This window comes from Argiope bruennichi, chromosome 11, assembly GCF_947563725.1.
Source record: "Argiope bruennichi chromosome 11, qqArgBrue1.1, whole genome shotgun sequence".
NCBI lineage: Eukaryota > Metazoa > Arthropoda > Arachnida > Araneae > Araneidae > Argiope > Argiope bruennichi.
Window position 1 is genome coordinate 77,811,101 of NC_079161.1, and position 144,179 is coordinate 77,955,279.

At 27.7% G+C, this 144,179-nt stretch overlaps 5 protein-coding genes across 8 annotated transcripts; 4 read left to right on the forward strand and 1 right to left on the reverse strand.

Moving 5' to 3' along the window:
* The first annotated feature begins 19,607 nt into the window (after positions 1 to 19,607).
* LOC129957303 (uncharacterized) lies at positions 19,608 to 26,884 on the forward strand. 3 transcript variants are annotated; one of them, XM_056069567.1, is made up of 3 exons: positions 19,608 to 19,821; positions 21,346 to 21,576; positions 23,921 to 26,883. In XM_056069567.1, the coding sequence occupies exons 2-3, from the start codon at positions 21,363 to 21,365 to the stop codon at positions 24,367 to 24,369; spliced, it is 663 nt and encodes a 220-aa protein (XP_055925542.1). In that variant the 5' UTR covers positions 19,608 to 19,821; positions 21,346 to 21,362; the 3' UTR covers positions 24,370 to 26,883. The 3 variants fall into 3 exon arrangements, with proteins under 3 accessions (XP_055925542.1, XP_055925545.1, XP_055925544.1); XM_056069570.1 differs by having other exon boundaries at positions 19,821 to 19,907; positions 23,921 to 26,884; XM_056069569.1 differs by lacking the exon at positions 19,608 to 19,821 and adding an exon at positions 20,039 to 20,213 and having other exon boundaries at positions 23,921 to 26,884.
* Positions 26,885 to 40,917: 14,033 nt separating this feature from the next.
* LOC129957603 (trafficking protein particle complex subunit 1-like) lies at positions 40,918 to 47,178 on the forward strand. The gene is made up of 5 exons (XM_056070021.1): positions 40,918 to 41,179; positions 41,557 to 41,656; positions 43,467 to 43,537; positions 44,621 to 44,759; positions 46,920 to 47,178. The coding sequence occupies exons 2-5, from the start codon at positions 41,558 to 41,560 to the stop codon at positions 47,046 to 47,048; spliced, it is 438 nt and encodes a 145-aa protein (XP_055925996.1). The 5' UTR covers positions 40,918 to 41,179; position 41,557; the 3' UTR covers positions 47,049 to 47,178.
* A 4,291-nt stretch (positions 47,179 to 51,469) lies between these two features.
* LOC129957122 (double-strand-break repair protein rad21 homolog) lies at positions 51,470 to 78,480 on the reverse strand. The gene is made up of 13 exons (XM_056069281.1): positions 78,344 to 78,480; positions 75,353 to 75,503; positions 74,235 to 74,464; positions 73,990 to 74,093; positions 71,498 to 71,722; positions 69,159 to 69,332; positions 67,826 to 68,149; positions 64,731 to 64,960; positions 61,929 to 62,043; positions 61,225 to 61,541; positions 58,311 to 59,015; positions 55,654 to 55,815; positions 51,470 to 53,621 (listed from the first exon to the last, which is right to left on the reverse strand). Exons 2-13 carry the CDS (start codon positions 75,494 to 75,496, stop codon positions 53,490 to 53,492), a joined length of 2,862 nt encoding a protein of 953 aa, XP_055925256.1. The 5' UTR covers positions 75,497 to 75,503; positions 78,344 to 78,480; the 3' UTR covers positions 51,470 to 53,489.
* A 455-nt stretch (positions 78,481 to 78,935) lies between these two features.
* Positions 78,936 to 96,372, forward strand: LOC129957624 (HMG box-containing protein 4-like). Of its 2 annotated transcripts, none has more exons than XM_056070043.1 (8): positions 78,936 to 79,149; positions 81,175 to 81,538; positions 83,699 to 83,880; positions 86,760 to 87,020; positions 88,418 to 88,496; positions 92,545 to 92,609; positions 92,764 to 93,012; positions 96,117 to 96,372. In XM_056070043.1, the coding sequence occupies exons 2-8, from the start codon at positions 81,223 to 81,225 to the stop codon at positions 96,282 to 96,284; spliced, it is 1,320 nt and encodes a 439-aa protein (XP_055926018.1). In that variant the 5' UTR covers positions 78,936 to 79,149; positions 81,175 to 81,222; the 3' UTR covers positions 96,285 to 96,372. The 2 variants fall into 2 exon arrangements, with proteins under 2 accessions (XP_055926018.1, XP_055926019.1); XM_056070044.1 differs by having other exon boundaries at positions 81,175 to 81,340.
* Positions 96,373 to 120,124: 23,752 nt separating this feature from the next.
* On the forward strand, positions 120,125 to 141,011 carry LOC129957464 (C-1-tetrahydrofolate synthase, cytoplasmic-like). Its single transcript, XM_056069778.1, has 10 exons — positions 120,125 to 120,453; positions 121,289 to 121,373; positions 125,869 to 125,982; positions 128,173 to 128,232; positions 129,383 to 129,459; positions 131,945 to 132,045; positions 133,242 to 133,378; positions 136,588 to 136,699; positions 138,176 to 138,339; positions 140,905 to 141,011. The coding sequence occupies exons 1-10, from the start codon at positions 120,200 to 120,202 to the stop codon at positions 140,908 to 140,910; spliced, it is 1,110 nt and encodes a 369-aa protein (XP_055925753.1). The 5' UTR covers positions 120,125 to 120,199; the 3' UTR covers positions 140,911 to 141,011.
* Positions 141,012 to 144,179: the final 3,168 nt, after the last annotated feature.

Genomic DNA, 144,179 nt, shown 5'->3' on the forward strand with positions numbered 1-144,179 from the left:
GACACTTCAAATTTCTAATCAAATTGTCATCGCTAACTAGCTCCATACTTTACGAAAAATTTTAAAATTGATTATTTTAAAAATGTAAATCTGTTGGATTAAAAAAACTGCATTCATGACGCTTATAATATGTGCGTAATAAATTTTCAAAATTGCTCCGTGAAAAGCCATTTCTAAATGTACTCTTACAAATTCTGGGAATTCACAATTACCTGGAAATCTCCGACTGCACACTACATAACTTAAATTCCTGTAGTCTTGCAATGCATTATATTTATCAGAAAACTTAAATGTTACTTATTATGAATTGTTATCAAAATGTTCATATTATTAGTGTTTATAATTAAAATTAAAACCAAATAGAGATTCTATGGTAATAACAAAATACCATAATAAATTATGGCTAATACACTCATAATTATATTATAGATATTAGACTATAGTTTTTTTGATATATTTACATTATTTAGATTTTAAGGAGTCAGACTGGGAAGCTATTTCATAGAATAAAAATTATTACTGTCATTTGTGCTTTAATTCAACAAAATAATTTTATATGCTTTACTAAAAAAAAAATAAAGATAAATTGTGTATGCGCTTTGGAACTTTGCAGGTCAGTCCATTTTACATTCAGCTACCAAATGTGGCACAATTATACCTTGGAAGGTAGGAATACAACCTCGGAATAACTTTTAAAAATTTTTTATTAATTAAAATTAAGTGAAATGGATCGTTTTTTTCCCGCGATAACTTCAGAAGCAAAGCTTTATTGTATAAAACTAAAATATGTAGCATCTTTTTAGACAGATTTCAATTCTATTTTAAGAAATTTTTTTTCTCACTTTTATAATAATTATATTTTAGCTTAAAGAGGTTCAAGCTATAAATTGAAATATTTATACTCATTTGAATAAATAAACCGAAGAAAATTTATTTAATAACCGGATCAAAATTTTTTGGGTCTGTTTGAATGAACACAACTTGACAAAATTCAGTTAATCTAATTGTTTACGATTTTCATGGAATATAAGTTATGAAGGTGGAAATTTCATTCATAATAATTGTGCATTACAGTCAAGTGTTTTTTTTTAAAGTAAGAAAAATGATATTCTATAAAAAATCATAAATAATCTATCATAAATTTGCTTTTCTTTCTGATTTTTAGTCACTATCGTAGCTTCTCTATTTGTACGACAACAGAAAAATAGCAAGAATAATTAAAGCCCCAGCACTGAGCTTTTTCAATAAAAAGATGGAACGAATTTTTATGAAATAAAATTCCATTTATGGGAGACTAACAATTAAATAATACATTTTCAAACTTAAAGTTCACTTCATAGCAACAAAAATGTGAAAAAAAAAAAATTCTTTTTGTTTGAATAATAATAAAAAAAATCCAACATGAGATCAAACTAATTTATATAAATTTTGAATGGAATGATATTATAGACAAGGTTTTTATATTTAGACTTGTCCATTTCCATTTATATTGGAGAGTTAATTCTTCAAGTAAAATGTTACACATTTTGCTGTTATTCTTGGAAATGGTAATAAAAAAAATATAATTATTTAAAATTAATCACTTTGGTAAATATGCGATGAAATTGTAACGGCAAATTCAAAATCTGAAAATCAAGTTCCGATGCAATGGACGTATGGTGAAATAGTGCAACAGAGTCAATAACAAATAATGACGATTTATTCTACGCAAAAAATCAAACATAAAAGAAAAAAAACACAGCGAAAGTAAGCACAAAGTCAAAACTTTCAGTAAACAGTAGCATACAAGTAGCAAACAAAAATAAAAACGATAGTAAACAACAATAACAACTCAAACGGCTTAGAGAGTATTCTGCAGGAAAGAGACTGCACAATTATTCAGCACTGTCGAATATCAGCTGCTCACCACTGTTCTTTCAGCATCCATTAGAGTTATATTAGTGTCTTTGAGTTTTTATCACACATTTTATATTAAATTCCTCCATATTATTCTTTGTTCTTTCCCTTCCCTTTAAAAGATCATAATCATTTACTTAAACTGATCATAAATATATCGAGTTCTTAATCTTCCCTTTAATCATATTTTAAATTTCACTGGCATGTCTAAGTTAATTTAAGTTATCAAAGTTGAAAGAATCCAGACATCATTTTGAAATTATGAATCTAAGAATAACTTTTTGAGGTAATAAAATTACTTTCAGTGCTTTGTAAAGTAATATGCTAGTTAAAAAAAAAATTATATGGGAAATATTTTAGCGCATTTATTATATTTTGCTGCAAGACCAAACATAGATGGTCAGTATGCTGTTTAGTTCGGGGAAAAAATCAGAGCGATTATTGTTTAAAATGATTTGGTATTTTGAATTTAATGTTTTATATAACAGTAAATTTAAATTTATTGAAAATGCACTTATTGTGGAAGTTAAAAAAATATTGAAGTGGTAATTAAATATAATTTAACTAACTAAAATGAATTTCTTATTGAGTTTTAAAAAAATTATATAATTTGAAAGAATTTTTTTGAAAGATAAAAATGTAATTTAATAATTGAAAAAATATTTTATAAATCTTAAATCGGCATATTTTAAACTATTAGTAGAATGCAGACGATATTTAACATTTTAACTGCTGTCTTAAAAAAAAAACATTTTTGTAAGAAAAATACTTTTTTAGAATTTAAAAGATATGAAAGTGAAAAAATTAACAATTTAATTATGGAAAATAGTTATTTCTAAATTTAATAATACTCGTGTGAAAATGAGAAGAAACCTAAAATGGATATGAAATATTTTAAATGCTGTTCCGGTATAATTTTAATTTCTGTTTTTAAAATGCATTTTTGTAAGAAAAATGCTATTCCAGAATTGAAAAAAATATGAGAGTGATAAAATTAAAAATTCGTCGATGGAAATTATTTTTTCTTAAATTTAATAGTATTCGTGTGAAAATGAGAGAAAGCCTAAATATTGTTTACATCGTTGCCATGATCACACGCTTCCGTTACGTCATATTGCCGTATTTTTTGTGAGTTCCTATTTCAAAGAAAGATGGCGCCACAGTCTATATGGAATGCAGCATAGAATGAATTTTCCATTCTCGAATCGACCTTTAATAACTATTCCTGATCCTTATTTCGATTTCGGAATTTTTGATCATAAAGAATTCTTAATAATAAAAGACACTTTTCAGTATTTTCACGATATTGTAATACAAAGTAGAAATACTCTGTAATATCATTACTCCTACACGAATGGGCGCTTTCATTTCTTTCTATTCTATTCAAATTAAATGCAGTGAATGGATTCATTAATTTTGTTCCATCTGTGTGTAGCGCCCAGAACATGTGCCTTTCCTTTCTAAAATAATTTTATTATAATTGGATGCCCGCATGATTTTGATTATTTATGAAGAAGCGTGAATAGATATAAAAGGCTGTTAGCCTTTAATTTTCTTTCAGTAAGGATATAAAATAAATTATCGATATTGTTACAAACCAATAATGCTGCTTCCGAGCGTGGTTAGTTCTATCACCGAAAAGACTGATTTACAGTCATCTGTATTGGATGCTGCTCGGGTACCGAGCCAGTGATCTCAGAGTTTGGCGACCATTTGGCGACGTATTAGATAATGCTAGAAACTTCGAGAATTTTAGCAATCCAGCTAATAGGAACTAAGATATGCCCAGAACTTTCTAGACCCGTCTCTCGGGATGCTCCCGGGATATAAATGGCCAGCAGTCTCAAGTTGCAGTCGTGCAGTGAATTGCAGTTAGAGTCGTATGAATTCACTTGCATGTAAATGCGCTAACTTAAGTGATTAACATTTTATATATTAATATATAACCAACACTGTAATTTTGTGTCAAAGTTTGGTTTTATTATGTCAGCAAAAACATATAAAACCCGAAAGAAAAACCCAGAAATATCTTAATTTCTGGCAAATAAAATCAGAGAAATCTTAGCAATCACAGCCTAGTCCAAAGTCCACAATTTTCATGTAAAAAGATAAGGAAAGAGATAATGCCTTTTTAGGAAAAAATGTCAGAAATTTCTGGAGTGCCCACTCCTATTTATTTATTTTTCTATTTGTCCCACTTGTTTCATTTGATCATTCGTTTATGATAGGGGGGAAAAAATAGAAAAATGTGTTTTGAATTCTGATATTTAAAAAAGTGGTAAAAAATAAACAAATTCAACAAACTTTTTACATTTTACTTTTATTTATGTAAAACATTTTTTTACAAATAAAAATAAAACCTTAAAATTTTATCTATCTAGTTCTCTTCTTTTTGTAATTATCTTGTTAACTTATATTCGAACAGACAGACTTCTATTGTACAAATTTTACTCAAAATTTAATCGAAGTCTGCAAGTTTTGTGTAAAACCCGTATACAAAATTTCAACCATCTAGATCAAAGTGTTTTCGAGTTATCGTATTCACAGACTGACAGATGTACATTTTCCAAAAATTTTAGGTGGGTCTAAAACGAGAAGATTCGTCAAAATCCTAAGTTCGAATTTTTTGACGATTTCACTACTTTCTCTTTTGCGAGAAAGTAAAAAAAAATTCAACCTGAAATAAAACAATAACATCTTAAACAAGACATTAAAATAATGAGTTGAAATGTGAAACTAAATTGGCCCGTTTATTAAAAGAAGAGCCCACCTTGTGCACGATTTAAGCCCTGCAAAATAACTAAATTCATTACTGGCCTGTGTTTCATGATCAAGAGGCATCTACTTAGACAATTGCTTTTATTCATATGTATCTTAGGACATTTTTTGAAAGATATCAGAAAACATCCCTGCCCCCAAACTCATTTATGCGAGAGTGGCTCACAAACCCAGCATGTACTTCTAATATTCAATCAATCAAACTTGACGAAAAGAGAAGGAATTTCACTATGATATCCAAGTGTCTCGAATACCCTCCGTAGTTTCGTTGAAAGAGCGTTTGGGACCTTTCAGTACTAATGGAGTTAAAAATACAAATTTTGCAATTATGATGGAAAATATATATTATAAGCAATCAAGCATGGCGAAATTTTTTCAAAGTAAATTTTATTTTCTACCTGAGAGTATTATCTGAAGCAGTGACGCAGAGAGGGTGAGAGAAGCCCTGGAAATGAACATTATTTTTTCGAAGACTCATATTTTTCCTAAAAAATAGAATGAACCCGTTAATTTTTGTTCCCACCACGTCGCCTCCTAAGATTAGCATCCAGTACATCAATACCCCTCTCTTGTATCCCCTGTTACACAAGTGATTTGATGATATAAAGGAATTTTCTTTAGACCCCTAAATATATATATTATTTGAAAACTTCATTATATGGAATGGGATTTATCACATAGAAAATAAATTGAAACGAAACATTTTACCCACCAAAAACTCGCACTGAAAAATATATCTTTTGTCATAATTTAAAAAATTCCTGAAATTCTTCTTCCTTTTTTTTAGATTTCCTAGTAATTTAACGAAATTTCATATCTTCTATCTGAGATTGCTTCCAATATCGAATTAATGAATAACAGCGCCATCTACTAATAACAGAGAGAACAAAAAAGAATCTGAAATAAAATGCAGACGGAAGCGAAACTATCTTTTATTTACTAAATATTTAATATCGAATATACCAAACAGTAGGAAATAGGAAATGCAATTTAAAGTAGGAAATTTTGGCTAATTGAAATAATAAATCCTTAAATTGTGGGCTATGTTCAAATGAATGTCTATAAAAAAAGGCATGGCATAAAAAAGTGCAAAATTGAAATTTAAAAGAATTAATTTATATAGAATAATAATTCAAAAATTGAACTTTTTAGCATAATTTAATTTTTTTAATTACATAATTGAATATTTTTTAAAAACTAGAAATCAAATTTAGAAAATATAATTAATTTCGAATTAGTTAATGCTGTTTGAATAATTTTCCAAAATTTAAATGGTACTCGATTTTGATTTGAACGAGATTGAGCAATAGTCCTTCGTAAATTTAATAAAATTACAAAATTAAATTTTTTTTAAAATACAGCAAAAAATCTCTATCCTTCAAAGCATTTAGGCAATTATTTTTATGATTTGGGTCAGATTATATGCAAGTAATCGTTTTTTTTAAAGAAAACATTTTTATTGTGACAATACTATCTGAAGTAATGACAGATATGGTATTAATTTTTCGCTCCCACAATATTTCTCCTGAAGAAGTGGCTTAAACGCATTAATATTTTATCTCCATAATGCTTTCTTCCTCTTTTAAGCCTCCCGATAATTAAGTAGAATTTCATAACCCATGCTTTTAATCTCAGATCTCACATAAGTAAGGTAAAGTAAAGCAGCGCCATCTATTAATAACAGGAAGAGCGAAAACAGTCTGGAAGTAAAATACAAATAAAGACGGAACTATGGCTTAATGAGTAGATTTTTATCATAATATATAACAAGCGTTTGTTATGCGTTATAGTTGCTTGTTATTGTTTACATGAAGATTGTAAATTGCTATTGTTATTTTTGTAATACAATGTACATAATAAATACTAAATTTTCTAAAATTTAAGAATGTAATAACTTTTATATAAAAAATGAAGCAAAATAAATACATATTCATTGAACTAGATTTTCTTAAAAAAGGAAATTAATCTACTGCGTTTAAAAAAATTAAGTTGCTCATCCTTGAAATACATTGCAGTGTTTCTTCTAATAGCAAACTCATTATCTATTATTTTCAAAATTATGCAAATACAAAGAAAATATGTGAAATAATTAGTAGCTTCCAATGATGTTCCAATCAAGATTTGTATAATAAGAATTGTTCAGAAGTGTAGAATAATTAATATATTTACTGATACACTGGAAACCAATATTTACATAAAATATTCATAAGTTTAAATATTTTTTGAATAAAATAACTTTTAGTACATAAAAATAAAGAAAAAATTTTCCTGCAACTAACGTGGATGATGTTTAGTTAAATGTATGATAAAATGATCCATTGAGTCTAAAGGTACTTAAATTAGGCCAGAAATAAATGTTAAAAATAAATAAATAAAAAAAAATTATTTTAGAGAATTTTTCGAAATTTCACTTGGGTACATGTTGCATAAAAGGATATTTAGCATTTGATAAAAACTTCAGACCTATATTTGCAATTTTTAATTCAATTATTGTTGAAAACCACTTATTAGTACTGTTCGTTTCAGTATCTTGAAAAGACCACTTTTCGACGATTCTATCTCACTAAGGGGTGAGACACGGAAGGATGAGCGCATTTCCGGCCTTCTTCGTCATTATTTGACCTTGATTCCAGCCTTATGAAATATTTTATGTTCATTTTTTTTCTCACTTGTATGTGAGTATCGCGTTGTTTCTGACTTTATTATTTTATTTTAATTTAATCTGTGAGTAATCCGAATTATTTTATTGCTAAATGTAAACATCTCCCCATTTCATCCTTCCTCTTACCCCTATTTTGACGAATTAAACCCATTCTAACGCATGCGCAAAAGTGCGGGGGATTTTAGAATCCGTTGGCAATTTTTTTTTTTTTTTTTTTTTATCTTTCCAAATTCATGGACGAAAACGAAAATCTTATCTTAAACCTGTTTTTTCAGACAATGTAATTATAGTTATCGAAAAAAAAATGAAGAAAATTCAATTAAAATAATATAGGGTGTTCATTAATTATTGTCGGGGTTTCCGTACCTCATAATTTCGAATAAAAAATATTACACAAAAACCGATTACGTATTCGTAAATTACAACTCAAAGAATTTTATTAATGATATTAAAGTGTAAAGCTTGCACAATTTGCACTTTGTAGGCATTCAGCTGAAGGAGATTATGTATTCCTAAATTCGCTGAACAAATTTTGACTCGAATTGAGGATGATGAAAATTACCTTCGGAAATGGTTCTTCAGTGACGAATCCACGTTTCATGTGTCAGAAAAAGTGAATAAACATAACTGTAGAATATGGGGCTCGGAGAACCCGCACGATTATCAAAAGTCAAAATTTGTTCAGCGAATTTACGAATACATAATCGCCTTCAGCTGAATGCCTACAAAGTGCAAATTGTGCAAGCTTTACACTTTAATGTCATTAATAAAATTCTTTGAGTTGTAATTTACGAATACGTAATTGGTTTTTGCGTAATATTTTTTATTCGAAAGTTATGAGGTACGGAAACCCCGGCAATAATTAATGAACACCCTATATTACTCTGGCAATAATTGACATTACTATATATACTGCTTAGGAAATTCATTTGGGTAAAATAATTGAGATAAAATCTATTCAAATTTAATTTTTATTATTTTTTGCATCGTTTGAATCACCCCTTCTTTATTTATGAATTATGTAACAATAACCTTACCATTACGAAACTGATTAATAATGTCTTGTTTACTGGAATTCATCAAATTTTGTGCTCCGAGCTACGAACTTTCCAAATTTTTCTATCTAATCTATAAGATAAGAACTGCATATATCTAATCTGTAAGAAAAGCTTATAACACGCATTCCATAAAACTGAAGGCTTAGAATGTCGAAATAGTTCCAAGATTACAATTTTTTTTTTCTTCTGCTTTTTATCAAGTTTGGTAGTTTCTTTAGAAATAGCATTTCAGAAGTAATATTTTTGTTTGAATTTGTTAATTTGCCATGCACCATTATTTGATGAATTCGGACGTAATTTTTATCTTATAATTATGCAGTACTATTTTTTTTACGAAACTATTATTTGCTTTCACATGCGTTTAGTTTCAAGAAAAAATTGCGATTTCTTTCAATAATCAGCTGATAATGAAAATTAGCTAGTATATTATGGATCAGGATTATTTTAACTTTTTAGTTTTCTTATATGTATTGAATTAGGATATAATTTATTTTATAGCTGACAAATACAGATAAATATATAATTTAATGATGCTTTGAAATCTGAAATGAATCATATTTCAAAATATCATTCAAATTGTTTTTATGATAATATAAAAAGACAATTACATCAAAATAATATTAATTTAAAAATATTCAGTTTATTTTAAAGAAACTAGAAACGTAAAAATAAACATCATAAATTCTTAAAAAGTAGGAATAGCGCTTTTGTTCTTACAAAAATACGAACTTTATTAGAATAACAAATAAAAATAATCTGATTTAATCTAATAATTAGTATTTTTTAAAATCACATAGTTGGAACTGTACGATATATTCAATAGGAAATATAATTCCTATTTTTTAGCAATGACATTCTGTGAAGCGACAATCAAAAATTCAAAACGTATGTTAAGACTGGCTTTCAACCACAGGACATTAATTACTTTCAAATGGTGAATTTTATAGAACTCTCTATAATAAAAATAAGTGGTTTCTCCCCCCTCCCCTTTCTTTTGGCAACTATATTTTTTATAGTATGGATAAAACTTTTTAAAAAATTCTATTTTATTCATATATATGTATATGTTCGGTAAATATCATAATCTTAAATCTGTTAATAGACATTTAGCAGACGATTCCTTTTCAGGCATTTTATAACTGCTACTATTTTTATTTTGTTAAAATATTATTAAAAAGTAAAAGCAAACGATTTTTTCTTTGATAAACATATTTTGTTAATATTATTTCGTTTATTTTTTGTATAATAGCTGATGATCCTTTGTAAACCTTCTGGAATCTGGCAATGCTTGTAAGATACGCTGTTATGTTGAAAGAATAAACAAGCCGATGGAATTCTAAATTGCTTGGAGTATTATTTTAGTTGTAAGCTGCAAGCTATAGTAGCTTAAGAAAACGGATAGTTTTCTAGAAAGCATGCAAAAATATATGCAAGGATATTTTAAACTCCAATTTAATCCAAATTAATTCTCAAAGTTTTATCTTGATTTAGCCCATAGTAACTTATAAATATTCTTATTTCCTGATCGCATTCCACTTTTTCTATTTAATTAATTCAGGAGAAGCTTTGTAAAATTGCTGAATAGGCTAAAAGCCTCACGTTCCCACACTCCGAGTGAAGAGATAAAATACCGCTGACTTAACAAATTCTTTTTTAAAAGAACCCTGTGTTTCCCTTGCGAAAATCCTTATCGAAATCTCATTGTATGTCTCATTGTATGCACTGTGAAGAAATATTTTCCCTATTAATATCTCATGTTATATAAAACCAGGGATAAAAATTTCATGAGCTTTCCCTCATTTCTTTCTGTGTCGTTCTGTGTTGTGTGTGTGTTCGTTGTTCCTGCTTGTACATAATGCTTATCTGGTGAAGCTTATAAGCCAGATAACAGCTACGAAACACGAGTAATTACTTTTGTCTTGTGGTCTTGTTACTCGGCTGTGAACCACAAGGTCCCAGGTTCTATCTTTTCTCATAACAATCCGCTACACGTGCCTTCCCGAGATGAAATAAAAAGACGTCAAAAAAATCGAAAGTCTCTTCACTGTCTTCGAAACTGCCTTCTGATTGAAAAATTATATTATATGCTTACACACATATATATACGTTATATCAAAATGCTGAGGTTTGCATGGTCCTTCTAAAACTATATATACTCTTTCTTTTGTCTTTTCTGCTACTATTCAGTTCACCACTCGAATTCGATTATTCTTTACTAAAAAACTATTATGTGCATAAATACTGAGTATGTTATTTTTAAATGAAGTTAAGGATGTGGTGGCCCATCTGTAAAGCCTTAATTTCGGAGCCTGTGGGTGTCATGTTCAAACTTGATTCCCTTAAACAACCGCCGTGTATGCGGGCCCAGTGCAGGTTAAATCGGATGTCATGAACGCAATCCCTTTCCATCCGCCAGCGTGTCGCGGATCTCTAAAAGGAGAAGGCAGCCCTGGCGCCGTCCACGTCATCTGACCGCACGTGAAATTTTGACATTTCAAAACACGACGTTGATAAAACTGAAAATTAACTTTAAATATAGTAGACGCGGGAATTTCATAAGTATTGAGCAATTCGGCATTTTATTAAAATGTCACAGCAATATTACGTTTTAGATAATGCTTTATGAATTTAAAGAATTTATGCAATCTGTTCCGCATGCATCTTGACACTTTTGTAAATATTTCTGATATATGAGATTTTTTTTTTTTTTTTTTTCTGTTTCAGAAAATAAGTATTCCTTCAAAACTTTTCCGCACAAAATACTTTGTTAATTTTTTTTAAACTTATGATAAATTTGAGTAGAAAACTTAACAAATCATATTTTGCTCGTGAAAATAATTAGATATTTTGTAGATAAAAAATCAATTATAGAAACCTCGATATTGAATGAAATTTAAAAATATGCAGGTAGCAATCAAAGTTAATGAAATTATCTGTTACTATGCTTCAAAAAGTACGAATTTAAAGGCGAACATATACGAAGGCGAGAACATATTGCAGCAATATAATAAAAATTACATAATTCTTCATAAAATAAAAAATTTATATCCTTCTTTTACGTCATTAATATGCATCTTTACAACTTACTGATAAACTTCTTTTCCTTAAGAACAATGAAATTCGCGGTCATGATAAAATTTTCCCGCCTTTTATCTATTTAACGGCTTAAAACATTTTTGAATAAATGGTATGTTGCTGATTAACACAAGTTCAGATTTCACGTTTACGCAGGTTTTATAACTGCAGTTATTGTTGAGGAAATATGTCTCTGTAACCTTTAGATTTGATTGCTATACAGATTCTAAAGTTGCATCGTGAACGAATGTAAGAAAGTTGTGTTTCTCTATTTGAAGTGTTTAAATCAGGCACTTCAGCATTCAAACGGGAATTTGGCAACACTGGTTTCACAATTAATATTTTCCCAGTCCAGCTAATGAAACAGTGAGTATCAATTTTTTAGCAAAAATTTTATAGCTTAAAATTAATTTTTTTAAATGTTTGATGGAATCAGTTCATATTCACATGTTAAACGTAAATTGATCTGCGCCGTGAGGACATATTAATACACGGTTTTATTATATCAGATTAATACTGCTACTCAGTTGTATTTGATATTTTTCTTCAAACTTTTGTACCGATTCTTTTTCTGTCGGAATAAATCTGGGTATTAACTGAATATGCCTGACTGGTAGCTGAAATTGTAATGAATATCATTCCATATTAGGATTTCACTTCTTCGGTGCTGCTGTTCGATGAGCCGGCAGCCTCGGCTTTAACAGTGTTTGACGGATGGGTGAGAAGAGGAAAGGATAAGTTTAATTTTTTTTTTTTTTTATTTTTTTTATTTCTGGTGGAATGAGTACACATTCACGTGTTAATCATAAAGTGGCCCGTTCTGTGGGTCAAATCGGTACATGATTTTGCAAGTTTATAATGATCAATTATACACGATATTTCATTCAAACTTTTGTACCTAACACTGCCGGTAATCGATTCTGTTTTCATCAGAATGTAACCGTGTATTCGGCGATTATCACCAGACTATTAGTTGAAATTAATATGAACATCATTCCATATTGGGATTTCGTTTTTTCGGAAAAAGTATTGCTGTCGATGTGCCGGTAGCCTTGGTTTTAACAGTGATTGACGGATGGATGAGAAGATGAAAGGAAAGGCTTTGCTGAAGTAGTAAATATTGAAGAAGGAGAGATTTTTGAGTGATATATACATTATTGCATAAGGTAAAAGACAACAATAGCTTGAGATCAAATATATATAATTAAAAAAATATCAGGCTTGTTAATAGCATACGAGTTTTTCGTCGAGGCAAGGCGGCGAATTAGGCTATATTGACAATACTTTGCATTAAGCTGAAATAGTATTCAAGATGAATGAGATTCTGAGATTATCAATTGAATCCAAAAATTGACACCGAATACCTTATTCTTTTAATTTATATCAATTTTGTGCACTCGATACGGCGTATCTGAAACTAAAAAAAAAAGTCATGATATATTATCATCCAATCTACAGCACCGTTCCGAATTTAAAATCCATTTCTCTTTAAGATATTGCTTATATGATATTAAATACAATTCATTCGATTCTCGATACATTTTACATTTGCCATGTTTTTATGCATGCGAACGCACAGACTTACAAAAAATCAACTCTTTAATGGAATAGTTCGAAATTTACTGTAGATCTACATTTTTTATTCATATGACCTTTTATGTTCTGTACTTATGTTATTCACTTCTCAGACAAACATACTTCAGGTGAATAGCTTTCATTCTAAATTTGATAAAACACCTCAAATTCGATGTAAAGACTACATATTAAATTTCATACATCTAGCTCAAGACGCTTCTGAGTTAGCTCTTTGCGTTTTGTAGTTGTATGAGTTCACTTCTATTCGAATCCCTGACAAAGAGAGACTTCCTGTGAGTGATTTTGTTCAAAATTTATAAGAATTTACGAATTTTGTCTCATTTCATATACCAAATTTCAGCCATCGACTTAAAATGTTTTTGTTATCATTTCACAGACAAAAAGACATAATGCCGTTACATAATTCCAAAACAGTTTTCTCTAACTCAGGAGGTCTGAAGAATGAGAATTCGTCAGAATCCGGAGTTTAAATTTTTTGCTGATTACAACATTTTTTCTTCATAATCTACAAATATTGTGATATCTATATAATATCTGCTTCGTGTCTTCTTTAACGATCTGCGTTACGTTACATCTACGATTCTATATCTTGTTACGAGATTCATAAAGGAGAAAATATAGAATGTTCGCTCACTTATTCTTCCACGTGATTAAGAATTAAAATAATGGTAAATCTGTTCGCTAGTTTCTCGATTAATTGCGAATTTTAAATTCAAATTAATATCGTAATTCTAGGTTGTTTTTCCAATGAAGTAAATTATATACATGATATCTTTTTGTGTTTATTCCCTGGGTCACGGACGTAGCTATGAGCAATATAACCATGTAGTAAAAACACTTTACAACTAGTCGACATAGTCAGTCGAATGGTTAACAACATGGCGAGTCGAAATGAAGCTAAAAATAATTATGATTGCTAATTATAAAAATTCAGTTAGGCATAATCAGAGCCGGATTAGGTCCTATAGGAAGTATAAATCGCTGAATTACCTTTCCTTTTCAAAACTTTAAAAACGATCAATTTATCGTTTGATTTTAATCTTGTATAAACAGTCAATTTTAACAAACTAAAACAACAAAATATTTAATTTCAGTTAGTTTTCAAGAAAATTGGTTATAATATCTAATCAATAAAAAAAAAAAAATTCTAAATAAAATTTTTTTTAACTAATTTTAAATAAAACAGTTTTAAGAAAAACGATAATACTTTTCTAATACAATCTAAATATTATTTAATTATCATATTATCGAATATTTTTTTAATTACAAAAATAAAATATCTCAATTAGCAAAAAACATAAGATAAAACTTGCAAACGATAATTAATTAGGAAGAATGTTATCATACAAATACTCCAAAATTTAAACAATGTTGGATTTTATTTGTAGAATTTATTTGACTACTGAAGTTGGAGTGCATGTCCTTTTATAAATTAAACGGCTCTGAAATTGCAGTAATTTATTATTATTTTTTAATTGGGGAACTGTGTGTGTAATAAAAGTAAGAAAGAATATTCTGTTGTAAAATTTTGAAGAAAATGCGGTCGTAATAAAAAGTCGTAATTTAGTTTATTTTAATCTTGGGAAATATATTAGGTTAAAGACGAATTTTATACTTCACATATTATTTCCAGCGGTAATCCGAGTTATGGTCATTGGGAAGAAAATCTATGTGGTTTCACAGATAAGAATTTCAAAACTAAAGGAGACGAAAGTGAAAGTCTGAAAGTGTTTAATTGAAATAAGAAATCCCTTTTTAAAAGTGAAACTGAATCTAAAACTTAAAAAAAAAAAAAAAAAAAAAAAAAAAAAATCTGCTGTTGAAAAATGGTTTGAGCAACAGTTTAAAACAGTGAAAATTACAGCTACAGTATTTTGGGAGAGATGAAAATTCTTTTTAACTCAGAAATTAAAAATGTTTTCAAGTTAGTTAAGTGGTAAAAACTAACTTCTTTTCAAAAATATGAAAAAATTGAAATTGCGTAAATATTCATAACATGAACCAATCTTTTATGGTGAAAACTCAGTCGCGAGAGCAATTAAGGGGCCAATAAGAAATTGATGGATAAGAAAAGAATTTTTATTTGACCTACCCCGTTTCACTGGGATAGTGATAGAAACTTTCATAATGGTTTTCATTTACTATGCACAAAATGAACATGCATTTTCGCAAAAATAGCACTCATATTCGTGAAAAATTTGAAGTTTTTTTTTTTCTGTCGAAAAATAGAAATATATAATATGCTTTTCCTTTCTTACAAATTTAAGTACATAATATAATGCCGGATTTACACTCGGCTAGTTATAAGATGGCAAGTAGGCAGCGCATGCGCAAAAAGGCTGAAAAATGCTGTTCGGTCGATGGCAAGTAATTGTCCCAATGGGATAATTAATAGCCGCTATATTGTATTTTTTCTTACAGCATATGCGTTTGTAGTATTTGGCAGATTTTTTGGCGTGAAAAAATTGATCACTTGCCATATATTAATTCTGATATTTTTTGCACATTTTGATGCAAGGTTATGTTCTTTTTCCATTTTATTTGCCACTTCTTTTCCACTGTTTTCCAAATTTAGGTATGTTGATTCCCTTTTTTTTATTTTACCATGTAAATATCCATCATTTTAATACGATACGCAATGAAAAAGAAAAATTCAGGGACGCCAAAACGGCAATTTATATCCAAGCATGGAATGCCTGAATCTTTCTTATGAAACTGTGGCAAACATAAATCAGTTCCTTTCTACGCATGCGCTGCCTACTGACCGTCTTATAACTGGTCGAGTGTAAACCCGGCATAAATTGCCGTACATCAATCGTTATAAAAGAACCAATATTGCATTCTTCATTATCGTTTGCACAAACGACTTCTATTATTAATTTTATTTACTGTATCATTAAAATAGTTATATTCAAACTTATTTACGCTTCGTTTATTCTGCAATTATGTCTCTAATTGTGATTTATTTAAATATTTAATATTTAGATGATTTATAGGAAGAATCCTAGCCTAAAAATATTACCATTTAAAAAACAATTTTAAAAATTTTAAAACTCTAATATTCTTTTTTCATTAATTTAATTGTCTATTTAATTTTCAAACCAATTTTTTTCCTGTTGTATTATCTTATTTTTAATAATTTGTCCCTGATTATAGAAAAGATAGCGTTCTCACAAAATTGTAATTAATACTGACTCAATGCGACTACATATAAACATAGTAATTGAAACAAAGAAAAGTATTATGGTATAATATACTAAAAACATTTTTAAAGACTTTTTGAAATCATAGAAATTTTTACAATAGCTAAATTAGTATAATAAAAAATATAATTTTTGAATTACAAGACTATTTTCAGAAGTTATTGCAATAAATCGTCAAATTTTCTCTTGATTTTTAATTAATTAAAATGCTTATTGGAATTTCCATAAAAAATTGTTGAATTGTGCACATTATATTTTACAAAATATGTACAGTGGCACAAAAAATTGAGAGTACACCTTACTTCTACAGGATAAACCCGACTTTCAATATAAATAACACATTACCGGAAAGTGCAAACACGTTTTTATTTTTACACATAACAAATGGTTTAATTTAGAGTAAAAATAAAGAAAAATCGTCGAAAAACTTGTAAACTGAAAAATTTCAGAAGCATTTTAAATAAACATACGCAGAATTTTGCCTCAAAAAATTGAGAATACACCCATGAAATTCTTGTAATATCTCGCATAGAAAGAACGTGCCAGTATTTAGTTGTACGTCTTTTGGCTTTTATAATGACCTCTTAACGTCGTGGTACCGATTCGACCCATTTTTGGTGGTATCTGAAGATATTTTACTCCTTTCTTCCTGCAGTACTTGTTTTAAATGGGTTTTGTTTCTAATTTTGCGTTTTTGGACTACTGCTTCGAGTGTGGCCCACGAATATTCAATGGTATTGATGTCGGGGTACTGTGGTGGTGTGTGTAACTGCTGTTTACAATGAAAAAGACACCATATTTTGACGTTACGTGCATTCTGTTTTGGGTCGTTGTCCTACTGGAAAATGAAATTTCCATCTAAACTCAAATGTTTAGCACTTTCCTTTAGATTGCTGCGAAGAATATCCAAGTAAACCCTATCGTTTATAATGTCATCTATAAAAATTAAATTTCCTATCCCAGATGAAGCCATGCAATCATGACGTAGTCACCATCATGTTTAACTGCAGTATCTAAAATTTTTGGATCCAAAGCCGTTTTAGGATTCCTCCATACTTAACGATGACTGTCAATGCCAAAAATGTTGAGTTTTCTTTCATACTAAATATACCTTTCTTCCAAGGGTTATTGGTCTTCAATTGATGAGTTTTTGCAAACTTCAAATGCTTTTTCTGAATTTGCAAGCTGATGTACGGTTTCTCTCTAACAATGCGACTTTTATATCCAGCTTGTCTAATGGCATTTCACACAGTTTCAGCACTTACATTTTCGTCTATGATTTGAAAAGTTTCTGCAACAAGTTGAATGAACCATATGGTCGCAGCAATCTAAAGGAAAGTGTTAAAAATTTGGGTTTAGATGGAAATTCCATTTTCCATCAGAACAACGACCCCATACAGAATGCACCTAACGTCAAAATATGGTGTCTTTTTCATTTTAAACAGCAGCTACACACGCCACCACAGTACCTAGACATCAATGCCATTGAATATTCGTGGGCTATACTCGAAAAAGTGATTCAAAAACACAAAATTAGAAACAAAACCCAATTAAAACAAGTGTTGCCAGAAGAATGGGGTAAAATATCTTCCGATACCACCAAAAAAGGGTCGAATCGGTACCATGATTTTTAGAGGCCATTATAAGAGCCAAAAGACATGCAACTTAATAGAGACAGTTTGCTTCTATGCGTGATATTGCAAACATTTCATGGGTGTATTCTCAATTTTTTGAGGCAAAATTCTGCGTATGTTTATTTAAAATGCTTCTGAAACTTTTCAATTTAGAAGTTTTTCGTTGATTTTTCTTTATTTTTACTCTAAATTAAACCATTTGTTACGTGTAAAAATAAAAACATGTTTGCACTTCCCGGTAATGTGTTATTTATGTTGAAAGTCGGATTTATCAAGTAAAAATAAGGTGTACTCTCAATTTTTTGAGCCACTGTATGTTCCAAATTTGGTAGTTCTTGGTTCAGTAATTTGTTCTGTAGAAAGTCACACTCTTTACGTAACGATATTTACACGGTGCTATTTACAAGTAGTTTATCAGCTTAAAAACATTATCAGGCTGTCAATAAATTTTTCTCAAATTAGCGAACGGTGAGATGCGATTCTAGAAAATTAGTCCGTAAGTTTTAAATTATTTTTTTTATAAATATTCGAATGAGTTGAAATAGAAAGTTGTATTTATTATTTTCTATAAACAAAGTGAAAGGAAAAACGGAAAAGAACTTCTAATACTGGTTAATATATAGTGCTTTATTTTTATTTATTTCTTTTCTCTGAATAGATGCCATAAATTCTTTGATACGGTTCTATTTAGTGATAAGTAAAGCTAAATTTACAGTTTCCTTTAAGATTGAATGCGCTTCAAATTGAAAGACGAAAAAAGACTGAAAAAAAAAAGAAAAAATGTTTCATAGTTTTTTTACACAAAAAAAATTGGAAAGAATTCAAACCTAATCCTCAAAATAATAATAGACAATAATAATCAACGCAAAATACTATGCGATATTTTTCCGATATTATTCGATATTCTGCAGTAGAATATTGTAGAAATATCGTGGGAATATTTTGAGCATTTTTTGCTAATCTGGTAATTTAAATATATTAAATAACTCCATCTTATTTTAAAGAAATATGAGAGCTATTTAGGGACGAACTTCAACTTGAGGATGATTAACCATCATTGTCAGATTTGTACTAGTACTAGATTGTAAACTTACACTAGTACCGGTACACCACATACGATTGTTTTTAGTGGAATCAAATTTTCCTCTACAGCGAAAACTGGACCACTGTCGTGAAATTTCTTCCTATCTTGAACCTGATACCTTACACTACACCAAAGCGGATTTTCGGACCTCATCTTTTAGAAAAAAAGAAGAAAATTACAACAACAGAAATCCAGATGTCTCAATCGGAATAGTACAGTGATTTAAGAAGAGCATCGAAATATTTTTCAATAATTTTAATACTTGCATCTTTGCAACTTTTATGCAAGTTAAAAATCAGATAGTAATCAATCATTGAAAGTCTTTTAGGATGCTATGGGTTCTTTCTCATCATGAAAAAAAAATTTAAGTAACTAAATAAAATGAAGTTTATTTTCAAGTTTAATTTTTTAATTTATTCAAAATTAAACTTGTATTCTTCGCTCAAGTGCTTCAAAATAAATGTTGGAATTTGTCTTTCAAATGTAATTGCTTTAGCATTTGAAACAAAATATAAAAAGTTATCGTTAATCCTCATGCTCTTGTGCGACTGTCTAAAAATTCAAGAATCCGGATGAAACCGGTTTCAGTCTTTTTTTTTTCTTTTCTTTCCCCCCTTCAGATGCTACCACGCTGTCATGGCGATAAAAAATAACACTGCAAAAAATAATGAAGTATTGTAGTAGTAGAACAAGAATGACGTAAAATTAAACCTTGATGAAATAAGTTTGCTACATGACGCAATAGAGTGTTTGTATGGGTTCATGAGATTATTTTTTCCGAATAGACAGTCAGAGAAGAATTCGATGAATTGGTGAAGTCCGATTTTCTTTGAAGGTAAGAATTTAGTACTTATTCCTAGCTCTCATTTATTGATTTGTACACCTGCACATGACCTTTTGTCCTGAATCATTTGAAAATTGGTATGTATTGCTACGTTGTGACAAATTTTAAATCATTTCACCAATTTAACCTATTTGTTTTTATGAAAGGATGAATCAATTCTTATCTTTGAGTCTGTTGCAATGCAATGCAATATTTTGTTTTGATGGTGTTGCTATACGACGTTTTTTAAAGAATATATTTCCGATTCTTTTTAAAAATCTGTTCATAATTCCCATTCAGATTTTCGGTTTTTGTGACAGAAAATGAAGCAAGGGGTAATTTAATGTAATCAAGAAATATATACGCATAGAATATATTATATGGCCTGTTTTCTTGTGTAAAATGTATGTATATTCAAAAAACATTCGATCGTGTGCAATAGCAATAGAATATTCTTGTATATTGTATATATTTATTTTATAAATATGCATAGTAATGTTTTGTGTTCCTTGGATTTAAAAGATTAATGGCTGTAAAATCGGCAAGTTAGAAATATTATAAATCTTGCTCCAGGCTTTTGCCAAGATTGAAAAGAATTAATGCATAATATTGAAATGACATCATCCTAATACACAAACTTGAAGCAAGACTATACAGCACTCTCTTATAACAAAGTCAGAATTTAAAAGTTATTAAATTAACATTTTTAAGTTACAAGAAGAGTCTTGATTATTTAAAATTTCTATTTTTTTATTTCCATCACTTTTATTTAAATATAGCACCAGTGTACAATAATGTTATTTAATCTGTAGATCCATAATGTTGTATAATTTATATTGAGCCTTTTTTTTTTATTATTATTATTAACTCAATGTGCCCTTGTTTGTCCTACAAAGTGTTTTCTTTTTGTGGGCCTCGTTAACTTGTGTTATTATTTGCATATTTTGAGAATTATATTCTCGGAAATATTAATTTTCTTGACTATCTAAATAGTGTTTGGATGAAGTATAAGTTAGGCTTATAAGTAATTAGATTTTATACTCTTAATATCTTATTAAGAATGGCTGACTAGTTAAAAAGCAGAGGATTTGTTGCAATTTGCATGTAATGATTGGATTTATTTTATATTAAGCTCAAAACCTGTCACTACAGTAAAACTCGGTAAGTAATTCAAGTATGTGTATGTGGCCTAAAATTTCAAGATTATCTAGTAACCATTATAATTCTTTAAAAAATTTTTTAGTTATGCAAAATTAGCTATTTTTCCTTCTAAATTAATCTGGTTTCATGGTTGAGACACCATCTGACTTGAAAAAAAATCTTATAAATATTTTTATTTATGCCTTTATAAGCAGACTTTCTCTTATTTGAAAAAGATGAAAAACTTTTTTTAATTTTAGAAAATATCTAAAAGTTAGAAATTTAAAAGTGTGAAAAATAAAAGTTTATTTTTATGTAAGTATGCACATATGTGATTTATATTTTTAAAAGTTACTATCAATTGAATTTCCTATAGTTTTCACTTTTGTGCTTTAGCAAATAAAAGTGGCACCATGGATTCACCGCAAGAAGGAGGAGTTGATATAAGCGGCCGTACTAGGAAATTTGGCTTACCTAACTGGATGGTAAATAACATTGAGCGCCTGAATTTTGCCACAGATTTTGAAGAATATGCCAGTAGCCCACCTGAGACTGAAGGATTTTTATCAGAGTATATGGAAAACCATGACAAAATGGAAACTTATTCAGATAGCAGTCATTCCATATGTGAGTATTTTTTAAAAATTAATATTTTATTGAAGTGAGGCAATGATTTTCAGAATGGGTGCTGTAAATAAGGGCAAAAATGGAAAAAAAAAAATTCTTTTCAATACCAGAAGCAGTAATTTTAGAGAAAAAGGTACTAAGTGAATAAATGAAATTGCTTTATGCAGATTTTAAATTTAGCTGCATCTCTTTTCTTTATTTTCATTACTTCTAGCACTTTTATAATATAATATCAAATGCCTAACTTATATTATACTTTTGGTGAAGAGTTAGGTTCCGTCAAAAGTTCATGTAGTTTCAAGAGTACTAGAAATCTGAAATGTTTGAAGACCTCTGGAGTAGAGAACCAGTGTTTTATCTTAAGTGTTATGATTGCTAAATCTTAAATTTCACACATGTAACTCTAATTTTGTCAATTTTCATTTTAAATTTAACTCCTATAAAAATAAAATTTTGTTAGTAATTTTTCTTTTTCTTCTTCATTTGGTAGAGTTTTGAAATTTTGGATTCTTGATGTTTTACACTAGTTTAATATTTTCAGAACTTAATTATCAGTAACTGCTTAATTTAATAAAATTTAAATCTCAAATATGTAATAAGACCTTGATTAGGAATTTAAGAAAAAAATTACTATAAATAAATATATAATGATAAATTAAAAGTGGAAAATAAGTAAAATAGATTTGTGTCTTTTACTGTTTAATTTATGTTTGTATTTCTAAATATGTCCAATTGTAAACCAAGAGTTTCCAATTAACTTTAATAAAAATGCAATTAAAAAAATTAGTTAACTTTTTCTTGTTTGTTATGGAATTTAAGAATCTACGATAGTTTTTGTTTTGTAAGTTAATAATATCTTATAGATTGCTTTTATGCCATGCTTTTTGAATTAGAAATAAAGAGTTATAAATATTTTCAGTATGTACAATAGTTGAGTCAAACAATATATTAAATCTCAGTATATAGCTTTTATGATGTGCAGTCACTACTGTACAATAAAGTTGTAAAAATCTTAAGTTTTGAATTTAGGTAAAATTATTACTTAACTATCTAACTCTATATTTCTACAAAAGTAATTTTTCAGATTTTGTCAAAAACAATATTAGATGCTGAGAAATGTGTATCATCAGTCTGAAATTCAACAGTTTAACCTCTTGCCATGTCATTTGACATGTCTTCTCCCTCCTTTTACAAAATTAAAGTTATTTTCTATGAAACACATTGATTTAGTGAAATAAAAATTTTGAAAAATGAAATTATTTATTTACTTTGTTACTTCACTGAATGGCTAACAATATTAAGCTAGACATTTATGATCACTTTGCCTCATTCTAATTAAATCATGAAATCCAAAATTTATCACCAACTCGAAAAACCAACCCTAAGTGACATGATGTATGTTGGAATGTCGAATATTCATCTCCTGTTAATATCTTGTAAGTCCTTTTTCCATAAAGTATTGTATCATCAAAAAATATTCAAACTCTAGATTTTGGCTTATCTCATGCTTTAGATCTCCTTGAGTTTGAAAAGCCCATTTTTGGAAAATGTCTATCTGTGACAAAGATAACTTAAAATGCTTTGAGTTAGATTAATGAAATTTTGTTTGTGATATTTACATCAAATTTGTAGATTTATAGCAAAGTTCATTCCAAAGATATTTAAGTATCCCATCTTTTGAATATAAGTACACAATTACTACAAAAGAAAAGAGCTAGATGGATAATATTTGGTGCACATATTTAACATCTAATGTGTAGACACCTATGAAATTTTGAGTCAAATCCAATAGGGGGTTGACTGTTTTTCAGACTGTACTTTCAGAAATATCTAAATGTGATAGCTCAAAAACGTAATGATTTAAATTTAGCAAATTTAATATGAGATTTTATGACTTCTAGTTTTTTTTTTTTTTTTTAATCTGTTGGAAGAACACAGATTTCATTTTCGGTTACTTTAATTTAACCATATGCCAGGAATTAATTGCCTATTGGTTTAAACGAATCTAATTATATTGAATAAAAACGTGCACTAATTTTTATTTTTTAAATTAATTGTGGGTTGCATTTTGAGATTCATTTTAAAAATGAATTGTGGTTTGTTTTTTTGAAGGCATGTGCATGTTGAGAATGGACTTTGTGAACTTGTAAGGATTTTTATTTGTCATAATGTACTGTAAAAGTTTTTTGGCTTTTTCTGATTGTTCTTTTAAATATCGTTGGAAAAAAAACCAGTAAAAGTTAAAAATTTGCATTGTAATTAAAAAAAATTTGTAAATAGTTTTAATATTATGTGTATTTTCTGTAAATTAATTTAAATATTTTATCTTCTCTCTCTTCTTTAGCTGAACATAATAATGTGTATGAAAATTCAAAAACTACCTCAGAAAACATGCCGTCATCAAATCTTATTATGAATGCCTTGAATGAGCGTGTTTCTCCACAATGTCATTCCCTTTTGACCAATTTCAAGCATGAGGACCTGTATTCCTCACCTGATAGCACACCTTGCGCTACTCCTGAACCTTCACCCGTGATTCGGCGCAAATTGAGCATTCCTCAGCCCAATGACACCATCCAAACCAATCCTGGCAGATGGTTTTATATGGGAAAATTTAAGAAACCAGATAAGCAGTCTATTCTTGCTAACTGCAATAAAGAAAATCAAAGCAATACTCAGCAAGAAAGAGATGCAGTGAAAGATCAGGATAAATTTGCAAAACCTAGTAAACCAGCCATTCAGTTAGTCATTTCTAATTTTGACTTAAATGCTGTGAGTCCAACTTCATGGTAATTTCTTCATTTTGCATTTTTTTTTCTGTCATTGGCACATTTTGCATTGTGTTATTTGATAAATATATATGTGTCTATTAGCATAATGTATATCATTTGATGTATTTCATTTACATTTGTAAATTGCAAATTAGCAATATTGTTTTGGGTCTGGAAGTCATATTTTTGGATTTTTGATAAAAAAGAAAAAAGGCTGAATTTTTGTCAGTTATTTTTCTATTAATAATTTGATAAAACCCTTTTCTTGTCTGAGAATATTTTCTTTTAAATTTAATCACACTTGTACCACAATATTTGGCACAAAAGAAGTATTGACAAATGAAATTTGAAAGTAATATAGGAGAATTTTCATTACAAATTTAATATATTAACAAGTATTGAAATAAATTATTTTACTTTAAAATTAATATATTTTCTTTAAAATGAAATGTATACTATGACTAGCAAAAATTTCGAAAATAAATGTATTAGGTCTTCAAGTTTGTTTCTGGACAAATTTCTCCATTATATAAATAAAATGTTTTTATTTATACTTGAAATATAAATTTGTTTTGTAAGATTTATATTGTTAAAGTTTTCTGGGAATAACATATTTAGTTAAATCATTATCATATTGATTCGTAAAGTTTTTTTTTTATTTCCTCCTCCCAGCTGGTAGTTTTGAAAATTTTATTTTTTTTTAAATTATTTTTCAGATTGTTACAGAGTATTATTTTGCCCATAAAATTCAGAATTTATTTGTTTAATAGAAAACATTTATCCATTATTGTTACATAAATTTTTAATTCACATTAGTATAATTTAATTACATTATATTGATTTTTAAACATTTCATTAATTTTTAAAATTTTGCAATTTGTAGTAAATGATTATAGTCATCTACTTGAATAAAATGTGTTAACTAAACTCTTAATTTATTTGTAAACTATGCATTATTTATTTATAATCTTGTAACTGTTTTTGTGATTAGAATTTTAAAATCACTTATATTCAGTTGCATTGCAAAACTACAGTGTCTGTGTCCGAGAGCAATAATACTGTTTTTAAGTGCAATAATTTGGTTTGACGAAGATGCTATTTTTATATTACAATGCTGTTTAATGCAACAAAGATTAGAAATAATCTTTTGAGAAATGTTTTGCATAATATACAGCAATATCATAAACCATTCATCATTATTTATATACAATTAGAAGCAACTTATTTTGTTTAATTACTTTGCCATTTCAATTTTTGCAATTTTTTATATAGTATAATAATTAGCTATATTCTTGCTATTCTAAATGTGCTACAGTTTGTTAAAAAAAAAAAAAAAAGGGCTTTTGTAAAAAGAAAATTGTGTATAAGGGATCAAAGTAAAGATTAACATCTTTTATTTAATATATATATAAATTTTTATACATGACATCAAAATGCATTGTTCATCCATAAAAGATGTCTTTTTGTGTTTTATCTCTCTCTTCACATATTAGTATGCAGTTTTGATGTTCGCAAATTTTTGTATTCATTTACTTGCTGAAATGTAATTATCAAGAATTTGGTTATTTCAAAGAGCATTAACATTTTTGAGCAATTTATTCATGTTCGTGCCTGCATTAATATGCATTGACAATTGTACAACTTATTGTAGAAATTTTTTATATCCTTGAAAAAAAAAATGTGTTCCTGAAAATCAACTTTGTGGCATTCAGATGGCACATTAGATATTTTCTAATGGCTTTTTCATATGCCAACTTAACAGTTGATATACTGTATGCCATGAAAAAATGTTTAGGTGTTGTTCAGAATAAAACTTATGTGAATATTTATTGTCATAGAAATAGCAACTGAGTAGCAAGCATATGCTATGAAAACTGATAAACTATATATATATATTTATTTAGTAAAAGAAATGTTTTCTTCATTTTATTTTCTCTTATGGTAATTCTTTCAGGAGTAACTTTTTTTAATAACAATAATAAATTCAACTTGTAATAATAATATACTTCTAATTCTCTTTTTAATTCTATTTCTATTCTTCAGTAATTTCTAATAAATTCAACAAATGCTGAAAGAGTTGTAGGTTTCTTTCCTTTTAGATGTATACGTGAATTGACTTTGGTTTCATAAAGAAAAAAAATTAAATCTGCCCCCGAAAGGATTATCTCTAGTGAAAAAATAAGCATAAAATATTATATGATTGTTATTATGCATATTTTTTTAAAAATGATATTGATTTTCATTTAGCTTAATTGATTTTAATGGACGTTATTAGATTAAAGGAAAATATGTATTCTGTTATTATAATATCCTAATTCTGAAATTTGATTTCTGTTCTCAATTATAAAACAGAATGAGATATTATACAGGAAAATATAATAGTTAAAATTAATGCCAAGCATTAAAGCATGTTTTATATTAATATAAGGTGCACTAATTTGTATTTTTTAAATTGCATTTTCATTTTGTTCATGTTTTCTTGTAAATTTTTGTATGTATTTTTTATTTGTATTCAATGTATATAGTCAGTCATTGATGTGAAATAAAATTGGAGTGATTGTTATTTGGTTTTTTTTATTTACTTTTTCATAAAATTTTAAGATGTTTTTGAGATAAAAATCCTTAAGTTGTACTGATATTGAAGTTCTGAAGAATATTTTGCTATTGATAAAATTTAAAATATAACCTTGAGTTTATCATTAAAAAAATATCTGTCTATTAGTCCTTGATATTTTACTTCTTTAATACTTATAAATTAGTACACACAAATACTTAAAAAAGATTTTTTTTTTGTTTATTTACTATCTGCACGATATCAGTTATTTTTATCTTTATGCACATCTTAAAATACAATTATCAATAAATACAATTACTGCATTTAAAATTTTATAAAGGATCATTTTTTAAATTTATTTTTTCTCTTTCGTAACTTTTTTTATAATTTTCTTTAAAATTTTAATTCAAAAAATAGTTTATCTGGGATTCATATAATTGTTCTAACAAGCAAATTATAGTTGAAGATGTAAATCAGAAATTATAGGTAAAAAGTATTGTTTAAAAATTTTATTTTATTGCTTTCTATCATGAAATATATGGTTAAGTTTTTAAACAAAAATCATTAAATTTACACGAAAATTTTTATTATCTTTAATTTATACATGCATTATCAACATAATAAATTAGATACTTTTTAACTAATCAAGCTACTTATCCTATTAATGTAATGCATTAATTTGCATACCAATTGGGTTATGTAATAAATTGAAGGAAATTATATTGCTATCTTGTACTGTTCCATTTGAAATTAATATCAGTTATTTATTGAAATTTAAAAAAAATTATTAGAGAAACAATAAGCTTTTATAAAATTGTTGCAAATTAGTTTGCTTTATCCAATACATCTATTGTGAATTTAAAATCAAGTTTATTTCTTTTTGAATTTTCCCTCTATGAAAAGCTTTTAGTACATTATTAATAATAGAGTAATATTCGTTATTATTCATTAAATAAAAGTTTACAACCCAAGCAGCAAGAGAAGTCGCTAAACGATTGGCCAAGCATCGCAGCCATCTGATATACGCCGCCCGTATTTTGCCAATGTCACCTTTGCATTGGCGCGACATCGGATTTTGACCATATTTTTTTCTGTCGCCTCTGAAGATCGCTTTTTCATCGGGGCGAACTCCTACGGCGACTTAGTGAAAAAGACCGGCTCAAAGCAATCGGCCCATAGTCGCCTCGATGTCGGGAAAGTTGCTTTTCCTAGGTGGCGCTATGCGAACATATTTTAGAAATTTCCCATGAATCACCTGGCATGTATTGGATTTTGAAATTCAACCAGCAACGCATACTGTCATTTCAAGAAACTTGGTAAGTGTAAAGTTTTTATTATTATATATTTGTAAATAATATATTATTTATTCTAAATAGTGAATTAAAAATTTTATTTTTGTTGAAGCCGTTCGAACTCGTTGCTTACCTGAAACACTAGCATCTAAAGCACAACACGCTGTGTATGAGACGGACGAGTCCATTGAAAGCCGAATTTTTTCGTAGGGACAACGTTTAAGAGGAAGAGACTAGTTTTTGTTTACAAAACTGCAGGAGTTCGCAAATTGTGCTCTAATCACAGAGTTTTCTGCGCTGTATTTGCTGCAACCAATACGTGTTGTTTAGTTTGGTTTATGCGTACTTTTTCGTCTGCTCTTTTTCAAAATGGAGAAAATAAATCTTGCAGAGAAATACAAGTATAAAGTAATTGGGATTGATGAAAATTTGGCCTAAGAGAGCCAAACTACAATTAAATTATGAAAAATGTTAAATTAAAAATATTAAAAAAATATCGATTAAAGATTTTACTTTTGTTCTTTATTATAAAGAAATTTAAGCTTATAATTAAAAGTTATTTTCTTCTTTCTTTTTTTAATGTGAATACGAACAGAAAATATTTATTCTTTTGCAATTTTTAATTGTCAGTATTCGCTTTAAAAAAATCGTCTGCATACACAGCGTGTTGTGCAAAAAAAAAAAAAAACGCGATCTGCTTTTTTAATGAAGTAAGATTCCTTCAACCCTAGATTATGCTTTAACGCTTATCCAACAACATAGCTGCGGACGAAAGCAGCAACACGGTTGCGTATGATAACCGGACTTACCTACGAATAAAATAGATTCGCCCATCCAATCCACAACCGTGTTGAGCTTTAGCCGCTAGTAAGCAGCAACACGGTTGCGTATGATAACCGGACTTACCTACGAATAAAATAGATTCGCCCATCCAATCCACAACCGTGTTGAGCTTTAGCCGCTAGTACCTGAAACATGGAGTTGCACGTGATATTATTAGCGTTAGGCGTAAGCGACCTTTATCATTTCTTTTCTTGTTTGTATTCTTTTCAAGTGATTTTATTTCCTATCTTTTTTTTTTTTTGTCCTTAAATTATTGCAGATATTTTTCCATTTCATTTACAATGCCTTTCCTTTTGTTAACAATTTCTAATGAAAAAAGTTTTTAAAAAAATATTAAATTGTGTTCTTATGTTTTGGTTTTGCAATAACATTTGTGTTATTATTTTTATTTCGACATAAGGCTAAAAAAATAGATTAGCAGAATATATTTATTGTAAATTTCAAAAAAAAAAAAAAAAAAAATCTTTAAAACTTGCAATTATGTAGTTATATTTGAATACTCTTATATGAATAGTTTATAATTATTTCACCTTTCATAAAATAGTAACATAAATTTTACACCCATTAGTTTATATTATTTTTCTCTATTGTCCTAAACATTATTATAATATTGGCCTATATAGTTCATTATCAGATTGAAAACATTATCAAGCTTATGAAGTTCTATATATCTATTTTACTCCTTAATTACATATCTCCAATTGTCAACAAATATTTTATTTGTACTTTTAAAAGAAGTGAAAGCTCAATCATTATTCTAATTAAGGAATATGTTTTTTAGGTTCATCAAATCTGCAAAAAGAAGATTGAACTTGAAGAAAGTATATGTATAATTCTTTATATGTATTACCAGCAAAATATGAAATCCAGTATTCTATAGAATGGCCAAGCATTGTATATAATGCCTAAAACAAGCCAGTAATGTATGAAACAATTTGTATTTCATACATTTTCTAAGCATTCTATAGAATGCCAAATGACAACCTGGCAAAGTATGAAATACATCTCTCATTCAATGAAATAAAAATTTTGTGCAACCTTTGTTTCAAAACTGAAAATGCAATTAAAGATAAAATAAATTTTAAAATTGATCTATAAATATAAACAAAAAAAAAAAATTCTCACTATTTGTTTGGAAACTACTGTGCAAGTTTCTATTCCTGACTTCAAAAAAGAGCAAAATATTGGAAGTTACAATTAATGTGACGGAGTATGGTTTCTACCGACTTGGAACATCAGAAGGAAATTTAAAACAATTATATGTCCCAATTCACTTAATATCCTAAGAACTTGTTAAGAATTGAAGATATTCCAAATCAAAAAATTTCTCTCTGGTCAGTTGCAATTACTCAGAGCAGTGGAAGCAATCGAGGATTTATCAGATGTATGTGTTTAAGTGCCAAAATATGTAATGTCTTTTTGTGAAAAATGTAGCAAAACTTCAAAATGTTGCAATGTGATAGGCTTGAATGACAAGTAGGTAAATTTTAATTTCTGATTTTTTTTATCTGAAAACTTATTTGCCTTAATTAGAAAGGCATAAATTTTGTTTTGTACAAATTTTATTTTTCTATATAATTTGAATAAATTTTTTTAATGGCAACCTCATTATTTTTTCAGACTGATAATTCAAGTGATTTTCATTCTATTTAGCTTAGTTAATTTTCCTTTTCATTTACAATTTTTCTATGAAAGAAGTTTAATAAAGTATTAAATAACATTTTTATATTTTGGTATTGAAATAACATTTGTGTAATTATTTTTATTTTGACAGGAGGCTTAAAAAAAGTTTAGCAGAATGTATTTATTTTAAACTTCAAAAAAAAAAAATTCTTTAAAACTTGAGATTATGCAGGCACTTTTGAGTTCTCTTATATGAATAGTTTCAAAGTATTTCGCATTTCATAAAACAGTAACATAAATTTTACTCCCATTAGTTTGAGTTTTTTTTTTTTTTTTTCCTTTATTATCCTTAACATTATTATAAAGTTTGCTTACACAGTCCAGTATCGGAACAAAAATATTATGCTTATGAAGTTCTATAAGACTTTTGTTTGTTAATTACTCATCTCCAATTGTCAACAAATGTTTTATTTGTACTTTTAAATGAAGCGAAATCTCAATTACTATTATAATTGTTTTCTAGGTTCAGCAAAAAGGAAAAATGAAATGTATAAATAAATGTATAATTTTTTATATGTAGCTGAAGATTCAGTTATACATATATATAATATTTATATAAATGTGTGTGGATTTTTAGAAATTTCAAACTCTTCAAGTATTACATAATAAAGTTTAAATAAATTTTTTATAAATTACTTTGTGTCAATATTATTTATTCTTCTAAATTATAAGTCATAGTTTCAGGATTTTGCTTGGGTGTATAAGTCATTACAGAAAATTCAGTAAAAAATTTCAAGTAAATTATTATTTTACTTTGTATTTCTAAAATTTTATTTAATGAAGGTCTTTGTAAATAAATTGTTTTGCATAGTTGTTTTTCTTTTCTCCTAAAAATAAAGAGGGGAAACTAATAATTAAAAAAAATATTTGTCTTAAGAAATTTTGTATAATTGAAAGTAGTGTTTACATTTTTAGGTATGGAGTTCTTGTGAAATATTCAGAGTTAATCATAGATCAAATTTGGTTCTTGTGCCATGAAACAAAACCAAACTAATCATAGATTTTTTTAAAAATTAGAAATTTGAAGTAAATTGTTAATTTGTGCTTGTAAAATGTTATCAATTGGACATTAGCTAACACTAACATTTGTAATGAGGTATAAAATTTCTACACCATAAAGTAACTTTGTAAGTTAATAATAAATAAGATTTCGTATAAGTGAAAGAAGTGTTGTATTTTTGTGCATGGAATTTTTGTGAAACATATTTTTCAAATATTCAGAGTTAATCATAGATCAAATTTGGTTATTTTGCCACAAATCTAAACCTCACTAAACATAAATTATGAAAATATTAGAAATTTGAAGTAAGTTATTAAATAAGAAGTAAGTTTGTGCTTGTAAATTGTTGTTTATTGAATATTAGCCAACACTAACATTTATAATGAGGTTTAAAATTAATGCAATATGAAGTAACTCTGTAAATTAATAGTAAATAAAATTTCCTATAATGGGAAGAAGTGTTCCATGTTTGGGTATGGAATTTTTGTGAAATATTCAGCGTTAATCATTAATTAAATTTCGTTCTTGTGCTACAAATCCAAACAACTAAATATAGATCAAGAAAATATTAGAAATTTGAAGTAAATTATTAATTTGTGCTTATAAAATGTTGTATGTTGGACATCAATCAACACTAACATTTATAATGTGTAAAATTTCTACAACTTGAAGAAACTTTGCATGTTAATAGTAAATATAAGGAATTTTGTAGAATTGAAAGAAGTGCTGCATTTTTGTGTGTGGAATTTTTGAGAAATAATCGAAGTGTTAATCGAAGATCAAATTTAATTCTTATGCCATAAAACCAAACTAATCATAGATAATAAAAAAAATATTAGAAATTTGAAGTAAATTATTATTTTGTGCTTGTAAAATGTTATCTATTGGGCATTAGCTAACACTAAAATTTATAATGAGGTATAAAATTTCTTCATGAAGTAATTTTGTAAAATCAATAGTAAATAGAATCAGTAAAATTGAAAGTAGCGTTACATTTTTGTATATGGAATTTTTATGAAACATTTGTGAAATATTCGGGGTTTAACATTGATCAAATTTTGTTATTTTGCTACGAATCTAAACCTCACTAAACATAAATTATGAAAATATTAGAAATTTGAAGTAACTTATTAATTTGTGCTTGTAAAATATTTTCTATTGAAGAAACATATAATAGGAATTATATAATTTAGTGTTTTAAACTATTTTTAACCAATGCATTAAATTTTAGGGTGTTAAAATAGGAATTTGTGTTTTATTCATTATTCTTTAGGAATTATTTGTTTATTGCTCAAATTAAGCAATATAAAAGTGTGTATAGTAAAAAAAAAAATTAATAAGAATTATATATTTTTCTGTTTCGAATTTTTATAAAATAGCTTTTAAAAACAGATGATATAGGCAATATATATAATACATCTACTTTTAAATTTCTAATATCAGTTAAAATCATACTGATTAATTATATAATTGAAACTGCGATTATGTTAACATTTCTTCCCATGCATTAAACAATGAAAATAAATAGGAAATATCAATGAAGGAAATAAATCTTATATGTAGATAGATGTTCAAGGGATCAAATTTAAAATTATTTCAGATAATTTTAACATTTGTTTATTTTTTTTAAAGAGCAGTAAAAAAATGTCATTTAAACATTTTATAGGGTAAGATTGTGGTAAAATCTATGCTATAATAATAGTTAAAAAAAAGTTGGAAGAATTGTTAGAATGACATTTTCCATGAATTTTTATCGAAAACAAGTATTTTATGGAATTTTAAATTTATCAAAATAAATAACAAACACTATTATTAATAGGTAAAAAAGAAAAGTAAACTATTCAAAATATCTCGTATTTCAGTCTTTTGACAAAATTTTGAAAGTATGATAGTTTTAAATATTATGACACTAGTTTCTAGAGTTTGAGAAAATTGAATAACCATTAAACTAATATTTCAATTTGACACCAGCAAGTGTTCAGAAATAAATTGCCTATTGATTGGCATTTGGTTGCCCATTGCTAAAATACATGGGGAAATGATTGGTATTGGGTCGCCCATTGCTAAAACACATCGGGAAATGATTGGTATTGGGTCGCCCATTGATAAAACAGGTCGCGAAATGCTTGGTATAACGTCGCCCGTGATAATAACAAGTCGGGGCGACCATCGCGCGGTGAACCGCCGGGGGACATGACCAATGTCGGGGCGAGATCGCCTCCGATCTCGCTCGTTCCGTGGGGCGATGCTTGGCCAACGATCTTTTGCTGCTTGGGAATGTACCTTAATATAATTACTTGCATGCTGCATTATTGTGTTGGTATTTCAAAAAATCATTTTTAAAGAATTATCATTTTTAACTTTTCTGTCGGTACATCTTAATTTTGTATTGATTTCTTGAATATTGTACAATTTCATGGTTTCATTTAACTAAAGAGAAATTGAATGGTATTTTATTTTACTATCGGCTTAGGTGACCAGTTGATTAGCCTGATTTACTGCTTGATAAAAATTTCAAAAAAATATTGAGAAATGTGTAATTTGCACTATTTTAGATTATCTTGAATTATTCTATGCATCCCCCTAATTTTTTGACCTCTCATCTGAAATTATAATTTTAATTTGATACAGAAGTAATTAAACTAATACCAAAACCTTCTTGCTAAAACTAAATGAGTTCATTAAAAATATAAGTATAGGAAGTAGAATCAATGAGCATTGAAACTGTTATACCGAATATGTTTCATTAATTGTGCAATATCTGAAAAGATTATTCTATAAAAAATTTCATTCACGTAATAAGACAATTCATATAATAAGACAGCAATTTTCAAGTCATAAAAACAATAATATATTTTTGCTCATTATGGAAGGAACAGCAAAGTTTAAAATTTGATGTACTTAATTTTTTTTTTTTTTTTAATCATTGCTTGCTTGTGAAGTTAAACTTTTAATTGTTAGTGTAGCAAAATTTCAAATATTTATTCAATTCATACTTCAAAAAGATACCTACTTGTAAGAATAAGCTATATCCTCATACTTACATTAAAAAAAAAAAAAAAAATTTTGTAGACATAATTAACAATAAGAAAAAGGTTAAGATGTACTTTTTACTATTGTTCATATTAATAGCAGAACATTTTTTTCTGTTATCAGCTATTTGATGAGTTTTTCCCAATTCATTTTTTAAAATTAATTTCATCCCAGCAGTATTTTCCTAAACCATTTTATTAAATAGTTTGAAATCTTTCTATGTATTTATTTTAGAATTATAATTACCATATAATCATAAAAATCAGTAATAAATTAATGCTTGTTTAAATTACTGTACATTTTTCATGAAGGGACTTATTTATTTGCTAAAAATTAAGCTGCTTAATAATTTTTGCATTATTTTAAAATATTTGGAAAACAGCAAGGTAGCTCATTTTGAAGTTGCCTGTATTATTTTCTTGAAAGTGTACTTATTTCTAAATTTGAATTAAATAATTTAGTTCTATATATTTTTAATTATGCTTCATGAATAATTGAAAATTCTGCTTTATATAAGAATGCAGTTTGTGCTTTTTCTTTTGATTAAGTTAAATCGTAATTTATATGCAAACAGCATTATGATTTTTGTTTCATTCAATGCATTATAAAAAGACAAATCTTTTTATTTTGCAACATTTCTAAAGTTAATCTACAATTTATTCGGTATTTTTTGCATTATTTAAGTAGTTAGAAGGTTTTTCCATGTTTGATGTTTAGTTCCAAAGCAGCTTAAATCATATTGATGTAAACATTTGAAAAAAAAATATTTTGTTTAGATTAAATGCCACCAATGTGTATGGTTTACATATTTTTTTTTAATCTTGTTTTTCCAAGATCTAAGTTATTAGATTAGGGGGGGGGCAATTTGGAGGACTAAATCATGCAAATTTTCTGTAGTTGGGATAATATTTCCAAAATTGCTTCATGAATCATCACCAGTAATCGTTCATGTTTGAACTTAATTTCTTTCTGGAGTAAACATACCTTTGAATTTTATAATTATGGCACATTTGCATAATTTTAAAGAAATTATTTTTCAGTGTAGGAAACATTCCTTTTGATTGCTACATCCAGTAAACCATAAGGTGATCAAGCATCCTTAGACTAAATTTTAGTTTCAATAATACGTAATATTTTTATATTTGGAAATAAATCATTCTTACTCGTCATGTACCTAATGATCCAAATCAGTTGACTGAACAGAGCATTCGTCTTTCAATCAAAAAAGAGAGAGAGAGGTTTTCTGGAATAACGAATATTATGAATAATGTTCCTTGTAATCAAATATTCACAGAAGCATGTTGATTAGAAATTTAGATTTTTATTTTATTAACGAAACTTAACGTTACTAAGAAAAATTATTAATTAGCTGCTGTTATGAAATTGAGAATCAGTTTAAAAATAAAGATTTAGCTGTATTAACAATTTTTTTTAAACTATTTATTGCATCATAGGAAGTAAACTTTTGAAATATAGTAAAGTTGGTCTAATTTTCATGGTAAACAACTTGCACTAAGGTATCTTTTAATCTAAGGTAAAGTATTTTACTTGGAATGCAAATGCATAACTGCTTCCAGTTACAATTTAAAAGCCAGAAGTTTTCTTCCTTCAGTTTTCTCATATAGTTACATAAGCTAGTGTATAAACTAGTATATTACAACATAGAGATCAAATATAGATTTTGTATATCAGTTTAACTATTTGTATCCAAAATATGATTCAGATTAATTATTTTGGTAAAACTACCTAACAAATTTCATAAATGCTATTTGTTGCATTTCTTAGTTACATATATATATGATAGGCACATCAAAAGACTGAACTATTAGTTTGATTTTGACAAAAATTCGACACAAATTTATAATTTTGGTGTAAATACCATGTATGAAATTTCGTCTACTTAGCTTGTTACATTTTAGAATTATCATATTCATATACTAATATGATATATATAATTTTAAATTCTGGAGGGCTAAAACAGATTAATCAAAATCTTTAAAACAACCTTTTGCTGATTAAAATATTTTCATTTTTTATATGAGAATGTAATTATTAATTGTTTCTAATTATGCATTTAGATTTGAAAAATTGATTATTTTTCTAATACTCTTCAAGAAAGATAGAAATACTTAGATTCATAATTGATATATTAAGGCTTCAGAATCTTTCTTTCAAAAGTCTATTTTATAGTTCATTATAGCCAGGATCCTTATTTGAAGGCAGTCATAATTTCATTTTTTGATTAAGTTGATGATAAGTTTTCTTTTATATAGCAAGTCAATATGTATTCCTATATTCATAAACAGTTTTCAACTGGTTTCTACCAACCATCAGTCAGATTCTGATTTCAAAGTATTATCAATATGGAATTTTTTTTACCCTTTGATTTATTTTTTAAGCAGTGCAAAGAAATTAAAAGTAATCTCTACTTTTTGATACTTCACAATATTTTAAAATTCTTAAAATGTATATGTATAATAAAGTTTTTAAAAATGATTTTCAAGTGTTTTAACATTTGCAAGAAAATAAAAATTAATCTTTAAAAACTTAAATGATTTAAACAAGCAATTAAAATAACAATATTTATAATAGCAAGGACTTTACTTTTCAAATATTATTTCAAGTTGATTCCATTTTTTAAAATTGTTTTCATGCATCTTAAGGAAATGCGGGGAAGGGACCAGTACAACCAAACACTGTCCATCCAACATATTCCATCAAGAAAAAACTTATTTCAAACATATAAAATGGACGAAAATTTAAAAAATTATTTTAAGAACTGCATAAATTTGAATTAAATTATTTTTATTCATTTTTTAAGCTCTAACTGGAAAGTAATATGATTTCATCACATATCAAGTTATATAAACTATGTAGTTTACAGAATATAGGTGGTATTCCATATTTAAAGATGCGTACATTATCTTAAATCTAACTATAGATTAATTTAATGCTTCTTTATATTAGCTTTGTAACCTTAAACCAGATTAGTCAAATATGTAAATTTGATCATTTATCATTTAACAATTGACTATAAGATTTTGAATAACTACATTTTCTTAACAAATTATAGGTTTTTCTCTGACAAAAGAAAAAAAATTCAAGTATTTTATATTACAAAATTTGAAGTTAGTTTCTCAACAGTTTCTATTCTATTAATATATCATATAAATTTATTCTCATACTTCAATGTTAAAATATTTTATAACATAGGGATATTTTGGCAATGATCAAATTTAATGAGATGTATTGCAGTAAAATATAGTATTTAGTAATCAAGAATTAATAATTCTTATTTTAAAACATTGAACGTTATCTACAGATATACTTGTAATTATTTTTACACATTAAAAAAGGAATTGGATTTTTGTACAAATTGAATTTTGTAAACAATTTTTTACTCACTTTTGCTAGTTTCGAAATTTACTATATTTAAGCATTCTTATTAACATTATATTACTTTTAACACTTAATTATCAGTTGATTTATTTAACTAAATTTTTATTCTATATAAATGGTTCTAATTAGTAGATAATTTGCCAAGAGAAAAAAATTATTTCAAGATTACATAACAATTATATTATCCATTAAAAGCAAAAATAAACAAATAAATAAATAATAATAATAAATGAAATAAAAATAACTCCTACTTTTTAGCACACTCATAAAAACAATTTCACTACTGCCATTAAATTTATAGATTCAATGCAGAAGCAAATGTTCTGAATTTAAATTAAAAAGCTTTATTAACAAATCCTGAAATATACATTCATTAATAATTCATAATACATTCCAATAATTTATAAAATTGGTTAAAAGCAATTATTTTATAAAAAATAATTATTAAAAATTAGTACAATAATAATTCAAATCAGCTTTCAACAATTAAGAATATTTGAGCAGGTTAATTTACATAATTAAATATGAGAAAAATATTCAGCATTTTTCTATTAAATGAATAAATCTAAAATAATCTGCTTTAAAACTTAGATCATATTGCAAAATTTACGAGAGATAAATGTTGATATGGGATATAATACTTCTATTATTATAGCAGTGATCAAAACGTATCCCAAATACAATAATTCAATATTTAAACTACACCATCTGCAGCATTCACAATATCTATCCACATCTTTAATGTTTTATTATCATATACTATATCTGGTATAAATTGTGCACTTTGATTCCACCATTCTTCCAAAGCTGTCTGTATCGCACTTCTGTAATTTAAACCAATATCTAAGTTTTCCTCACAGGTATTTAAAATATTTTCTATTTCCAATAGCATATTCATCAAATTATCATATCTTCTGCATGCATTCAACAATCTCTTTTCATCATATTCCCAATCATCTTTATTACTGGAAGAAATATAATCTTTGAACAATTTAACATTTTGGCATACTTCCATGATGTTCTTAAATGGAGCTACACCAACCAGATTCCAAAAAGCATCTGGTACTGATTGGTCTAAAGTTTGAGTTCCTTGAAGCAAAGGTTTAATAACATCGTTTTTCCTTAAAACATTCCATAAAGCTTCATTTTCAAACTTTAGCTCATTTTCTAGTTCTTGGGGAAATTCTTGCAAAACTGCTGACATAATCAAAAATAACTCCTCATTTACATAGCTATGGATATCAATATAGCATTTTAGAATATAATCCAGCATAGAAGGAACTGATCTCTGCAATAAGCACATTGTATCAAAATCATTATAAAATTTATTTTGGATAGCTATTATATCTTCATTTGATATAATTTCAGTAGCATTTATTTTCTTCAAACTATTTATTTTTATCTGCTCATTACATAACATTTCTTCCAGGTAAGAAATGCTCTCTCCAAGACTTAAATTTTCAGCTATTTTATAAAGCAACTGGCATTTTGTTTGATATTCAACGTCTTCTGAAAATGGGTTAATTTTAGACATTAGCAATGAATCTTTTTCAGATATGAGTTTACAAATATCATTTTTAATCTTTTTAGTTGAGAAGTTAATATTCACATAATTAAATTTTAATTCCTGTAACAATTTCTCAGAATCTCGCTTTGAAGAACCTTTTAAAGATGGGTCATATGGATTCTTATATTCGGAAAGTCTTTTTAACATATTCACATAAGATGTTTTAGACTGCTCTTTAAGAATAAGGAGTAAATCACACATCAAAGCCCCCTTGAAGACTTCAATGACTGATTTTTGAAGATTAAAAATAAATGATGTAATACATGGAGAGTTTCTAAACTTTTTAACCACTAAAGATTCCGTCTGGGCCAAAAGATGTTTAACTCTTGGATTTATTTCATCAGGAATTACGGAATAACTTTTCTTTGCTGAAGCTTCTATATTTAAAGGAAGAAATTTTGCATTCTGTTTGCAAATTCCATCTGTAAGATGTAAAGATAGGCGATTATGCAAAGAATTCAGCAAAACAGTCTTCTCTTGATAATATAATGTTATCAAATGTAAAATCGCAGTCTTTTGATAAATTTTGTCAGTTTCATGACGGATATCTCGAAGATATTCTTCTGTCGAAATAATCTCTTTTTTAATGTTTGACACAGAATTCTTTAAAAATCTTTGTTTATCTTCAGCATTTGCTATTTCTTGATGAAGTTTGGAAAAATCGTTAGCAGGTTTGGGGAATAATTTTTCAGGATTACTTTGATCCCGTTTTAATTTCAATATCCGCTTCACTTTCTGAACTGTGCACTTTGAATGAACGTGAGTCACTATGTAGTCCCAAATTTTCTTATTTTTACCTTTTGTGAGACGACTTAATGTTGACACATCAGGAATGCTTACCAAACTTTTTTCGAATAGAAAACCCGTTTCATTTACAATCCATTCTTGAAGTTTCTCAGCAGCTGTCATTTTAAATGAATTCTAAGGCCTTCTTATTGTTGTAATTTTCTGTGGAATAAGTCATACACCAGAAACCTTTTTTAAAAAATCAATCGAAATAAGTTTATCCGATGGATAAGTTTGTTTTGAAATTGAAATACAGCGGGAAAACTTTGTATTGCCACAAATAAAGACATAAAAAAAGGATTAAACTTATTTCTTCTGTGAATCGTAACGCTTAGAGCAGAAATATTCTCGGAGGTCTGTAATAATAGTAGATCAGCGTACTGACAGTTCTCTCATAAGTTCTTTTCTATTTATTATTTTTTTAATTTCAGGACTGTTTTGTTAATTTTTTTTGTCGCATCCTTCTCTGTGACTGTATTATTGTGTCAATCGGATTATTGTTATTTTTGTATTACTCCTATGTTTGAGTAATTTACATTCAAGTCAAATAATTTATAATAAAATTTTCTTCCAAGTTGCATTGTTTTACAACAATTATATTTACATAACTCCCACATATACTGAAAAATATAAAAGAAGTTCTGTTTGCTTGAGGATAGGAAGTTTGTTCTAAAAGTAATAGCCTTATCCTTGCCTTTCGTTGAATCAATATATTTTGTGGAAATGTATATTATGTTAACATTTTAAAATGTAGTAATATATTAGATCATTAAGCAGCATGCTTCGTATTAATTAATAAAAATTATATTTTTACTTCTTCCAATTATTTTTTTTCCCGTAGGAATAGAAGTTCACAAGGAAAAAAAAATATTATGTTACAAGCTCTGGAGATTAAGTTGTTAAAACATTTATATATTACATTAATCGTGAAAAATTATAAATTTTAAAGGCATTTGCCATTATTTGAATACATGTATTTGCTTTTATACTTAAAAAAAAATTAAGCTGATATTTTCCAGTCATGTGAATTAAAAATTATTTTTTCACTTTAGCATGACCATCTATAACCTGTATATTTTCAATGCTGCTGGATCTTGTATCTACTATGCAGAATGGCATAGGAAGAGGCAGGCAGGAATGTCAAAAGATGAGGTAACAAAGCAAATGAAAATATTGCACTGTCTTATGGAACTGTTTTTCAATATACTAAAATTGTAATAATGTTATAAAGTAGTGCAATGGCTATTCACTTTACTTTGGAAATGAGAATTTGGGAGTAAAATTCAGTGATACTTCAAAAATTTTATTTTCTGTAATCAACACTTTACTGGAATAGATGAGAACTTTTAAAATCAAGATAGGAATGTATTATATACATATGGGGGGTGGAGCTTGATTTAAATAGCTATATTAGCATTCAGATTATTAAAATAAATAAATGATGATATTCATTGATAACATTTTGATATTCTGAATACTTCTTGTTTAGAACACCAGAAAACTTGTTGGGACGACATTTTCAAATATTTCTGCATTGATGTTTAATACAAATTGAAAGACTGTTTTTGTATCTCAGTATGTGTATACATGTACATCATTAATTAAATTTTTTGGAACAAAAGAGAAACATCTTAACTTGTTAAATGAAGAAATGTTATGAAATCCTTAATTAAATATAAGTTTATTATCATTAATACACATTAATGACTTCTGAACGCAGCGACTGATTCTGCTATGGTGTATAACATTTTAAACAGCATTTAAAAATAGAAGCATCTACATAAACAATGAATTTTTTTCTTGTTAACCAGTGGAATTAAAGTTTATGATCAATTAAATTTCCAATTACTGAAAATAATTCTAGAATTCTTATTTATGAGAAGTTATGAAATTTATTGATATTATTACTAAAAAAGTTATCTTTTTTTTTTTTCCTTGATCTAAAATTTTCTTTATTTTATTTTTTACTGTAGTTTTCAATATTCGAATAATATATTTTATAATGTCTTGGACTTTTTAAAGATCATATTTGTCAGATGCTCCAATCTATAATTTTATATCTTGGATTAAGTAAAATTAACATTCTCTTCATTAAAGCACCTAATTTAGCATCATTTGTAAAGGGCCAAATATAGTGGAGATTGGTTGATTTGAATATTTTTAATTTAAATGCATCAGCAATTCAAATTCCCCCCCACCCCCGTATTTAGATTATCCTATGTTATTTGACTTTGTTATCTGTTAATTTAAAATCGAAACTAAAAATTATAAAAATTTGCTCTTTTTGAATTTCCAAAATGTTTTCATTATTTAAAGATATGCATTCAAAGATATCCTTCCTGAGTTGTAAGTAAATAGTTTTTAAACCCTTTATTTGTGCAAAATATTTACTCTTGTAAAACATATTCAATAATTAAAAAAAAAAAAAAAAAATTCTGTTAAAAAGTTTGTTTTTCTTTTAAACATAATAACTTATAAATTGTAATGCTTATTCTGAAGTTTTTTTACTGAATTGAGGTTAAAAGTACTGTATAGAACTTGTTTATTAAAATTACTAGGGATACCTATTTACTAATTGAAGTTATTATATTTATAATGTTTACCTTTTTGAAATATAAATAGTTACTTACTTAAAATTACTTATTGCTTATTAGTTAATTTTTTTATTTTTAAAATTATTGAAAATTTGAAAATAATCTTTACTTTCATGTCTCGCTTAAAAATTATTTCTCTTTTGTGTTTATTTTTAAATTTAGATTTTATAATTCACATTTTTAGAGGTTTTTTTTTTTTAAATTTTATTATTATTATGCTGAACTTATTTTAACTTTTTATTATTATTATTATTATGCTGAACTTTAAATGAGGCAAATTTTTCTGCTTTATCAAATATAATTTCTATCATTTTTTTTTTTTTTTGTAATATTTCAATCTTTGTTTTATGTGTGTTATTATTTTGTAGGAAATGAAGCTGATGTATGGATTGATATTTTCACTAAAATCATTTGTTTTGAAGCTTTCTCCAGTGGATTGGTTAGTTAAAGGTTTTATAATTTCCTGGCAGATTTAATTTTTTTTTTTCTTAATGTAATTGCTATATTCAAAATATATTTAGCATATTAGATTTATTAAAGACTAGCAACTTTGATAATCAACTAGTTTGCTTAGAACATTGCTTGTGTTACATATTGAATAAGTATTCAATTATTCAAATTCCTTTGAAAAAGATATTTAAAACTTTATTGCAATAGATTGTAAAGCTTTAATGTCTTAGTAGACTTATATGTTTTTTGTTCTCTCCCTATTTATTTTTGTTTCAACTATTTATTTTCTCATTTCAAATTAAAAGCAGGATTTTAGAAACCCAGCTTGTTGTCCTTTCATCTGATTTAAAATGCAATTAATCCAATTATTTGTTAGCTGGATTCAGATAAAATTAATAAATAATCAGCTTAAACATTCAGCAAATACTATATTTCCTGTGTTTATATATATAAAATAGGTGAGCATTAATTATAGATTTAAAAATGATTAATAGAAATCAGAAACTAAAAAAATCATTATGATTTTATCTAAGAATATAAAAAATAAATCACATCTCCATTCCTTAGTTTTTAACAATGAAATAAAAATGCACAAGTGTTTGTAGAAATCATTAAAAATATTTGAAAATTGTTACACAATGAAAAGTTTTGCTGCAAATTATGAGTAAAAATTTTAAGGAATTAATTGAAATAAGACAGAGAAAAAAATTACGTAAAAACTAATGGTAAGAATTTAAAAAAAAAAAAAATGATTATTTTTTTAAAAGTTTATGATAGTATGAAAATCATTTTGGGGCAATAATATTTTTGTAAGGTATTGGGAAAAAAATTAAAATTTTAAATTAATTGAAATTTTAATTAAATCTTTTTAGAAATATTCCAATTAGCATATTCTTACCCTTTTAAATACATTTTGCCAAATTTGGTTACATTATGTAAAATCCTATATTGTCTGACATGCACTTTTCTACATCAGTATAGATTATTTTTAAATTTATTTTTGTGATGTTGATTATGTACTTTTTTATGCACTATTTACATGCATTTCGTAAATATTTTACTTTTGTTTCAGCAAAGAGGGTTTCTTAAATTATCGTACAAGTAAATATAAGCTAAACTTCTATGAAACTGCCACTGGATTGAAATTTATCATGAACACCGATATCAATGCTATGAATGTTCGTGAAATTTTGCAAAGAATATATAGGGAGGTATGTTAGCTATCAATTTGTTCTACCATTTCTTATTTCTTTTTTAAAATAAAAGTAAAAAATGTAAAGCCTGATTACAAAAATTTATGAAATATCCATTAGCCATGATTATCTTGGAAAATTTGTGATGTGAAACATTTTAGCATACTTTAATAATATATTTGTAATTACCCATGTAGTATTTTAAATGCTTAATTTTTCCTTTTTCAGAAAGTTTAGAGTAATTACAACTGCAATAATTGTAATCTCTCTTATAACTTAAATTCATAATTTATTTACAAATTCCGAATGCAGAAAATTAAAAAGTGATTTTACAATTGATGTTATGTAAATGAAAATGTGATGTCTACTTAATTTTTATTCCAAACTATAAGACAAAATAATAAAAAAATAAAACCGAATAATTCATTTAAGGACTATGTTAGTTTTTAGTTCGTATCATGTGATAAGCAGCTATTTATTAGGGCTGATTAGAGATAAATGAGACATCTGCAATAATGCTTAAAAGTAGCCTTGTTTTTAATTTATGATTCTTCCACCAAATAGATAAACATAGCATCAGACTAGTTGCTGTACACTTTTTATGCAAACATCTATGTATAGTAAATTATAAAATCTCCTTAATGTTGCTTTAAAACTATTGAAGATAGACATATACTTCTATTGGAAAACTATTCTAATTGATGCGAAAAGTTATATATATATATTTTTTACTAAACCAATATTATAAAGGGGAAAAAAATCATAATACTTAAATTTTCATACAGTCTATCTTTATTAGTCATGTATGTGCTTACATTTAAAATGGGGGGGAGTCAGTACTTTTGGAAACTAATCAAGTGATGAAGCTTTGAATGTCACTTTTTTATACTTTTTCAATAGTTACTTCAAGTTATATTCCCCCTTCCAATGAACATATGATGTTTCCTTGAGGTAACCATTAATTGATCTGAAATTTAGTTTGAAATACCAGTAATTGACATTTTGTATAATGATTTTTAAAAAATGGAAATTTAATGTTAAGGACCTCTTTTTATATTGCTACTAACAATTAAAAATATGTATTATACTATTCATGAGTAATGAGATTATTAATATTTTCTACATGCTTTCAACTTGAGTTGAGAAATCCAAATATTTGAAGCTATTTGTATTGCCGGATGCAAGAAATGTTCAGAAAAACACATGCTTTTATTTCATCACAATATCCAAGAAAGAGGGAAAATATATGTACAAAGTTAATATTAAGTTTACTCTATATTTTTTTAATGCTACTTCTATCAATTTTGCAAATATGGTTCACAAGATCTTTAAGAGGAAAACAGAAATGGAAGAATTGAAAATTTAGTGGAAGGGTATTTTTATGCTTTACTGTTTCAATGACATTTGCTTTATTCCATCTTTTCATTTCAAAAAACATCAATTTAAATTTTTTATGCTGTCTTATTCTCCTCATATTTAAGATTTTATTATTTTATTCAGATATTGTTATATTTAATTTGCTAGTTCATTAGACTTTATAAAATGAAGTATTCATTGTTTGTAGTTCATGTATAGAGTAAAAATATTATAAGATGGCGTTTCATTTCACATAACAAAACAGTTCTACCATTTTATATAGTTTGTCATTATTTGTGAACATAACTGCTGCTATTTTCAGGTGTACTAAACTTTTTAGCTTGAATCTTCCAAATATTAATATATTCATTTCATTTAATAAAACTAAACCTTTCCTATGTGGCCTGCCAGTTATGTAGGATGTTGCACTTGAATGTGCAAAATTCCTAATAATATGCTTTCTTACAAATTTGTTTCTTTTTTTTATTTTTGATTCTAATGAAATTATACATATTAATATTATATTATTATTATTTAACATTATGCTATATATTAAATTGTATTTCAAATTTATATCCTCCTCTTATGCTTTACTAAATAATAAGTGATTTAAGTTATCAAGTGTAATATTCTGATTGTATTCTGGATAATGTAATTTATAGCGATCATTATTCCTATTATGTAATCGTTATGTATAATTTGAATCTCATAAATTTTTACTGGTTATATTTCCAGGAAACAAATTCAAAATAATTTTAAAGTGTATTTATTGATATTTGTATTTCGTTAAAAATGTTAATTGTTTTTAATTTTTTACTTTAGGTTTATGTAGAGTATGTGGTTAAAAATCCAGAATGCAAAATGGGAAAAGAAATAGTCAGTGAAGTTTTCCAAACAAAACTGGACAAATTAGTGCGAAGTTTTCCAATATTTAGCTCACGAATTCTGTAATTTGTATGTAGCATTTATAGATTTATTTAATAACATTGTAAATATTCAATCACATTAAAAGGAAATTATTTGTAAATATAAATAAGATGTTTTGTAATTTTTTTAAATGATTAAAATAGTTTTATGTTAATTGCAGCTTTTTTAAAAAATTGTTTTGTTTCTTTTATATCATTCACATGTAAATAACATATGATGTATGTTAGAGAAGAAGGTCCTATTTTTTATAACAAAAATCAAACTACTAAATTTAGCATCAGCATTAATTATATAAATTTGTACATTACATTAAATGATTCATGAAATCAAACATTTTATCCAGGGCTTCTTAAATGTGAGCATTTTGAACTGAAGTTATTAAAACTTTTCTAGTTAAAGATAACAGCACAATTTTAAGTTTTATGATCTCTCAAAACAATTATTATTACCAAAATTACTTGACTTCCGCACATTTTATTAAAATTTGTTCAATTATTTAAATTTTTATTTACCATTTATGTTTTCATGTTTGTTTTGTATCAGAGATTTCGACAACGTTTTCAGACAAAATTAGAATTGCAATAATTTATTCTGCATTTGTAAAGAGAATATGGAAAGAAAATATAGATAAATAAAGATTATCAATCTTTTCTTATTATATAAAATGGATATGAAAACTAGGTATTTGTTGAAATATGCGATGCAAGTAAAATAGAAACTGTACTTTTTAGAACTGAATTTTCAATATACACCAGTCCATTATAGGGACATTCAAGTCCTGACTAATATTTATATACATTATGCTTACAAAGTAAAAGATATTTATTGGAAATGGAATATAATCCTGTAGTATAGCATGGTTCTGACGACTTGGTTGATATAACCTAAGGATTGTGTGATGTTAAGTCTGTTTTGAGTATGTATAAAATAGACGCAAATCAACATTTTCCAGATCTAGTTTAGTATTTACTTCTTCATGTCATATAATTGAAAAATCAATAATGGAAAAATAAAGGGGGGGGGAAAGGGTGAAAATGCACTTAATTTTAAAAAATTGTATTATTATAATCTTATTATTTCTTTGCAGTAATTTTGTTATACATTATTCTTTCTTAGCAAAATGTATTTATATAATGAAGTTCAATTGCCAACTCCTCAAATCCTCACTATATTTGATGCCTTATTGTTATTATCTGTCATTTTCATACTATAAATAAATATTTTTTTAAAAAATCCTAATGGAAAGCAAATGCTTAGAAATAAATAGAAAAAGTATTTTCAAAAGAAATCTTATTAATTTTTTTTGAAATATTTTAATAAGGTTTTAGTACATGAGCAAATAGCTATGTTATGTTAAAATCACTTTCATTTCCAGTTTTCATATCAAACATTGTTTGTAGCCTTACTGTAAGCAATTTGCAAATATCTGAAGTACAGCTATAAATAAGATCATAATTATTAACAGCTGGTTGTGAAGTTTAAAACTTTTTGTATTTTCTAAATGCTGTGGTAGAATATATGCTTACATTCCAAATAGTCGAATTAAGCAATAAAGAAGTCTTCAATAAATTTGTTTAAGCACTGTTGAATTCCAAACATTCATTTTGTTTCCAGCTATAGTTTAAATGTTGTCATTAATAAAAATATCATATATAATGTTAACTTCAGTATCAACTTTTCAAAACTAAATGGAAAATTCAGAAATTTACAATATTGCAAAACTGAAAAAAAGAGAGAGAGAGAGGGAGGAGATAGGTACATTGCAATTTTATATATTTGAAATTTATACATCTAAAATAAAACTTACGTTTTGTAAAAAATATTAAACCCTATCAACTGACTCATTGAAGAAAACCTTGTAATTATATCAAATAATGACAAAATAATCATAGAATTACATAAAATAAAAGATTATTTATATGAAACTAATAGCTCTGAATTTTCTTTTTACTCATAAATTATCGCTGAAAGAGGGAAAATAAACCCAAATGATTACACAAGATGTTTTCTGAATGTCTGTGAATAGATAGCTTGCAAAAGGCTGTTGTGTAAATTTTGAAGGGAGGAGGTATAGGATTTTGTATTCACAGAATTCTCGTATTGTTGAAATATATTCATCTATACTTTGTTTCAGAGGAAATATATATTTCAAAGATGAATTATATGGGCAATATTACAACAAATTATGAATATAAATTTTAGAACTGCTGTATAAAATGTTAAGTATCCTCTTTAAATAACAATAGAATTGGAAAAAAAATTAACGTGCTTTTATTAATAAAAAAAGAAAATTTGGTTATTAAAAATCTGGTGACTTAAAAAGAATTATATATTATGAATGTAATAAATCATATTCTTAATATTTTTTTAGATTTTCTTATTAAATTTTCAATGACACATTTTATTTAACTTCCAGTTTTTTGAAATTTTTCCTTTAGTTCACAAATAGAAGCATATTAAAAATATTTTGATCCTTTTTTCTTTTTAAGTTATCTCAAATATCTTACAGGTGGCATTATCTTAATATGGAATTAAAACTGATAATCAAATTCTGGAAATATTGCATTGTCATTAAGAATACATAACTTTATAAAATATCATTCCTGATGCATGAAGAAATAGGTGCAATCTTGCATTTGCAAACATGAAACGGGTCAGTTAGAAAGCAGAAAAGTAAATTAATATGGTATTTTAGGTTTAGAAAATTCTTCTAAAATTTTTAAAGATATTTTTATTGACTCAGACAAATTACTGAAATTCTTTACATTGAGCAAATATCTTCTGCAAATAATTCATCTCCATTACCTGTAAGTATACCTAAATTGTAATCTTATGTGTGTAAAATAATGATCTGTATCGCAATAAGTTGCTAAACTTTTAATTAAATTAAATCAACAATTTTTTTAATACTGCACAACCTAAGATATTTGTAGTAACTTTTCAAAATGATACAGTGAGACAAATTATTTTTAATAAATTAATAATAAAAACATATCCTTTGTTTTGTGCTCCTACATTTTTAAAGTTAACTGAAATTCCCAGAAAATATATATGCAAGCTAATTGAATTACTCAATATTTATGGCCAAAATTTCCCAGAATTTTGAATGTCTTGAGTTAAAAAGTTGATAATAGTTACTAAGAATACTATTTGTTTCTATGAGGACTTGTAGTAAATAGTGCAAGACACATAGGTTTTAATAAAATAGGATAATAAGTCTTGTTTTTTTAGAACTATGGAGGTAATTTTTTTAGTTCATTTTTTTTAAATATATGTTTCTATAAACAAATGTTATTCTTATACTTCTTATATTAAATGGAACTGTCACTGAAAACATATGAAATTTGTAAATTATTTTTTCAGTATCTTAATTTTATTTTTTATACATATTTTGAGGACATGTAAGATGAAAAATGAATGAAGAGAATTTAGCAAAGATATCGAGGCCTCTCTAAATATTATGTTAATAAAAGTAAATAACTTTCTCATAATTTAAAATATGTTTTATATTTATTTAAACACATGTTGTATGTGATAGTCTATTTCACAATACAGGAATTCATTTATATTCAGTGTAATTCTTTTTTAACTAAAAGATAAATGTCATATAATTTGAATTACAATTATAATTCCACAATAAATATCTTCCCATCTTGAAGCTTAAATAACTGTCAGTGCTTTTAAATATTTGTATCAAGATTTTCTTTCTTTTGTGCATGACTTCATGTCATCAACTGCATAGCACACATGTGAATATATATATAAATGTAATGACATTTTAATTCTAATTTCAATTTAATTAATTTCCAAAACTTTACCTTAATTTAGCCCATCGTTACTTCATTCTAAAATATTCTCTTATTTCGTGATCCAATTCCACTTTCGGTTTAATTAATCCCTTTGTAAAAATAATGCGCCATCAAGAACTACGTTTCAAATGAGAGTGATACTTCGGTACCCTTGAACAGGTGTCAAAGGCCATTTCCTCGGCGCATGGCTGGAAATCCTATGCCATATAAGGCGAGCGATCATTTGTTCGGCTCTTTTTGCCTTCTGTTTTTGTGCTGCGTTGTGCCTTTTTGTAAATAATCATGTTTGCCTCCTGAGAGAGAATAAAACGGAATTAAAAATACAACATCTCGTCTATGTCTTCAAACCTACATTCTACTTAAACCAAAATATGTTACATAAATATATGTTTCTTTGAGAAGGAGATGGGGGGGAGGAGAAAAGTCTGAAAATAATTTCAATGGCTAAAAATTCCTATACATTTTTTAAAACAAATATCAGTACATCAATTTTGGCTGCAAAGGCTTAATTCTAAAAGGTCCTTCATAAAGCCAAAAAAGTGTGTAGAAAGTTTTGCACATTTGGTTAAATATTTATCACATAATTAAGTTATAAAATAGACATGTATGAAACTTAATCGAAAAAAATACACAACATTCTTTAATATTAAATTTTATTTAATACATTTTATAACATAATATTGCATGTTCATACACATAAATTCAATCGAGTAACGTGTAATCTAGCTGCGGAGATTTAAATTTGATTTTGATGAGGAATTCATATTGTGCACTATTAACATTTAAGATCAATGATGAGATAACTGGTTGATACTCTTGCATATGTACAAAGATTCGATTTTAAAAGAAAGCAGCAGCAAAAATCTGTTAAAACATCCAACCATCATAATATATACACTTCACAATAAAAAAATAGATTTCTATTCATAAAATTGATGGTTCATAGAATAATGCATTTTCCTTCAAGGGCAGTGAAAGCAAGCTACTACTGATTCCAATATTAGCATTGCTATATTGCTACAGAATTAACTAATATGAAAATAGAATAATTATCAGTGATTAAATAAATGCATGCTTTAATTACAGCAACTATAGGCAAAAGGAATTTCTTTTCCCTTCATTTCTAAGTCAAAATCAAAGTGCTTATTTGTAAATCATATTAAATAATTCTGAAAATGATTTTATTTTTGTATATGATTTGTATTTCTTTTATCCCCTTATAGATTAGAACCAATATCAGTGAATTAAATGCTTAATAGTCCATTTTAACTTCTATAAATATAAGAAATGCACTTCCACTTTTACATCTCATATATTTTTCTTTAAAAAAAAAAAAGTGATTACTTCAAAATTTCTACTCCACTTAAGAGACTTGCTTATTTCTCCAAAATTAAAAATTTCCAGAGTTATGCAAAGATTATTTTTTATCTGAAAATTTTAATCCAATAATTGCAATTTCTTTTATTTCACAGATCTATAAGACTTAATTATCTACTTACATTACAGAAAATATGTCCTCCATTTTATAATATTGCAGTTCAAACTTCAATAATTGCATGCAAATTTAACAAATTATTGATATACTTGCCAAAATAATAAATACAAACAATAATGAAGGTTAATTTATAATACATAATTTTAAGCATTAAAAATAAAGCATGCCATGCATGGGAAGAAATAAAATGATATAAAAGTTCAAAATGAAATTTTGGACAAGATATATTACTCATAGAAATCAAACAAAAGCAATATTTATGCAAAAAAAGCAACTTAATTGATCTAGCAAATGCAGCATTACATAATTAAATTTACCATGCAAGAAACCAAAAAATTCTTTAATTATAGATTAATTCATCTTCATTAATATTAATTCTTCAATTACTTATTTAACAAATTTCTGATTAGAATGAAATTCAACTAAAAATATGTTTGATTCACATTCAAAGGTAAACATTCTTATTATAGTAAATGATGAAAAAAATTATTACATTTTATTAAAAAGATGAGAAATAGCAGAATTTCAAATATATTCTACTTAATTATTGGATTGAATGAGGGTTTAACAAGACTGGGAAATAAAAAATGATTTAGTTTCTATTAATAAATTCAAAGATTGGAATTTTTTTAAATGAACACATTCTGAAGTAAAATAAAAAGACATTACAAAACTATTTTTTACAATATTACAGCTATCAATCACATATAAAAACAGATGACAGAAACATGAAAATATTCACACTAAAATTTCAATCAATAGTTCTCAGAATTAACAAATGAAAAAATTTACATTATACTAGTATTACAATTTGTAATACCAGACTATATTGCATAAAATCTCAAATATCAATGCTTTAGTAAAAGGTGAATTTATAAATAAATGAAACTAAAAACATGATTAAAATAAAATAATTACATATTATATTCTTAATAAGAATTAAAGAAACACATAGATTACACTGGAAAATCCAGTGTCAGTTTTTATCAAATTACAATGAGGCTGCCTTTAACCCCAAATTATGAAATGGAAGATGTGCATTTTTTAAAAGAAAGCATAGTAACTTTTTTTCACTGCCGACTAGCACATTTTTGGCATTATCTTAAATATTCGAAAAAACAACGCTTGTGTTATTTTTCAGCAGTGTTTTTTGTTAAGAATTCAATTGCCATTGTATACAGCATTGTACTTAGGTCCCCTTGTGATGATCATATCTCCATAGGATGGATTTTGCTCAAGTTCAACAGCTTGTTGCTTCTTCAGAACCAAAAATGTGTAGAATTTCTGTGCCACCTGGGGGAAAAAAAAAGAAAAAAAAAAAAAAAAAAAGAAAAAAAATTAGATTTTAACAGGTTTATCAATATGAAATTTAAACAAAGGATTATCAATGTAATAACAATTTTTAATGTAATAAGAAATTTTAAATAGATTCTAGCCAAAATGTTACACACAAATATTAAATAAGGACTTATAATTTAAAACCATGCTTCCATTGTGCAAGCAAACAATACACAGCTACTCCAAGATTTAACAAAATGAATTTAAAATAGTTCAAACAAGGGAAAAAAAATATTTTTATACAGAATGATAATGAAAAATGTATTCTTTTCTTAAATTATTTTAAGGTTTCCTGTCACTTTAAAAACTGAATCAAAATTTGAATATTTTTTTAAACGATGAATCCAAATTTAAATCCATTGTCTGAAATTGCTACTTGTCTATTCAGTGCAGTAAATACATATTGTTACTCAGAATCTTTAATTAAATTTTGTATTATTCATTAAAAATTATAAATTTATGATAAAATTTAGTTTGCAGTTTTATTTTAAACTTTAATTTTTTACAAAGTTACATAATTTTATTTAAATATTTACTTTGTGAATAGTAATTCCTTTATGTTGGAAAATTATTTCTTTAAAGAAATAGAATTTAGGAATTTTTCATAACTGGAAAAAAATTCCTTCTGGTGAAACTGATTTTCACATTTTAGTGAAAAATAAAGTTATTGAAGGCAGAAACTTTTAGTGTCGTCTGGATATCTCTAGAAAACAGCACATGGTTCTCTCTCATTTTTTGAATAGACACACCAAATCCCTCACCTTCCAACACGGCCAGAGAATCTTTGCTGAATGTCCTTGGTGCAAGGCAGATCAAGCCTCCCCATATCATATTCTTAAATGTTTAAATTTTACTATTTTTGAGATTTTAAGGAACCTGCTGTTGCTTTTAGAATTTTTAGAGATCTTTGGTTTCTTGGAGGTGGTATAGCGGCCCGTGACTAAATATTTTAATGGGCGAGTTTGAATTTTATAATATTAAAAAAACAACTGAAGTGAGCATTGTTCTGTAAAAGCTTTTTCAAACCAAATTAAACCTAATATTAAAGGGATCCTAATAATGTAAATTAAATTTGGAAAAATATATTAAAATTAAAGACAGAATTTAAAAAAAAAAAAAAAAAACTAAATAGAAAAGAGAGCCATATTATTAAAGAGATAATTTTTTGAGTTTTAAGATAATGCAAAATCCTTTTTAGGAAATTAAAAGCATTTGAAGTCATCTATTTCCTAAGTCAAAGCGAGTATCCATAATGACGGTTAAGCATAATTTCACTCTCAACTATTAAACTATCTGATTAAAATTTACTTCATAATTTCTTTTACATCTTATGACAGAATGACATGGCGAACTGAATTAAGTGCAACTATAAAAATGCAGAATAAAGCAGTCTGCTGAAACTTTTGTACATTGATATGTTTACATTTCAGAGTTGCCATTCCATACTAAGTAATAAAAGCAATTTCTGTGCCACATACATTAGCGTTTTATAAATACACATTGTCAAAATAAGGGGAACATTTTGGCAACAATTAAACAAGGATATTAAAAACCAATTTTCTTTTGAATTTTTAAATGATAAGAAAATTTTTATGTTTGGAAATTACTGAGGAAAAATGTTAATATTTCACTTAATTTTTAATTAAAATGTCAAAAAAAATTGCTCAGAAGTGTGTATTTTCCTCATTCTCAAAATATAGATGTATCAAGTTTGGTAGCTCTAGGATTAATTATCTGCCCTGTAGAGTGACAATCTACATACTCACATATTCTCCTTCACTGTTAGTAAAGATAATGATTTCAAAAGGGGGAAACATGTCACAAAAAACAAATAACTTATTTTAGAGATCTAATAATTTACTCTGAGGAGATAAAAAAATTGCTCAAAACAATAAGAAATAATCAAAGATAAAAATGTAAATGCAGGATTATTTTGCAGTATGTAAGCTACTTATCTCATAGCCCTGGAGGTTGATAAAGAACTTACCTGTTTTCTCTTGTTATTTTTCACAAGTTCAGAGAAGCTGATACTTCGATTGTTGTCTAATGCATTATGAATAACATGCAACAAATGAGTCGTCCTTTTGGTTAATATTCGCTCCTCAAATTGCTCATATGTCTCATCTGCCATCTGTTCATCTGGCATAATCTATTTGCAGAAACAAAGGTCAATACAAAATTGTATTTGATACAATTAATATTACAAATAAGTCAACCATAAGTAAAAATGTTTGCAAAGTCTAAATTATTTCATCGCCAGAAATATTTACATAGTATTAAATAACTATATCAAAAAATTATTTTTTTATATGATTTATTAACCATGTGACAAAATTTCATGAATTTTCTTAATGCATTAATAACAAATATCATACTATATATTATGTCTAAATATAAACATCAATAACAAAAATTTTAATATTGAAAAATGCATTACGAAAATCGTTAGATTTATTAATACATGTAATGCATACATGAAAATGTTGCGATTTCTTTCGAATAATTTTTAATGCAAATTGAAATAAAGAAATAATGCATATTGAAATTTTTCAAATTAAGAAATTATAAATGCCAGAAACTAACAGATGATTCTAAATATGCATTAATAGTCAAGCTTCATAAAAATGTTTTGCTAGATCTGTCTTCAAGAAAATGTACAAAACTAGTAAATATTGAACATAACTTAAATGAATATGATTGTTACTTATTTTTATTCTATAAAATATAATTTTATATAATTCTATTACCTTTCTATATAGAGTAACCATTCTAATTGTAGCCGAAATAACTCATTTCTAAACCATTAGCTATAGGGATATACATTCAGTTGGAAAAATACTTAAATGGTATATAAGTTTGATATTATTTAGAAATTAACCACTAAAAAATTTTCAAGGTATATATATAATTTTATTTATATAATACCTACTTAATTTATATTTATATAATTTTTCAGTTTCTAGTAATCACTTATAGTAAAATGTTCTTGATATTCTAATATTTTGATTAAGAAAAGTTTCTTATAACAAAAACTAACCAAATTATAAAGCTCTGAGTTTGGTTATTTTCAGCCAATCAATGGACAATATTTGCTTGAGATAGCCATTGATTGGCTTAACTCACTCAAAGTCCAAATAAAATGGTCTAAAATAGTGATATTCAAAACATAATTCAATCAGTTTTAGGTGCAAAAGAGAACTTGTTTAACGTTTCTTTTTCAATTAAAATATTAAGAATATCAAGAATATTTTACTAAATTATCTTAATGAGATCAGATGAGTATAGAAATTTTGATGAATTTTTTTCAGAAGTATATTCAATGTCCCAAAAGAAATATATAACTCTTTAGGTCATTTAAAACATTTTTCCAAATGGAATATTTTCTTCTCGAATTTAGAAATAAGTTATTGGACCATGATTAGAGTGGATACTGTATAAATTTGTAAAATCTAAAATATATCTTAAGAGTACGAAGAAATATTTGTGTATTGTTAGACTTAATCGATTTTTTAAAAACCAAATTAAGTGAAAAAAATTACTATATAGTAATTTAATACTTTGACTACAATTACTTACACAAAGTATATCCCAAGTTTAAAATAATAATAAAAAAACAAAGAAAAACTATTACAATCAATAAGATTTTAAAATTAGCACAAATATATTACAAAAATAACTTATTTATTATTCTTATTTCTTTTTAGATTTAAATAACCTATTTCTATAAATATTTTACACAAAATTAAATTTTCAACTTACTAATTCTACTTTGCTAAGATCATTTATTAAAAATCACCACACACACAAAAAAAAAGTAAGGATGCAAAAAAAAAAAAAAAAAAAAAAAAAAGCCAAACTTCAGATCCAATTTTCAGTGAAAATGTTTTTTCCTTGAACTAATTTAAAAACTGAACCACTAATCTTATGAAATAATTTATTTTTGCAAACTGGGATGCAGTAAAGCATGTAAGTTAAGACATTTTTAAAACACACTTTTAAATTGCATCCATACAATTTTTACAATCATTGAAGAATGTCTTAATATGACAGTGATATTTACGCAGAATGTATTAAAAGTCTAATACATTTAAATATTTAAAAAATATATATATATTAGTGTAGAAAAATGCAGTTTGCATTAAAATTCTTCACATGGTGTAAATCCCCCCCCCCCAATAAGCATAAATTAGCTCTGAATTCCTTACATAGATAATACTCAGTTTTAAAAAAACAGCATTAAAAAAATCAATACAAATTATTCTAGAGAATGTTTACATCATAAGGAATTACAGAACATTTATTCACTACTATATTTCAAAAATTCATCCTCTATAATACGAAACACAACCAAATTGCACTCCAATACCTTCCACATAGACTTACATTAATCGTGTAAGAGATTGAAGGAAGAAGGAATAATTATTACAGGACATTAAGAAGGAATAATTATTTCAGTTTTATATCTTTTTTTGTTTTTAAGGTATAATATCTATAGCCAAATTAAAAATGAAACATTTATCAGTGGAGAAAATTCACACTATAATTTTTAAAGATTAAAAACTGCATTCTTTTATATGAATTAAATGATTTTATATATTTTAAAATATGTTGATTGCAAATCAAAATTATATGCTGAGCACTTACAGGTCCAACACTTGCTGGTGCACCATAATCATCCTCGTCATCAGATCCCATAAATTCATTCTGTTTATCTTGGGGCATTTGCATATCAGATGATTCATTCAATGTGGATGTGTTTTGTTGTTGTGGTTGTGTCTGCATGTCTCCAATTAGAGAGTCAAATAAAAGATTTGAAGCAGACTGTGCATCAGTTGTTGGCTGATCAATGCCATTCTGAAGAGCAGGCTCTTCTGCCTGTTTATCAACTGCTGGGGCAGCTGCAACATCATTCTGAAGCAACTCTGATGGAGCAGAGCTATTTGCTTCGTGCCTTTCCTGAGTCTGTGGATACTGATCCAAGAGTGGTTGAGTTGCATCATCGTCAATGTTATGTTGTGGCATTTGGCCATTTATTGCAGGAGGAGGATTCTGCTCTGTATCTGGATGAGCTCCATTCTCATTATGAGGTATAAAGTCATTGGTATTCGGCTGAAGCTGATTTTGGAGCATTTGCTGATTCAGTGGGTCATTAAGATTAGGGTGAGGTGGCAGTTGTTTGTCCATTGACAACTGCTGTTGTTGTTGTAAGTGTTCTGGAGCCATGGCATTTGGATGTAAGTGTTGTGAGACAGGCTCAATAACAGAATGGTGGACACTGTCTGTTACACCAGGAAGAGCATCACTGTGTATGCTTGGTGTAATTGACTGAAGAGATGGACCCTGATTTACCTAAAAAAAATACAAAATAATTATTTTTAAGACATTTTAAAGTAAAAATTTAAAAATATACATTCACATAATGCAATATAAAATATGTCTTCAAGGAAGAAAATTTCTTAAAGTGCATTTTATTTAATTAGTTAACTTTACATAAAAAATGATTTATTCTCTTTCATGAATTTCTGGAATCACAGCTGTAATACTGGAATTGCTTGAGTGAACATGAAATTTATATCAGAAAAAATAATGAAATATTAACAAAACACAAAAATCATTACAAATATTTTAATTATTAATAAAGAAAGTTTTTGAATGAAGATCATATTGAATCTGTAACATTATTGTTAATGATTAACATGAAATTCTAGGATGAATAATACAATAAGATTTTAACAAATAGTCCAGGCGGTCTGTTATACTGGTGACAATATTTCAGATTGGATAATCCCATCAATTAATGAATGTTTTACTAGAAATTCTCATGCATATTGGCAGAATGCTCTAGAATTTTTTATAAATTATCTGAGAGACAAATTATCCAATTTACTTTCATAGCTGTCATTTCTTTTTTTATCTTGCTTTGTGGAACCTAGATATCTTCTAAATTTTTAATCATTTTTTTCACCATAAATAACTTAATATTTTGTTACTGTCATGAGAAAAAAAAATCCATAATTCATCATTAATAAATTTGCATACCCCCCTCTCTACTTTCTCAGAAAGATAAGCAGTCTTATAGCCATGATCATACAAATGAAGCAGAGATTCTTATTAAAACAAATCCTTTCCCAAATGACAGAATAAATTATGACAGCCATTTCGAAATGAGCACCTGTTTCAATTCACATAAACAAACATGTGTTTCTGTTTTTATTTACAAAAAATAAATGATTTACAGACATCTGGCCAACTCCAATCAGACCTTGGAGAGAGAAATATAATACATAGGACTAATCTTTTGAAGAAAAAAGCATAGATTCATGATGCAATCTAATAAAAATCATTCCTAAAGCTCAATGACTCAACAGGTCATTTACTACGTTTCTACAATGGAGGCTATCATTTGTCCTGAAGGGGTTAAGTAAATGATATAAAATCTCTTAAAACTGGATACTCTTTTTTTTTTAAAAATCAGATATTGAGATATTTTGCAATTTTAAAAATAAACAAATTAGCTAAATATTTTCACAATCAGGTTTATACATTTTTTTTTTAAAATTCAAACTGAAACATCAGAAAATAAACTTAATATCTTTAGATTATTTTATATTAACATTTACAGCAAGTATTTTAATTACAAAAAATAGCTGTTTATGATTTTTGAAACTTCAAATACCAATACTGCTTTGTATCTGAAAACGATCTTATAAATCTTGCTAACACATTTATACGTAATTTAATGAAGAGTGGATTCCTATAGTTACTTATATTACATAAACATAAGAAGAATCAAAAAGATTATCAAACTTTATTTTAAGATATATAAAATTCCAAAATCTAAAGTTTTATAACACTGAAGAGCACTTTTCCTTTAAATAAAAATTAGGTTCCAATTTTTGGTACAATTTGCATCTTTGAAAAATTTATTTATTGATTTTCTTTGTGGTTATTTTTCCTCCTTTTGTAGCAAGACAAAATCATCAGGCATCTTGAATTAGAACTCAAAATTATTTAAGAATCACTTTTCATTTCTTGCTTTCTCGTGGCTTTTACTTTGCTTGAAGAAGGATTACATGTTGTGGGAGATTTAAAGATTTTTAAGAAAATCAAATTTCTTTGGATAAAAATTAGTAAAGAGAACAAATAACAAATTCCATATTAACTGTTAATTCCTCACAATAACAGCAAAATGTGACAATTACAGTGGACAATTATAGATACACAAATGGATCTAAATATAATTAAGTGCAATAAACCTACTTACAGAGTTGTTTAAGTAGACCAACAAAGTCTACAATTAGAATTTCTATCTCAAAAGTAAGTCAATAATCTTATAATTTAGGATAAGAAAATTAGCATGGAGATTCATCAAAATCTCAAGGTAGAATTTTTATCAATTATAATAGTTTCTCTTTCTATGCTTCATGTGCAATAAAGTAAGCACAAAGATGGTTAACAAGAGAGTCAATAAAAGTTAATTAATTTATTGACTCTTGAGTTAATTTTTATCAATTTCATATTGATTTTAAAAAATAAAACAATATCATCCATCACTTACCATAGAGTCCATCATTTGTGGAATGTGAGGAAGCTGGTGCAGATCTGGTTGGAGCACCATGTGTCCATGCTGCATTACCTGTGGAGGCATCATTTGCTGGTCATAATTGGGTGGGAAGAGATGATGTTGGGGAGGCATGAAATTTGGAACATCTAATGATGGATGAGATAGGTTAGGCTCATTGGTGAAGGAAGCCCGAGGCAGACTGGGCTCATTAGGGTATGAAGGTCGAGAAGAGTCGAGATGGAACGAATCTAGATGTGACAGGTCATGAGGCAGTTCAGATTCCATCAACCGCCTGCGCTTACTGCTACCCACTGAAAGAATAGTAATGTAAAACACATTTCACCTAAAAATCTATTTTTTTTTCATAAAAAGCTGATATTTAAGTTGGAAAAGAATTTTGTTATCAATTATGGTTTTTATATCAAATTACAGAATTGCAGACAAACAGAAAGAGAACAAATTTGATTTGATTCTCAAATTTTTAAAAAATATATACATATTCATTTTAAAATAGATTATAATGCATTACAAAAAGAAAGTTAACATCGGAAATTTTCATTCAATTAAAAACAAAGAAATCATTCTGATTGTTAAAGATAATTGAAACAATGAGTTATTTTTAAAAATTATATATATAAAGATTATTAATTTTTTTTAAAGGCTGCAGTAAGAAATTTTTATAAAAACAAATCCCATACCCGATGCGTCTTCATCTCTTCCTTTTTCAATCTCTGAGTCTAGTTCATCTTGCTCATCATCATTGCCATACACTTCATTCTCCACTGATCGAGTAGTCAAATGTCTTAAATATGCCTAGAAGATAAAAACTTCCTTAAAGAAAACTATTAGATATAAATTTATAAACCAGAAATAAACTTTTCCTTCTTTACACAAACATGATGCGAGGTAAAAATTAAGACCTCAGTAAATTTATCTATCTATAAGATATTTTTGTATTTTTCCTTGAATTTGCATTGAAAAAAAAATCAAGTTCCACAAAATTTTCAATTACAGCTTTCATTTGTAAGAGACATATTTGAGCTGAAAAAATGAATGTACAAAGTGCCTAACAGTACTTAAAATAGTGACATATGAAAAATATATTGATACAGATAGAGAAACCAGCTATTTCATATTTATTCATTCCTTAGTTGATATACTTGACATTGTTTAAGATAAAAAAATAGTTTCATAATGAAAATATTACTTGTACTTACAATTTTTAAAAACTAATTTTTAGCATAAATCATTAATAATTTTTTAGAACATTTAATTTTAAAAGAACATTTTAAAACAAAGAATGGCAACACAAGAAACAAAATTATTTAATGTATCTAAAATATTTACATTCATTATAAAAAAATTAATCATTCAATGAATTATCATAAAATATCAATATCATATCAATGAATTATCATATTCCTTATTTTTCACAGCATTTGTAAAAGGGGGGAGGGAAAGAAAATTTGTTCAATAATTTAAAATTTTTATAGTCGGCATTATTTTGAATTTTGCATTTATTTTTACAGATTTTCTCGAACTACATATGCAAAATGTTCTTCGTATTATGAAGGTCTAATCAGAAAAAATAAAAATCATTCATTATAAAAAAATTGTTCCTTGAGTAAAATGTTGCTAAAAAATAATTGGCTGCTTGAGGATTAAAAGGTCACAGAAATTTTATATAATTTCCCAAAATATTCATTTTATTTGTCATGTATCATAATATAAAATTGGATTACATTTCAAGATGATCATATATGTACCCTACATTATAACAAAAGATATATACCAATTTAAACAGAACAAGACAATCACAAACTGCCCAAGTTCTTGTTTAAGCTTCTTCCAAATTTTTGCATTAAAACATATTAATTAACAGAAAAAAATTCACAAATAAATTTATCATAAAATGAAGAATATCCAATTATAAAACTAAATTTAAGTATTTCTAAGAAAATCTTATGTAAAAACTTTTAACATGATTTATAAGTTTAGTAACTTCCTAATATGACAATAAAAAGAATATGTTTTATCAATGTATTTCAGAATATACATACTGCTTCAAACAGCATAACTAATAAAGATAACTTTTCCCCCATTCAATCAACCACAGCAATATTTATCTTTCAAACTCTTTTCAATATAAATTATTTTCTCTGATTACAAAAGGTATGAATTAGATGGTTATGTTTTATGGTATAGGATCCAATTTTGGTTAAATTGTATCAAATGCAAGGTAAGAAAAAAGAGTAAGTACAGAACTTTCAGAAGTAGTTTCTGTGCATATACAAAAGTTAAAATTCCATTAGAATAATAATTTATCCAAAAATGTTGCGAAGATCTAAAATGCAAAGCATATTTCTAAAAATAAAAATACATTTAAAGTTAAAGTAACAAAATAATTCAATAGAAGTGTTAAAAATTCATAGAAAATAAAAAAAAAATAATAAAAAAAAAAATCAAACCAATTTTAAAGATTTTTGTATCATTCAGTAATTTCTTAGATAAAAAAATTCATTTTTACTTTTTCTGATAGCAATTTTCCCTGAACAGACAGTTCAAAAATATTACTGAATGCTTCATAGTTTATGAGCTCACATGGTTCTCACTCTTTTCCTCCATAAAAATTGCAGGCTTTTTTAATGGTTTTCTAAGGCTATTATCACTGTCTTAAGGTAAGGTAGGAGAAATTTGCAATATAATGATTTGATGTGCTATTGACTAAACAAGTTTGTTACAAAAATAATTGTTCATGAAATGTTCATTTAGATTATAATAGAATTCAAAATTTTGTCTTTATAAATAATTAAAAAAAGCAAAACAAAACAAAATTATAAAAAAAATATGTCATTTGGACATTGAAAATTTATTCTTTTTAAAGCCAATTCTTCATGATGATCAAAACAATTGGTAAAGCCAATTGACATTCTTTTCAAAGCCAATATGCTTCAACATGACCTTCAAGCACCATTCAGAACACAATGGGCACCACCCTCTATTCTTTTATTACTAGAATTATTCTTTGTATTCAACATATTCAGCAATTGCCCAAATTTTATAAAAGTCACAATTTGCCACGAAATTTTTGATTTTGCATTGTAGATAAATCAGTTTTCATTTTCATAAATTTTCTTACCAAGCTTGAACGAAGGGAAAATTAAGACCTAAAAAACAGATAATGGGCCTTGAAACAAAAATTGCGATTCCTTCAAAGTGCCCCTAAATGTATTTTCATATTTAAGAACTTTTTAAGTCCAACAGAAATCCTAGTTCAACAGAACTAATCATATTTGAGTTTAAATTTTGTCACATTATTATACAAGAAACATACATGGCTTTACTATGAAAAAGATCAGTGTGTGTATAAAACTGAAGTCAAAAATCCAAAGCATTTAATGGACTTAATTATTGGTAATAGTTTAATTTAAAAATGAACATCAATGAGGGAAAAAATCTAGAGAACAGTTTTCAAAGAAGGTTTAAATACATAAACTCACCCGTGTAAGAGTCTTAGAGAGAATCCGATGTCCTGGCAAAGAGAAAAGCTTTTCAACACCTCCTGTTTCTTTCCAATGCATAAGTCGTTTAGTAGGTGGAGCTAGATCTAGTGTAGCTACTATGTCGGTGGTATCAGAGAGCTGAGATTTCATTTCTTCACCTGATATGCTTTTTACTTCATCAACTACCAGCTTCCTTTTTCGTTTAGCTTTCACCGTTCTCTCAGCCCCTATGAATAGAATACAATGTAAACAATAATTCGATTAATTTTTGTAAAAAATTACTTAGTTATTGGAACTACTTAAAAATAATACTAATGAAATAAACCTGCAGAATATCAAAATAAAATCAATATACCACAGTTTTTAAATAAATGTCTAAAATACTACTGGAATGTCAGGCAATCAATAATGGTGTTTTAAACACCTAACATTTTTCTAAGTAATAACTAAGTTTTCTAACCATAGTTTTTCATAAATAAAGGTCATTAGAAGGAAGAAATAAATGTTACCCTCCCCCTATTTCTATAAAAAATTTTGCTCAAAGGCTATAAACTTCCTCATTAAAAATAAAAATTACGAATTTTTTCAAGTTGAACAGGAAATGCACTTGAGTTTGAAATATATCTACAAGATAAATCAAATGCAAATACAGCCAAAAATATAAAATGTCATTAATTTGATAATCACAGGAGTGTTTGTGGGACCCCAAAAAATCCCCTGAAACTTTTACGGACTTACTACCGGCATTTTGGAGTTTCGAGAAGGGGGGGGGGGGAGAAATGAAAAATTACAATTATGAAGTATTGAATGACCTAATTATAAAAGTTCAATGAATTACTTTTTTTGCAAAATTAATAACCATAAATTTTCAAACATATAAACTACTACATTTTATGCAAATCTTTTAAATTACCTGAATTAATTCTTTTAAAAAAAATTATCTAATTTCTGCTGCTTTTTTTTTTATTTTCTGATGTTTGTGGGCTTGTCTTTCATTTGTGGTGAACTTCATAATTGCAGGAAGGTTGACTTTTATTTTCCTCATTTACAGTTGAAGAAATTTCCTCGAGAACTGCACATGCAGAGGTAGAAGCAGTTTGCTTTTCTGCTAATGTAGAAGGTTTTTCAGAGACTTTTATAGGTGACTCATCTGAAATACAGACTTTTATAGGTGACTCATCTGAAATACATGTTTTTAAGTCCTCTTGATATGTTTTCCAACTTCTGTTCATATTCAATAAGAGATCTTTGTGAATTGGATCAGTCATTGGTTTTTTTGAGCCATATTTTTCACATGAGGTTTCTTTAGAAGCCATTAAATCATATTTAATAGTCTGCACTGCATCTAGGGAATCAATCTTAAGAGAGGTTCTATAGTCAGTGACAAGTGTATCCATTAAGTTGAATGCACTTTCCACTAATGGGCCATGGAAGCAGCTAAGGCAGGCTTTGACCAATTTAGCCAATGTAGGATACTTATAATCATTTGTGAAATCATCTTTTAAATTAAAAACTTTAGACCAATATTTATCAATTGTACACTTGACTTGATTTCCACTTTCATCAGATGTGTAGAGCATTTCTTTGGTGATATCAATATCACTCTGGTATAACCTTATTTCAGCTTCTACTTTTGACTTTTCATTATCACTAAAAATATGGGACATAAAAGATGATAATTTTTCAAAAGCTAATATTGTACTGGTTTTACCTCTTAGCTCTGGATCTAATGCTGTAAAACTAATTAGATATGAATTTTTAAGGGGTAATTTCTGTTTCATATGCTGAAATTTCTAAATGAAATTCTCTTGCATACATAAATAAAAAAATATTTCAATAAGCGAAACGAAAAATTTACACGTGCATCAATAAATGAAACGAAAATTTTACACAGCGAAGAAAAAAAAGTTCCGAATCGATCAATGACAAATAGCTAATAGGGCGAAAAATCCCCCTTCTCTACTTATTGGCGCCACGCCAGTAGAGATAAGACCTTTGAACCCAGAGTCACGTTATCGCACATCTGGTCGAACGAAGTCTCCCCCTTTTTTTTCTGCCGCGCCTACTTGCCGAAAAGAATCCAGAAGAGAATGTCCGAGAACCGGGGGAATGAGTCATAACTCGCAATAAGGAAAGAACAAAAAAGAAGTTTTCCCCCCCTTTTCACGCATTATCACTGCCTTTGGAGAAAGAAAGGAAAAGTTTTCACCACACACACTGACCTTGCGTTTTCTGCTTTAAAAGCAAACAAAATTACCCAGATCAAAATAAATAATTCATTATTATTCCTACTTCCTTTTGAACGACGATCCCCGGAAATTCCGGGGATCGAAGTTCAAAATCCCCGGAATTCCGGGGTTTCCCCGGAGCACAAACACCCCTGTAATCATAATAACATTGCTATATTTTAAATTTTTTTTTTCTAATGTACGATTGTTTTATGCACAATAAAATAAAAATAAATTACTAATGATAATAGCATCTAATTTAGAAACTGGGCCTTATTTTATGCTCTTTAATTTGAATAAAAAATTCCATAGCCAAATATTAATCTGCTGATTCAAATGTCTATTTCATACCTTACTTTCAAATGATTATTCCCATATTCCCATTTTATTTTTAAGCTTGATAGTCTTTACTGATTCAAATAGTTCTTTTATATACTATATTTAAATTTAATTTAATAAAAATATATAAAAAAAAAACAGTAACATCACAGCAGATTCCAAGAGTCAACTGGCAATTTCAAATAAATGACAATATATTTTAAAAACACCTTAATTAGCATACAAATAAAATCATTTTTTATTTAAACTATTTTCTATTTTTTAAATATTATATACGGACTTTTGAAATCATTCTTTTTGTTAAATTTAGTACCAGGCAATGCTATTCAGATGGAGTCAACAGTGAATTATGAAAGATGAGTATTATCACTGAGTAAACATACACACGATTCTAAAACTCTAGGTCATCAGGAAAAATAGATTATGAATAATCAAAGTTAAATAAAAGAGTGTAAAAACAGTCAAAAATAAAATGTCTGCTAATTTGCTCAATACAACACATTTTTCATGCTCCAGAATTCTTACCATGAACAATGGTAGCATCCAATGGAGCAAGAGCAAAACTTTCTGCATCATTATTGATCAAAGTAGTGTGGTCGAGAGCTGGGATATGAGGAACAGGCGGAGGAGGCATTTCTTCAGGCGGCGGAGGCGGTGGCATGTCCTGTATTGGATCAGATGCAGGATCTGGTCCTCTTGGTAAAGGATCTAGAGGGTTTTCTTCCCTTGGTTCAAGGTCAGTTACCCTAGATTCAGGTTCTGGAGCATTTCCATCAGTATTTAACGGTGGACCTGGAGATTCAGGAGAAGAGGGTGGTGAAGGGGCACCCATGGATCCTGGAGCCATATCTATAATATCATATTAAACAATAATTAATGCTTTAAATTAATAAAACACATTAATAAATAAAGATATAAAATACAATCAACAGAAAAATAAGATTTCTTGAATAATAAGCAACATTGTATGCTTATATAAAATTTAATCTTTGCAAGTATCTTATGATTCCATAAGAAAAAATTATTTATCAACACTTACCATATTATCTAATAAACAGTTCATTTACAAGAAAATTTCTTAATGATACAACAAAATGTTATACTTTTCATTAAATGTTTAGCAAAGTATCTGCAAAATAATATTTATAAGCAAATAGACAGTATTTTGGATAAAGAGGTAATGATGTTGGATAAACAGAATGATTAGATTCTATGTATATTAGGAATGCATTTTTTTATTGGAATAAATAAAGATTTGCTTATCTATAATATACAAATTTAGACTTGTCCGACCCTTATCAGACAAATATAATTTCAGTTGAGATTAATATAGAGTATTTTAACTCTATGCATGACAAATTCAATGGCACTTATAATCACTGCTTCTCTATTGCATATTTCATTTGGGGTCAGTGTTCTTATTTTGTATTGGAGAGTAATCCAAATAAAGAAAAGAAAGAACATTCTACAAAAGACATCGAGAAACTTTGCATATCTTACTACAACATTTTTATAGAGGTGCATTACTTATTGTCCCAAGGAAAAACCAGCTTTAAAAAAAATAACTGTATCAATGTTTATTTATTAAGCAGCAATAAAAGCAACAGAGCAGAAATGAAGCAAACTAAATTTATTATTCAAACTTTCAATCAACATTGCTTCATTTAATTCCTTTTAATTGCAACATTATTTAGGTTTGTTTAAATATTAATTTTCTTCTCTGAATCGTAACTAAACACATTTTGTTCCACATAAACCTTATGGAACATGGTTTCCTCATGAATACAAAGGATTAATAATCTAACTTTGAAATCAACAAGGCTTATTTAAAACAAAATATAAAGTAAAATTCACATACCATACATATCATCATCACTATCATCTTCAGCATGCTGTTCAATGGGTTTCTCTAAAGGCTGTTCTATATTTTCATTTACTGTAGGCTCTGTAGCAGTATTGTCTAACTCTACAGGACCCAAAGGAGCATCATCAAACAAACCGGCTGGTTCAAACAGGCCTCCGGTTTCACCATCTAAAAGGAAGTCAATGGTACTTGAAAAATCTATCTCCATTTTTAAATTTTAATTCCTCATTCGGTCGAAATAAAATTTAAGAGAAACAAAAACAAAAATAAGAATAAATGTAAGCATCAATAATTGCTTCCAAAATATTAAATTATAATTGGAACACATCCAAAATGAGTTACTTTTAAGCAGTTTCAAATCTCTGGCATAAAACATTGAAGCATGATAATGTTTTAGGCTCAATTCAATCATCTTTCCTTTTCAAAATGTGCCTCTTAATGATATTGCAGCAATGACATGCAATATTGTTGTAAAGCACATATACATAAATGCAATTACTAAAAAAGAAATGAAAAGCAGTTTATTAAATTTTTATAAAAATTTGGTACAAATTAGTAATATAATTAAAATTGTATAGAAATAAAGTTGGAACCACTGAAAATTATATTATTTATTTATTTTAAATGATATAAAATTGTTCTTGGTAATTATTAGCAAGCTTCAAATTTTCTGAGAGAAAATGGCAAAATTTTAATTATAAATGCAATTAAAATTTTGTAAAACTCTTTCTTAGGAAGTATATATTACACAAGAATTAACTAAGTAAAATTTGGTAGCTCTAGATTCAAAATTAAGTATTCTGAGAAATTTTTTCATGAAATTTGCAATTTTTTCACCCATATTGCAATTTAAAAATAACGTCAAGTTAAATTCCACTTTCAGAATATGCTAGAAGTAGCATTTCACATAACTCCTTTAAAGAACAAAACTACAAATGATGAGCTAGCGAAAATCACCAAGAAAAGTCGGTATTATTTATTATTAGAAATCTATATTTTCAAATACTGTTTCCAATTTTCCTTTAACTAAAAATTTTAATACAACATCAGAATACCTGAAATTCAATCTGAATTACAGAAGTTTATCAGTACTTCATCCATACTCGGATAATCCTGAACATATACCAAAACTTTTTTAAAAGTTTAAAACTAGATACAAGAAAGAATTTGGAGTGAAAATGAAAAATAATTTTTTACTCCAATCACAGCACTGATTAATATATTAATATTAAGAAAGTTTGAAATTTTTATCAGGTATTCAGCTAATCTAGGGTTTGAACTTGGTCTTTCTTAGTTAAAGCTTAAACTTGGTCTTTCAAAACGTGATCAATGATTGATTCCTCAATAAAAAAACTATTTAAAATAAATCCATAATTTTTTTTCATTCATCAATGATACGGATATAATTGCTAGAGATTTTGAAACATTCGAACAGCTTGACATATCTCTAGAAGCATATAAAATGCATCTAATAATTAACTAAAAAATAAATACCTTAATGCAATGCAATGTTTTAAGACTCATTTAACACCCAATTCCATCAAGAAACAAGAATTGCTTATAACAGTTTTAAGTATTTCGTCTATGAAAACAATTTAAGTCAAATAATATCAAAAATTCATAATCAAATTACAATTCCTGGATTTTTTTTGTATTAGTAATATGAATAAATCAAATGTTATCAAAAGAGGAAATAAGCAATGTATTTATTAAAATTTATTTAGATCTATTTGTTAAAGCACGAAAACAAGTCTAAGTAATCTTTTTAAAATTTGAGAGTGGGAGAAAGATATTAAGCAACATATCTGGTGGAACATATATGTTAAAAGAAACCTCAGAAATATATTAAGATCCAGATTTATTAAATTCTCCATAAGTCAAAGATCAAAGTGCATTGAAATTAAAGTTAGATTAAATAACAAAACCATGAAAAATCTTTTTGAGATAAACCATTACATATCCATGAAAAAATCTGACAATCATAATGGTTATGAATTGGAAAATCCTTAATGAAAAACAGAAAGCCTGGGAAGGAAATTTGAAGAATGCCAAGCCCATTCAGGGTATCATGTAAATGCAGAAGAAAAAGGTACAAATCTAAGGTCAAACCATTAACAAGTACATTTTTAAATGCATTTAAATTTCAGAAAAATAAAAATTACCTTAAGTTAAATAATAAATTAAAAATAAAACAAACAGTAAATACCCCAATTGAGTAATTTAAATAGCTTTTGTAGATAATAGTAAGTTTGAAGAGTCTGGAGTTATACAGAAAATTCCAAAAATACAGATAAAATTAAGGAATTCTATTGAGCTAAGAATAAAAGTTTTACCTAGAAGTCCTTCACCAACTGTTCCTCCAAATCCATCATCTTTGAGAGGAGCATCCAGAGAAAGCTTTGGTTTGCTCACAATGCTAGCATTACTGACTCCTGGTGCACTTTCATCTGGTCGTTCTTGGGAAGGGTCTTCACAGAGAAGTAGACTAGCATCATCAAAGCCATCTTCCATATTAGTAGCATCACGAGCTGCTTCAGGTTCTTCAAACCCCATATCGTCTGAAAACAGACAAATCCAAAAGTTAAACTTTTCTTACACCATTTTACCGATTTCTTAATTTTTTTTTTTTAAATTAGTTTATGTATTAAAACTCAAACAGAACAGTGTTTAATTGTGAAATATAATAATTACTACATATCAAAATTGAAAATGATCTTTTCACCCCAATATCACTTAATAAAATTTAAGTAATCCAAAGAATTTAAGCTCACTTGACAAACTTCTCATTAGGTTTCAACTTTTAATAAATGAAAAAAAAATGGAGTACAGATATAAAAGGAAATTCTTCAATCAAGAGAAAATAAATTATACATCTTTCATAAAATGTTATTTTTATACATGTTATGTATCCAAATATTTACCACATCTAAAGGAATCACATTCAAAGTTGATAATTTTATAAAATACATTTAACTGAGCATATTTATTTTAAAATGATTCTCCAACATTAGTTTGAGAAAAAATATTGAAACAGGATGTATTATAAAGTACATAAATTACCTGTGTGTGTGTGTAAAACTTATGCATTTTATGATATACTAGCCGCCTTTGGCGACCAGCCGGTTCGCCAATCTTAATGTTCGTTTAAATTTTGATAATTAAATATTTTATGCAATTTCTACTTTAATAGCTTCTTCATCAAAATATTTTAAAACGTCAAATTTTGATTATCATATAATTCATTCATAATATTATAAAGACCTTCAGTCATAACGTAATATGTATCTCTCTCATTTTCTGTTAGCACCCGTAGAATTTATTCTTTAAATTAAAATGGAAAGAATTAATCTTCAATTAATATAATAATATTTTTTACTGAAACAAAGCATTTTTTTATAATCTGATTACTGAAAATAGAGTCACTGAACGTTTAAACTTTATGGGCACTAAAGAATATCTTTTTTAATTTATGTAATATCTCAAGAGTTGGTCAACAAAATTTTCTTAGATTCATTATGAGCAGATCGATTCATTAACAATGTTTAAATTTAAATGCATCAAACACTAAGAAAATAAAACGAATCGTTTAAAATAAACGATTGAAAACAGGTTTTAAAAAAACTACTTAAAAAACGATGTACTTAAAACTATAAGCATATACAAAAAATATATAACTAACATAAATACAATTTACTTACAAAAGCATGCAACTAACCCAAAAATAATTTAAATCATCCATTGATAACGTTGTCATGGCAACAATCGGAACAGAATGCGCATGCGTGAATTTTCTTCGCCGGTTACGTAACGCAAATACTACGCTAGTTGGGGTAACGCTATGCGGATTAGAAATTTTTAATTTCCTTTATTCTGTTTTATTTTAATTCAAAAGTACTTCAGAATGAATCTGAAAGATCGATTCATTAACAATGTTTAATTTTAAATGCATCAAACATTAAGAAAATAAACAGAACTGATTGAAATAATCCGCCGAAAAATTTTAACCCTAGCATCATTACTGTTGGGAGAAAAAAAAACTGAAGCCTTTCTCGTTTGGCGGTGGGGAAAATGGAAGATTTTTTTGGCGGGAAAGTTAGTTTTTAATTAATAATTAAAATTCTAATTAAAAATTCGAAAAAAGGAACCCCAGGTGCACATTCCCAACCTCCAAGGTATACATGTACCAAATTTGGTAGCTGTATGTCAAACGGTCTGGTCTGTAGAGCGCCAACACACACACACACACACACACACACACACACATTGAGCTTTATTATAAGTATAGATGAACTGAAAGTCAAAAATATATGCATGTTGCATCTTTACATTCTGTATGCTTAGCTTTCATAATAACGACCATGTTTTGAATAAAAACTGACATCAGTATTCCCTCCTTTTCCTTTAAAATAGTAGTCACATTATATTAGAAAACAGGAGACTAAATGAGCAAATTCTTGTATTAAACCAATAAATCATTAAATAAAATACTGACTATACACTCAATTTACTCCAATACCAATAGTTTTTAAAACTTTCAAGTTGATGAATTAAAAGAATCATTTTGCATTTAATAAATCATACTGTTGTTTCTTCATTTCATAGATATGAAATAAATAAGTATACCATGAAATGCACTTTTAATTATCAAAAATTTAAAATAATTATCATTACCAATAATTTCTTTATATTCAAATACCAAATGAGCCTATTTTAATAATTTAAGAATCAAATAACACTTTCTACAGTATAAAAGTATTTGAAACAATATTATATGACAGTAAACTGACAATTTTTAAAATGTAAAAATAAAATTTATCAAAATTACCAAAGCCATCATCAGCCATTAGACTTAGGTTTCCATAATCTTCTTTCAATGTTATATCTTCAGCACGACTCTGATTCAAACTAACTTGGGCATCCATGTCTATTCTAAAAATCAAAACAGATACAACACAATTAAAAATCTTTTAGATTCATTGATTAATGTAAATTGAAAAAAAGAACTAAGTTCATTTTCTATCACAGAACTATTTTTTAATTGCTATTATTGTTAAACAAAAAAATACTTACGTTATGTCAGGCAATGCTGTATCAAAATCATGAAATACTTCAGGAAGAGTTATAGCAGCTACAGCAGCTTCACGATTACCTTCAGGCAAATCAACAACTCCTGGCCGAAAAGCTATTTTAATCTTTATAAATGCTTCATTACAATCAGCCAGCAGATACTTAGCTTTGCGGGAATATATTCTTACAATGCCAAGAAGTAAATGTCCTGATGTTCGTAAAGCCATTTTCACCTAAGGATAAAGGAATTAATGAGGAATGAGTATTTATCAGAAAAATCTACAATGGAATATCTTGGGACCCCAATTTAATGAATTCATCGGGAGCCGAAATTCTATTTATTAGATTAGATTCGTAATATTCAGGTTATTCACAATATCTAGGTCCAAAAATAAAATATTTCTGCACTTAACTTATGTAACAACTCAAATACGTAACTATACAAAAATATCCATAATCCGAAATTATATACTTTTTATTCAGTAGCTAAAACCCGTGGCCAACAAGAAGACAAATTGGGAATTTAATTTCTATTATTTCCCATGAGAGTATATATAGGCTAATTTAAGAAAAAAATTAGAAAATTAATTAGAATTTAAATTAGTTTAACATATATCATTACATAAATCCAAAATGCACTTTGTAATGACTGCATGCCAGCAATTAAACAGAAAAAGAAAACGAAAAGATCAAAGATGCTACGTTTATTATAACCAGCGATTAAAAGAATAAATTTATGTTATTTTTAAAAATACAATTATTACAGCATTGGAAAATAAATCTTTATTTCTGAACTAAAAAAAAAATTACAACAAAGCTAAATTTTTTAAGCACATTTTCATATTATTTTTATACTCATCAGCAACAAACACATTAATGGTGAAAAACATTACCGTTTTGTTAATGCAGAAATTGCGAAAATACTGCCAGGTTATATGGAATACTTGATAAATGGGCACAAACTTCCTGGAGCTAAATTTATATATTTCAAGAAAATTTGCCAATGGGAAAGTGGCACATTTCATACAAATCTGGCAGTTATTAGAGTAACAAGAAATGTAACAAAAATTGTTTCAAGATAAATCAAACATCTAAAATGTTTTTTCTATATAAAATCATACCTTAGGTTGAAGGATACCTTCCACACTGCTTTCAATATTTGTTTCGAATACATGTGCTTTAGTAAGTTTTTTATCCCAATGGGCAGCCAACCAGATTCGGGCCAATGGCCCTTTCTTGGCTAACACAAAATGAGCATAAAACATCTTTTAACTACAAAAGAAAGAAAAAAAAAAAAAAAAAACATTACATATATTTATAATAACACAATATTCAGAAAAACAAAAATTAAAACATTAGTATCTACTCTAAATCATTGGATAAAAGCATTTTATACATTCAAAAGAAGGCAGTTTTTTTTTTTTTTTTTATTGTAGTAGGCAGGATATTTTGTATGCAATAAAGCTATAATATTTCCAACAATAAATTTTACTTATCCTTTAAAAGCTTATAATGGATTCTTGCAATTACTGACAAAACAGTAAAATAGCATCGAGTTTTTTTTTGTTCTATTATGGCAGGGATTCTCAAACTATAAGTTACAAGTCAATTTCTGATGGATAGCTGCAACATCTAAAATGCGTATTTCCAGGATTTGGAAAAATGTGATGTGGGCTTAAAATTTGCATTAAAATATATAATTATTAAAATGAGTTTTTGCAATATATATATACATATCCTTCACAAATATATACATTTTTTTGGTCTCATATAGCCTCTCTGTACTGATCGTATTTGGGAAAATCCAATGCACTAAGAATGAAGTAGATTATTATAGAATTGGTATTAAGTAATAAGTCGTAATGTTCAAAACTTTGAGAATACCTGTATTAAGGAATATATCTTAATGCATGAAACATCTATAAATAATAGGCAATGGAAATCTTACACAATTTAAAGATTTCGATCGCAATTTCTTTTAAAATCCTACAACCCACCATATAGAAAAGCATATTTAATTTAATTGGTTTTTCTTGACTAATAGAGAATGAACTTTTTGAAAATCACATAACCAATAACGAATTTAATAATCGATTATTTGCCAATGGATTCTAAAACCCTCTGCACTTCTGTGCATGTGTAAGGATGGGTTTATTTCAACAAAATAGGGCTGAGGGGGGAGATGAAAAGAGGAGATGTTTAGATCTAACAGTAAAGTCAATTCCGGAAAAGCACACATCCTTCCGCATCTCACCCCCTAGTGAGAGAGAATTGTCAAAAAATGGTCATCTCAGGATACTGAAACGAACATTACACTCATTTGAAATTTTCAATGTGAAGCTTGATTTGGATTCAATTTTACTGAGCAGTAGAAACTCGTATTTTAGTGATAACTCAAATTTATGCAATAAAATATCCATTTAAGGAAGTTTTTACATTAATATTATATTTATAAATTATGACAGCACATAGTGTTGCTAAAAGAATATTTTTCATCAAATAGAATTCCTTTTGATGCTACACGAGAAAAATTTCTAATAGAAAACTGCAGAGAAATTTGATAAGATTTCTATTTCATAATTACAATTCTTTGACTCTTTTTGAGGCAGATTTAACCATGTATAATAATATTGCAATACAGCTTAATACTGATAGGAAAATTTTGCTATTAACACAATAATTATCATTAAACATGAATGCTGACACAAAGTAAATAATTTTTTTTATTACTGGTTAGTAAATATCAATCTTATTCTGTGAAACAGATGAAAAACTGCATGATTAACAATATAAAATTACTGAATTTAAAGAGCTTAGACCATATTAATATATCATTAAGTTTACGAAAAATTACCTATTTTAACAATTAACTAGTCGCATTTTTCATATGCATATCAATTTTTTAAAAAATAAATACCATTTCTCAAAACAAAAACGATTCTGAAACAATTACTTTTACTTAAATTTGCATTAAATAGTTAAGAATTTTATCAAAAATAAAATTTCTTAAAAAATCAATGTACAAGATTGGGGGGAAAAACCATGTCACACACAGAAATTTTCATGACTACAAAACTAAATTTTAATATCAAATTGCAATAAAGTTTCACACAAACATTTTTATTTGTGTTTTAATGCTCAGTTTTACTTTTAATTACAAGTAATATATTAATTTTTACAACCAAACTGGCAGAATAAGAAATTTATATTATATAATTCTTTATCTGTACCTAATGAATGTTAATTAGATGCTAAATATAAGAATCTACCATAATAATAAATTCAAAATTTCAAAAAATTAAATATATTATTACTAATTATTTATTCAAAGCAAATATAATTACATGTAATTAAATGTAAATATTTTTTTTAAAAAAATAGAATGAATGAAATAGTATTAGAAACAAATTATCAATATTTTTAATCACATTTTTTTTGTCACAAATAAGCAAAGAAAACTCAAGTTTCTTTTTCAAAATCTAAAAGTATAAAAAAATTAAACTATCTTTAATGTTAAATTTCTTAACCTGTACAATTAATCATATAAGGAAAATAAAGAAACAAATGATCAAAAGTCAAGCAAAGCAAATATCTTTAATTCTAGTTTCTTTTAACAATTCTAGATATTTGAACGTTGGAGATCGGAAGAGCCTCGATTACATGTTTAAAGCCCGCCAAATACTGAAATTTCAAATAAGTTCACATATATAATATAAAATAAAACCAAATCTACAAATCATTACTTTGAACTAATTTACAACCAACGAATTAATGAAATAATTTAATAGATGAATAATAGGTTATAATATCAAATAAAAGTTTTGTTTACATATATCAAATGGAAGGTATAAGACATGTAAAACCATTTTGCAATAGTCCCTTACTTAAAAGCAAAATAAATCAGAAGTGAAAGCTTTCTAACTATAGCTTAATATAAAATAATAGCACAAACGTTGAAAAAATCCACATATATTTCTCAAAAGTTCGTTTTCAACAACTTTTCAGAAAATATCTTGACTTGCTAACTACAAATTGTTTCGAGATAAATAAAATACCCATTTACAAATATTGGATTAAAATTATTCAAAGTTATTTAAAAAGGATTGACTTACTTTATAATGTTACAATGCAATAAAATAGATTAATGACAAGTTGGTAATTTTAAATGACAACACATGTAACAAACGACAACCGCCGTAGCGAAACGTAAACGGATAGAAAAATATTATAAACTCAGGAAGGAGGGGGGAGAGTTGAGGTGGATTCCTTAACTGCCTAGGTCGAAAGTATTTTTTTTAAAGAGATTGATTGAATAAAATAAAGAAAATAAGATAATTTCTGTCATATTTTCTAATTAAGCTTTAAAACTATATTATATATCAGAAAAACAACAATACTATTTGCTTAAAATAAGCATTGCATTAATATTATTTTCAAAAAGACTAACAGCAAATCAAAACTGAATGCATAGATGAAATCTAGTATAAAGCTTAAAAAATTCCTTTTTTTAATATAACATTACTTGGTTAAGCATTCCTTCATCAATCTTGGGAAAGATAATATTATTTTAACAATTATGTAGATTTGAAATTTAAAAACATAGTAATGATGTCATAAGTGATTTTTTTATTATTATTATTATTATAATTTTGCAAAAGGCAGTTTGAAAATATTTTTTTAGCCATTTTTGGCATCGTTATTCATTGTTATGATGCCAACAACTGTAAATGTTGAAAGTAATAATAATGTGTAAATAAATTTGTTCTTAGTTTTCCAAGGGATAATATTCTATTTTTGGAATCCCGCATTATTTTTAAAGCTTCTTTGCGCTGTTTTGGAAAACATAGGTTTATGTTTTCGGCGGCCATCTTAGATATTATTTTGTTTTCTTTAAGTGATTCTTGTCAAATATTAAAAGGTAAATGTCTATTTGTAATCATAAGAAGCAGAATTTTCTACTTTTTAAGTGTTTAAATAATGCTATTTAATTTTTTTTGTTATTATATTTCAAAAAAGTGCATTCATCTGTATATCAAACTTTTAACTGTCTAATGTTTTCTTATTGCATGCAAATATATATATATATATATATAAATTGCATGCAAATATATATATATATATATATATATATATATATATATATATATATTTAGGGTAAAGAGAAAAAAAAGTTTTATATTAATGTTTCAATTTTAATTATAAATTGCGAAATTAAATTTTAAAACATATCGAATGTTTGTTAATATTATATTAACTAATGTAAAAAATAAGGCCTGATGACACTTATAACACTTTTTATTGCTTTAACGTTTATAAATTTCTTTGAGAGGGGGATTTTTTTAGTTTGATTCCTATTATAAAACAATGTCCTTATTGGTATTAAACTACCTTTAAAAAAATGATGATAAAAAGCGTTGTTAACCTCCTGGATTTATTTTATTACACACTTTTGGTCTTAAACAGACGTTTGGTTGAAATTCTATAGTAAGTCTGAAAATAAAATGTAGCTTAGAACATTTTAATACAGTTAAAAATTTGAAAAACTTTGTTATTATGCAGAACAAATGAGCTTTGAAAAGAAAAATATTTTTAAATAGAAAAGAAACATATAACTTTAATCAAAATAAAAATTAAATGTTACTAGTATAAAATGTAATGTATCTAATGGTAAAATTGGCTAAATCTCATGACACCTACAGTTTTGATGACATGAAGTAAGTGTATAAATAATACTTAAGAATTATTGATTGAAGAAGATACAAATAAAACTAAACTTCTCATCATTTTTTCAAAATATAGTGTGGAAGAAGTAATTACTCAATTTACTCTAATGATAAGCAGTGGCAGCTCATGCCAAAGCATCTTGGGAGTGCTGCAACTTAAATTTTTGCATTGTATACTGACGATGTCCACATAACTTAATTTTTGTTCTTAATTGATTTTGAATAGTTAAATTATTCGTTAACAAAAAATTATTATGTTTTATTTTTTTATTCATGATGGTTATAGCTGATAAGAAAATTTTGTACTTGTCAGTTGTAACAGTGACCAAAAATTGAATAGAAAAAATTTCTCCAATTTGGGAATTTCAATCATCAAACAATATAGCATATGATTCATACAATCATAATTTTCCATAATAAATAATAATGCGCTTGAGTATATTTTTATAATTTGACGATTTATTTTTCTTGGCACTTTTTCATCACCATTAAATCTGAATTGTCCCGAAAACTTTAATTTAGAAATTATATTTATTAATTAAAAAATTTCCTAATTATTTTCCATATTAAAAGGGTAATATTAGTAACATCTCAGGTTCTTTAACTTTCCCAAACTAGCATATGTGCATTTTTGATGGTTAGATCAAAGGATCAGGTATTAGTTGAAAGATCCTTTTGAACATGTATGTTTGTTTCATATAAAATCTGCTAATTTTGATATAGTATGGAAACGTTTTTTTTATCTTGATTACTTATTCATAATTCAAAATGAAAAATTTGAATTAAATTCAAATGAACAATTTGATACTGTGCAAATAAAATCATGTGTAATAATTAACATAAGTAAACAAACTTTTTCTAAATTCGCTCTTTGACTCACAGTGTAGATAAAACATGTTGTAAAAATCAAAAAATATGCTGAAGTATTTAAAAGTTTTAACTTTAAAGTTTTTAACCTTAAAAATTAATTGAATTTTCTCATTAAAAATTTTTGTAATCAAACACATGTTATTAAGCAAACTTTATCCAAGTTAGATCTCTGACTTATAGTATAAATCAAACTTGTTGTAAGAGCTAAATAAGATGCTGAAGTATTTATATTAATTTAATATAGAATTTTTAAGCCTAAAAAATTAATTAAATTTTCCCATTAAGAATTTTTATAATTAAATATCATTTTTGTGTTAGTTTTCTGTTTGCTGACTCATTCTGTATTTTAGGAAAGACTCTGGGAGAAACTAGTGGAGTTTTATGCATCTTAATCAGAAATGGACACTCCTCAGATATCCCGATCTGGCAGAGTTTTGAAGAAGTCCGCCAAGGTCAAGGAAATGGAAGATTTTGACATCAATGAATTAGACATGCAAGGAAAACCAAGGAAAAAAGGTAGGACCTCTGACGAGTATGATGAATTTGAGGACAAAAGAGTTGCTCCTATCAAAATACCAAAGATGTCCTTGAACCTGCCATCAGGAGCAAAGAGACCCCAGATTATGCCTAAAATGGGGGCTTCTAATGCTATGAAAGCTAAAACAGAAGCAAAGAGATATATGCTTCAAGACTCTGATGTTTCCAAAGAAACTGGTAAATATTTTCTAATTTTTGCCTGTTCATTTTGATGATTCTAAAGAAATAGGTACATGAAAATTATAAATAGTAATGCAGCTATTTTATTTGACCTGATTAAATCAAAATTAAATTAAAAGGCAGCATATAGATTGCATAGTTATTTTTAAAAAATATATATTTTTTAATTTTAATCTTGCAGATGAAATTTTTAAGGCAAATATTTTAATGTGATTACAATGAATGTTAGCACCATAATTAATTTGAAAGAAATTTAATTGATAGCTGCTATAAATTCTGTACAGCTGAAATATCTAATCAAAACTCAAGAAATATGAAAGAAAAATAATATTTAGATTGAATCGCTGTTTAATTTTTTTTTTCAATTGTTACATTGTAGGTTGTTTTATATATAAAACTAAAAATCTTGACGAATCAAAATTTGAGAAAGAAATAAAAATTAATAAAATTTGCAGGTATCATTTTATTTGACCCAAACAATTTGATCTATATTCTTTTGGAATACATTGTTATTAATTCTGCCAAGAATTTTCAAATAGCCTATAATACTGCATACATTTACAAAAAATCATAATGCTAATTTTTTAATATCATTTCAATTATAGCAAAGTTTTTTTAACACTTTTTATTAAGTTTTTCAAATCTGCAGGATATTTAGTTTACAAATATTAATATAGGTAGAAATTAATAACCCATAATCAATATTCGCTTCCAAATCGATGCATATTCCACTTAAAATGCTGAGTACTCTTTTGTCCATCTTTTATTGTTTGTAAAATTTACTTCAGGAAGTTCTTTTATATATTTTCATATAATGTATCAATTATTGCATCTTAATTATTTTGTAGTATAACTATAAAATTTAATTTATAAAAGCTATACCTATGGAAATTTGATTAAAGTTATAATTAATGCATTTTCTTACATTGAAATATATATATATATATATATTGTGATTTGATAAATTATTTCAGTCTTTTGTCCTAAAAATATTATGAATTTGCATTTTTCACATCAAACTGAGGACAGTAAAACTTGACTTAATTTTGTTTATTAATTTTTATAACTTGATAAAATTAATTTGATGGATATTTTTCTTTTTTTCTTCATTTTAAATTTGTATTCAGTTGTAGGAATATATTCATTTCTATAAAAGAAATGCAAAATATGATAAATTTTCAGAAAAATTCAAAATAATAAATATTTAACAAGTTACTGTTTGCAAAGAATGGTTTTGCCAATGACAATCTTTTGAATATTTTATACTAAAGTTAAATCTTTCTGTGTATATTAAACCATTAGATATGCTAAGATTTTGAAAATTATAAGCAAAGTAAATTAGATTAGTATATAGTAAATGAGGAAGTAAAAAAAATAAGACATTTGTCATTTTCTAAACACATTCATTATGCAAAATACATAACAGTATGCTGAAGATAGATTATCAAATAGTATTCAAGCAATAACATACATGTGCACATTGTTTTATTTTTTCTTTTATAAAATGTTTTTTTTTTTTTTTTAAATTTTAAAATAATTTCTTTTAACCAACTCTTATGGTAAAATGTGTTTCTGTTTAAGAATATATATATATATATATATAATATGAATCTGTAAATAAATTATCAAAATACATGCAGATACTATTTGTGATTTAACTAAAGGTATTTCATCATATTCCTTTTCACATGGTATCATAGTACTTAATTTTTCTATTTGAAATAGAAAAATTAAAAATATAATGCCAGTTTCTACCCATTTCGGTTGATGGTATAACTTGTTAGTACTTGAATATTAACTGCAAGCCATCAGTGAACTTTTTACTAAACTGCATGCCTTTTGAAAACTAGCTTTAATGACAAACATGGTCAATAGACTAATATGATATCTTTGTTGCTTTTTTTTTCTTTTCCAATTAGTTGCTGTTATGTGGTTAATATACAAATTCCAACTTTTTAAGTGAATACCAATATATCATTCAAAAATTATATTATTACTTCATCTATTATCTTAGATCCTGTTTTGAGTCATAGGTACAAAGTTTATTTAATGAGCATGATTTGCAAATAGTTTTATTAACTAGATAAATAGTTTTGCTATTTCTCATTAAGCTTGATAAATTAATATGCTTATTCCTTAGTTTATCTTTTAATTTAGACACGAGTTCAGCTTCAAGTGAGACATCAACTTCTTCTCCATCATCATCTGAAGAATCTGATGGAGAGTTACCAGATGTGCGCCAAAGATACTCCCATGTTGATGTGAAGGCTGGCTCATTGATACAAAATGTCCAACATTCTCCTCAACAAGAAAAAGTCATTGTAGAACAATACAGACAGGTTTGTTGGTTTGGCACTTTTTTTTCCCCCAATCATTTGTTCCTTTCTACTATAAATCTTAATCTATAAGTACTCATATGAGGTTTTATATCCCATTATTTTTCTTGCATTGATAAGTTCAAGGAATGTTTTTAAACTTATAATTGTCACTTCTTGTATCTTCATGAATAATTTAGATTGTGATTAAAATGGCAGATATGAGGGAAAAAAGAGACTAATTTTTTACTGGGAATTTGGAGGTAGGTTTACCAAGTGCTAATGAGTTGAAATGTGGGTAAAAATTTCAAATCACTTAAAATTATGATTATGTCAACAAATACAAACCATATTTAACATTTGTAATTTTTATATATTTTTAATATTATTATATATATACACACACATACATATACATACTATAATATAAACTATCTAAATAGGCTATAATCCTGTTAACTATATCTCATATATGACTGGCACAGATTAATTACAAAAGTTGCTATAGAAAATTTTACACACATTACATTGGCAGAGTACTTAAGGAAGGAAAAAAATCATTAATATAGTTCACTTTAACTGTAAATAAATAATTGCATTAAAAATTTAACTTCCCTGTTATGGGATCTTCTCTGTACATAATGTTCACAAACACTCAAATTAAAACTAATCATTGAAAACTGGATAAAAAAAATAGCAATATTCGAACAGAAAAAAAAAATGCATTGCTAAATACAAAATATAAACAATTACGAAACGAAAATAACAGAAATAATTTCCAATTTTCCTTTGAAGCAAAAATAAAATGAAATAGCATAATATAAAATAATAAAAAATAGTCCTTAATTCTTTGATTCATTAAGCATAAATAAAATTCATAAATTCATTCAGATCTTAGTTGAATTCAGCATAAAAATATATAAATAAATTGCCAAGTTTACAATATCGTAACTAATTTTTATATGTGCTTAGCTATTAGATTTTGCAATGGAGGGGATGTTTTTAAATTCGTCCCATTGCTATAGATGGTGCAGGCAATTATATGAACTTGATTTAATTTTATCTAAATAAAAGGGGGGGGGCAAGAAGTAATGAAAAAAAAATATTGAATATCATAAACAAGTAAATATTCCTTTTTCTTATTGAAAGTTGTATTTGTATCTGAAATATGACTTATATGCAGAAAAAAAAAATACTTTTATATTAAGAGAGACATTTTTTTTTATCAATAAAAGAACCTATAAAATTAGAGAGGGATCAGTATAACCTTGTGCATGCATTTATGTTCTAAAAGTGGAAAGGTTCTGAAAGTGAAAAGCTGAAAGGTTAAAAAAAATAATAATAAATAAATACAATTTTTATATTAATTCAGTCAAAATTTTTGCTAACCTGATAGCAGCCAAAAATTTGTATCATAATAATTTGCATTAATATGATGGCAACCAATAGGCATGTCAATTTTACCACATATTACTATCTTACATTGCTATTAATGTTATAAGTTTTTTTTAATTAATATATTTTAGCTAATCCATTTGTAAGAAAATGACATTTTGAGCCAGTACTAATTTTTCTTGATTTCAGCTGTTGAGATATGAAGCAAGTACAAAATTCCTTAAGTGTAATAATTAAAAGAGTTTTGGAAATTTGATGGTGTGGTTCTTAATGTTTAGAATTATGAATTCTTTTTGAGATTTCAGGATTTTCAATTGATGTTTATGAGAAATATTTTTACTTGAATTTTGTAATTGATTATGGTTTTGAATGCGAATCTTATATATATAAGATATATAAATTTGATCGATATATAAATAGATATATAAATTTAAGTATATAAATATTAGATATATAAATTTAGATATTAGATATATAAATAAATTTGTACTTGGATATATGTTTAACATTATATAATTATAAAAATACTGCTCAGTTTTATATTAGTTGTATCTGTATTTCCATGCTTTCTATTGGAGAAAAGAAAAAATCAAAATATTTTCTCTTTAAGAATATTTTGAATGTTACGATAGTATATTAAAGCAAATGTTTTTAATTGAACCTATTATAAATTCTGTAGATAATCATTTCTTCATAGAATTTATTTTCTAATATAGATAATTGAAAAAAAATTATAATTTAAACATTGAATATAATAATAACAGTATGGCATATTTTGGTAATTCATAGAAATGACAAATTGAGTACTAGTCTGATCAGAAAGTATAAGAATGAAATATGTAGAAAAAAATTGAAAGCACTAAGATTTTACTAATTAAAAAGTTTTAAAAAATGAAATTTTAGATAGAATTTAGAATTTTCATCTCATTATATTCTTTCTTCTGATTTTTCCAAATATTGGTTTCCTATTTGCGTTTGGCATCTGGGTTTAAACATAATGACAAAAATTGCTTGTTTTTAGTCAGATTAGTTCTGGAACATGAGTGAAGATGCTTGCGTGGCTTCTGAGAACAGGCTCGCTGATTTGAAATTGCTCACTGATTTGTTTTGTTTAGATAGCAAAAATAAAAGTTCTTTAAGCTAAAGTCCATTGTTTAATTACTACCTAGTTATTGATCACAAACAAGCTACTTACCATTTATTGATTTAGCCAAGCAATTTTGTGCTGGATAAAGATTAAATCTAAAGAATTGAGAAATAAAAGCTGTTTAATCTACTTTGTCCAAAATGCAATTCTTTCAAAAAGGAAAAAAAGTCAGAAATTCAACTGAAAAATGTATAGATAAAAATAATTGGCATGAAGAAGAATGTTTTTTATTTATTTTTTTATTTTGTTTTATTATTATTATTATTATTTTGTATGTTAAATTCAAAACTGTAATCCAGCAGATTATTGTCAGTGGTTTATTTATTCAGTTTTTTAAAAAAACTTTTTTATTTCTCCCCAGTTTGAATCACCAATCACATTTGGAGATCACAGCAGTGAAGCTGCAATGGATGCCAGTGATGATGATGAAAGTGATTCTGGTCTTGTCATTGCTGAGGAATCGAATGATTCATTCCTCTCAAGAGGTGGGAAATCTGCAGCAAAAAAGAAACCAGTTAAGAAAGATCCTTCTTATCCAGCAAGGAAAGGTGGGCCGGCAAAAAAACGCCCTCCAGCCAATCGAAATTCAACTGGTGCTGTAGCTGCTAAAAAGGAAAAACCAGTAAGTAAATGTTTTTGTATGTAGAGTTAGTGATTTAGTAATTGTGACATATTGGTGGTTTGTGTGTGGAGGAGGGTCAGGGTATTAGATTTTCTCTATATTGTTTTGAAGATTATTGTTAATAAATATGTAGGATAGATAAGACAGGAATCCTAGAGATGAAATTGTGATCTTAAGAAAGGAATATCAGTTGAAGAACCTTTTTAAGCCATTGGAAGGTATGATCTGTGGTAATAAAGGAGTAAATTAAAAGAATCTACTGTCTTATTTTATTAAAAAAAATAATTCTGCATAATAAAATGAGGATTTTCTTTATTAGAAATAAGCCTGCAGTTTTCTTTAATGTTTTGAAAGTGTATATATTTATACTATGCATTGTACATGTTTCTTGTTTCTTGCAATTAAATTTGTCAATTTTATTTTGAATTTATTTTAAAATGTGTACAAACCTATAAAGAAAGATTAATATACTAACTAGTATAACAATACACTTGGTATGAAAAGTTGTTTTTTTTAACTTATTTATTTATTTTTTGTTGAAAATTTGTTGTACAGAAATCAGCAATGAAATGAATCAATACTTTTTTTTACAAATAAGAAACTAATTATTATTTAATTCATTTGAAATATATATGTATATAATTTTAATAGTATACCAAATTTCATGTTTATACATCTGAAACTGTATTTGCACTGCAGATTATGAATATTTTAGTTAAATAACTAATTCTTTCCTTTATATTCGGAATTTTTTTATTATTAAGTAAAGTATTTTTTGAATTTTCAAATTAATAATAAAATTAATGTAGATTTCACTGATAAGTGTGATACATCTTCAGTTGTATGATTACTGTAGAAGATTTTAAAGAGATTTGATTTGAAGTGCCATCAGGGATATGAAATTGAATTTTGAACTGATGCAAATTAAAAATTATAGGCTTAAAAAGAAAAGAAGAAAAAAATCTTAAAGATATTAATGCATTCCAAAACAACTGCAGTATTATGAAAAAATAATCATCATCTTAGAGCTAAAGCTTAAAAATCAATAAGTGATTTTGCTATTATTTGTATAAGTTTCCCCATCACAAAATGAAGTTCATTGGACTGGAATTAGTTAGAACTATTTATTTATCAATTAAATTTTTTCTGAATTTATTATGTAAAAATGTAGTTTTATTGTGTTTGTTATACTGTTATATTTTCTTTTCCAAAACTGATTGCTTACATATTAGAATTGTTTTAAACTGATTATTTTAAAACTAATTTTGTCTTGTGTGTTATTCATATCACGTTATTTTTGTATCTAAAAATAATTTAATTTTATTAATTCAGTTCATTTACATTTTTGAAAATTATCTTCTAATATATATATATATATTTAAACAACTAAATTGTAGGCTGGAAAGCAAAAACCTCTGACAGCATATATGCTCTGGTGCAGTGAAAACAGGAAAAAAGTTGCTGCTGGTCATATAGGTATAAGCTATTTTATTATATAAATCTTGTTATAAAGAATTGATTTTGATAAATCTACGTAAAATCAGATTTTAACTAGTTTTACTTTTTCATCTGCCTTGTGTTCTATATCATAGTTAGTATTATGATGCTTTCCTGACTCCCCTTTTCCCCCTTCACATTCATTTATATTTTAAAGGATGTTCATAGAATGTTTGTGCTTAATATAGTTAAGCTGTTTTACCATATCAATTAAGAACTATACGAAAGTTATTTCCTTACAATTGCAATTTTGAACTGTGTTCAGTGGTTAAAACAATACCTCAGACAGTGGATTTCCTTGCCAAATTTTGGAGTGATACCAATAATAGAATAAGTTTGGGTGCAGTTAAAAATAGACGTAAACTGCTAAAAAGAATTTGTAAAATGATTTAAAGAATTTAATGAATTTATTATTATTTTGAGGAAGGATGGAAGCCTTTAGAATTTTCATATTTGGAAATTTAATTTAAAATTTGCTTATTTTTCAGGATTATTGTTGATTCCGAAAAATATTAATAAATTATGTTCTCTGGTGGGCAGAACTATTATATGCTGTTGCAATAATAATTATGTTTGAAAGCCAAGAATAGAAAAGAACATTCTTTAGGAATTTTATTTTTCAAGTGGATGCGAAAACATCAGAAAATTAACTATATAGTACAATTTACATGCTATTCTAATGAAGCAATAAATTAAGAGATTTTCTAAAAATGAATTATTTTTTAAAGAAAAAAAAATAAGGTAATTTTAATTTATACAAGGATATCGTGAGATTAAAATAGTAAATCAAAACTGTTATTTAAAAATATTCTATTCATATTTGATTGATTACTAGTTATTGTCTAAAATTATTTATTTTCTTATTGCTGTTAGTTAGATCAACTGTGTTTTGCATAACTTTGAATTCTCTGTGTAAACAGATTCACAATAGCTAAACTTCTTTCAATTCTTCATCGCCTTATCCGTCTATAATATTATGCAAAACTTGGGAAGGGAATAACACCTTTATTACAGCATCTACTAAAATGTTTTGGAAAGATCATTTCTGCTAGTTTATTTGTGAAAAATTTATGCATGATGGAGAAAAAAAGTATGAAATTTTTGTGATTAGCATGTTTAATTTATTAAAAGAAAACTGACATTCCGCAAACTCAGGATTCATATAAGCCTGGTTTATAAATCGAATTTTAAATTTCTTCAGTCCATTCCCTTCCAAGTATCTTGTTCTATTTATGTAGTTATAAGATTCATTGGGTTTATAATCTAGCCGAACATTATATCTGTGCCATATTTCAATAGATTTAACAATTTCTTTTGTTTAAATATTTATTGATTATTCACTTTATTATTTACTATTTGATTTCTTTACAATGCCAACTTATTAGTTAAACTATGTATCCTGGTTACTTTATGCAAAAATTATGTTAAAATTGTTTGCTACTATTATAACAATTTTGTAATTGACTTAGTTTAATATAAAATAAAGAAAAATCAGTTTGCATTGTATTGACTAAATCTCACTTCTTAAATACATCTGGAAATCATTTTTTCCTCAGTAAGTAACTTTATTCCATGATAATTCAGTTTGAAAATAAGATAGCAAATTTTATAAATAATAAGTTTATTAGTTGTGTGTATCTGCATAGAAAAATAATTTTAGTTTTTCTTATCTTGAAAGTATAGCACTTCTCTGTCATAAATAAAACAGCAATAATTTATAAATAACTAATTTATTTATTGTACAGTATAAAAAGTGCCTTTGTAGAGATCTGTGAATTTTTAAAGTCTGTTTAATTTTTATTTGCTATGCAAATAATCATATCCGCTTAAATTCCTCCAAACTTTTTTTCTTTTTCATGTTATAAAACTCATAAAATGTGTGTTATTTTTATTATACTAAACTTTTTTTTAAATTTTAAAATTTGTCTTATATACAGAATTTCTGCTCTTATTGTGGTCCAATGGCTGATTTCTAAACTACTACAGATAGGCTTAATTCTACTATCTAAACTACTAGAGATAATTTCACTTGGAAATATGCTTTCAATGGCAGGAAAAATAATATTTTATGTTGTTTGAATCAATAAATGCATTTCAGTAGAATTTATGAATTTAATTTTTTATATAGTCCTATCAATCATATTATGTGTTTTAGTTGACACGTTAAAACATTCAATTAAAAAAAAATGTAGCTTTTATAATTAAAATCTACCAAGTGGTAACTCTTTAACCTAAATGGGGTATTATATACCAATTTATTTTGAGGAACAATTTGAAAAAAAAAAAAAATGTTTGATGAAATTTAAAAAAAAAATATCTTTATATATTTTTTTAGTGTTTTTGTATTCAGTAGAGAAGTATAAATATATATTCCACTTGTGCATAGATAATAATAGAAATCTTATATAGCTTGTTTCATAAAAATGTAATAAAATATTATAAATCATAACATATTATTATAAGCAGCTAAAAGTTTGCATCATAGAAAAAGGATTCAAATTTTCATTTGGCCATTGATAATTTATGTATACTCTATCATAATTATTGTTTATATTTAAAAGCATAAATATATTTTTTCTTCCCTTTCTCCCCCCCCCCCCCCCCCCCGCTGTGCAAGTAGTTGAATTCCCATAGCTCAAATGTAAAATGCACATTTTAGCACAAAAAGTATATATTGTAATGTCCTGATCTAGACTAATCAAATAACGAAGCAGAATTTTGAGACAATTCTTTATTTTACAGCCCTATATATACAAAGAACAACTTGTTCTAATCTTGGTTAAATAAATAGATATTTACACCTGTAGTAGGAGATACAACAGTCAAAATCGGAGGGTTTTTTTGAAACTCAGTTCTTTATCTCGTCAACACAATCATTTCAGGGGTAGTTTCTCAGACTCTGAACTTGTGGCTATAGTCCAACAGTTTCTGCAATTCGTTTCTGCACTCCCTCTAAAAAAAATCTCTGCGCTTTATTTCGGTGACAATTTCCACCTTTTAATTTACATTGGTCATTTGAGCTCTCCTTCGGCCAATCGGGGTTCAGCCATATGCTCTCTCAGCGGTGCCAGTGGGTCGTGGGAAGGTCCTTTCACAAAGAGAAACATGTAGCATCCAGATGCTTGGACACCTCTTTCTCTTTGAAGTTACTATCAATACCTCTGGGACGAGGAATTCCATATGTGGTCTGTCATTGTAGTTGCTACTGAACAGATGCGAGACCACCCAGGTGAAAAGATCCACCATCTGGCTATCTCGAGGAGTTTAGTAACAGTGACAACACAATGAATCAGTACAACACAATGTCTTATCAGTACTGGGAAACAGGGAATGTTACAATATAGATATGAAATGCAACTTGGAAGATGTTTCTGAAATAAAATGTCTAAAAAAAAATTGGACTAAGAAAATAAAAAAAGATTGGCTATATATATTTATATATAGAATAAAATATTTTATTAAATAGTAATAAATTAAATATTTAATAAAATATTTTTGAAGTAATAGTTACACTTCTTTATTTAAAATACAAAAAAAAAAAAAAAAAAAAAAAATCAGTATTACAACAATGTATAAATTCACTTTGTAAATTATCGTATAAGGTTTTCTCTCATTTCAAAATTTAGTTATGAAATCCATTTAAAGTGGCGATTTTCAATGTTTCAGGACTCGTTTAATTTCAGCAACAAAAGAATGTTTTTTATTTAAAATGTTATAATTTCAAAAATATTTTATTAAATGTGATTGATAAGACCAGGAAACTATATAAAAGGTTAGCATTTGTAATTTCTTAAAAAATGTATTTATTGGTTCAAACAGCATAAAATGTAATTCTTTTCAATATTTAAAGCATTTTTTCCCAATTGGAATCATATGTTTTATCTCTATTGGCTTAGAAATCAGCTATTAGACCTCGATAATAGTTGACAACCTCTATATAAAGTTTTATATTTCAAAGCATAAATAAAATAAGTTTAATCTCAAAGAATATTTCCTAATGTGCTTATTTACTTTAATTTTTATGTAGGATTTGGAAATATAGGAAAAAAATTGGGAGAAGCATGGCAAGCCTTGCCTGATAAAGAAAAGATGGTTAGTAAAGAAATATATTGAAAAATTCTTAAATTTATAATAAAGTTCATACTAATTATATAACTAATGTTTATTAAGGTTTTTTTTTTCCTAAAAATTTTAATGAAAGATGATACTGAAGAAATGATGATTAATTACATTTCCTCTTTCTAAGGCTTGGAGAAGAAAGGCCAAGAAACTGGCCTTGAAAAATTCTGGAGGCCTTATCAGCACTGGACCAGCTAATGATTCCTCTACCAAGGTTATCAGTCGCTCCACAATGAGCATTGGTAGTGAGAGTCCTTTGCACAATTCAGGTGAATCTACTCGAGCACTTGGAACATCTGCTATTGATTCTGCTGCCTATCTCAAGCTGCTTGGAGATTCATTAAGCGTGATTGGACAAAGACTTACAGAGCATGAGGTAATTTGTTAATGGATTTTTCTTTGAAGTGGTTATAAAATATTTTATTAGAAGTTTTTAATGATTTCAGTCATAAAAACTGAATACCATCCATATAATCTCATATGAAAATTTTATAAATAATTTTATTTGTATAAAAAGATAATAGAGCCGCCATTTAAAAAAATTTCTCTGAATTTTTACTTTGGATGATGCTTAGCTACTATTTATCCTCCATATTACAAAACATATATACATATATATATGTAATGATATTTTAAAATTTAATTTAAACTTAATTAATTTCCTATTTTTTAGTTCAATTCAGCGCACATTAACTTTATTCTAAAATATTCTCTTATTTCCTGATCCCATTCCACTTTTCCAATTTAATTAATGCAACAGAAAGCTCTGTAAAAATACTTTCCTCACCAGTTCCCATACTTCTGAGTGAAGGGATAAAAAATTGCTGACCTAAACCAATCCTTCTAAAAGATCCATATGATTCCCTTGCTTGGGTCGACATATTTAGGTAATCCCTATCGGAATCTTGTGGTATATAAGTACTGAGAAAAGTATTTTCCCTCTCCTCATTTTCTCTTATGTTGTTCTGTGTGATATATTTTGTCGCTTCTGCTTGTACATAAATCATGCCTCCCAGGATAGAATAAAACGAAGTTAAAATAGCAAAGTCTCTTCTCTGTCTTCAACCACAGCTCTGCTTTAAAAATTTTTAAAATCATGTTTTTATATAAATATATATATTGTCAAGAGCCACGATTTTTTAAAAAATATATATGTATTAAAAAATCAGGTGCCATAAAATGGGTCAGTATTTAAATTATGTGGGAGTTATTGAAGAAGGTAAGAGTGCTCTAATTTTCTTCATATTGATGAAATTACCATGATTATGCAATATCTTATGAAGAATGGCATATTACAAAATGTTCAGAAATGTAGAAGATACTATAATGAATGATGATAATTATAAAAATTTTATTAAAGAAACATTTAAAAAATCGTTGTCTCAAAACAGTATAACTTAAGATATGTTTTAATTTTTACAAGAGCATGTATTCTTCTCAGTAATATAAAGCAGAGCAATCAAAACAAGATTTGAGATTTTGCAATTTAGGATTATATTAAAATTAATAAAATGTGTTAATAAGTTTCAACACCCTCTCCCCCCCCCCATTTTTGTAACTTGATATACAAATTACTTTTTAACAATTTTTTTTAGTAAACGTTTTTATGTTGAATGATGAGATGTTAAAAATGTTGTTCTGTATTTACAAATTTAAGGAAAAAAAAAAAACTGCACTTTATATAATTCTACAAAAGTATTTAGTAGATTATCAGTAATTCAGCAAATATCAGACCAAACTGACTAATAACAACAGACGTATTAAGAAAAGTACCAATTTAGTGTAGGTTTGTTTTGGGAGTATATTTTGATAGCAAAATCTATATTTATTTTAGAGAATTACATAGTTCTTAGTAACTATCATATAATTTCATTCTAAATCATAGCAGCAGTTTATTGTTTACTTCAATCCTAGGGCAGTATTATTAGCATGCAGTGAATTATTTTTCCTGTAAAACTTTTCTTTTGCTCTTCTGGAAATGTCAGGCTATCTGAGGGGCTGAATTACTGAGAGTATTGTAATTCAACATAACAAAAACCATACTTTTCTTTGATAGCCAAATGTCCATGACAGTAAATTAATTATCTCTTTCATCTCTAAATTGCATGTATTATTATAGTTTTTGGTTTACCATATGAGACTGGCCTTGTTTTAAATTGTTACAAAAATTTAGAATTGAAAGATGAATTTGCATGTAGTTGCTCATATGGAGGAGATGATTCATTCTGTTTTTATCCTCTACCATGGATGTTGAAGCACTGAAATTCTCATAGTAGCTGCAAGACTAATAAAGTCATCATATTACTGCAATATCAGTATGCACCCCCCCCCCCGTTTTCTTGTCATTGCAGAACTTGGAAGTTAAATAAAGGGTGCGGCAAAAAAACTCGGACAAAGTTATTACATCATAGAATAGAAATTAATTCATTTCTTTTTAATTTTTGTTCATTTCTTTTTGTTTATCACTTCAATTATAACATATTTTATAATGTATCTTTTAGTTTACATAGTGATTTTTGTCTTTTTTACTATGCCAAGCAAAAGATATGATATTTTAGAGTTGGAAACAAACAGTATGAAGTCGTTTATTTGATTAATGTACCTCTGCAAACAGTGTCTGATGCAATCTATTGTTTCAAAGAGCTTGGCAATGATAGTCAAAGCCCAGGAAGAGAATGTATGGTGAACATTTTCAGTAGCCTTAAGATTATCAAAAAGCGAATTCAATGAAATTCGAAGGATTCCATGAGAAAGATCGTTCGTGAACTGGAATAAGGGACCGATCAGTGCAACGATTGGCAAAAACGGAGCTTGGACTGAAACCTTACAAACCTCTCACTGTAATTCGTGCGGCTCTAAAGACGTCAAAAACTTTTGAAACGGGCCACAAGTCAACGCTGAAAGAGATTCCTTTTCACTAATGAGAAGCCCTTTACCTTCCAAAATCTCATAACTCTTAGAACTATAGGATCTAGTCTGTAGATGTTCCAAGCACTTCAGCAAGAGCTGAACATATCAAAAATGAATTTTTACTATGTCGGTCATGCCGCTTGTGCGAAATTTGCACAAGCGGCAAAACATCTCTGACTTTGGATGAGAGCGTGAAAATGAATCAAAAAGTCTACCAGCGGGTTATGTTAAAAATTGTTTGTCCAAGTTTTTCTGCCGCAGCCTGTAGAAAACATTTTTTTTTTTTCACTAAGAACAATTAATCTAAAACTTAATTATCTAACGACAAATAAAAGTATTAAAACAAGCAGGAATTATTGCAGATTTTAATACATATTAGCTTTTTAAAGAAGTAGTTTGAATTTTTTAAAAAAGTATTAAATTGCAACTGTAGTGGAAAAAAAATTGCTTCATTTACAAGAATTGTCACGTAAGGGGATTGATACCTGTGTAATTAACTTGGAAATTATATATATTGCTTGTATTTAAATACTTTGTTGAAGTCTTGTTATTTATTTAATTTATTAATAGGGTCAACTGGCTGTGTCAGGAATATTCTCCGTGCTTTTGGATACAATTCTTTGTGTTGTGGGCCCTCTTCTGTGTCTGACTTCCGAATCTCCTGTTCTCAACAGCCTCCCTCAAGATGTATCACGGAGAACTTTGGACAGTATTGCATATTTTATGCCTGGATTGTAAATAGTAAAAAACACGGGCATTCATCTTCACATCTGTGCATAATGACATATGTAACTTTTACTGTGTAATAAATTTTCTTTTCATTGCATTGTAACTATTGTAATAAACACTAAACATTTATAACTATACTATTTTCCCTCCCCTACTCCCTTCAAACATATTAAGTAATTAAAGTAAAGTATTCAACTATCACGTAGGAAAATGCAGAGTATCTAACAGTCACAATAAAAAAAAAAAAAAAAAAAAAATTACTAGTGTTTTTAGTCAGAATTTCCTAGCATTAATTATCAAAAAAAAAAATTCTTTAAAAATAATTGTAATGCTTCTCATATATCTAGAAGAAAGCCTTCTTATATTAAATGCCTGTATATTTATAAAGTTTCAATCCATGTATTAACAAACTCTATTCCCTTTCTCAAATTTTCAAAAGAAAGGGAAAAAAAACTGAAATTTTTGAAACCAACAGTGAATCTGACAGATTTGTTTTTCACATTTGATATGAACAATAGAACATTCAAGGTGCACCGTTGTAAATAAAAATCTGCCATATTCATTTTTTTGTTTCAAAAAAAATTCCTCTCAGGGAACTAGAAGTCGAAGATAGTTCTTTTTCATCTAAGTTACTATTTTCAAATTCCTTTCAATTTTTACACAAAAAGCAACAAGAATAGTCTTCCCAAAACATTGTTGCATACCCTCCAATTAATCCCCCCCCTCCTCTACTCGCATAAAATTGTGGACTATGAATAAGGCCACCATGAAGGTGTTTAATAATTCCATGGAAAGTAGTTACAAATTACAGATCTGGTGACAGTTACAAAATGTAGATCTTTGATATGAATCTAGCATTTTTACTGAATCAGTTTTGAGAATACATATTATTACGAAGTGATAAAAACGTATCCCTGACATGCCGACCTTGGCGACAAAAGTTGGCGACCTTGGCGATAAATGTTGTCGACCTTGACGACGAAAGGAATCTTCTAGAAGACTCCAGATGGTCCCAACATTATATCACCGAGACCAGTTTTTCCTTGAAACTTGGAGAAAGTTCTGAGATTACGCCACTTCCTGTAAATGACATCACTTCCTGTGGGAAGACTATAAAAAAAAGCAAGCACTCGAGACCGGGAGATTTTTGTAGGCCACGGCAAAGTATAGACAGCAAAGCACTGTGAAGTCTCTCCTTGCCGGGGCTAGGCGCCCCGTCAACCCAACCATCAAGACCGGGAGATTTTTGGAGAGGATTAAACAGCAAGCAAGCAAGCTGCTGAACTAACGATTGATTAGCGGTATTTGTAGAAGAAAAATTTACATTTGGTGTCAGAAGTGGGATTAGTTGGATTTTCCTGTGTATGCCTTGGACCAGAGGAATGGATGAAAAATTCACAGAGCTACTTGCCATGATGGCAGAGATAAAAGCTGGACAGGACGTAATGAGGAAAGACCAAAAGGAATTGAAAGATCAGATTCAGATGCAGGTCGAGAGTCAAATCAAGGGAATTAAGGATCACGTTAATAGTTGCGTAGAGAAGATAGAAGAAGACGTCCAGAGTGTCGAGAGGGAGATTGGAGTAGTGAAGGTCGAGGCTCGAACCAATATCGAAGCAGTTCAGGAGAGGATCGGCAATCTCGAGAAGAGACTTAGTGAACTCGAGGACAGACCAAACAACTTCCTACCGAATTCAGAATTCTCGTATACCAGGCCGACAGTCAAACCATTGGCATGTGATGGACAGACATCATGGACTGTTTTTGAAAGCCAATTTGATGTTGTCAGTTCTACAAACGGATGGACAGATGTTGTAAAAGCCAGCCAACTTGTAACATCTCTCCGAGGATCAGCGGCGGAGGTTCTTCAAGGAATTCCATCAGAAAAGCTGACGGACCTAATGACAGTTGAAGAAGCCTTAGAATCCAGATTTGGGGACAGCCATCTAACCTAATTTTACAGAACAGAGCTGAAGACAAGACGACAAAAGGCAGGAGAAAGCCATCAAGTTTTGGCCGCGGATGTGCAGCGATTAATGAGCCTGGCATACGTTGAATGCCCTCGGGATGTTCGGGAAAGCATAGCAGTGCAGTATTTCGTCGATGCCATCAGAGACGAAGACACACAGCTTGCAACGAGGCTAACAGATGAAAAAGATCTAAAATCAGCTCTAGCTTATAGCATGAAGTATGAGGCTGCAAAAACTGTTTCCCGGAGTCCCAGATACGTCAGACCGATTGAGATTCAGAATGATGCCGGCAGGAAAAGTGATGACAAATTTGAATCACTCTGCAGTATGCTGGAAAAGTTATTGAACAGTCGTGATGGTGAAAAGAATAACATCCCTCGCCAAAACCCGAATGTGACTTGCTGGAGGTGCAACAAGAAGGGGCACTTACAGAGCGAGTGCTCGGTGGTTGTTTCCAACCAGGGAAACTAACTCATGGCCGTCTTGCGGGACGAAGGCTGCCTTTTCTGAATGAAGCCCCTGAAGAAGGACTGAGAGTTTCTGCTCTTAGTGGAAATAAAAATGGACTTTACTTAGAAGGACTTATTTGCGACATCCAATGTATGATGGTAGATACGGGAGCAAATGTCACACTTTTAAGAACAGACTTGGCCCAGAAATTAAAAGAACAATTTTATTACACAGCTCCTAATATTTCTTTAAAGACTGCTACAGGTGAAAATGCGCAATACATGGCAAATTAGATGCATCTATTGAATTGGGATCAAGAAAATTTCATCATAAGATCTACATAGCTGACATCGCCGATCCCTGTATTCTAGGTCTGGATTTCCTTCAAAAATTTAACTTTACTGTAGACCTTAAGAGAAAAGAGATACGGACAGCAGGGAAGAAATCCCTCTGTTTTCAGCCGATGTACAGAATTCAAAGTCATGTTCTGTATTGGCCAAGGAGAGAACTTTAATACCGCCAAGATCTGAATGTCTTATCCAGGGGGTTTCTGAAGTTTCTGCACCGTTCAGATACGCCGTAACAGACTTTCCTAGTCAAGTTTCCCAAAAGGGTGTGCTTGTGGCGGCCTCACTGGTTGATTTGAAGGCGGAAGCCATCCCCGTTCGAGTATTGAATCTGAACAATAAACCCAAGATCGTGAGCAAAGGAACTGTTATTACGTCGTGTGATCCGGTGGTGGATATCGTCGCTGTCCATCATAAGATCTACATATAAGTTTTCTGGAGCACATCCTCCAATAATTTTGGAGAATCTTGAAGGACTTGATGAACAGCAAAAGAAAGAAGTAAGAAAATTACTTAATGAATTTCAAAGCTTGTTTTCGATCTGTGACTCTGATGTTGGCCGGTGCAAAATGGCACAACATAGAATCGATACCGGTGACCATCCACCAATTAAACAACACCCCAGACAATTGCCCCTTGCAAAGAAGGAAGAAACAGAGAAACTAATTAAAGAAATGGTTGACAACGAAATAATTGAGGAAACGTCTAGCCCTTGGGCTTCGCCTATTGTTCTTGTCAAAAAGAAAGACGGATCGACTAGATTCTGTGTAGACTACAGGAAATTGAACGAATTTACTAAAAAAGACAGTTATCCTCTACCGCGAATAGACGATACCCTGAATGCTTTGAACGGAAATCAATGGTTCACGACGCTGGATTTGAAAAGTGGATACTGACAGGTAGATATCCGACCTGAAGATAGAGAAAAGACGGCCTTCACCACCGGACAAAGCCTTTGGCAATTCAAGGTAATGCCTTGCGGACTTTGTAATGCTTCTGCCACATTCGAAAGACTAATGGAGACAGTATTACGTAGACTATCGTTTGAAGCCTGATTAGTGTATTTAGATGACATCATTGTAGTAGGACGAACATTTGAATAACCTTCGGAAAGTATTCCAGAGACTACAGAAAGCCAACCTTAAGTTAAGCCCTAAGAAAGGCCGATTCTTCCAAAAGCAGGTAGTTTACCTCGGACATGTTATTTCAGCAGAGGGAGTTACAACCGATCCACAGAAAATTAAGGCAGTAGTCGATTGGCCTCGTCCAGAGACAGTGCGTGATCTTCGAAGTTTCCTTGGACTGTGTACTTATTATCGACGCTTTGTAAAAAAAAATTTCTACAATAGCAAGACCTTTACACAAATTAACTGAAGCTAAATCTAAATTTAATTGGACAGAAGAATGCGATAACTCTTTCAACAGTTTAAAGCAGGCTTTGACAACTCCCCCTGTCTTGACCTACCCTCGGACTGACAAAGATTTTATATTGGATACGGATGCTAGTAATGAAGGAATAGGGTCTGTGCTATCCCAAAAGATTGGAAATGAAGAACGTGTCATCGCTTACTTCAGCAAGAGCTTGGGTAAGCCAGAAAGAAATTATTGTGTCACACGTAAAGAATTACTAGCCATTGTAAAGTCTGTAGAGCATTTCCATCACTATCTCTATGGACGGAAATTTCTTCTCCGGACTGATCATGCTTCCTTGAGATGGCTTTTAAATTTTAAAGAACCTGAAGGTCAGATAGCTCGCTGGATTCAAAGACTTAAGGAGTATGAATTCGAGATCCAGCATCGCAAAGGGATCTCTCACGGAAACGCAGATGCCCTCTCTCGAAGACCCTGTAGGGAAAGCTGCAAACATTGCACGAGTGCGGAAAAAAAAGTTCGGAATGGAAACGCATATTTCCGTGAAAATTTTAACTAAAACAACGGTGGATCCCTGGTCTTCAAATGAGATACAAAAAGCACAGTTGCATTTCTGAATTAATATTGGATCTTAGCTGATGCGCATTTTTATATTTCATTTATAATTATTATTTGGAGTAAAAAAAAATTCATAGGTTTTTTAATATATATATATATATACGGTGGCTCAAAAAATTGAGAGTACACCTTATTTTTACTTGATAAATCCAACTTTCAACATAAATAACACTTTACCGGGAAGTGCAAACATATTTTTATTTTTACACATAACAAATGGTTTAATTTAGAGTAAAAATAAAGAAAAATCAACGAAAAAACTTCTAAATTGAAAAGTTTCAGAAGCATTTTAGATAAACACACGCAGAATTTTGTCTCAAAAAATTGAGAATACACTAATGAAATTTTTGCAAAATCACGCATAGAAAAAACGTGTCAGTATTTCGTTGCATATCTTTTGGCTCATATAATGGCCTCTAAATGTCATGGTACCGATTCGACCCATTTTTGGTGGTATCTAAAGATATTTTACCCCATTCTTCTTGCAACACTTGTTTTAAATGGGTTGTGCTTCTAATTTTGTGTTTTTGATCCACTTTTTGGTATGGCCCATGAATATTCAATGACATTGATGTCGGGGTACTGTGATGGTGTGTGTAACTACTGTTTACAAAAAAAAAAAAAAAAAAAAAAAACATATTTTGACGTTAAGTGCATTCTGTTTCGGGACGTTGTCCTGCTGGAAAATGGAATTTCCATCTAAACCCAAATTTTTAACACATTCCTTTAGATTGCTGCGACCATGTGGTTCATCCAACTTGTTGCAGAAACCTTTCAAATCATAGGTAAAAGTGTAAGTGCTGAAACTACGCGAAATGCCATTAGACAAGCTGAATATAAAAGTCGCATTGTTAGAGAGAAACCGTTCGTCAGTTTGCAAATTCAGAAAAAGCATTTGAAGTTTGCAAAAACTCATCAATCGAATACCAATAACCTTTGGCAGAAAGCTATATTTAGTAATGAAAGAAAACTCAACATTTTTGGCCGTGACAGCCATCCTACTGTATGGAGAAAACCTAATACTGCTTTGGATCCAAAAAATTTACGCCCTACAGTTAAACATGATGGTGACTCCGTCATGATTTGAGGTTGCATGGCTTCAACCGGGATATTTAATTTTTATAGATGGAATTATAAACGATATCTTTTACTTGGATATACTTCGCAGCAATCTAAAGGGAAATGCTTAAAATTTGAGTTTAGATGGAAATTTCCTTTTCTAGTTGGACAATAACCCCAAACAGAATGCTCGTAATGTCAAAATATGGTGTTTTTTTTTATTGTAAACAGCAGTTACACACCACCACATTACCCCGACATAAATATCATTAAATATCTGTAGGCCACATTCGAAGCAGTGGTCTAAAAACACAAAATTAGAAACAAAACCCATTTAAAACAAGTATTGCAAGAAGAATGGGGCAAAATATCTTTAGATACCACCAAAAATGGGTCGAATCGATACCATGACATTTAGAGGCCATTAAAAGAGCCAAAAGACATGCAACGAAATACTGACACGTTCTTTCTATGCGTGATATTGCAAAAATTTCATTAGTGTATTCTCAATTTTTTGAGGCAAACTTCTGCGTGTGTTTATCTAAAATGCTTCTGAAACTTTTCAATTTAGAAGTTTTTTCGTTGATTTTTCTTTATTTTTACTCTAAATTAAACCATTTCTTATGTGTAAAAATAAAAACATGTTTGCACTTCCCGGTAAAATGTTATTTATACTGTAAGTTGGATTTATCAAGTAAAAGTAAAGTACTCTCAATTTTTTGAGCCACTGTATATATATATATATATATATATATATATATATATATATATATATATATATATATATATATATATATCTGCATTTATGTGTTAATTGCATGGCATTGCAAACTAGGTCTAAACATATGTCATTGGCGAACAGTCAATAGAATAACATAATATGTTTGCCTATCTATTTTAGCGATTAATTTCTATTGTGGTTAATAAAATTACCCATACTTAGATCAATGCCATAGTGGTTGTCTTTTATTATTACAATATTTTTTATACTGTATACTCGAAGGTAATGGGCCAGACATCAAACCAAAGGATCATCAAATTAACAAAAACTCCGGGAAAACAAAGTTAAAATTGAATGCAAATAGTGTTGGATATAGCGACAAAGACTGTTATCCCCTGGGCGGATAACGGGATTCCTTTTAGGAAAGTATATCATCTAAAAAACACGCTAATCTTTTTATATAATGTTGCCTTGAAATTTTTCTCCTTTTTTATTTTTATTAGTTTTGTTTGAATTTTTAATCTTTACTTCACCTGCATTTAAACAATTTCTAACTATAGAAATATAAGAAAATTAATAGTTCTATTAAATTTTTTTTTTGTCAAAAGTTCCAACGTAAATTCTTTATGTAAGAAACAGTCAAAATTTGGGGCTTGAAAATCACTTTTTAGCTCCTAACTTTTAAACAATTGCAGCTATCGAAAAACTTTAAATACAAAAGTTGTTCGTAATAATGAGGCACTGATTTGACTAATTTAATTTATTTTTCTATCTTCAATATTCAGGAACTTATAGCGAATTAAAAATTTCAACGCCCCACCATTTCCTCCCGTTTTGAATAAGATGGCCCATCTACAACCTCATCTGTGGCTTTGACCGAAGGATGCTTTTGAGTTCTACAGATCAGTGAAGAACTGCAGAAATTTTCCCCATGACATGAGAACCCATGCAATGGGTATTCTTCCTAAAGGAATTTACCTATAATTCAGCTCCAAGAATTGAGATAAATGATGTTGCCTGTTAAATGATGACATATAAATCTAAAATATGATACTGATAAATTAGTTGATTATATTCATAGGGTAATAATGAATTAGAAGCATTTGTAATATATACCTTTAAAATTTTGTTTTAAAAAAAACTGGAGATGTCATTGGCAAATTTCCGAAGATGTGATGTCTGCATCTCAAATAGTAATTGGTATTAGAGAATGATTTTTTTTAAAAAAATTTTATGAAGACACTTAGCCCGTAGAAAACCACACATTTCAGCTCTCAATAAGCAAAAATGTTTAAATGTAAGTATGTAAATAAACTTTCTGAGTTTTGCGTGAAAGAAAGTTTTGTATCTTTGACATCAAAGAGCGTAAACTGGAGTGGAGAAAACAAGGTACGGTTTTAGAGAAGCAAAATCATGTGCCTACTTTAAGGTTCAGTAATGATTTGGGAGCGCATGGTAGGAAGTGGAATAGGTCGGTTAATTTTTATAGACTCCACATTAGATTTCCCACATTAGAATTAGGGATTGCAATATCGGACCAAAATTTCAATACCGGTATTCGGTATTTCTAGATCTTGATACCGGTTTTAATACCGGTATCAGAAATTTTAGAAAAAGAAAGAAAACACAGATGTTTCTTTGTTTTATTTGCCAGTTTTATTAGAGAATGTCAATATCAGAAAAAATAATTTGTAACTTATAAATTATAACAGTATATAAAGAATCACAAAAAAGTAAAGGAACATCTAATTTATTTAAATCACAAAGAAAGTGTAAATATCACTATTCAGTCTGTGGTACTATTACAAATTTTTGAAATGTGATCTTAAAAAACATAATGCATCAATTGTACTGTCGTTAAACCTGAAAAGTAATTTTGTTTAAAAATGACCAGCTGTCGAAAACGCTCTTTCGGCATTTACGCTAGTTGGTGATACTGTTAGCAATACGCGATATACTTTTTCCAAGTATTTACCTCTAAATCCCTCATCTTCAAATAAATCGATTCTCGTCGGATGGTTTTGGATATAGCTGATTTCTGTATTGTATTTTGGTTCGTTGATATTTTTTTTATTCTAATTTTTTTTCAACAGACAATTCCTTTTCACTATCGACATTAGTGCATATAAGATTTGAACCTTCGCAATGACTTCTGGTTTCAACAAAATAATGATCCCAAACACACTGTCCAAAAAGTAAAGCTCTGGCTTTGTACAATATCAAAAATCAGTTGCTACTCCTCCACAATCGTCAGACTTAAACCCCATCGAACATTTATGGGACTTATTGGAACGCAAGATTTGGCAACACAACATCAAACGATATATTGAAAAAAGTGATTATGATTGAATGGATTAATTTTTCATCTGAAGAAACCCCAGGCTAGTCCAATCTATGCCTAAACGATTGACAGAGGTTCTCGGATATAAAGATTACTCAACCAGATATTAAAGTTTAATTAACAGTCCATAGAAGCTATTTTGTAATGACTTTTTTTTTCATCCGCACGCAAACATTTTCTGATAACATTTTTGTGTAATTTTAAATTATTATTACCTTAAAACAATGTGTGTTATATTTCTGAAATTGTTATTTGTATTTAATGAATTGTTCAAGAAATACTTTAAATAAAAATTAAATTAATATTGTCACTATAATGCACTTTTATTCTCTCTGAAATGTTTATCGTCAGTTAGTACACAGACATTTTCTGAGAAGTATATGCATCATATTAAAAACAAGTAATTTTTTTCTTCTTGATATCAATAAATTAGCCTTATATTTTTTTCTCTGTTTATTGCATATTTTTAAAAATTTATTTGAAGAAGAATTTGTGAAATTGTTTCCGATTGCTCTAACTGTATATTCCAATCAGTTTTATTTTGATCACATTTTTCGTGCAGGTGTTTTTGCTTACACTGAAATTATAAACAAAATATTTCTTTCTTTGGACGTTAAACTTCGTGCCATTTTTAAATTAATTTTTATTTTCATATTAGTTTAATTATTTTACGAAGTAAAATAAAAATTTTACGAAGGAAGTATTTACGCCGGCTGCCTGCTACAGAGAGTGAAAAAATTAATAAAAGAATTATCGCTAATACTTATCCTCCTAGTTTTGCTCGGAATATTTTCTTACACACTATGCATTTATCCCACCTTCTCTACAGTTTTCAGACACTTACTAGAAGCCATTTTTTAACGTCCATCAAAATCGCCTTCACAAGTGTTACCTCTGGCTTTGACGTTGAGAACGCTTGAGTGCGCCATCTATAATTTTGGAATGTAATGTTATCCTATGGAGAACAATACTTAAAAAACAAAGTGTTTCACCTATTGTTTCATGGATTTTTTTTTAAGGGCTTGACGCATTGAAAACTAAACATTGTTAATTAATCTATCTCTCAGATTTATTCTGATGCACTTTTGAATTAAATTTAAAAAAAAAAAGAATAAAGAAAATTAAAACTTCTAATTTTCGTAGCTTCTAATCTAATGACTTGGGAAATTAAAATATATTTTCACACATGGACAGTGTGTTATTTAAATTCTGAAAAACCGACTTTAGTATCTGGTTAAAAAAATACGTTTGCAACAAAGTACATAATCTTGTGGATCATCAAAAAATTACTTTACTCTTTATTTATGAAATGCATGCATAAGCAGCTTATTATAAAACATTCATTATGACATTTAAGAAGTACCAAAACGTCTCCAGTCATACTACATATATTTATACAGACTTTTATTATTAGACATTAGACACTGTCATAATATATAACTAAGTATATACTTTTAACATCCTGTTTATTCTGATTCATATGAAAAGAGATCAATAATTTTTTCTAAAAAAATGACTGTTTCATGTCGTTTTGTTAAGCTATATCATCAATTTTAATTCTATATTAAATTACTTTGTACTGGATGGTTATTGTATCAGAAGATTAATTCTGCTCCAAACGTGCTGTGAGAGAATGTAAAAATATCATTCAATGCAATGTAATTCAAAGTAATGTTTATTTTACCATTATTTAATAGCAAAACTTTGTTGGTAAAAAGAAATATACACTCCACCAATTGCAGATATAGTCTCTTATTTTATCAAAAACTATAACTTTATTAGAAGGTTATTCCAAAGAGAAGGAAAAACAGAGGTTACGTAGACGCTTACAGGAACTCGTTTAGCTTGGCATTCCACATATACAAAGGCGCCATCTTTTGCACCGATTAGAGCTAACACGAAATAGCTCTGACAATATATTGTCATGACGGCCATGTAAACGATAAGATACTTTTAATCATTTATCGATGAATATTATGAAACAAAAGAATACATAAATTTCTACAATCCATTCTTAATATTCCTGTCCAAGCAGTTTTTAAACAGAATTTTATCAGTTTCTGTTCCATATTCACCTAAGCGATTTTCTTTAATACAAAAATTAATAATAGATTTGGAAAATAAATTGATACATGAGAAAGAAATATAATCATATTCTATGTAATATAGTTATAATTTAAAAGATTTTTATGATTTTTTTAACCAGTTAACAAGTTTAATTTTTTTTTAAAAAAAGTAAATTATATTTACTCTTTTTCTGAAAATTCTTTCAGATCATTTTTTACAGCCCCATTTCGTTCTTTTATTGGTTTCGCTAGTATTATACTAACTCTTAGAATATTTAAAAAAAGTTTATCAGTAATTAATTTTTAATAAATTTAGACTCCCTCTTATATAAGCTAAAAACAGTGTTAAAACTCTTCTTAAGTTCGTTATTTTTTCCAAATTGAAAAGCAAATTACAATTCTTTAATTAATTTTACAGCATTCTGTACTCAATACCAACACTCAATTGAAACATTCAAAATAATGTCAAATAACTTTATTGAAAAAACATAACAATTAACAAAACAATGAAAATAAATAGCATTAATATATGATGAAAATTCTATAAAGCAAACTCGTTTGTGAATTTCATGCATAAATTGAAGAATTTTGTTAAATATTGTTATAAACCTGTAATTTTGCTTCCCATCACGGTTAGTTCAATCACTAGAAAGACCGTTTCAGCTGTGTTAGATGCTGATCGAGTGCCTCTTCAGTGATCCCAGAGCTAGGCGACTTGACGACGACTTTGGCGACAAAATGGATATTACTAGAAACCTCCAGAATTTTAGCAATTGAGCCAATAGAAATCGAGACATGTCTGATTGATCTATAACTTTCTCAGTCAGCCTCCTGGGAACTATAAAAGGCCGACAGTCTTAAACCGAATTGGAGTCGTGGTCGTATATAGAGTCGGCGAGAGGATAGCGAAGTGCAAGCGTTATGTGGAGCTCAAGCGTTTGCTGAAGTGAGCTGTGTGTGAATTCAGGTGTTTATTGTGGAAGCAGTATCAAGTCGTGTGTAGAGTAGCCAGCCGTGTAGTAGTGAGTCGGCAGTTGGATACAGCTAAAGCGAGGAAACAGTGGAGAATTGCAGCCATTTTGAGAGACCGTAGAGTGAAGCTACGAAGATTCCCTCTCCTACTGATTTCTGTCTGGCCGCTTTGTGTGCTGTGGTTGTTATTGCTACCGATAACTACTTGTGGGCTACAGTGTGTTGTATTGTGATGCTGTGTGCTGTCTTGTGTTCGTCTCGACTGTATATCTGTCGTTTTTGTATTCGTGTTCTGCGTGTTTAATAAAAATCGTCGTTCGTTATTGAGGCCTGCTGATTGTTTTTCCACCATGCACCCACTACAAGTGAACCCGGTGAATTTATGGACTTAATATTGAAATTGAAGTTCCGTAACATTTGGTGTCAGAAGTCGGATAGTGGTTAACAGTGTATGGTGCTGACGAGATCCTCAGCAATAATGGCGCCAAACCTGAACCTTTTATTTTGTGAATTAAAGAAAATGCTGGAAGAGAATAGAGCTTGATGAGAGGAAATACGGGAGTTGAATGCATTCTGCAAAAGAAAATGCGACGAACTTAACCATATTGTAAGACGATGCGACGAGTTCAGAGATAATGTTGACAGTTGTGTCGGAAGAGTGAGAGATGTCCAAAAAGTGAAGGGAGACGTCCAAGATCTCACAGAAGAAATTGGAAGAAACAGAGAGAGAGCCAAGTGGAAGAAGAAAATGAAGATCAAATGGAGACCGGTGTCAGCGGAAAGGAGCTTAGTGATCCTGAGGATGAAGTGAAGTTCAATAAGGAGAGGTACGAACAGGGAGATTGCAAATAATTGTAGAGCTGAAACAGTCTTCTCCGAATGAGTCCCCTGAAATGGAATCGAAAGTGCCAGGGCTTGGGGATGGAGAAGAAGAACTCTCTTTGGACGGGTGTTAGTGGCGACCCGTGCTCGATGCCTATGGATGCAGGAGTTGATGCGACTCTGTTTGGAATGGATTTGACCCAGAGGTTAAAAGAACAAACTCTTTGCAAACCTCTTAGTAGCCCCTTGCTGAGTGCTACAGATGAAGACTACGTGACTGGAATCGCTGATCCCTGTAGTCTCGACCTCGATTTCCTTCAAGAATTCGACTTTGTTGTGGATTTGTATAGGAGTGTGATGCAAATAGGAACCGAGGAATCTCCTGTGTATCCGGACAAGTTACATCGTAGCAGAGGGACTCTTCCAGAAAAAGGCAAATGAGCTCTTTAGACGATCTTGTGTTGAGAACTGCAGATAATTCTCGAGTGTCGAGAATGAACCGGGAATAGACGGAAGTATACCCTGAAAGCTTTGACAACTAAGGCGAATCCCTGGTTTTAAAGTGGACACCTGATATTCGTATGGTTCGATTTAAGAAGTTCAAAGTGACTAATCGACCATCGTGGTTGCGATACAAAGAGTCCTGTTGCGATACAAAAAGTGGCTCCATGGGTAGGGATGACGAATATTTTACGAGCGGTTATTACGTAACCAATAACATAAAGTCACAAATACCAGTGATCAATACTTTTCAAAAAGGGGTGTGATTCAAATCCTTGATACGATCACTTACTGGTGATATTTCGATTACAGGATTTGGATCACGATAGAAAGTAACAATCGATACGATATCACTGAAATTTATCGGAGCGGTGACTTCACTGAAAAGTGTGAAGTCGCCCTCCACTTCATGAGAGTAACTTTGACTTTCCGATATTCGCATTTGATGATGCACTATTCCATACAAATCATTTTTAATTGCTTGTAACTTGTTTTTGCATATATTCCGTTTACTGCTGGCGCCATCTATTGGTAGAATATAGAACTAAATTAAACAATTTAAAGAAATGACATAAATATTTAATTCAAATTTTTCAGAAAATGGTTTACTCCAATAAAGAAATTAAATAAATAGTTTTGAAAAAAAAAATCAAATTTAAGAAGTAAGCTGAAATAGATAAATTAATTCAATCACACGCTACTTAAATTAGTAAATTAAGTATTAATTACAACTAATAAATTTTATACTTAATATTAAGTAATAATTTTTAATTAATAATATGATTGAAATAACAGATATTTGGAACAAATATTTAAAAATAACAATAGCAAAATTATTTGGTATTCAAAAAATTGTGGATTATCCATGGGAAACCTTGCATTTTAAAGAAAGGGATCAAGTTTGGATGTGCAATCCGAAACGACAAAGAGGTGTAAATCAAAAGCAACGAGAAGGTTCGAAAGGATCTTTAGCTGTCGCCAATTTAGTAAACGATGTCATCACCGAAAGTGCAGAAGTCACCCAATGCAGATCAAATTGTGTGGAGCTTAAGCGTTTGCTCAATTGAGCTGTGTTCCGAGTCCTGATGTGTATTGTGGAAGCAGTATCAAGTCGTGCGTGGAGTAGCCAGTCGTGTAGTAGTAAGTTGGCAGTTGGATACAGCTAAAGCGAGGAGACAGTGGAGAATTGCAACCGTTTGGAGAGACCGTAGAGTCACGCTACGAAGATTTCCTCTCCTGCTGAATTCTGTCTGGTCGCTTAGTGTGCTCTGATTGTTATTGCTACCGATTACTATTTGTGGGCTACTGTATGTTGTATTGTGATGCTGTGTGCTGTCCTATGTTCGTCTTGGCTGTATATTTGTCATTTTTGTATTTGTGTTCTGCGTGTTTAATAAAAGTCGACGTTCGTTATTGAGGCCTGCTGATTGTTTTCACACCATATACCCACTACAAGCGAATCCGGTGAATTTACGGACTTAGTAATCGAATTGAAGTTCCGTAACAATATATTGAAACTTTAATGATAAAATTTGCAGTGAAATGGTTCAATGTTCTTAACTTTTAATAAATACAAATTCAAGGCAGTTGCAACTGAATGGTTCTGTATTTAAAAAAACTAAACACGTTTTGATTAGAATCAAATTATGCAATGATATTTTCTTTTTTATATAAACTCCACTTAAAATTTTAGTCTATAACTATTGTGCATCAATTATTCATTTAAATCACTGCTATTTCATGACTAATAATTGATAAAAAAAATTCACTACTAAGCAAACTGCTTTCCTGCTTTAGACTTTTCATTCAATTTCAAATGTTTTTTCACTTCAGGGTTAGCTCAATTCATCCATATGGAATGAATAAGTTGAATTATAATGAATCCATATGAATGTGCTATCTGTTAGAAAGAAATTAATCTGCTTATTATTTAAAAACTTAAAGGATTAATTCTTTGATTATATGTATTTGAAATATCTATATCTAAATATACAAAACTGAAAAAGTCAAAAGAACCAGTTAAAAAAAATAAGCTTTCAGTATATACTTCAACAGCTAATGTGGAATTAATTGACTAACTTTGATTCTTACATATAAGGCCCGACTAAGGCAGGGGCATACGGGGCAGTTGCCCCGTGCCCCCACATCAGAGGGGGCCTCCAAATCGGAAAATATCATAGACAAGTTCTATGAGCTTCTATTATGCACGGTTCTTCATTACTAAAGTAGTGAAGCAGAGGGGGGGGGAGAAGTTTTTGCCCTGGGCCTCAATTAAGCTAAGTCGGGCCCTGCTTACAAACCAAGTGGCAAATTATTCTAAAAAAATAATTTCAGAGGTCTATAATATTTATAATAAAGATATAAATTAAAAAATAAATACATTTATAAAAATTTCAAATCGAATCTAAAAATTTATTAAAACAAAGTGCCTATTTCAAAGAAGATAACCGTTGTAACTCATAGAAAATAATAATATATAATATGAAATTTCCTTTTGCTCCGAAACAAATTTTCAAAATAAAAATATTCGAATATAAGTGCTTTATTAAAACGAAAGCAATTATTTTAGCAATGAAGATATCAACGCTAAAAATATTCAACCATATGATGAAAGTTTAAAAAAAATTATTATAAGATTAAAAATTAGTAAAACTTAAGAAAGTTATAACAAAATACGTATTCTAAAATTAACTTATTCTAAATTTTCTCAGAAGAAAATTCTCTCAGATTTTTTCAGAAGAAAATAACTTGCTCCCCGTAATCTCATGTACGCTGACGCAATTTTAATGACGGCTTGCGCAACGTAATTCCATTACATTTCTAAACCCACCATAAATAATTAAAATTTAATTTTTGTTAGTAATTTTATCACATTAAATAAATAAATATACCAAATTTCATGACGTTAGAACTTTATTTGCTCTTCCAAACTAGTCCTATTAATTTTAATATTTCCTGTAAAATTACTAATTATTAATAGTTATTCTAAATTATGATGTTAAGGTCCTCGTGAACTCGTACACGACGGAACTCCGAAACATTGCGACGTTGCCTTCCTAGAATAACTTGATTTTTTAGCCTCTCTCTTCAACTTACAACAGCTTATCCAATATCATCACCCGAGAAACCCGGCAACGAAAGCTTTTCCTTCTACTGACAGCATTCCCTCAGAAATCACTCTGTCTGACATCTGACGAGGGAGGATTCTGATTGACTGCCCAATGCTTCTCCTAACTCCACGACATCAATTGGAGCCCATTTCTTCATGAGACTCACATATGCGCGTCAGTCATGCCATTTTACTACCAACAACGTATTTTTCATCTTTCCGTCGCAATCAATGTTAGCTCCAACTTCTACGATTTATTACCCATTCCACGATTTTGGTCTAACTCACCGGTTTCCAATGAAGTGATTCTTGATTTTTGAAAAAAAAAAAAAAAAAAATCAAACATTTTTAATTATTTATGAAGGTAATGATATGTTTGACGGAGCGCCTAGCCCCTAGGGTTGGGGCTTAATCTCCGGTAGATGAAAAACTTTTTAAAGACCTGACTTTCAGTAGTTGACGTGATCATCTTCGCAAAAAAGTCCGATGAACTGGGTTACAGGAACAGACAGGAGATGAGGAGTGAGGTGCTTGACGATGCTAAGGTTACTAATGACTGTCAGGATGTGATAAGAAGTGCAACATGGATTGGAAAAACGCTGCCGAGCGATTTATTAAGCTTATGAAAACTAAAGTTAAGTAAAAATGAGAAGTAATTAAAATGGAAAAAACAAAAGACTAGGGAGGGCTAAATCAAAATATAACGAGGTCTTTTAATACGGAGATTAGGAATATATTTAGGAATATCAAGAACTGCTTACTTTGTTTTTTTTTTTATTTTTATAAAAACAATATATTTTAAAATAGTGGTATTTCCCGTAACATAAATAGAACGTAAGACATTTTTTTTTTTTTTTTTTTTTTTTTTTTTTTTTTTTTTTACCATCTTACGTTTAGAGACAATAATTAAACAATGAGAAGAGAAATGAGTTTAATGAAGCGACTTAAACATAAGTATTTGGTTGTTTGTTCCTTATACATTGAGCATTTTTTCATGTGAACCAGAATAAATAGAGCTTAGAAATCTTGTTATTATTATAACATTATAGCTGTCTTCCAGAAATATTTTAGCTTGAAATTCAATCGTTCTCCTAGTAATGAATAAAATAATTTGCGCTAGACTAAAATAATTATATATCATTATTTCTGACATTTTCTTCAACAGATACAAATACATTTTTTAAGTATATAAATTTTATTATTTCTTTCTCAAGTAGCAACGGATTTTTGTTATTATATTTATTTTATTTTATTTATTTATTTTATTTTATTTATTTATTTTATTTTATTTATTTATTTTATTTTATTTATTTATTTTATTTTATTTATTTATTTTATTTTATTTATTTATTTTATTTTATTTATTTATTTTATTTTATTTATTATTATTTCTGGCCTTCAAGTATCGTTTTTTAATTGAAAAATAATAATAATAATAACAAATATTCAATTAGTAGTCAACTTGGCGAGATTTCAAATAAATCGCCAAGAGGTGGGCCCATCTAGGATTTTACCCGTTTCCCAAAGAGTGCCAATTTCACCTTATATTATACTATTTACTTGATATATTTTAATAAAATTATTTATCTAATAAATATTTAACGCACTGAAACCTACATAATTTTATGTACTGTTTCTCCTAGAGGGCGCTGTCCCTCTTGAAACTCGTTAATGAGAAGATGTCCTTTTATTCCAGTAGTAATCGAAAGGGGAGAAGCGTTAAAAGTAAAAAGGGAAATGGCTCATATATATATATATATATATATATATATATATATATATATATATATATATATATATATTAATTCCCTCAAACAATCTGACCTACAGAGCATCAACATGCACATTCATCATTATTATTAGAAACAAAAAAAGTTCACCCCGAAAATATTCTTTGTTGTACAAAACTGTTTTACCATCATTATAACACATACCGCTGAAAAATCTTGAGGAAATGGAAGGTCACGGTGCGTTTGATTAAACTGCAGGCTTTTAACGATAAGATATCTTATCTTCAAAAACGTGCAATCAAGTCAAATTTGAAACAGATATAAGATACTCATGAGTGTTTCTTTGCTTTAGCATTTGCAAAACGCTCATATGAAATCGAAAAACCAAACTATTATTTTGCTAATAATAAATGATTGAAATAATGCGTATGTACTTGCCGTGCGAAACTTCCCCGTTGCAAGGCAGATTGTTAATCATTTAATATTAAATTTTGAAAAATATAATACCAGAATTTTTTAAATAATATTTTGTGAAAACAGAATCTGAAAATTAGTTCATTGATTTTAACTCTTTATTATATAGTTTTATTTATTTGGTTTTAAGAAACGACTCATAACTAACTATTTAAACAAAAATAAATTATTAGTGTTTGTTTCCTCAAAAATTATTTATTGTTTAATGTAGAGTTAGTTATTAAAAAATTGGGACATTTTTGTAACTTTATTTAAAATCGTTTTTGAAAAATAGGTATCGATGGAAATGGATTAATTAAGTAGCACCTCGAAAATTTTTCTATTACGAATATCGTTTTTTTTTTTTTTTTTTTTCGCTGAATTCCATTTATTGTCATCATATTAACTTCCCAATAAAGTTTTACAGAATTTTGCTGATAATTTCGAGAACTATGTGGTTTTGAAAAATTACGCTTCCGTTTTTAGATCAAACTTATGAACTATCGAAGATATCTCGTAAATTGAATACAGTTCCCAAAGAAAATTCATCCACAAAAAGAAATTATATTATTTTCCTAAAATCAAGAAATAAATCCATAAATGTTACAAATTTAACATTTTTTTAATGAATTTTTAAACATGAAGTTGGAAAAAAGGGAATTTTAACATTGTCCTACTTATGCGTCAGAGTAAAGTTGTCATGTTAAAATGCCAAAATTCAAAAACTGTGCATATATCCTAAATAGTTTTCGAAATATTCACAAAAATTGTAAAATTTTCTTTGTCGATTTGCAAAGCCAATTTTCATGGATATATCTACATTTCGTGAAAAGAGAGATTTAATGGCCGTTAGAAAAACACTGTTGCTTAAATATTAAATTTATTTTCGCATCACATTATAAATTTTGACTTCTTTTCAAATTTAATGATTTATTTATTTTTACTTTTTTTTACTGCAAAGGTGATTGACTGTGGGCAATTTTCATCACTTTGCAGCAGTTATTGTTTGCAAACAAAAGAAATAAAATTGTATAAGAAAATCTGCAACTTTTTTTACCTCTTAGTAAGTTAACTAATATTAAAAACGAGGAAAATATTTAATGCCTATTAATTAAAAATTCAATGGATTAATAATGAGCATTTATTCATAAATTTTTCTAATTAAGTGAAAGATATTTGTATTTTAAGAATACACTAAAAATAATACCTTCGGAGATACACATTATTCTTCCCTTTCCAGTTACGTTTAAATAAAAATACAATTTTGAACCTCTTGTGCGAAATTATATTTTCGCAAATTTTTTTGTATGATAACACGCTAGGCTTAATTCATTTGTATTTGTTCGTCTTGATTGCGCCAGTCGTTGCGTAATAGAAAGGATGCCAGTTACTCTGTCATTGTTGCAGCAGTTTTTTGTGGTACTCATTTTTTTTTCTTTTTGTTTTAAAGAATCATTCAGTTTGTAAACATGTCAGCTTACAAACATTAATATGTATAAAAAGATTTTATAGACCAAGAATGTAAGCCAACTCAGGAATCTAAATTTCACATTTTTTCCGTATGATACCAAAATATGCTTCTGTTAAGTTTTTTTTTTTTTTTTTTTCATTCAGAAAAGATCATGCGGTTTTCCTTTTGAGTCATATTTATTCGAATCCAAAATTCGATAAAGTACAATTTAGGAGTCAAAATTACAAACCGAATTTCCCATTTCTAGCACCTTATATGTAATCGCATAGGGATGCACAAATAAACACTACAATACATGACCCTTTTACAGAGCGGATTATCGGCTTCAAAAGTAAAAGTCATTCCAAATGAATACGCGCGCCTCCTATTTACTAAAAAATTGGTAATACTCGATATAACCCCAATTTAAATTTCAGACCAGCTCGTCGCCCTTGGGTAAATGAGTACAGATACCTGGGGTTAGTTTGTGGCGGATTGGTATGGGCAAGGATAGAACCTGGGACCTTGTGATTCGCAGTCCAGTAACATGACCATGATACAAAAGCAATTGCTCGGGTAGCGTAGCTGTTAACTGGCTTATAAGCTACTCACCACAGACTCTCCCTCCAGTGAGTCGGAGGTGAGACGAAAGACATGACTTGTTGAATGATGATGTATTTAGCTGTTGAGTCTAATGCGCCTGTACCCATTTGAGTAGCGCCAAGCGTTATGACGAGCGTGTGTAGGTGAGTGGTTGCTGATGCTGTTGCTGCGTTAAGTGAGTCTGACGACTTTGGGTTGCTGCGGCCGTTTTTTGTGTTGCTGCGTCAAGTGAATCTGACACCTTTGGTTTGCTGTAGGTAGATGACGCCACAACAACTGTACGAAGGTTGTAGGATCATCGTCCGAGGTCACCAATGTGGCAGATTTGCGATGACCGAGGATAGAACCTGAGACCTTGTGGTTCGCAGTCCAGTAACATGACCATGATACAAAAGCAATTACTCGGGTAGCGTAGCTGTTAACTGTCTTATAAGCTATTCACCACAAGTTTTAGAAGCAAATTTAACCTTTAATAGTCATATTAAAGAGTCTCTCACCAAAGCTACGATTATCAGCGTTAAACTCAACAGCTTAATTGCTCCATGAAGTAAGCCATGATTAGACTCAAACTTCTGTTCTACAAAGCTATTTTAAGACCAGTGTTGATTTGTGGCTCCCAAATTTGGGGGCCACATCCATCCAAAACATTAAGATGTTGCAAGTTTAACAAAATAAACTGATAAGGATTTTTAATGCATACTCGTATATCAGAAGAAAAATAATTCATAATCTCCAAATTGAATCTGTTATAGAATTTATTAAAAGTACATCAATTAAGTTCTTCGAAAAATTACCCCAGATTCGAAACGAGTTACTTCAACTACCAGCAAATGATCCAGCTGCCCCCAGCTCTAGGAAAAGATCTACAGCTGCGATTGACAACATTTACGTTAATTTACCGTCCGTAAAAAGATCGAGAATTTTCTAACTCCTTTACCAATCTGGTGGATTAAAATTTCTCAAAATTATTCCTGTTGCGGACTTACGCAAGAAATTTCTGGATTTTTTTCAAAAATAATTTATTAAAATAGTTAATTGAGTCCTCACAGGCATATGCAACATAATTCCATTAAAGTTCTCTATTCCCCATGAATAATCAAATTATTATTTTCTATTAATAATTATATCATGAAAATATTAATTTAATAATTATACCAAATTTTATGAATCAAATTTTCTTGTCTAAACTAGTTTCAATTAATTTTAATGTCTCCCTAAACTTACAAATTATAATTCCTATTCCAAATTATAATGTGTAGATGCGCGGAACTCTGTCACATCACACACAGCGGAATTCCGAAATATCACGCCGTTGCCGTAATTAGGAGAAAATAAAGAGAGGATTTATCTTCAAATAGAATTGGAATTATAAAATTTGAAATTGATATATGTCTATCGATACAAAATTTCATCCATCTAGATTTTTAAAAAATAATGTAGAGCATTTGTTTGGATTTAGCTGGACAGATAGACAGAATTCTTTTAGCCTGTTTAATTTCAAATGAATGATTTTGATGGAAAAATCACATAATAAAACTCAGTCCTTCTAACTCGTTGCACTTTTGAGTTAGCTAGTAGATGGGTGTAATATCATTTTTTTTTTTCTGGCTCAGAGTGAGCTGAAATATGAAAATTCACTGAAATCTAGTACTCAGTTCATATGAAGGCCATAGTTCTTTTCACTCTATAATACAAGCAAATCATACAATATTTAAATGAGCAAATAAAATGATTTGTTCTAATTTTCCCAAATGTTTCATGGGACCGCGGTGGCCTGGTGGTAAGGTCTCGGCTTTGGAACCGGAGGATTTCAGGTTCGTGACCCGATTCCACCGAAGAACCGTCGTGTAAGGGGGTCAGTTGCACGTTAAATCCGTCATGACCAAACGTCCTCCCGCTGGTGTGGTGTGGTGTGGAGAGGGGGGTGCCAGCTCAGGTGTCGTCCTCGTCATCTGACCGCGGTTCAAAATTACGAGGTCCGTCCCAAAATAGCCCTTGTGTTGCTTCAAACGGGACGTTAATATAACCTAACCTAACCCAAATGTTTCATACCGATAAATTTTATTGTTACACAATTCTTTAACCGGATAAGTTGAATTTTAAAATTCTAATTATCTTCCGTAATATTTTAGAACTTTAAAATTTTATGATTATAAAGTTATTAGAAATTTGTTTAAATATTTGTTTACAGCACTGAAAAAATTAAAATATTGTCAAATGTAAAAATGATATATTTTTATTATAATAATAATAAAAAAACCCTTTAAACCTTCTGCCCAATTAATAATCGTTTCCGTCTTGAAATATAATATCCTTTAATAAACACCGATAATTTTAATTGCTAAAAATGTCTTTGCAGTATTCTCATCTTACTAATAAGTAATTTTTTTAAAGTGGTTAAAATAATGTATTTCTTTCGCCATAAAAAAATAAACGATGGCTTCTCATTTTTTAAGACACGATCAAATTAGAAACTAATGATGAATTGATTAAAAATTTATTGGAAATATCTCAATATTTGAATACAAAATATAAAAATATTACTATTTGAAAAATCACACTCATATTAAAGAATGTTCAGAATTATATTGCATTCTTTTTTCAAAATAGCAGTGAAAGAAAAAAAAAAAAAAAAAAAAAAAAGGAATAGTTTTTCTGTTAACAAAATCAGATTTGTTTACATACGCTCCCTAAATGATGACTCTTTCTTTGTGGAAATTCAGGAAAAATTAAGTATATCTCAAGAACTATTTCGAATTTCGGAATAAAATTTGATACATATTCATAAAAACGCCTGCTGATTTAGGCGAAATCACTATGCCTCAAAGGATTAATTCGATTTACGAATTAATCGATTGAGATAAACCTGTTCATTCGAATAATTTCCAATGCCAGCTTTATGAAATATGGTGATAAACTACAAAGTTACAAGGATACCCCCCCCCCCTTTATATATCTACCCGTACATCCAGAAATTGTAAAGTGAAAGTCTGCCGGCGTGGTAGCAGGATGCAATTTTCTGGCAGCTTTCCAAAGTTTTATTAAAAATTTTATATTGAGCTTATATCAGATTCCATTCAATTATTCAGTTAAAAATGTAATCTAATTATATCAAATGAATACCACTCGAAAGAAGTACAGAAATGATTAATTAAAGTTAAAACGAATCATCAAAGAGAATTCGTTCCACCTGATACGCTATCGAATGAACAGTGTTTATCTTTCGGGCGTTTCGAAACAAAGAATGGCGGGCGAATTACGCGCCAAATCTTAAGATAGCGAGAAAAATATTTTTGATGCAACAAATGTGATAAAGATTATGAAAGCTAATCTTGATAAATATGAGTACACTAATTATGAGGATTCACTATTCCTCTATCTCTTTCTTGCGAAATGTTTATCGTCTTCCCCTGATAAGCTGCACAATCTTAAATATTCCTGATAGTGGCTACTTGCCCTACAGCGGTAGAAAAATCAGTTACTTTAGGACCAGACAGAAGTTGCTTACCTTCAACTTCAAATTTCATTTGCAGCGAAACTTAATAAAAATGCCGACAGCCAGCTCAAATATTCTTAGTGGGAAAGATGTTTCTTTGTAAGTTATAGATTAAAGAAATTCTAATATTTATTTTAAAATATATTTGAATGCCAGATGAAAAAGCTGTACGCCCATTCTGTTTGTTATTAAGTTTTAGAACTATCTGACTTTGCCGATATATTTTAATTAATGTGTGGTTAATTATTTGAGTAAATTGCAGTTATTTTCATTAAAATTTAATTCTAAAAACCTACTTTCTTGTTTAAATTAGATAAATGATAATTTGCTAAATATCTCGCGATCGTACTCTTAGGTTTTCGAATAATACGAAAATATTTCGAGGGGTTACTTTCTTTTTAAGATTTTAAGTTACATTTTTTTTGTGGAAATCTTTTATTTAAACATTTATAGCAAAAAAATGTTTGGATATTGATATACTTCATAATCAAGTAACATTATTCATTGAATATATCAGGACTGCATTTTGTTATGATTTATTTATTAATTTGAAAATTAAAAAAAATTATATACATATAAAGAAATCAAATCAATCAAATATTTTTCAAGAAAACTTTTGCAAAATACTTACTGTTCAGAAGCGCTGTTTATAATTTCAAGGAGTAAAACAATAAAAACTGCTTATTCATGTCTCCATATATGTAATATTAAGTTATTTAATAGAATTGCACTTTCTCCTGGCATGTTTGCATCTACTCTTTTTAATTTGTTATAGAAATTTAGTAATTTGAGTTGATTTTAAAATTGCTAATTAAAAATGTTACTTTTGTTTCAGAATCTACTTAACTTCATTTTTTAACATATCTTAAATTGAAAAATGGTTATCTTTAGGGATGTAGAATATAAAATTAAATTTGATCATTATTTCTTTTAGAGATATACAGAAACAACTTCAAGAAGAAGTGAAACTTCTGAAAGAAGAACATCCAAATTTTGAGCCAGTTTTGGCCATTGTGCAAGTAAATAATATATTTACTCTTGTCTAATAGGTTTTGTTTCAAATTTAATATTCTATTAGGTAGAATATTCTTCTATTAGAAGTCACTATAACAAGAGCAAGCGATACCTGTAAAATTTGTTAGTTGTTTGAATGGTATTGACTTATACTAAGTAATTCTTTCATGGGGAAATTTCTATAATTTATATATATATATATAATTCTGTTATTAACATGCAAGGAAAACAGACAGTTGTCTAACTGATAATTAATAAGTTGTGAATTTCTTATCCTGGAGACAAAATAGCTGAATATAAAGTACTTATCTAAAAAATAACCAATCAATTATCAGTATGCGCAGTGTATATGAATAGAACATGAAACATTTCACAGAAGAAATCAGAGTATAGTGAGGAGATTTAAAACCATTTTATCAGAACACTAGTCATAAATTTAATTAAAGAATTTAACCTCAAAGTAAGAGAAATTAACTTCATCTTTAAAATTTAAGAGTGCCTTTTTAAAAAGATATATAAGAAATTAATCTCATTCTATATTGTTTTATGAATACTGTTACTAGATAATTAGTAATGTAACTAATTATGGGTAAATGCATAAAATAGGGCCATTAGCTTATTATTTCTAGTAACCTATTTATAAGACATTCTGGGGGCCTGAAGTTTATTAATAAGGTTAAATGAATTGCCAGTGTACTAAAATGAACAAACTTCTGTATATAATGTTTAACTATGAAGTAAAACAAGCAATACCAAGTTTTTAAAATGGAAATCCCTTGTTATTGTTAAAAAACTTTCTGATCGCATAACAAAAAGAAAATAGCTTGACATATAGATGTGATTGGTGATGTTGCAACACACGCACCCTTTCCAGTGATAGCATTATACCTCATTGTCTTTCAAGTATACAGATAAATCTTACTCTTCAATCAGTTCTTGTGTTTTTAGAATCAGTATCTTTGAAATGAGTGTTGCCACACGGCAGTGGTTTTGGCTTCATATGTCTGAATATTTGTTGTCACTTCATCTCTGGGATTTATCTGTCAATATTTTTTTTTATTTTTATCCAAACTATCACATTGAAAAATTTCTTTAAATAATGTTTGACCAAGTATGGTCGAAGAGAAGATGAAATTATGATATTATAGATAAATATATGTGATCTATTTGCTATGCCCTTTTATACAAAAAACTTTTTGCATGGTTCATTATCAGAGTAGGGTTTTAGGTTTTGGATGTGACTTTGCAATTTTTGCATAAAATTTGACTGTATGACAGTTGGAGATTTACTGAAACATTCTCCAGATAAATAGATTGGTGTATTATGCACAAGTTTAACAGAAAAACGATGCATATCTTTGATGGTGAACCAAATGCCAGGGAGAATTAAAGATAGAACATCAATCCAAAAATATGTTGTTTGTAAGTGGGATTTCACACTGTTTTTCAAAGTTCGATTTTGATATTCGATTAAATCATTAGATTATGGATGATAAGCTCCAGATAAATAGAATGGCCTTGTGGTGATTTGGCCACAGGGCCATTAACTTGTTATGTCCAGAATCCCATTTATAAGACATTTATATTTTTATTCAGTCAATGTCAATATTGAAATGTCAAATCAAGAAATAGCAGGCAGGACACTGTTCACATTTCAAGACCACTGTTGAAACTAATAAATTTAATTTCATTTGTATGGTTGGTAACAGCAAAATTGCATTCTATGATTTTAAAAGAAGTTGTATTCTCTTTTATTTTATTTGTAAGTTTTATTTACATTATACTTATTTGTATATTATTAAATTGATTAGCATGTAAAACAAGCTAAATTCACCTGCTATACATTCAAAAATGTGAAAAATTGCATCTGCATGCAACATTTTAAGGTACTATGGGAATTTATAAATTAAATGGGATTAGGGATTAAATTAGTGATAGGAATTCCTGTAAATTATAAGAGAGGGGATTTTTTGTTGAAAAAAAAATGATAAAATCTTAAAGTTTCTTTCTTTTTTTTTTTTTTTGTTGATTTAAGAAGAAAAACAACAGAAATATCAGATATCTAAAAATCTTTAAAAAGTCTTATATTAAAAGTTATTAGTATAGCATATAGTAAAAGAATAAATAGGGAAATTGGTATCAGGATTTTATCCTGTCAGGCATTAAACCATTTTGTTTGGTCGCATTATAACGGTTTTGGTTATAAGAATTCTTTTATTTCTTTTTTTGATGGAAAGACTATACTTTAATGTTTTAAAATTTTGATATTCTCCTATTTTTTTCTTAGGGGAGAAATAAAACTTTATTATGTACATACCATAAAACTTTATTATGTACATACCATTTTACTAAAAAAAATAATTATTCGAATTGTTATGATATAAGAAATCCAAATGAAATGAAGGTGCCAACTCCTCTTGCATGATACTGTACAAAAACAATTTGATTAATTACAATCGACATCAACTTTTACCCTAGTTTGACTCGTTGATTTTGAAAATAAAATTATCTGTGGAACTAGAGATGGTTATTTCGTGTCAGAATACTCCTAAGTTTCCAAATACAAATGTTTTCCCAACCAAATAGTTTTTATACTATTTATTTAATAACAAATGTTTATAACAAGAGTATTTTGAATCTTGTATCTGTTACTTTCATTTATATGTTTTTAGTATGAAATCTTAGAATCTCGCATTTATTATTTCTACTTCCAAAGGTTTTATATGGAAATTTGAATCTTATGTTTATTATTTTCAGTTCCAAATATTTTATAAGAAATCCTGATTATACTGGTATTTCATTTAAGTGAAATCATAATATTGATATTTTATAATAATTTAACATTTTGATACTAATACAGCAATTTTGTTGAGACAAATTTCATAATATTTAAGAATAATATAGGCAAGTATACCATAGACTATCCTTATCAAAGTAATTTATCAGCTCAGCTTCTACAGAAAAAGGGCTAGAATACATTACCTATAGTACTATACCTTTTTAATTTATTAAAATTTGTTATTATTGTTGATTATTTAGGTTGAAATAATAATTTTATAAATATTGCACTTATAATAATTTTATAAATTGGGCCTCCTGGGAAGGAATAAAGTGAAGTTCAAAATTTTCAAAAGTGTCTTTTCTTTCGCCACACAACTGTTTAAAAATATAAGCTTGAAGTGTTCAAATGCATGAATCCCTCCTTTTGAGATTTGTTCATACTATGAACTGTTTAGCTGTTAGACATTGAGTGCTGTAATGGGCTATGTGAGGATTAGATTAGTGATTTGCTGTTTATTTGTATTGTAAATTTCTACAAATGCTAATTTTTGTGTGTAAATTGTAGCTTTGTTTTTATTACTTGCTTTTTATTTCTGGAATATTCAAGAAATAAAACATAATTTTCTACTATTCAGCTTAAAGATTTCATTCACTAGACAAAGTTTTAGACATAAAAGTCTAGACATAAAGTTTTTGATTTCATCGAATTAAATTCGTAAACAGTAAATTGTGTTCTCACAATTTGTCTCGTCGTGATTGTGCAGAAAAATTATATCATTAGAAAAGCATTTACATCCCCCTTTTTGGTTTGACCAAAATTTTGCTAAACATCAAAGGTACTTCTCGCATCCTTAAATGAGTTGCCACATTTAATGATTAAATGCTACTTAAAATTAAAAATAAGTTTAAAATTCAAATAATTTGTAATCCAACATAAGCATGTGTCTGACAATACATTTCAGTACAACAGATTGATGATTTATTTTCATATTTATTTTTCAATTTTGGGGTTGTGACAGAATTTTTTAGAAATGGGTTCGTAAAATTTTTCTGTTTCAGAGATATAACTATGTAAAGGGAAAAGATTAAGATGATTTGTTATGAAATTTTCTTGTTATTTCTGTCCCTATCAAACAATGCAGTCTGTTTGAATGTATTATTGCAATTTATTTCCTGTGAACCATTCATAGTCATAGTTTGTAATAACTTCAAGTAATTACTTACAAATTTCTACCTCATTAATTTTTTTTTTTTTTTTTTTTTTTTTGAGCTGGAGAAATCTGAAATAAAATTTTACTTTATCATTATTTCAGAATTAACATATTTTAATATTAAAGTAATTATATACTATAACAGGAAAAACTACAACATGTACTTAAAAGAGCCATTAAAAAAACCTATTTGGAAGTGCGTTAAAATCTTACTATCAGGCTAATCTTAATAAAGCAAGTAATGAGTTTCTGCCTTTTGAAATTGAAGAAGGGCAGTCTAGAAGAGAAAATGAAGGAAAAAAAAATTTCCTTTATATTGTTGGATGAAAAGATGGGCATGCTTTTATATTTTAAGAAGACTCATCCATGTATTAAAGCCTTATGAAACTATCCATCATTTTTAGAAATGACTGAGTTATTTAAACATCATAAAATTTTATTTTTTGCATATATTTTTCTTTTAAAGAAAACCGATTCTAATTGTGATGATTAAATTTTCTTTTGTTAGGTTGGTGCTAGAGAGGATTCTAATGTTTATATACGTATGAAGAAAAAAGTTGCCTCTGAAGTTGGTGTTACTACTAAACATGTTCAATTGCCTAGGACCTTGAGTGAAAATGAGGTTTGTATATACATTATTCTTACTTTCATTATAAAACATTAAATCTGTTTCAATTTTCGGAAAAGTTTTTTTAGCACCATTATTTTTTTAATAAGTGCTGATTGATATATTTAGGTTACTTTGAATGAAATTTTTTTCATGTTTTTATCTAATGAAAAATTATTTTTTATCATGTTTCTTCATATTTTCTGATGCATCCTATAAAGTAAATTGTTGATTTAATAATATACTGATATTTACATTAAAAAAAAATTGTGTCCTTATCAAAAGAAATGAGAAAACAGACATATTTATCGACCTAAATTTTGGGAGGTGAAAGAACACAGAAAGTTGAATATTCATTTCTGGTTTTTCAAGACTATCAGTAGTTATGACAGATGCTAAAGATATATCCTCTGCTAACCAGAAGTAGTTAAAATTTCAGTAGAATTTGTGATTAGCAAATGAGACACTGAAATTAGAAATTAATTTTGATTATCAGGATATTTCTTGACAAAATGATTTTTTTAGTGTATCGTAAGTAGCTATATCAAAGAATGCAAATTTTTTTTAAAAAAAGAATTGAGTTTCTAATAATTTTCTTATATTCATAAGTAAAGTCACATGATAATGTTCTCAAATATGCACTACTTGTTACTAAATGCTGAATAAAAAAAATCGAGACATTAATTTCAATTTTGTATAATATTAATGATTCAGCATGTTTGAAACAGCTTGTAAAATGATGTTGGAGTTGCTGTCAATTGCTGGATTATTAAAATGAATAATAATTTGTGGTTTCAGTTTTTTTGTGGTTTCAATTCATATTTTTACAATGAATTGTTTTATTGAAACCAAATTGGTTATTTTAAATTGAATAAAAAGACTTATTGTTTGTTACAGATTTTTTTTGTTCATATCTGCTGATTTACTAAAATTCAGTTACAAAATATTTAATATGTATCTCATGCATTAAATGTGAATTTTAAAAAATTAATAGCTGGATAACAGAAGTTTTCTTAGAATTAACACATTCAGTTATTTTCCTCAAATAATTTAGCAGTTGTGCAGGAAAATATAATTAATATTCTGCCAATGCAACTGCTTGCTTAAGTTCAAACTAATACATACAGAGAGTTAAAATAAGTGTATTCTAATTTAAGTGATTTTATAAATTAAATTGAACCTCAAGGAAACATTGCTTTACTAGCATGACTTATCTTTTAAATGTTGGAAGAAATTGAAACAACTTGTATTTTAACTTTATTTATACTGACATTATTTAAGAAATATCAAGAGATGGCAGATCAGATTGAAGCACTAAAATTTATAAAAATGATGGAGAACAGGATTATGTTTCATAAGTATTAAAATTTCAAAATTGCAATTTAATTAGATTTATGCTCATTTTCAAAACTATTTACATGAAGAGATGATTTGAGACAGACTTACAGACTTCATTATTTTGATGGTCAAATTATGCAAATATGGCTTTTAAGCCAGCGTAACCCTTTTCAAAACTTCCACATCGACAAAAGAATGCTTGGCATTTGTGTTGTTAATAATGTCAGACTTCTACTCACTAAATATCTTTGGAGATATTAAATCTTGTATCGACAATCGTCTTATTTTTAAGATGAGATTCTGCAACTAGATGCCTTAGAGTTCCCTTGTATATACATATATATTTCAGAAAAAGGAAGTATTGTTTTAAAAGTTAAACTTAAGAAAAAATCTAGTTCTAGTCATATTTTGATATTAGAGTTTGCCATTCATTTCCCTTATTAATGTATTATTAATTCCCAAATTATTAATCTTCCAGCAGTAGAACCTGTTTTTTCTTCTTTATTATGTTAAATTCAGTAATAGATAATTAATATTTATATGTGTATTTTCTTAAACATTTATGAATGAAGTATAAAATTTCTAAGATGTGACTAAGTTCAAAAATTTGGCACAGTTAATTTTTCTAACCTAAAAATTATAAGCTCAAATTATTATGCACTCAGCGAATTAAAGTTGTTACTGTTTATTTGAATGTTTTGTATTGAACATCTTTTTACATTTTAAATTAGATATTTATAATTTATGTCTTTAAACCATTACATTTTTATTTTTAGTTATTATATGTTCATTTTGCTGAAATATATATATATATGATTTATATCTATACCTACAAAAAAATTTACAAAATATTTTTAAATTTTTCAGATTCTTTCAGAAGTCCAGAAGTTGAATGATGATCCTAAAATTCATGGAATAATAGTTCAGGTTTGTACCGATACTATTTATTAGCTAATATAGTGTATTTATAGTAAAGTGAAAGAAAGTAACTTACAAAGTTACACCAGCAAGCTGTATATAAAAATATATAAATTGTTTTTAAAACAATTGCAGTATTCTTAAAAATATACACGGAGGTTGTAAAACTTTAATTAATGTATTGTAATTGGAAAAGATTTGAATTATAAATTAATTGACATCTTATCCTGATGGAATTCTGATTTTCAAATGTTTTGCAAAAAAGGATTGAGTTTAACTACACTTGCAAAATCACATTTTTTGACGAATTCATTTTGTAATTTTTTACTTCTGTAATGGAAAAGTATTTTGGCTTTTCATCAATTTTTATGACACTTTTGATGATATATTTGGTAATTTAGTGTTGGAAATTGTTAAAAAGTCTAAAGAAAGTTTTTCTAGTGTATGTATATAAAGGGTGTTCCTACAATTGCTGATAAAGGAGTTGAAATTGTGTTATCATTGATTAAGTGTGGTACATGATCGCCTAAGGTTCATTTAATCCACTATTTATCTTTTATTTTATTTGTAAGTTAAATTTTAAAGTTCTAAACCAACCATAATTGACAATTTTAAAACTTCAAATGTTTTCAAAGGAGAGTTCCCTCTAATATCAATTAATGTGCTGACAAATGTGTGAAATTTTATTGGTCAGCTTCATTATCAACATTGCTTAGACAACAGCTTGAATATTTCATCATTTTCGACTACCGAAATAGTTCTACTCTGGTAACGATTAAATTGCATTCTTTGTCTGATATATGTGTATACATGGAGTGTTAAATTCTTGACATAGTTCTTATTTCAAATATGAATGCATTTTTTTAAAACATTTTATTTGGAATGATACACAGTTATAACTATATCAAAATTATCTATTGCATTTTGTAATTTTTTTTGTTTGTGGCTTGAAAATTTTCCACCTCTTGTCATATTGCCAATTTCATTTAGACTTAACAGTGTTAATTTTAACTATCTTGCTTGAATCTGTTTATTTTTAATGCAATTGCTATAAATTATTAAATATTATTTGTATTACATTATTATTGCTATAAATTATTAATAATATAATTTATTTATGAAGAATTCTTTTTACTGATATATTTCATTTTGTTTACAGCTACCACTAGATACTGATTCCCCTGTTGATGCCAAACGTATTACAAATGCAGTTTCTCCTAGTAAAGATGTTGATGGGTAAGGGTTACATGAAAATTTTTTTATTTTTGGTTTGTAATGTAGTTCAAAAATCATCCATTGTATGAATATGTATTAAAAGAAATTATAGTCTGAAAAAAATTATTTTGAATACACTTCCAAGCAGTTAAAATTCAAATTCTCCTACATTTCTAATAATATTTACTTGTCTAATCTGCAACAGTTTAGCCATATTTTATGGAACATTACTGCATTTTAAATAGATTTGTATTCAGTTAGCTGAATATAAAAGATAAAAGTTTCTGAGTATTATATTGAGTAAATTATTCTTTTACTATTTTTTTACTTAGATTTCTAAAAAACTGTGGAATTGCAACTAATGTAATAGATTTTGCAAAATATCATGTAAAGAATACTTGTAACTCTTTTAAACTAATGAGATTGATATTAAAATTCATTTTGTAATGTTTTCCAAATGTTTTAAATGATTCTTCAACATTTTTTTTTTCCTCATCTCTTTTAATTTCTCTACCTTAAATAAACAATGGATGCTCTTATATTTAAATGTAATTATGTTCTAAAATAGAAATTTAATAATGTTGGTAAAATAAAAATAAAATAATAATAAAATTAATTATATGGGAAATCAGTGTTGTTGCTTTGCTATTAATGAATACATTTGTTATTTCAGATTCAAATATTAATAGCTAAAATTATATCAATATTTTAATATAAGACCCCCATGTTTACATATATATTTAGAAAATGTCACAGTGAAGATGTTTTTAATGCAATTAGTTTTAAATTTACCAAAAATATGTTTTGATAAATTTGAAAGATCTCATGATTTCTCAAGTATTTTTATGTTTTTCTTAAAAAATTAAATATGTTATGCTTTTAAAATTCTCAACTTTATCACTTTTCTTAAATAGTTAATGTAAGGCTAGCACATTTCTGCATACATAAAATAACTTACTGAAATTAATTTTTAAAAAAAAGGTATATTTCCCTAATTAGGTGTTTATTAAAAATTTTATTGAATTTATCTATTTTTCTTAAAAAATTAAAATAAAGTATATAATAAAAATATCAAAAGCCATAGAATGTTTGAATTGAATATTCGAAAAGGTTTCTTTTGTATTTTGCTTTTGGAAAGTATTCTGAAATAATATGGAACATAAAGTGATAGTAGAGGTAGCCATTTTTATTTTGATAATAAGAAATCATTTAAAATTTTATTTTTGATTCAGTCTTTTTTTTAACTATCAGCATTAATGTATTTTCTCTATTACTTTATAATCACTATTGAATTTTTTCTAATGAAATAGCTCCTTTTGAAATTCATTTATTTGTAGTGTGAGAATGATTTTTTAAATTACACACTCGGAGAAAAATAAGAATGAATTATAAAAATAAATGCAGTATATTCAAATGATTGGGTTTCCTTATCTTGGATATTCATGAAACTATTTTGTTAAAAAATAGTTATTGTAATTTAATAGTTGCTGACAGCATCTCTTTATCTTTATTGGATATGAAATTGTGAAAATTGTTTCTATTTAAAATTTAAAGTATTATGCAGATTTCGAGCTGATATGAAGCCAAACAATAAACAAATGGTATAACAAATTTGGTGATTCCCGGGGGTGGGGGGAAATCTAATTTATAGAAATTTCAATATATCGAAATAGTTTGATTTTTGTCATCACTTTTTTACTTAAAATAACCGTGCTTGTTTATTGGTAAGAAAAATTAAGAAAATATTAAAATATCACAAAATTTAAACCTTAACAGTGTTTGGATAAGTATGTGCATGTATAAACTTAAAATCTTAAAGCTAAAATCTTATTTTTGGTCTAAGAAACCTAAAGTTATTGAAGTGAAAGTAAAAATCTTGTTTCAAGTTAGGGAAGTGATTCATAGAATAGAAGATAAGAATAACATACAATTCATATACAGGCTTTTAATTTAATCCTATTCCATAAATATGTTCCATTTTGCTGAAAATTTCTCTTATGTCAAAAATCAATGTGATTTTTTTTTCACCTTATTTAATTTATATCTCTTTATATGGACATAATCAATAATCACATTTTGATTGCAATAGGTTGACATACTTCTCAACATGATAATCTTACTCAGTATATGTAAATTTTATTCAAAGAAAAAAAACTTTTTCTATCAAAAATTTATGATTTCCGAAAAAAAAAAAGTTTGATATTTAGATATTTTTTGTAGTATGGAGGTTCAATATATAGAATTATATCATGATGTTAATTTTGTAGTTATTTGTTGAACTTAGTTGAAATTACAACTAAGTTTGCAGTTTTGAAAAACAATAATAAATTAAGAAACCTTTTAGAATTCTCGATGCAGGCAAAAGGGCAGATTTTCCAAAGGAGAATAGACTGCATTTGCATTCCTATAAAAGTTTTAGTTTTTACTTCATGAAAGGCAATAGACATTTAAAAAAATTTTAATCTAATTATGATCTATTTCTAAATAATTTTTATTTTTACATTAGTATTTGTGATGAAAATGCTGGAAGATTATCTCATGGAGAATTAGAAGGTTATTTTATAGCTTGTACTCCACTTGGTTGTTTGGAACTCATTAAAAGAACAGGTTAGTTTTACATTGTCACATAATACTTTGCAATTTAGTTTTTTAGAAAAGAAATAAAGTCGACATGTTAACATTTCTTTCAACCTGTAATGAAAAAAAGAAGAAAAAAAAATATATTAATTTAAGCAACTATAATACAAGTAGGAAAAATAATAAATATTTCAAGAATTCAAAAATTAATATAACTGCAATAGTTTTTGATTGAATTTAAAATTAAAATAAATTTCAACTATATTTATGCTTTCTATTAATAATCTTGAAAATCTTGTAAATTACTCAATAGTATGAATTTAAAATTTTATTGATTTTTTATTTATAGTATTTATACATAATAATTATATAGCATTTATCTCTACTAATAATAAAGCTGCCAAATTTGAATGTTAAATTTGGTGGAAATATTCACTTTAGATTTTTAAAAATTTTAATTACAAAATTAAATTGATTAAAAATGAAGCTTTTTATATGATTTAATTTTTTTTTTTTTTTGTAATTTTTCTCTTGAATTTTGAAAATTTTTTGCATAATTTTCAGGAATACATTTCATTGTTGAAATGAAATTCTGACCAATTTCATTGTTTCATCAAATATTAAATCATTTTTTTTTTTTCAACGTTAAAAGATTAAAAAGAAAAATTCTTTATGGCAACATGCATTTATAAGATGGATTGTCCAATTACATTTTTAATGTTACTATAATGTTATGGAATTTGACTCTATAAGGAACAATATTTTACACAAGAAAAGGAAATGTGGAGCTATTAAAACCACAGCTTTAATATCTATCATAATTTGAAGCTTAAAAACAGTAAATTTTATTTAATGTGTATTTATTAAATTTATTTCTTCCATAAAAAAAAAAAATGTTCTTTCATCAACACATTCAGAAAATTCTGTATATTATATACTATACTCCATTTACAAATTACAATATTCTTATTACATAGAAGTACTTATCATGAATGAATATTTCAGAAAATGTAAGTGTTTGACTTTTTTTTTTTCTTATTTCGTAAGTTTAAAGTGACTAAAATTTCTTGCCGCTTTTCTCGCATTATCTATTTAATTTTAATAAAGTAGGAAAACTTTTCTTATTAAACTATGACCTAAGTTTTTTTAGTTCTTTTTAAATATTGCATGAAATATAAAGTCATAAAAACTTTATTATAATTTGCTATTTATATTATTTGTTATAGGTGTTCCCATTAAGGGCAGTAAAGCCGTTGTTATTGGTAGGAGTAAAATTGTAGGTCTTCCAGCAGCTTTATTATTGCTTTGGCATCATGCTACTGTCACTATTTGTCATTCCAGGACACAAGATTTAAGATCTGTGGTATGTAGCTTTCTTGTATGTCTTTAAAATGCTTTATATTATTTATTTTGCTTTTTTGTATTTTACTATAACCCTAAATAAAATCATGTGAAAAAATTCAAAAGGTATTATTTTATAAGCTACCAGTTTTCCATTATTTACCAATAGCTTTCAGTTATTATTTTTACTCCATTAGTTTATCCAACAATATTTTGCTTTCAAAAATGAACTTTTGAAATATATAAGCCATGGAATTTAGCAAGTAGTTGTATTTTTATAGTCGTATAAGATTATAAATAAGATTTAATAGCTTTGAAATCAAGCATTAAGTAACATTAACATTCTCATATAATACTTATACCAATTAAGGTTTGCCGCAGTATCTTGCTTTAATTTTCTCCACCCTTTTAAGTAGAAAAGAAGATAAGTTCTTAAGCATATTTCTCCCCCATTCCCCTTATTTTAAGTACAGAACTAGATAAACCCTTACAAGTCTAATGGGTGTATTTTTACTAGTGTTCCATGAAATTATTTCATATCCACTTCAAAATAATTAAAATGTATATATTAGAATATAAATTAAAGAAAAAAATGTGAGGATTAAAAAAATGTAAAGAGAAAATAATAAAATATCTATATAAATGTCATATAGATATTTTAAAAATTTGAACATTAAAAAAATCTAAACTGATTAAAGTTCAAGTATTTATTTAATGCAAACTGTTGTTAACAATTCGACTTAAAAATATTGTAATAAAAATCTTATTAATGTACATTGACTTTAATGTAGAGATCATATATAAATTTTAAATCTACATATATGCTGGCAGTATATCTCATCATTCTAATTTTCATTTCGTAAACTGTAATGAAATAGTTTATTCTCATCTAACAGGGTAGCTACGCCACCAGGAAAATGCAGTGAAGTTTAAAAATTTTTATAAAAAAAACTGCGAAAATGGGAATTTTTAGTTATTTTTTCCTCATCTAAAAAATGAAGATATCTAAAGATTGTAAGGATAAAAGATCGTAGTCATCATTTCCAAAAACAAAGCAATACTATTCGCGCTTATGTAATGCAGAAACTCGCGCCATTTCTGCTCTCTCCCTCCTTTTTTTTTTTTTTTTTTTGTATAGATCAGTCCAGCTTCGATTTGTGAGACAGATGTTCTTTTCCTACAAGTTTCCTGAATTGCTGTTAATGAACATGTGCAAAACTTCTGTAATTATATGAAAGATTAGAATACTTTTTTGTGTGGGAATAGCAAGATTCAATCTGCAGATGCATTGCGATGGTATTTAGTCACTCACATTTGAATTTACTGAAGGGTTTGTTTATTATTTGAGAAATTGTGAGCTTATTCAAAGTAGATTATTATTTTTTTTTTTAAAAGAATGAGCTGTTCAAAATTTTTATTTAATATGAATTAGACAGTTAAATATAATCAATCCTGATGTTGCTGAAACAGTTCGAGAAGTCCCACAAAATCCATTTGTTGCATACTGCTCGCTTTGTAAAAAAATAATAAGTAAGTAATATGGGAAAACAGGCACTTAGTAGTCATTCCAAAAAAAAAGAACAAAATTGCATGTCAGTTCAAAAAAGTTGTAATTAATATTAGACTTTGTATCTAAAGGAATGAAGGTGATATGTTAAGTTTGAAAACGTCAAATTAAATGTCAGAAAATAAACCAATTTTGAACTTTTTAGTTCAAGAACAATAATTTAAACCTGAATTTTTATAGACACTAAAACTTGTTGCGTCACATTTGTCCCTTAATGCATTCAATGATATATCAGAAATATTTACTCACTGGAACTAAAATAACAAAAAAATGTATGTTAGGCCATACAAAAATTTTTGTATTATAATTTGTTAAAGGTTAGTTCTATGAAACTGATGGCTGAAAAATCTGCAGAAATTGTTGTCCAAATACATGAATTAACAAAACTGAATAAATAAAATATAATAATTTTACTTGTAATGTTTTTTTAAGTAATCATTAAATGATTTGTATCATGATAGCAAAAATATTTTGTGTTTTATTTCACCCAACTTTGTGTGATTTTCAATTAAAGAGCATGAGAGGTAATATATCCCCCTCTCCTTAATATTTAAATTTTGTCTTACTAAATTCTAGATAATAAAGAGAATTTTTTTTTGTTACTAAATATCAAAATTCTTTTAATATGTTATTTCAAATAATGTTAAATTGTTTCTTCCTTTCCTTGCTTTTTCCACTCCTTAAAATCATATTGCATTATAAATATCACATAAGAGCTATTTTTGCATTTCCTCGTATCTGAATATATGTGCAGAGAAAACACAGGGAATTTTTTTTTTTCCCATTTGAGGGACAACCCTATTTATACCAAGCTGTTGTTTGTGAAGTCAGAAAATTTTCTCAAATTCAGTCTCACTCATTCAGATCATTGGTTTTGGTGATAGATTGTCTAATAAAATCTTGAACTTTCTAAGTGAAGAATAATACAAAAATTAGGAGAATTTTTTAAAAAGTTATCAGTTAATTAAAATTATGAATGATTTTTAATTTGTTAAAATAATATTATTTTCAATGTTTTTGAAATATTTTTATAATTTATTAGAATGTTCATTTATAGGAAATTATTATGAAAGTATGTTTAAAATATTTTCAGCTTCATAAATTAAAATTTGTTCACTCGTATGTAATTTTTAATAAAATTATTATGGAAAAAATATTATGCTATGAAAATTATACAAATAACTAAAGGAGTTCAAATGAGTATAAATAAATAGAAACAAATTTTTATGTTAAATAAATTTAAAATCTTAGGGAAAACTTTTATTCTAAAACTTTGGAATCAATGAAGAAATATTTCCAATTCGTATGATTTTATATTGACGGACTTTGTTACTTGTTGCAACTTTTTACTATCTCCAATTGTTCCTACCATAATAATGTTATTGGTATTGGTAAAAAGCTGATTAGGGTACTTTGAAAGAATACCATATGTGAGAAATGGGGAATTGGTTGCAACCTTTTAAATAGGCTAAAATGTGTGACGGAAAAAAGTGGTTTGGCCACAGGGAAGGACAATATTATTTCTCTGTGGTTTTTTATGATGAAAGTTATTTTTTGGGGGGAACAATAAAATATGTTCTCAATGTTTTATTTTTAAAGTTTTTTAAATATATTTTTTATTTTTCTATTTATATGTTTTAATAGATTTTCTCATATTTTTTTAGGTTAAAGATGCTGATATAATTGTTGCTGCTGTTGGTCAAGCTCAAATGGTAAAAAAAGATTGGGTAAAACCTGGAGCTGTTGTTATTGACTGTGGTATAAATAGTATTAAAGGTATAATACCTGTAAATATTTTTATAGATTATAATTTTAATAATAACTTGTAGCTTATTTTGCTTCTAATTTTTATTTTATTTTCACCTGTACTTAGTGAAATAAAACTAGCGGAGTTCACAATTTAGATTCATGTATCAATTTCCCATATTAGTTTGATTTCTAAACTCTCACAAATGTCACTGCGTTTTGACTCGGTGTGATGTTGTGCATGTACAGTATCAGAGCACATTCTTATCTGTTGTAAAGAGAAGGAGTTATCAAAAATACAGCCACAAATATTTTAAAAATGGATATTAAGAAATTTTTTGCAAAACTAAAATTTGAAAATAAATTTTTAAAATGTTACATGATTTTTGATCAATATAAAAATATTTGCCCTTTCTTTTGTAAATAAATAGGAAAATAGCATTTCTATATGGGTATTTATCGTAATTTTTATGACTTTTTATTTGTCACCTGCATTTACATAGCTTCTTAAATCAAGAAAAAGGACTACTGGAAATACATTTAAGAAATAAGTTCAGTTTAAGAATTAGTTATTGCAAAATTAAGTCTGTGTTAAAATTTTCTGTATCAAATCAAAAATTGAATTATTCTTATTAATTAATTATTAAATAATGCAAAATTAATTAGAAAAGGCTAAGTTTAGGTTATGTCTGAAGACATCATTATGCAATGTGGTGCAAATTATAACTTCCTCTCTTCACACCTACTATAGTGCCTGTGCTGACACTGATAAAATCGTTTGCAATGAGCTGAAATGTAACCAGGTTTCTATTTTTGAATGACGAAAAAATTTAGAAGTGATGTTTTCAAAGTGTTGTAACGTATTAGAAATCTAAAATGGTTGTACTGGAAATAGAGTTTAGAAATTCAAAGTCACTGGGCAAATGACAAATTGTTTAATAATCTCGTTTTGTGATAAGTTCATTTTAGAAGACAAATTTACAGATGCATTAGACACTTAAGCATACAAAAGTACAAGATTTGTCTGAAGCAAAATTATTCTTTGGTTTTTAGAAGCATATATATTTAATATCTACATTTCAATATTTTTTTTAATTATGTTTTTAAAGCCTTTGTTTTGGGTTTTTTTTTTTTTTTTTTTTTTGGCCTTAAAGAGACTGTACACACGGAATGAAACTCATTATTTTAAACAAATAGAAATTTTAGTGAACAGATCCTTCTAGATCACTTATTACACTAATTATGTAAAAAAAAAAAAAAAACACCTATCTTATTACAGAGGTGAACTTATATTGTCTTATGCTAATGGATTTAAAATGATTTCTAATCACTTAATATGCATTTTATTTTAGACTAAAATTTTTTTTATTTCTTTCTATATTTTAACACGATGTTCTTTCCAGCAATTTATTTATCTTAATATTTTTATAAGTTATGAAAAATTTAGAAGGAAAGGTTTTTTTGTTTTGTTTCAATACCTAATTTATTGCTTTAAATCTACTATAGATGAAACAAAAAAATCAGGTTACCGACTTGTAGGAGATGTGGATTATGATGAGGTAAAAGAAGTTGCTTCTTGGATAACACCAGTGCCGGGTGGTGTTGGACCCATGACAGTCATCATGCTGATAAAGAATACTGTTTATGCTGCAAAACAAGCTGCTGAAAAGGTAACATTTAAATTAAATATTTTGTATTAAAATAATGCATTGGTAATCTAATATATAAAAATGAATTTTTGTTTGTTTGTATTTTATGTGCTATCATACTATTCATCCAATAGCGATAAAACTTTACCAACTTATTGCTTTGAACTTTGTTTTTGACATAACCAGTTGTATGCTGGATGCTCATGAAATGTATTTGTTTTTGCTGAAGACAAAAAATATTGCCTACACTAAAGTATACTTGAATAATAAAGTCAATAAATAAATAAAATAAATATTAATTATACTTCTCTTTTATATATAATTCAATTTCAATGAATGTATATGTAGTCGACAAGAAAATAAATATCATTCCTAATTAAACAAGATAATTATTTCAAACGATATTTCCAAAATTATTTCTTCTGCAGCAGCAACGTGCCAGCTAGTATGCAATAATAAATTGGCAATATTATTTCTCAATGCTTTGTTTATTTTTAAGAAACAAAAGCTAAATTGGTAACTGAAAATAAGGAGCAGTTATGAAGTATACATTTATAAGTCGTTTAAATGAAGAGAAATCAGCCTTTTAGCAATATTAATATATATTTCAATATATAAATGAAACTATAAATAATGGTGTCACCCTTTCTTAAATGTATCCTAGAGTTCTGACTGATAAGAGTAATTGAATATAGGTGGTAAATAAACCTTTTTGACCACCATGCTTGAAAAAAAATAATTTAAGTTTGATATTTTTGATAAAATAGATTGTATACTACCTGTTTTTAAATATAGAAGTCTGATTTCTTGCATATGTGTCAGTCAGCATGATTTGCCAAAATAAGTGTATAGATAAGGGGTAATATAGAGTTAAAAGGACAATTATAGATAATGATTAATATAGAAGGATAAGTTTTTTTTCTTCATACAATTATGTAGAAACATGCTATAAGTTTAGAAATAAAACAGAATTATATTATTGAAAAAGACAATAAATATCAATATCTGAAAAGAATAGATAAAAGAAAAATGTTCCTTACAAAATTCTTGTTTTATTACTGCATATTTCAATTCTGCAGAGTAAAATTGTTCAAAAGTGGTAGGTGTAGTGCTGAAGCATACAGTAAATACACATTCAAAAACTAGCATAATTGTTGTAACTAGAATGTTGCTGGAATATTGATATTTTTTTCCCTACGAAGCAGTTCTTTTCTCAAAATATTAGAATTAGAATTTTTGCTAATATAAAACAAAATTGTTAAGATATTCAAAATTTGTTCTATAAAATATTGATACATTATTATAAATTAAATAGCTGAAATAGTTTGTCAATACATACAATCTTCTTAATCTGACTGAATAACTGAAATAATTATTTTATACAGTATTTTTGATCATGTGTTATTATTTTATATTTTAATAATATTCTTATTATAAATACTTATAAAGCAGAACTTGCCATGTCTGCTGATTACAATGATCAAATTCAGATATTTTATTATTTTTGAGTAGATCATAATGATATTTCATTTGACAGTTTCTTAAATTTTGCTAGCACCAAGAGCTGCTGTGCTACTTTTTATTTATGGTCAATTCATCTGCAACCAAGTAGCACAAAAATAAGAATGTATTTTGAAGTATATATGCTAAAAAACAATTTCTATGTTACATTTTACTTCTTCATATTATGCAACTACAATTGATGCCGCTTAATATTTGATGTTGGATGAGAGCCCTGAAATCAGAAAATTGAATTCAGTAATGATTAGTGAAGTTTAAAATATCCTACAACTGCTAGAATAAGTTCTTAAAAAGTTGTACAATAATATGATAAATATTTTGCTTGGTAAAATTTTAATTTAAAAAAATAGACCTGTTTTCAGTTTAAATTTTATGAATGAATATAGCTTTTCTAAACAACACATTTCAAAGGAAACAGTTTATTCTTGTATGATAAATGCCAAATGTACCACTTTAATTTAATTTTCATATTCTATTACAATCCTCCCTGGAATTAAAAGAACATAAACATTACTGGTGGCATGATATGTCATGTAGTTGAACAATATGGACAGTCTCGCTTGTTATATGATTGTGATATCAAGCCAATTGACACAAATAGGGGCTGCTGATTAGGATCAGAAGTATTTTAAGTTTAAAGTCTTTAATTTTGAGTCATTCCATGTAATCTAATTTTACGGTTCAGAATTATTTTAAATCCAATATTTAATGATTCTATTTTAACCAAGTAATACACTTATAATAAAAATTTTGCATCAAAATGAAGATGTTGTACTAACTGTGAAATTAATTTAAAATAAGATTCAGATATGAAATGGAGCTAGTGGAGTAATATATTTGCTTGTGCAAAGAGTTTTACTACAGAATCTTTAACCATATTTCCAAAGCTGTTAAATTGCTAATTTCAAAATGCAATTGAAGTTTTCATTATATATTAAATAACTGTATAGGGAAGCAATTATTAAATGCTTTAAAAAATGAAGTTGTAATATGAATCTGTGATTTACATGTCTGTTTATTACTTCTTGTCCTTATTTGTATTATTATTTATTTATTTATTTACAGCTGTAAGAAATTGCTGCTCATGCAAAAATTGTCCAAAGAAGGTTGTGAATCATCAAGAAAATTCATCTTTAAAATGTTTTGTTATAAATAAATTTGCTGAAAAACTTTTTGATGTGCGATTTTTTTATTTTATATAAATTCTATTGACAAAAATTAAACTTCTCTAAGAACAATTTAGCTATTAAAAAAATTATAACTATAAACTTTTAAAAAAATTGTAGAATTTTACCTTGAATGCAGGCAAAATATCACTAATAATATTTAAAAATTTATATAAATTGGAAAAACATCTTGGGGTACTAAAGAAGAAAAGTATGCTTTGAAATAGTTATTTAAATTTCTATTATGTACTCTAATTTAAGTTGTTTTTTTGGATAAATTAATTTCCTATAAGGTTTTCTAAAACATTTTTTATGATCAAATAGAACTTAGATAACTGAAACTGACTGAATAGGAAAAATACACTGTATATAATTACATCCAAATAAATATTTCTAATGTATTTAAAGTAAATTATATGTTTGAAAGAATATAATTTTTAAACATTGAAAATCGATATTCAGTATAATGAAACTCATTATTTAAAAGGAAATTTTCAAGGGGCTTATATTAAAATCCCAAATTAACTGGAAAGTTAAATGCCATGAATATATGATATGATCTAAAGGTGCAAAAAATTCATTCATAGGGCCTTCATTAAATTGCAAATTCTAACTATTTATTTAAATAAAACTATGACAATTAAAGATTCCTATGAGTTACATTTATAAAACCAGGTTTTTTACATTAATGCGAAATAGTTAATGTGAATGTGAATAGAATCAAAATTTTCAAAATACTTAATAAAAAATACAATTGTAAAAAAATAAATAGAAATCTTTTGAAATATTTAATATATACCAGACTGAAGAACAGGTAAATAAAAGTTCAACTGAATATTAGAACATTCTAATTCTTCTAATAATTATTTGTCAGGATCAGGAATTCAACATTTCACATTCTTCACTATCACTGAAGTTTGGAATAATGAATATCAACATTATTTTTATCATATTATCTGTTGTATTTGTAAAATTTAGAAATGGCATAAATTAATTTTGAAAATAGAATGTTTTATTATGTATAGTTCTACTGTCAAAACATGAGGAAGCATGGACCTTTTTAAGAAAAATTTAAGAATCATCAAGTTAAATATTTTAAGTATAAAACTGCAAATGATAAATTTAAATAAAATATTTTCACTTTTGTATCAGAATTTTCTTGATTATTATTTCTAAGTCGTTAAGAGAACAGCATTAACAATAATAATCTTGCAGTTTATAAGAAATTCAAAATTTTCTCATTATGTACACATCCTATTTCAAAGTGCAAGTCATTAATCACTGCATGCCTATTACTGGACTCTTGATTTCACACAAGCTACTATTGGGTGGGCAAATTTCACAAATACATTTATATTATAGCTGATACAACATTTATTAATTAAAAAAATGTTTATCCATGAAGAATCCCAAACTAATGACTTGGTCAGAATGAAAGGAACAATGGAAATAAGTAAAATTAAACAAACCTTTATTTATATTTAAACAAATTGACTAAAAAATGTGTCCTAATAAAATAATTTAAATTTTAAATTGTTTTATTACTGACTCAATTTCTAAAATATTTGATTCTGTTATGCATTACAAATCTGCCCGTTTAGTAACTTTTTTACGCAGAACTACAGTTTAACAGCAGTAATAGTATAATAAATAAAATGTATACTTATTGTGCAGTAATTTAGTTAATTGTATCCAGTGTAATTAAATGATAGTATCATTTGATTCATCTGCTGATTTTCTTATTCTTTTTATAATTTTAAGATTGTATGTTCAATTTTGTTTTTGGAATAATTAGAAAGACTTTATATATATAAATCTAAGTTCATTTGTGACTTAAAAAATCTCTCTTCCATCACATTTTTTCCCCCCTAAATTCATCTAAAACCAAACATTGTGCAACATGTGTTTACTGTTTCCAGCTTCAATATTTTTCCCATAATTAAAAGCTTTCGAATAGCTAATAATGAGCTTTTTCATATTCTCTGCAAAAAATAGCAGTAGTGAGCAGTTTGTTTGGTAGAAAGTTGAACAAGGTCTACAATTTGAAAAACCTCAATTAGACAAGTAAGGCTGCAACAAATTTATAAGATTTAAATTTTGGTATAGAAACGTTCTTTTCAACCATTTAAAATTGAATCACATTTCAAATGCTGATTCAGCAACAAGCAGGAGAGCAAAAAATTTTAGTACATTTCTCGTTTTCTGAAAATTTTAAATCTTGTTGGTTGAATAAATAATGCACTCTAGATAAAAAGAGATTCAATTTCTGATATGAATACTACAGCACTATGTCTAAATAATTGACAATATACAAGTACAATTATCTATATTTAATGTTAAAAAATGTTGGAAATTTTTTGCATTTCATCATTTAAAAGTCAAACATTTCGAATTTACTGATAGATCAATCATAGAGATGTAAATTCTTTCTCAAACTTAGCTTTTCCATTGAAATTCTTGTAAAATACCTTTGGATTTATGATGGCTCATGAGAGTTAAAACCATATATCTTTTTCTTTTCTTTCTTTCTTTTTTTTTTTTTTTTGTACAAAATTTTCGGTATAAATCTTTTTACTTTAGAACAAAAATTTGTTTAATGCTTCATCAAACATCAGGTCAGCCATTTAAAATAAAACACTCCTAACATATGGATCAATGTTAAATGAAAGATCAATTTGTTGGATCATAGATAAACTTTTTAGTAATAAGGAAACATCAAACTTGTTCAATATATATATATATATCCTTCAAAAGTATGAATTATAAAAGAAGCATAAATTTCCATGCATAGAGTGTTATCTCCAGGAGCTTGATCTGCTCTCTGCAGTTATGGTGGTAATCCTGCTTGTTTCTCCTAAACAGAAAAAAAATTGGATATTTATTACATTCCCGTACCAACACATTTGGTGTTGGTGGAATTTTCAGATTCAATAAAAAAACAAGTACATTTCCATTATCCTCAAAACAAAAAATAAAATTTAAAGATTGTGGGAGTTCTATTCTTAGTAAATAAATTCTTACCATATGTATGGGATGTTATTCAAACTAGGTACAGAATAACTACTGTCCTTTTTCTGGAAGTTTAAGCAGAAAATGTATTTATATACTGCCATGTATTCCATAAATTTAAAACACTGAATTTCTTGCAATGCAACTTGTATGGGCCCGCTGGTC

What these genes read in the sequence shown, in the direction of transcription:
- LOC129957603 (XM_056070021.1), top strand. Translation starts at nt 41,558, where the DNA reads ATGACCATCTATAACCTGTATATTTTCAATGCTGCTGGATCTTGTATC. An exon ending in CAGGAATGTCAAAAGATGAG is followed by an intron (nt 41,657 to 43,466) that starts GTAACAAAGCAA and finishes ATTATTTTGTAG; the next exon opens with GAAATGAAGCTGATGTATGG. An exon ending in TGCAAAGAATATATAGGGAG is followed by an intron (nt 44,760 to 46,919) that starts GTATGTTAGCTA and finishes TTTTTACTTTAG; the next exon opens with GTTTATGTAGAGTATGTGGT.
- LOC129957624 (XM_056070043.1), top strand. Translation starts at nt 81,223, where the DNA reads ATGGACACTCCTCAGATATCCCGATCTGGCAGAGTTTTGAAGAAGTCC. An exon ending in TGATGTTTCCAAAGAAACTG is followed by an intron (nt 81,539 to 83,698) that starts GTAAATATTTTC and finishes CTTTTAATTTAG; the next exon opens with ACACGAGTTCAGCTTCAAGT. An exon ending in TGCCTGATAAAGAAAAGATG is followed by an intron (nt 92,610 to 92,763) that starts GTTAGTAAAGAA and finishes CCTCTTTCTAAG; the next exon opens with GCTTGGAGAAGAAAGGCCAA.
- LOC129957303 (XM_056069567.1), top strand. Translation starts at nt 21,363, where the DNA reads ATGGATTCACCGCAAGAAGGAGGAGTTGATATAAGCGGCCGTACTAGG. An exon ending in AGATAGCAGTCATTCCATAT is followed by an intron (nt 21,577 to 23,920) that starts GTGAGTATTTTT and finishes TCTCTTCTTTAG; the next exon opens with CTGAACATAATAATGTGTAT.
- LOC129957122 (XM_056069281.1), bottom strand. Translation starts at nt 75,496, where the DNA reads ATGTTTTATGCTCATTTTGTGTTAGCCAAGAAAGGGCCATTGGCCCGA. An exon ending in AGTTGGTGAAGGACTTCTAG is followed by an intron (nt 69,333 to 71,497) that starts GTAAAACTTTTA and finishes ACTTCCTTTTAG; the next exon opens with ATGGTGAAACCGGAGGCCTG. An exon ending in CACAAATGATGGACTCTATG is followed by an intron (nt 59,016 to 61,224) that starts GTAAGTGATGGA and finishes TATTTTTTTTAG; the next exon opens with GTAAATCAGGGTCCATCTCT.
- LOC129957464 (XM_056069778.1), top strand. Translation starts at nt 120,200, where the DNA reads ATGAGTACACTAATTATGAGGATTCACTATTCCTCTATCTCTTTCTTG. An exon ending in TTCATGGAATAATAGTTCAG is followed by an intron (nt 128,233 to 129,382) that starts GTTTGTACCGAT and finishes TTTTGTTTACAG; the next exon opens with CTACCACTAGATACTGATTC. An exon ending in CCTAGTAAAGATGTTGATGG is followed by an intron (nt 129,460 to 131,944) that starts GTAAGGGTTACA and finishes TTTTTACATTAG; the next exon opens with TATTTGTGATGAAAATGCTG.